This window comes from Oryza sativa, chromosome 11 (genome assembly GCF_034140825.1).
Source record: "Oryza sativa Japonica Group chromosome 11, ASM3414082v1".
Classification (NCBI taxonomy): Eukaryota; Viridiplantae; Streptophyta; class Magnoliopsida; order Poales; family Poaceae; genus Oryza; species Oryza sativa.
The window spans coordinates 24,819,329-24,963,045 of record NC_089045.1 but is presented as its reverse complement, the minus strand read 5'-3'; the positions used below and the strand labels follow the sequence as shown (position 1 = coordinate 24,963,045).

The window sequence follows — 143,717 nt, the reverse complement described above, 5'->3', positions numbered from 1 at the left end:
AAAATTGTTTTGTGATGAGATGGCTGAGCAAGTTGAGTGGTGGTGCCAGGGTAATACATTCTCTTCTAACTTCAAGATTCTCGGGTTGGGTGGCTATGATTTGATTTTGGGAATGGATTGGCTTGAGGCTCATAGTCCCATGTGGATTCATTGGGGGCGTAAGACTGTGAGATTTACTCATTCTGGTAAAGACATTACTCTGCAAGGGGTGCAGGACTGTCTGAAACAGTGCTCCCTGATTTCTAGGAAGCAATTGTAGGGTATGCATAAAAAGGGGGTGATTTCACAGTTAATCCAGCTATGTTCCATTCAAGAAATAGCTGCAAACCAGGAGGCAATTCCAAGGGAAATTGAGGCGGTTTTGCAGCACTATCAAGGACTGTTTCAAGAACCAACAGAACTCCCACCACACAGAACCTTTGACCATGAGATTCCTTTGTTAGATGGGGCCAAGCCTGTCAACATTAAGCCCTACAGGTATGCTCCTAAACAGAAGGATGAAATAGAGAAACAGGTCACTCAAATGTTGCAGCATGGTGTTATACAGCCTAGCCATAGTCCTTTTGCTTCCCCTGTTCTCTTGGTTAAAAAGAAGGATGGTACTTGGCGGTTCTGTGTGGACTATAGGGGTTTGAATGACATTACTGTGAAAAACAAGTACCCAATGCCTGTGGTTGATGAATTGTTGGATGAATTGTCAGGTTTAAAATGGTTTACTAAACTGGATCTAAGATCTGGCTATCATCAGATTCGGTTAGTGGAAAAAGATGAGTTTAAGACTGCCTTCAAGACTCACCAAGGACATTATAAATTTCGTGTCATGCCATTCGGATTAACCAATGCACCAGCCACTTTTCAGGGGTTGATGAACACTATATTTGCACATGCCATTCGCAAGTTTGTGCTAGTTTTTGTGGACGACATTTTGATCTATAGCAAGACCTTGGCTGAACATGTCTGCCATCTGAAATCAGTACTGACAGTGCTTCAACAACATCAGCTCTACATCAAAAGAAGTAAATGCTCTTTTTCACAACCTTCTCTGGAATATTTGGGACATATAATTGGTGCTATTGGGGTTGCCACTGATCCTCAGAAGGTTCAAGCTATAAGGGACTGGCCAGTACCTAAAAATCTTAAGCAATTGAGAGGGTTTTTGGGCCTGGCAGGGTATTATAGAAAGTTCATCAGAAATTATGGGGTCATCACTAAGCCTTTGATAGAGTTACTTAAAAAGGGTACCTTCTTTTTCTGGTCTACACTGGAACATACTGCCTTTCAAGAAGTGAAGCAGTGTCTTCAGCAAGCACCAGTTTTGGCCATGCCTGACTTCAACCAACAATTTGTTATTGAGACTGATGCTAGTGACAAGGGTATTGGGGCAGTTCTCATGCAGGCTGGCCATCCTATTGCTTTTCTGAGTAAGGCTTTGGGACCTAAAGCACAAGGGTTTTCTACATATGAGAAGGAATGTTTGGCTATTCTCATGGCTGTGGATAAATGGCATCAATATTTGCAATATGCTGAGTTTGCTATCCTAACTGACCACAGAAGCTTGACTCATCTGTGTGATCAGAAATTGTCAACACCTATGCAGCAAAAGGCCTTCCTGAAATTGTTAGGGTTGCAGTATGTCATTTAGTATAAGAAAGGGGTGGAGAATAAAGCAGCTGATGCTCTATCAAGACAGGGTGAGTATGATGAACTTGGTGCCCTTTCTGTTGGTCAACCTAGATGGATGGAAGTTGTGGTCGATGGTTATCACCATGATCCTGCTACAAAACAGTTATTGGTTGAATTAAGTTTACATCCTGATGGGGTCAACAATTTCACATTGGTTAATGGCATTATCAAATTCAAGGGTAGAATCTGGCTAGGGAAACACGTGGAAGCCCAGCAAGCTGTCTTACTCTCCCTGCACAATAGTGGCGTTGGAGGCCACTTTGGTATAGCTGCCACTTACCAACGAATCAAGAGCATGTTTGCCTGGCCTGGACTAAAAAGGGATGTCAAGGCTTATGTTCAGTCTTGTGCAATCTGTCAACAAGCAAAAGTAGAACATTGTAAGAGCCCAGGATTGTTGCAACCCCTTCCAGTTCCACTTTAGGCTTGGACTGTCATTAGTCTTGACTTCATTGAAGGGCTTCCTAAGTCTGGGGGCTTTGATACAATTATGGTGGTGGTTGATAAGTTCACCAAATAAGCTACGTTCATTCCCTTATCTCATCCCTTTACTACCTTAAAAGTGGCTCAGTTGTTCATCCAGCACATCTATGATGTTTTTGGCATGCCGCAGGCCATCATCTCTGACAGGGACAGGATCTTTACAAGTGCTTTATGGCAGGAACTCTTTCGACTCTCGGATGTCAAGTTGAATATGAGCTCGTCTTACCACCCTCAGACGGATGGCCAAACGGAGCGTTTGAATCAATGTTTGGAAGCTTATTTGCATTGTGCTGTTTATTCTTCCCCCGGTAAGTGGTCTTCTTGGCTTGCTTAGGCCCAGCACTGGTACAATACTTGTCAGCATAGCGCTCTTGGTATGTCTCCCTATGAAGCTCTGTTTGCCCGTAAGCCAACTAGCTTCGGTGTGATTGATATGGGTCAAAGTACTATCCCGGATGTGCAACAGTTGCTTGTCAATCGGGCGAAATTGAACGAGTTGCTTCACCATCATCTGGTTCGAGCTCAACAGCGCATGAAAGCACAAGCTGACAAGCATCGTTCAAAACGCCAGTTTGCCCCTGGTGATATGGTTTACTTGCGACTTCAACCATATGTTCAGCTAACCATGGCCAAACGTTCTTGTCACAAATTGAGTTTCAGGTACTTTGGACCTTATAAAGTCCTGGAACGGATTGGAGCAGTGGCTTATCGATTGGCATTGCCGGCTGGGAGCTTGATTCACCTAGTGGTTCACATCTCTTTACTTAAGAAGGCAGTGCAACCTGATACACCAGTCAGTTCAGATCTACCCCTGACTTGTTCTACTGATGAAGTTGAAGTCTATCCTAAAGCCATTCTACGTCGTCAGTTGATCAAGCGTGGTGGTTCTTCCATTCCTTCTGTTCTGGTACGATGGTCAGGGCTTCCTGATACTCTTGCCACCTGGGAAAATTTGGCCGACTTATGGCGTCGTTTTCCATCTGCGCTGGCTTGGGGGCAAGCCAGTCCTTAAGGGGGAGGGAATGTCATGATCAATGGGCCTTGTAAGGGACATTGTTTGTGTTGGGCCAACTATTGGGCCGTCTTGTAAGAACCGAGCCACCAACACGGGTGTGTTATAAACCCTGCGTGGTTGGTGAAGTGGGGTATCGAAGAAGAGAGATGATAACAAACTACTACCAACCTCTCTGCTCCTGAATTCTCCTTCTTCCTCCTCTGTTCTTCCATGTTTCCTGTGACGATTCCCCAAATCTAGAGCCACGAACCCTAGGATCGTCACATATGTCTTGTGCCAACTTTATCTGAGTGAAATTATCCCAATCCTTTCTTTTCACACTGCAGAGTACTGCCAAGTACAAGTGATTCAATGCCCTTGTTGAGCACAAAGAGTGATTTAGTACTTGCAGGTGCTCATTTGCTAGATTAACTCTTTTTTGTCAGAGATGATAGATGCAATAAAAGACACATAATAGTTATATTTTTTTAGATAATGGATTTTCATTAATCCGGCCTCTATATCCACGAAGGAATACATAGCCAAACATAATAGTTATATGAACATGTATGTGCATCTCATTATATTGTCTCACTATTTCTCGTCTTTCATTCTATCTTTCTCTTCGCCAAGCTCAGAAAGAAAGAACACTGTTTCTTTTTAGGCTGAATGTAGGCTTGAGAAGCATTGGGAGATTGATATAGTTAGTCTGCTTCAACATGTCAAGGGTGGTTGGCACAATTTGTGGAATGGAGAAATTTCAAGTGGCGGCGGTCGGCAGGTACTCCAATTTCCGATTGCAATTATCTATTAAAGGAACTGAGACACAACTGTAGCTAGGCAAGAAGTATATATTAAGAAGATTACATAGTTTCTAATGTTTATCATTATCAGAAAGAGAGCCATCCTTGAACAATACAGAAAAAGGCCAGCTTAATTGAAAGATAGGTCTGCATCTCCAGAACATAGTTGTCCATCTTTCTGTTGAAAAATGGAAATAATAGGCTTCTTTCCAGATCACATACATTCCTAACTGATAGAACATATTTGCTTTGCAGATCATGTAGATCTTTGTCTACCAACTCGCAGCTGTGCTCCTCAACCATATCGATACAGGCTGACACACTGAGTACTTGAATCCACATTTGCCTCATTGGCCCTGTACATTTACACAAGTATGAAATGCTCAACAGTTAACACCCACTAACCCTAATAAAACTGGGAAAAAGATAAATCTTTTGCAAATAACTGAAGATGCAAGCAGCCTGGCCCTGCATAAGCTGGATAGGAGCAGATGATTTCAACAATAAGGTTTTATTTGTGGAAGTGATGCCTTACTCATTCTGCAGATTCCCCTGGAACAGCAATCAGGCACATATTATTAATCTTAGGAAATTCATAGAACTACTGTAATTGAGGTGAATCTGCACTGCAGCAAAGGGCAAAAAGATGAACACCTTGTTCTCTCGAATTTTTAGGATTACAGTTTCCAATGCTACCGTATCATCCTAGCTCTAACCAAGCAAACGGCTTAAAATTTGGGCTTTCACTGTCACAAATACAGAAATATAAACAGAATGCTCTCAAAACAATCCACAGCATCCGAAATCGTGAACACAAGTTAAGCAGTAGGATCGATGAGGAAAATCAGGAAGGATTTTGCCAAATGTGGAAGGTGACTACTAGTGACTTATGAGGAAAATATTGATCTATATGCTTCCTAATTTTTTCTTTTTGCGGGGAACTTCCTGATTATCTGATAAGCTTCAGAAATTGATCAGTGTCTACAACATGCAGCAAGAGTTTTCTTGTGCAATTTAGCTTAGTTCTTTAATCTCTCAAGGCATTTTTCATATTACTTCTAGAATTGCACTGTTGTACAATATATGGTTTTAGTCAGTAAGCTATGTGTTATCCCAATATTCACCCTTGGATGGACAAAGTAGAGCAAGCGATTCAATACTTGGAAATGTGCTCAGTTACTTAATTTAATTTTTTGCTAGTCAGAGATCATATATATGAACCACTGAGTATGTTTGTGTGCCTCGCAATTTGCTTCTATCATTCTTGGGTCTCAGTTTCAAATTTCATCATGCCTGGTTATGAAAGAACTACTTCTCTCTGTTGCTCGATGTGAGATTGGTAGGCATCGGGAGGTCAGTTTGTCCACTGATGCTTCCATTAACTCCATGGATTATCTTTGAAATAGAGAAGGTTCGAGTGAAGTTTGCGACACATTCAGGAAGCAGGAATCAAAGTGATGCCACATTCACGAAATCGAACAAACAAGGATAGAGTCATCTTTAAGCTCAATCCAGTGGCGGATACAAATATATCTAGGCATCTACACTCACACACTAGAAACAAGCATGCAATGCACTAACAACACTGCAAGGCGCTTAAGGCGTCCAGATCTGTATGAACCTCATGATTAATTAGTTGATGGCGAATGCCGGAGCATAAAAAATGGAAAAAAAAAAGGGAAATACATATTGTTCTTTGTCTTCAGACATCTTATATCAAACAGTATTATATAAGTTGGCATAACAACATTTTCGTCCTTTGCATATATTTATTAATTAAGAAAATGTATAGCAATGTGAGTGACAGCCTAAAAGTTGTTGCAAAGCTGTTTCATAGACAAAGATCATCAAACATAAAAAGGAGAGCTCACATTGAGATGATCGAGCAACTCGTATGAAACAAAAACCAGTTGCTTCCTTTCAAACTGCTGAGAGTTCTTGAATCGTGATTGTCAAAGTGGATGCTAGCTTGGTCAGTCCTGAATATCTCCGTTGTCATATTATTACATTTGTTGTCTAAGCGCTTCACCAATTAAGCTGTGCTGCCATCTATCTGCTGCCTCAAATTACCACTTGTGAATGGAAGGTGCTGGGAACTTTTGCCTGCAAGCTACTGGACTTTCATATAGTTTCATTCGTAGAGTTTCCTTTCCCACTGTTTTAGAATATACATCACATCAGAAATTTGTATCCCTCTTGTTTCGTATATGAAGAACAGGACTCAATGTTAGTGATATGCCCTAGAGGCAATCATAGAGATGATTGTATCACATACTATGTTTATATATTTATCCAACTTTGTTCCTTGAAATAGATAACTCATTATTGGTTAATGAATATGTGATTCTTTCATGAGACTCTTTATGTTGTGTGTTGCTATTTTTAAAGGATCCCTTATCAAATATCATATGTGGAACAAATATGTTTAGATGATCAGCACATGTATTAATTGATGATCATGTCTCATAGATTATGGTATAAAGATACCAAATTAATAATGTGGACACATGTTAGTGAACATGTTGGATAGACCCGACATGAGACACTGCAAGAGCCATATGTGTTGTGTCATCAGTGATCAGCGTGGGAATACGGCGAGGAGAACGCACGAGGAGGAGAAGGTCAAGCCAGTGCGATCGACTACTTCCTCTACATCGACGCGCGCTACTTCGCGAGAATTCCTTCGACTTCTTAGCGCCTTCTTCTACTGCGCAGCACGTCGAATGGTAACGCTCTATGATCTAATTAATACTTGCATGGTTCCTGGTTTACGCGATAGAAAATTTTGATTTATACTATCATAGCCTACGCGTATCCCAACACTCAAACTATCCGTTTTCGGATTTTGGGATGAGCACAAATGAGAAACCACAAAATGGCTGTCAAGATATATATTGGCCTATCCAACCTAAAAGATTAATTTGATTGGAGGGCACCACCCTCACATTTTTGCGTTATGCTCCTTCATCATCAATTTGCGATCTTAGATACCTATTACTGAACTCCCCATCGTGCAACCCATGAAAAATCGTTCTAGGTTTCTCATGGTTCATGCCCCCTACTCGGACCAAACTTATCGCTGACGGTCCACCTATGATCTTATAGTGGGGGTGCCTACAAAAAGCATTATTTGTAGCAGTATTGGACACTGATAGAATATAAAGTGAATTGCCCACCTTTCCTCACCAGCTTAGATTTTTTGGTTGGTCGGTGCATGCAACTCAATATCATATCAGAGCCATAGGTCACGAGTTCGAATCCTAGCTAGCGCACTATTAAATAAAAAATTGCAGCCCACTTCTTTTCCATGCTAAAGGCTTGAGGGGGGTCTCTCGTGAGGGGGATTCACTTCTATTGCACGGTAGAGACTTGAGAGGGCCTCACTTTTGGGTTGAACTGGTTGGTGTATGTAAGTCAATAGACGCCTTGGTCAACCTAGCAAATCCCTTATGTGTGGCTTGAACCAATAGTGATACTATTCTCACTACCAGTTCATTATTGATCTAGGCCAGAATTAAATGTGAACTGGTCATCATGGGCCGGCAGGGATGGCCTTTTTCTTTAATGGTAGTGGATGCACCACATAAGTATAACATTTTTTTATATATTTATCGATAAATTTTCTTCTAAAAATTTCTCAAACGTAAATACGGTGTAATCGTAGTATAGTTACATTCTAACTTGCATATAATTTTAGTGTAATTTGTATGTAACTTTCAGGTAATTTTCAGATAAATGTATAGACAGTCCCGATGTATAATACTACTTCAAACACTACCACAGGTACAGTTTGATTTTACTCAAAGAAGACGATTATTGTCAGACCGCCTAAACCTTGGACAATGGCATGTGCTGAAAGTGATACGCTAGTATCAGAGTTTAAGGGCTTCTGGGTATATAATTAACCACAAGTTAAGGTTATTTCGTTGCTTCATTTGTAGACTGCAGAAATATACGTGCTGTTTTGTATTCCTTGAAAGTTGAAATCAATGAGACGAATGTGCAATTACGACTTAAAAGCTTAGCCAATTATCAAAGCATACTTTGGAAGAACACACCAGCCATTGATGTTCTGGGACTCACTGGGTTCAAATCTTAATGCCTATATTAAAGATGGTCATGTGCATATCCCTAGTTGTACAGAGACCATAGGTTATAAATGAATTACCAAAAACAAATCAAACTAGTTTGCACCCTACAAATACAAGGTCAGCTGTGAAATGATACGCAGTCTAGTGGTTGTAGTGACCTGAATAGCATCCCATGGTTCTAGGTTCAAATCTTTATAGCAGTGGATTTCAGATTGGGTTGTTTAAGGGGATAAGCTCCTAATTTAAAAAGACCATATATATACGTTGAATATATAGACCAGGTAAAAAAATACCTTTTATAAAAAAAATTTAACAAGGTCAGCTATAGAGGCTGGTGAAAAAAAAAACCTTTTCTAGAAAAAAAAACAAGATCAGCTAGAGACACATCCTGTAGTCCATAAATTTGCCATGGCCAAATTGTGTCCCTTATAATAGTTGTTTTTTTTTTCTAGAGCACACAACTACACAACGATATTTACGAAGATCATCTGACTAAGGGGTCATCGATGAAGATCTTCACAGATATCTGTGAATGGTACATCTCCAATTCACCAATTTGTTTGAAGCTAGGCTAATATAATATAGGCTCGGGAGGCATTGGGAACTACTGCATGGGGCAGAACAATAGATTGAGGCATTCTCGGTACCTTCTGTCCTGAGAGAACTGAACCGCGAGCAGAAGAACCTAGAAGAAAATTTCAAATCAATGACCTCAATGCAGAGAATATTTACCAAAATGTGCAAGATATTCCGAGTAGGCTGCATCACTCGCTTTTTAGATAACTACCTGTATTTCTTTAGCTCAGCGTTTCAGGGTTCAAAGTTCTTGTGCTTCCAATCTGCAAGCGTGCACGGCTGCTGAGAGTAGTCATGCTATCATCTGACATCTGTCCATGTAGAAGAGGCAATGGAGGACGTGCTGGTGGATTTTCTTCACGCAGCTTGCGTTTTGCCATCTAAGGCTGATAAAAATTATTGGATATTCAGAATTTTTCTGGCTGCGTTTCTATATTAACTTGTAGATATGGATTCATGTGACTTTCCTAACCTTCCCGGTTCTATGCCACAATTAATCCTGTGCTAGTTGTTCTGCATATGTACATGTATACATGTGAGTGTAAAAATGCAAGATACAACCATGGTAGAAACAATACTTGCATAATGGCTTGCACCCCATTGCGCAGAAACTAGCTAGAGCTCAAGGAGTGCAGGTAGAAACAATAGCACGTCCTAACAAGTGTGCATTTCATGATCTGCATAAAGAGAATCAGAAATTTGCAGGTTTCATTTACTGTAGAAATCACTTTATATGGAGTAAATGAAAAGATGAATATGAAATGAATAAACTAATTTCTCATGGCGCCATATTTCATCAGTAGGCGGTGATAAGTAACAAGTTCTTTGCAGGACTTCTTGATAATAGTGAGGAAGCTATGGGTTTGTTGCCGGTTGTTAAGCCTATTTGGATTGCTTAAAACTTATGTAGTGGACTGTTAAAGCTGTTTGGATTGTTAAACCTATGCTCCAAAGATCGGTTGTTTGTACTGTTTTTAGGCTGTTAAGGATTGATTGCTTGCAAGATCATTTATATATTTTGAACATAATGTGTTGTCTGAGAATAAATTGAGCTTTGTACGGCCTAAACTTTTTGTCCCAGAAATAATTACAAATTTGGATTTGAAAATTAATTCAAATAATTTATGAAATTTTGGTTTGCACCTTCAAAATGTCCCAGAAATGAATGGTTAAAATTTGCGGCTTCCATGCATACGAGCAGAAATTCTTTCAAACAAGCACTGCATTGCAAATCTCAAATCTGACCACGAACGACAAGTGTATCCAGAAACAGAGAGTGGTATATATGGTGCACTTTTCATTCACATGACTTTGTAGTTTGCACAACATTTATGAGCTTATGTCTTATTTCAATTATTAGTTTTCATGTTCCACACATTCCAACATATATGTAGAAGTGGCTTTTTCAATACTTATCAAGTGGTCATTGGGCTTTTGAGAATATGCTAGATGGAATCATTTTGGTTGGAGATCATAAACACAATGAGAGATGTATGTGACCATGCTTACGACGTGTGCCTCACCACTTGCTTCTTTGGTTCAAGATTTTCACATCCACCATGCTCATAATTAAACCAAGAACTATTCTTTTGCTCATGATGAATGTGGGAATTGGAAGCATCAGGAGATTGTATGTGCTTAATTGCTGATAAATTAGAACTCAGACCCATTTGGATGTGGAATGTAAGTGGTTCAAGTGATATCAGCAAAGTCTCCAGTAGACTTCGCGGAGGAGGCACTGCATCCATGAAGGAGTTCTTTCAGATCAGCACACTGGATTGCAAGGATATTTGAGGATGTAGAATAAAGTCAAGACAAGTGATCAAAGGAAATATCCCAGTACAATTTAGCGTAACTTCTTTCGTAAAATAATTTCACAAGACTTGTACAAGACACAATTTCAGTCGACAAGCTTAATTATGTCTTTTGAAACGTTCAAATGCACAACAAATAGCTATATTAGACAGAGTACAGAAGTAGCAGGGATCAATATAATGTTCCGGGTCCTGTATTATGTGAGGGTTGATTTTTTTTTGTTTTTTTTGGGGGGCAGGTCCTCATAGTTTGTGTATCCCACCATAGTTTAAGATTTTTCAGTAAAGGAGTTTATGCCTTATCCCATATTTCTTTTTAGTGAAACAAGGAAGGTAGCCCGCATATTCACGTCGGCATGTATTGTAGGGCTATATTTTAAACACTATAATGGTGGAATATAAACCAGAGAACATTTCCAAAATATAAACTGGAAATAAAGCCCGCACAAATGCACTGATATCTTATTTGTTGTTCAAGAAAAAGAATGGTAAAATAAATTATACATCACTATATACACTGTAAGAAAATGTATATTATCTAACAATTAAATATATGTATATATATATATATGTCGTAAAATAGATGGTAGATTTTAATATACTGCTAAATATGATAAGAATAAGAATATCTCTCATATTTAAATAAAAATCCCTTTATCGTGGTCATTTATAAACTCCCCTATCGTTATTGTTTTAAAAGCTATGTGCATTTTTAATAAATGAAATGATATTAATACCACCAAAATAAATGATACATTATTAATACACTAAAAAAATCATCTACACTGCTTAACTTAGTGTTCATAACTTATTTCCACGCTATGTATAAATAGTCTAAACATACCACTTCTACTGGATAATACAATAACACCGTTAAAAATAGATATGAATGTCTCTCTAACGGATGAAGTCGATTGTAACTACCAAGGCTTTCTTATGTAATGCCTTGAAACTTGGCTCCCACATCGACACAGCCGTGTCCCAAAGATAAGCCTATAGCACCATTTTAACACTTAATTCACTATTGGCACACCCACAAAGGATTCCATTAGTAAGTATGTCCCTTTAGATACATTTGCCTACAACAGCCTTTCACTAACGCCACCTTAACTCAACCATATGCATACCTTGCAATATTTACGATGGCATAGTAAACACTACCATTGAAGGATGGAGAGGGACATAAAGAAGGGGGTGATGAAAATAGTTATAATTTTTGCCCCCTACTTATTTCTGTGTAGTATTATTTTTAACAGAATCGTAGTTTAAAAGCTATTGACAACACATAAGTGCTGGACTGCTAGCGTTGATGATTTTTGTTGATTACTATTTCTTTGATTTTACTATTGATATATTGATATATTTATTTTATTTATCGTTATTCTCCATAGTATATGATGTAGGTAATTAAGTTTTGTTTTTTTCTGGATAGTGAGACGATCGTACGTACATTATTTTATTCCGGGATGGAGATTAGCAGTGTGGGAGTTTTAATAGATCTAATCCAATGGTCTAAAATAACGGGTCCACCAAGTTAAGTGAAAATTGAAGGTTGTATGTTTTTCTTCTTTCTCTTATTTTCTAGGATTCCACGTGGCGACGTAAGAGCGTTTGTAGGAAATTTAATGGACTTTTAGTATATAATAGATTATCCCAACCTTTTATTTTTCATGCTCCAATACATTGATACAAGTGATTCGGTACTTCAATTTTACCGAAACAGTATTTCAATACTTGCAGGTGCGCATTTGCTAGATTAAATATTTTTGGTTAGAAATCATAATGGTAGTAAGATATACATAGATAATATATAAGGATGCTTGTGCATCTCATTATATTCTCACTATTTCTTTCTTTCTAGCTTTCACTTCACCAAGCTCAGAAAACAGAACTGATTTTTTTTATGTCAGGCTTGGATATAGGATTGAGAAGCATTGGGAAATTGGTATGGTTCATCTGCTTCAATTTTCCAGAAGCTTATGGCTAACTTTGTAGAAAGGAAGAGTTTCAAGTGGTCACACTATCTTGTTTATTTCTCACTCACCTCGGGAATCAGGCAGAAGAACACTTCATCGGAGTCTCTATGCTTGTCCCCATGAAAGTTGCCTACTAGAGGGCATGAAGCATGTTAAGATGAGTTCCAAACTTTCGGCATTTACCAGGAATAGAGCCATCCTTGAACAATGTAAAACATAGAAAATTGCCAGCTTAATTGAAAGAGAGGCCTGAATGCCCAAAACATACTAATGCAGAAATGCTATTGAACAGACACGGCATCCAAAATTCTCTTGTCTGATCGTGAAAGGATCAAGATCACTTCACTAAATTGAAGATCGATGAGAAAAACGGAGAGGATTCTACGGAATAGGAGAGACCTTGGTGCAAAGTACGGTGGACGATGACCGAACGCTGGTGATGCATGCCTGGATGCATGAGAAAGCGACCAGGGTAATGGTGTATTCATCGCTCGATTTTTATGAAAATGGAAAATGGATTTAAACCTGGTCTCTAAAACCCAAACTAGAGTACATAGACTCACTCCTTACAAAAGGTTCACACAACCAAGTGGCAGTGTTTGAACAGTGAGGATTTTTTGGATAATGAACAGTGAGGATAGGAGACCCAGGAGACCAGGAGAGAAAGGATTGCATCGGTATGTAGCCCAACACATCACGTCCATGTAAAGTAGTGCAAGATTGTGGACGGTCCCAACAGCAAAACATCCTAGTCCAGTTCTTCTACTTGGGTGAAAAGAAACCGTAAATCTTTTGTCCATGGTAGATCGAGAGCATGAAACTGAATTGGAGATCGATTAGTAATTCACAACTTTCTCTTATGAGTTATGAACAGTTCCTCTTCTCAAGTAATATCAGGAGAGATGCTAATAATCCATTGAACAGAAGGAACACTAGTTATGCACAGGCAAGACATGAAGACATATAGCATTATAACTAGGAAAAGGCAGAGGTTAGTTTCACAATTTTGATTCAAAATTTCTGGAGTTTGGTGGTCATAATGAAAGAGAGTAAAATATGAGAGCCTCAGTTGTTGAGTGAATCACTTTGAAGATACCATAAAAATTGCTGAAGAGTGATATACATATGGCCATATATATGGGCCTCCGACACCATTGGTCCATTCCTCCATCACTTGTCAGACACTCTCTGTTGGTCATGACAGATAAAACATGATTGATCTAGTATTTCACTTGTGCAAATATTACCCAGCTATGTTGGAATATAGGCATGAGATGCTTTGGGAAATTCGATCAATTTTCAGGTTTGTATTGCTCTACCATCAATCTGAAAGACTGTAAGTTGTGCATTATTAATGACATGGAATGCAATGTATTTTTTTTATACCTGCTAGCTAGTGTTATCATTTGTTTTCTTTTTGAGATTAAGCTAGCTACTTAGCTAGACTACATATTACTACCTCTATCCTAGAATAAATTAATCTAATACGGGATGTGATATATCCTAATACTATAAATCTAGTACGAGATGTGATATATCCTAGTACATGCACTTGGACCAGATTCATAGTGCTAGGAAACGTCTTTGCCCGTACTACAGATTAATTTATAATTTATTCTAGGATGGAGGGAGTACATAATACTTTGTAACATATCTTTCTCTTAAAAATGCTACTATGTTCCTTGAATGTGTCACTTTAAAATATTCCTGTTGTGTTTCTTACTAAACAATCCTCGCAGCCGGTGCTAGTGCTAGATCTTCCCACCTCAGCTGCAGCAAATTAACCTCATTCCCTGCAGCGGCTGGGTTTCCTGCACTTCCACGCCACACATCATGGCGTCAAGGCAGCTCCAAGGAAAAGCTCTCCAAGCTGCGGGAGGTGCCATCGCTGACATCGGCTGCTGGATGAGAGGGAGGTAGGTTATGGTTGATTCATGCACTAGGATAGTTGAAATATCTCATGATGTTGATAGCTGTGTACATTGAAGGAAATGTCGAATCTTTTGCTCAGGATAGAGATCATGAACTTGAAGAGGGATTTATTGCCTGGAGTATTACAATTTGAGTACTTTACGGTGGCCTCTGGTGGTTGTATTCTACTCTCTCTGTGCCATGGAATAATGCACAATCTCCAAAACTATTCTTTGACTAAAAATTTCTCATATACTACAATGTTTGTAACAACAAAATCTATCATCGGAAAGTAAATTCAAATGTCAATCTAATGATATTATTTTTTTCAAGTACAATTTTATTTATAATAAAATAATTATTGGTCAAATATTTAAAGAGTTAAATTTTAAAATGCGTGTGCGCTTTATTCAGTGGGACAGAATAAGTATTACCAATATTATCACGAGGAGAAGTGATCTCAAGCTTTTATTTATGAATTCTACTGCCAGCAGTTTGAGGTAGTTCTATAAATAGATATGATCTATCAGATTAAATTAGCATACTGCTTGTGCGTCGCAATGGGATTTTAATTAATGAAAATTATCATTAACTCATTATAGCCATTATTTTCTATATACATCATCTCCTAATTTCTACATATATTTGTTACTGACACGTAGACCCTCTAGCCCACACTATCATTTTCCTTTCCGTAAAAAGTACATATTTGGTTGTAAGGGTGGTTCACAGATGGACTCTCTTACCCCACATGTACTTTCTCTATTTCAAAAGGCTAGGGAGTTGGTGATGGGATGGTGGCAGATTCACCACTCATCACTACTTCTTTTAAAGGAGTATAGGGGAAAGATGAACGGTCTAGACTAATTAAGTAGACCTTTATAAATCACTTCACTACAACCTTGGGAGATAGACTAATGCATAATAACCTTGTAGAAGTTAGTTGCAAATTTTTCATTTAAACTAACATATTTCCACCTAGATGAGCTCCAAGTAGTACTGGTTCTTCCACATTCTGTACATATGGAGTTCGGATCTCAGTAGGGGTGTGTTTAGTTTCTAAAAAAAGTTGAAAGTTTGAAGAAAGTTGGGAGTTTGGAAAAAAAGTTGGAAGTTTATGTGTGTAGGAAAGTTTTTGATGTGATATGATGTGATGGAAAGTTGGGAATATAGGGGGAAACTAAACACGGCCTAGATTGAAATATATCTATGAATTAATTGAGTTTGCATTTGTTACCTAAAGCTCCAGAGTTGCAGGGTGGAGCGTATTCATTGAAGGAATTAATTATAACCTTCTGTTTGGTGACGATATATAAACGTGTAGGGGAACATATGACCATGTACTTCACAAAATTCACTTCGGTTGCTTTAAGTCATAGCTGTAGAGTTCTTAATAGACTGAAACAGATACTTAGATGATTACATATCATGAACTGAAGATAAATCACTTTGCTCAGTTGAATGGTAGGCCTGGGAAGTTTCAAGAAATTGGAGCTGTTAGTAATCTATTTTGTGTGCAAAGTAATTTATCCCATGCACTCCAATTCCCATAACTTGACTCTACTTCGATTTTGTGATTTTTGATTGATAAAATGAGTGGGAGAATAAGAGGAAATTGGTATGAGATGGGTATAGCCACCTTGTTAACAAGCAGAGATTGAAGGTATGGTGGAGCCAATCAAAAGAAGTATAAAGAGCAATGCTTTCAATTCCAACGGATGGCGACACAGCTGTTACTTTTGTCATCTCCTTGATAGATGATAGTGATCATTAAATGTACGAAATATCAACAATATTTAAAGAGAGGTTTCAAATATGACTTTTTTTTTTTGCATACCATGGCAGCCCATTATAAATGTAGGAAAATATCAACTGTACTCAAAGAGAGGTTTCAAACATTAGTGTTTTTACAGAACATGCTAGCCCACTACAAATGTAGTCACTACATATGGAACTTGAGCTAGCTAGTTGATAACTTTATAAGATTTACCAATCTTCTCTCTACACAATTTGTTATAATTGGACACGACAGGCTTATAGAAAATCAGAGTGGATGTAAAGAGCAGTAAGTAGCTACTTCCTCCGTCCCAAAAAAAGACAAACCCTGGTTTCCATGCTCAACGTTTGACCGTTCGTTTTATTTGAAAAAATATGAAAAAAATTAAAAAAACAAATCACGTATAAAATATTAATCATGTTTTATCATCTAACAACAATGAAAATAAGAATTATAAAAAAATTTCATATAAGACGGACAGTAAAAGTTGGACACGGAAACCTAGGGTTTGCTTTTTTTTGGGACGGAGGGAGTAGGTGCCAAAGGAGTATTTACTCCAACATCAGTCCAAGAACAAGCTTGAGGCCATGCAAGGTGAGCTAAGAGAGGTGCATACTTGCATGCATATACTCCTATATTTCAGGGGTTACAAAACACTAGGCCCTAGGAACACACATATTCCTGGCTAGGTAGGCTGCTAGCTGCATAGTAATATCAAATGCTAAAAAGCAATCGAACGAGATTAAATTGTGTGTTGGGCTTGGGATGCATCAGGAGTGTTAAAAGCTCAGGAAACTGGCCCCACAAGTAAGTCACTGTCATTCTTTCCTAAGATTCCTCCTTTTAACTTTCGTGCTAGTGATTTACATGCTTCATTTTATATGAAATATATTTTCCTTTGTAGTATATATCCGGCAAACTGATGGGATTCTCTTTTCTCTCAGTAACTGGGATAGCTATCGCATTCTTGGTCCGAGCTGGTAAGCAACACTATGGAGGAGCAGGACTGTGCTACTTGCTAGTTGGCTAGAGCAGCGAGCCACCGATCCTAGGCATGCCAGAGATGTAGCCCATATGTCTTGTTTCTGCTTCTGTTTCTTTTCATCTTGTGCTTTCCACTTTACTTTTTTCTTCTTGGTGTGAAATGGTATGTTACTATGCACATTTTTAAAAAAGATATAGTAAGTTCGAAAATGCAGTAAGTCCAAAGGACCATTCAATTTACACCGTCAGGAGACTCCACGAGATGAAAAATCATGCGTAAACCCGTTGTGTACGCGTTCTTTTCGCTAGTTATATTGGTCGGCTCACAGGAAATTCGTTGGTACCTGTTCAGGTTATTTTTCATGACCGTATAGAAAAATTCATATATAGCTCCAATTAAACTGAAGCTTCAGTTATGAAACACGAATGCAACACATGTGTGTATGATCTCATCTGCCTATGATCTCTTCTTCATGGCAAGAGAAATACCCTTATGGTGAACTAATTTGGCAGACAAATGCACCTTCATGAGGGGTTGGCCTCATCAAGAATGTTGCATATTCTGCCTGCGGGAACAAGAAGATTGCTCACACCTGTTTGTCACATTTTAATTCACAGGGTGGGTCTCGAGATTGATGCGAGGTTGGATTGCCATTGACTTCCCAATCCCTGCGTCGGACAATCCCTGCCTCTCTGACTGGTGGTTGCAGGCTAGACAACATTTTCAGACATGCTACAGGGCGATTTTCGACACCGTCTTCATGTTGACATATTGCTGGTTCGTATGGAAGGAGTGTAATGCGAGAATTTTTTTAGCAGAGATCACGAACACCCGAGCAGCTGGTGGAGGATCAAGGAAGAGCTTATAATTTGGATGGCAGCAGGAGTTTTCACGGAATGTAATAACAGCAACAATTAATCTTTCGTTGTAAGAACCATATTTTTGTTGTAAACTTTACATCCCTTTTTAATGAAATTGGTCGACCGAATCTTTCGGCCGACCCGACAAAAAAGAATGCAACACATGTCTTATAATTGCTACAAAGTATTGCACATTGCAGCTGATGCACATTGTGTGTTATGTGTACTCAAGGCACTTGTCAACCTGCACATGCCAAGTACTAACTAAATCACAGCATTCAAGCTTTGAGATAGTCATGGAGAATCCATAGGTAGATGAGAATATATAGATGGCCTTTTATACTTTTTATTTGAATGAACAGGCACGAGATGACCTTTTATACTTCACTCTTGATTTCTCCGCTACTTGTTCCGTGGAAAGCCATGATCCCTCTTTGCAATTTTTAATCTTTTCGAGAGCAATTTGACCCCAATCTAATACAATATGTCATGAATATATTCTTTATAATTTTTAATCACTTGAAGAAGGGATTGGGATGCATCAAGAAATTGACTACCCTACGCGCAATCTATGCCTGTTAACTGCATTTTGCTCTCAGTACAAACATTTCGAGCACTGCTTCCCGTGTGGAATCTCAACTTTGTCAAACGGAGGGGTACTCTTGCCATAAGAAATCGCGAAGCAATCCAAGGAAGGATTTGGAGGGTATTCAACCAAGGGAGCATAACATGAGGACTGCCCTTCAAAGAGTCTGGAGGTAAAAAAGTTGCCAGATCTGCGACGCTTGGCCGAAGCAGTAATCCTGCAATTTGCCTCAAAGCTACCTGTTCTTTCTTGTAAGATATTAATATAAAACTGTTCTTTCAGTCCTTAATCCCTCTTGGCTTCCATTAATTAACCTCTCTTATATATTCTCAAATATCTGCATCTCCTTTTGCCATTTCATAAAAGTTTACCGGCATTAGTTAGGCTATGCAGTGAAATTATATTTGTGCGGAGTTAAGTATTTTGGTTCCTCAGAGAATTTATTTTTCCTACTAGGAACTAGGTCTGTCATACACTTTTCTCCATTGCTGACTGTTTCTTGATCTTGGGTGTCAGGTTTGAAACAACAAGGTGAAAGCCATCCGGAAAAGCGGCGTTCGCGTGAACTCGTTTCCCCGAACGTTTTTCCAATAGCTTTTTTGTCCTCTTTCTATCTCTCTCTCACACACACACACACTCGCACCTCCTCTCCCGTCTCCTCCTCTCTCCCTCTCCCTCTCCTTCTCCCACCTCCATCACAGCTATGGGAGGATGCGTGACGACCGGCTCTCTCCCTCTCCAGCGGAGGACGCGGAGATGACCGACCCTCTCGCCCTCCGTCTCCTCTCCCTTCTGTGACCATAGGCATGGTGGTCGGGGACGTGATTGAGAAGAGACGACGCAGCGGTGGGGCCCACCGGATCGTGCCGTCGACGCGCGGCTGAGGCGGAGGCGGGATGATGGGCGGGGAGGAGTAGGGAGGAGGGATTCCGCAACCCACGCCATGGCATGTTCGTCTCTTGCTTTTGCCTCTCTGCATCGCTCTCTCCTCTGGAACCACATGGGTGGTGTGGGAGGGGAGGCGGAGGCAGTGTCCTCCCCTCTGCCAGATCTGGCAGGAAGGGAGGCGGCAGTGGCCCTGCGACGGCAGCGGCAGCTAGAACGAAATAAAGGGTGGTGCCACTTGCTTAATTTACTCTACTTTAGATCAAATTTAAGCTGATGCAGGTGCCTAAATTTGTATTGAGGGGGTGCATACATGGTGAAAATAGATGAGGTATAGCTAAAAATTTTTCTTGACCGGGTTCCTGGGCACCCCCCCTAATATACTCTAGCTCTGCCCCTGCCTCTGCTCCATCTAGCGGGAGGGGAGTCCCGCTCCTCCTCTCCATCGACCGACTACGGCTTCCCGTGGCAGTGGAGATGGTGGTGGGAAGGCGGCGGTGCCCTCCTCCTCCTCTCAATCCGACAACGGCCACAGTGGTGGAGAATGAGGTTATTGATGTGCTTGGATCATCTTGATTAGAGCCGACCGGTATTTTTTTTTGGCTCATTCATCCTTATAGGTGTCTTTTTTAGCTAATATCGGTACCTATAAATTATCATAGGTGAGTTATAGAACCGGTCATTAGTGCTGCTTGTTGGGTGCCGGTTGGGAAATCCGACACCTATGACCGGTTACCAACTGGCACCAATGGCCTTTTCTGTAGTTATGTGAAAAGACCAAAATCAACCTCAAATTTAAAGTATTACAATTTAAATTATAGCAAAGGCTGATAAGGTGAAAGGAAAATGATGAGAGGTTAGGTCAGCAGCGGAGCCCAGGACCGGCCAGCACGGGCAAGTGCCTGGGCTCCGCTACTTGCAACTGGTTGAATACTACTAATTACTCCTAAATTGTTTACCAAATTAGCTAACCAAACCCATAGACAAACTAATGAAAACCATATTAGCAAGCAAACTAGCAAAATAATTAAGACTCACTACACCACATATATGTTCACGTCAATGGTAAATAATTTATAGTCATATGAATTAGCGTTATACTAGTTATTTATTATTAAGTTCATCTGGGTGTTTAAGAAAATTTCTAGATCTGCTCCTGGGCTAGGCAACCGTATATGTGTCATATGTAGGGTGATAATAAGCTAGCGTACAGGAATTTCAGGTGCTGCAATGAATGAACAAAATTCATCCAAACCGATATATAAGAACCAGAAACGCAAGGCACAGTTGAGACTTGAAAGGCAGAATTATCTGAATGCGAATACACCATTTGTATATGCTACAAAACACTAGTCGTTGCTAGGGTGTGCTAGCTAGGCCAGAGGTTACATCTACTAACACAGAATGTATCTTCGCTTCTATTGGCAACAATTTCAAGTTGAAACATGTGTGCTTGTGCACAGGCTTGGGATGCAACGGGAGTGTTCAAGTTACAGGACGTTGTTCTGAAGCACAACCTCTCACTTACTCAATGGCTCGCTGCATCTGGTTATTGGCTAGTTCGATGAATAGAAGCTGTCCATGGAGCTTCAATTTGGTCCAATTGGACCAGCTACGCATCTGCACTGATGAAACAAGCAGAGCGTGTAGATGCTATTGGCTCTTCTTCATCCTAGTAAAAATGGATAACTGTTTGTAGATGCGACTGCGCCGCGATGGACGTGGATTGGGCACAGGAGCGAGCTAGATGTGTGTAGCAATATATTTCCTCCGTCTCCTAATATAAAGGATTTTGACATTTTACTTGCACTGTTTGACTATTCGCCTTATACAAAAAAATTTGAAATTATTATTTTTTTTATTTGTGACTTAGTTTATTATCCAAAGTACTTTAAGCACAACTTTTCGTTTTTTATATTTACATAAATTTTTTGAATAAGATGAGTGGTCAAACGTAGTGAATATCGCTTATATTAGGGGACGGAAGGAGTAGATGCCAAGTGCACAAGGGATCGCTTGTGGATGTTAATTCAAATTTTTAGCTGTCTGCAAACTATTCTTGTGTGTGGATTTTTTTTCAAGCATTTCGTAGCCCCTCTTTTCTCCCCTAGTATGTTGTTACTGCAAGATTATGAGTGCAGCACCATAGAGTGACATGTGAGTTGCACACAATTGTGAAGTCATAAACTCACATATATACTGAAACTAATTGAATAATTTAGAAGTCATTGTTGGTCAAAATTTCAATATCTTGATCAGTTGTTTTTTCAGAACTTTAAGTATTTGTGAAGGCAAGGACAAGGAGTACCAGATTCAAGCAGGTACTAAAGCCATCTACCCTTGCATCAAGGACCTAACCCATCAACACAAAATCAACTATATCATTGTGGACATCGAAGGGACGACTTGCCACACGTAATCTCATGGTTGATCTCCTCCCCTGCAACCTCGACCAATTTCGTTGTCATCGCCTGCGGCTACTGCAGGCACTTGCACTAATAAATAATTTTTTTCTCCCTATTTGTTTTTGTGAAGTATACAATGAGATTCATACAATGTGTTTTTTCTGTTTATTTTTCTGAAGATATAGTGCATTATTTGTTCAGAATGACTTGCATGTATTCTATAAGGGCTATATATATTTTCTCTTCTGAACTCTGATTCATAAAGTAATCTGCATATCCCTCTATTGTATCTGTAGATTAATTGCAGGTGGAATCTGTGATTATAATTGCTTCTATGATTGTCTGAACAAGATATGCCCATAGTTGTGTGCCTCTAGTCAATTCTGAATTTTTACATATCCCACTTACTGTACCCCAGAAGGTCCCCCATGTTGTCATTTTACAATACAAATTAGTGCATCAGGTGTCATATATATGTCATCGCTTGGTTCTCCACTTCTTGTCCATGGAATGATCATGGTACGTAGGCCTCCATATATATCTATTCACTTTGCAAACTACCTATATCAATGTCAAAGCAATTTGGGTGCCAATCTAAAACTAGGATGGGATTGGGATGCATCGAGAAATTTAAATTCTCTGAAAGCATGCTAGTCATACTGTCGTTTCAATTTGTTTATCGGACGATATACATGTCGGGCTAGCATTGGGTAAATTATTTCTGCAATTGTGCTTTTGCAAATTTTGAACCAATTGACCATTGATGGTCATGCATGGCCTGACCATTTTGTTGAATTTGGCTGTCAGGATGAAGAGGATACTTATGTTATAGTGGTTATCTCGTGGCTATTTGTCCACCATAAAAACACAAGATTAATTAGAGAAGTAGTATCATGAGTTGATGCAAAGTAAATCAGCTCCTTCTCCCTCTGTCTCAAGCTCTCCTGCCGAGGGAAACGTCCATCCAAACGGAAAAAACATATCTGCACAAGTGAGCTACTCCCTCCGTCCCATAATCTTTTTACTTGCACTGTTTGACCAATCGTCTTATTTAAAAAATTTAGGAATTCTTATTTACTTTTTTATGACTTATTTTATTATTCAAAGTACTTTACACACAACTTTTCGTTTTTTATATTTGCATATTTTTTTTAATAAAACGAGTGGTCAAACACTACAAGTAAAAACTCAAAATCCCTTATATTATGGGACGGAGGGAGTACATGAGGTCCAGAACAACCAGCCGGCCGCCGTCTTGTAGTAGAAGTAGAACACTCTCTCTCGAGCCAAAGCAGTACGGTATTGCAGAGCGGACGGCCCGGATAAAGTGTAGAAAGGTCATCAGCTAGCTACTAAATGTTTGTGCAGATTTATGCATCACATACTTATAAATTCCCTAATTAAAACAAGAAAACACATTTCAAGAAAACACATGTTGATAGGTAGAGCAGTGCTGTAAGATTCGTGGCTGCAAGCAACAATTTCATGCAGGACCCACATGAAATGCGCAAAAGCAAGGTTTATAGTTAAACACGCAGTCATGCAGATATATTAATGGACTTATATAATACTTCCTCCGTTTAATAATGTAATACTCTCTAGCATTGCCCACATTCATATAGACGTTAATGAATCTAAACACACACACTATATGAATGTGGACAATGCTAAAAAATGTTACATTGTGAAACGGAGAGGAAGTAGGTTCAAAGCCAATATAAAAAACGAGCCAGGCCAGAAATGCAAGCCACACACACTTTAGAGGCAGAAAGTCTGAATACAATTATGTCTACTTACGTTGAATCACATATAGCTAGGCTTAGGAGGCAACGGGAGTGTGCAAGTTACGTAGTCCCAGCATCAAGAAACTTCTTATCTTGCCCACCTTTGCGAATGTTTGGCCTGCTGGAGTAGCTTATTGCCTCTCCACTGGCAGGTGCAGAAATCACGAGGTTGTCTTGGCCACTTCGATAGGTCCAATTGAAGCAGGCACAGAGCAAGATGGATCGAGAGTTGTGCGGTAGTAACACAACATTGCCTCAGCATGACCAGCTGAAGCTTGAGATGAAAAGTGTGAGAGCAAACGGTTAAATTATGAATGAGGAAATTAAACCAAAAACATCTATGGTGGAAATGGTCTCAATTACATATATCTGCTTCAAAGTACTTGGGAATTAGAACCTCCCGCTGACAGTACACTACCAGAAACAGTATTACCTCTGACGGCTAAAACCCGTCAGGAATAAATGAAAAACCGTCAGGAATAGGTCCCGACGTGTCAACGTCAGGAAAATACCGTCAGAACTAGCTTGTCAGGGAAAAATAATTTGCCTGACGTTTATCCGTCAGGAAAACTATTCCTGACATGAGCGCACGTCAGGATTAATTTTCCTGACGTGGATTGCACAGTCAGTGATGTGAGAAATTCAGGCGATGTGAGAAATTCCACTACCAGATTTGGGACCTAGCCTGTAGAGCAAAACCGTCAGGAAAATTTGTTTTACCGTTAGAAATTATTTTCATGTGAGTTAACCGTCAGAAATAACTGACAAAAAAATCACCGTGGAAAAATCACCCATCAGAAATACCCAACAGAAACGTCGCTCCGACCACGCTGGCTGCAAGGACAATATTGTACGTATCGATTAATCTCCAATCCAAAACTGCATATGCAAAAACACCAATGACTCCTCCAGTCCTCCTCCTGATGCTGGGCCGTAAACCGTAGTTGCAACTTTTGGAGCTAAGATCAGCTGATGCTAGCGGTTTGTCAGCTATGGTCATTATAACATGTCATAACTTCCCAAATTACAACATGAAAAATTTAGACACTTTCATATCCTCCGAGACATAAACTGTACATGTGCAAGGTAGTCCACATGTTGTTAGGTTAGAATTATTGCAGACCTGGCATGATACACACAAATTGGGCGTTAATGTGCATATACAAGTTTACCATATTCTTGGTACCTCGAGGTACCACAATTTTTTTTACTTTGAGATACTTTTTAGTGTAAAATTTGATATCTCGAGTTACTTAGTATATCAAGAAACCAAAATTTTATGTGTAAAATGTGATACCTCCTTATAGCAAATGTTGGATGGTAAATTTATTCGAAACTGTACATGTGCATGGCCCTCCACATATTGATATGTAGAGCTACCATTACTGTAAACTTCATGGCTACAAGGAGCACTTGTAGCATTTGCTAACCCCTACATGATATGCACAAATGTATAGTTATATTCCAACATGCAGATACTATATAGTTAATGGATAGAATGGGGTTCAAAACCGATATAAGGATCTAACCAGAAATGCAAGCAGCTGCACTTGAGAGGCAGAAATCTGAAATACAATTACTCACCAATGGCATGTTCTCACTTTGAAGTACGAATATATAACATAGGCTTGGGAGGCAATGCGATTGTGCAAGTTACTGGAAACTGTCTTTGAGCAACTTTGAGTCTGCATGGAAGCTTTGCATATTCTTTGATGCTAGCAGTCGTTTGCTGTCTCCCTAATGGGAAATGCAGAGGCCACAAAATTGTATGCCATTTCAGTAAGTCTAACTAAAGCATGTATAGACCAGGATTGATCAAGAGCTGCGTGGTAGGAACATAATGTAGGATCATGACGAAGACCAGTAGATGGCATAGATGAAAAATGTTATCAAATGGGTAATTATGGATGAGCAAACCAAACATTTGTAGTGGCCAACGGATGGTTAATCATCTCTCCGGTAAATGATTTGGATTCAGACCCTTCCATCAACACTATTTACTGCAAGAGATTTACTCCGATCCAACAAAAAGTACCTCGAGATACCGGTACCTCATGGTACCAAATCGTTTACGATCGTTGGAATCGTTTCGGAAACGATTTGGTACCATGAGGTACCGGTATCTCGAGATATTTTTTTGTTGGACCGGAGCAAATCTCCAACCATGAACTCCCCCTGTGCATTCTGCTCGATGGAAATTCCGATCCTCGTCAGCTTTTGATCTAAAAAATTCCTTGTCAGCTGAAGCCAGCGCTAGGTGGTTACTGCCTTACTGGTTAGCTAAGATCATTAGCACGTCATAACTTTCCAAATTCAAAACATGAAAAATATTGATACTTTCAGCCTCTGAGATTGAAACTGTACATGCACAAGTACTACTCCACTTGTTTGATTGGTAGAACGTTGCAGACCTCACATGATCATACACTCGAATACAATCCTGTAATGTTACTTAATTATGATTCAATTAACGTGCAGGTGCAGTTAATTAACGGATGGACATTGGTTGAAACCGATGTAAGAACCAGAAATAAATTAGAAGTGTATCTAAATAAGTTGTTTATTGCTAGGCTTCCAGGTTGCTAGCTAGCTGCTCCTCTAGCTATGTCACGCATGCATGGGGCAGGGTCCACAGGGATCTGAATGCCTTATGATTGAACACACCAAAATGTGGTTATAATTGAAAACCCGGAGCTTTCTGAAATTTACTCATATTTAATTAAGCACTACTAAAGCACACTAGCTTGTTTTAGTTGCAAATATGCATTTAGTATTGTACATCCTACACAGAGACACAATATCATTATGTCTCTGCTGTCACTACGAGCTAGTTAGCAGTGTATTTCATAGTAAAAGCACAACTATGCAAGGGTGAATTGTATAGTAAGTTTGGTAGAAATATAATTTTCATTGTGCCAAGAGGTAGTATGATGTAGAACCATGTGCGCTTCTTCACCACACGCCCCACATGCTACAAAAGATAGTTAGTACGATGTAGAACCAAGTGCTGAAGAACACAACGATGAGCTCCAATGGCTTGCTAGCTTAATTCACTTGAACCAAGGCTCCCACATGCATGTTTCGTTTACTTCACCATTTGGCTTGTCACCTGCATAATGAAGGTTTCCCGGCTTCTTGAATCCTAACACATCCCAATCCCATGCTCCATATATGCACAAGGCCAGGGTAGAATACATTGACATGATTGACTACCATAAAAGGATCACAAACCGGAAAGAGTGGAAGCCTTCTAGCTCTTCCATAGGCAAGAAGCAGAGACGAAACATGTATATACTTAATTAGATGTTTCATTAAAAATGAGTAAATTTTAGAAAAGCACCAGCCTTTCAATTATAAGGTTGTGTTTTTCTCCCCTCTTTCCCAACTCACTTCCATCGTTTTCCGCGCACACGCTTTTTAAACTGCTAAATGGTATATTTTTTGCAAAAGTTTTTTATATGAAAGTTGCTTTAAAAAATCATATTAATCCATTTTTCAAGTTTTTTTTAGATTAATACTTAATTAATCTCACTATAATCACGTGTTTCGTTTTCCGTGTCAGGAGCGAACACAGCCTAGCCCACATGTACGACATGTTCACCCACGAGGCATTCAGATATAAGCCCACATGTGATATGTGTCTCCCCATTATCGTTTGCCTTCTCGTAATGTTTAAGGCAACCACCGTGACGGTGTCAGAGCTGGCGTTGTGTGAAGCGAGGTCTACGGTGACATCTTAGCCAACCTCCAGTTTCACTATGTCGTCGTAGCTGACCTCCAACCAACTTAGGATATGAACAATAAGGTGGTAAATTTCCTTGTGCATCCCAATCCTATTTGCAGCTCAGCATGTGCATCCTGATCCTAGCTGCCATCCAATAATAAAACTTTTACAAGTAGATGAAAATCATGAAATGGGGAGAAATATAATGAATCTATGCTACCTTGGCTACTGTTAACCAAACTTAACAGCGAAGTGAAGGAAAATGTAATGGCAGAGGTACAGAAGAGATCAAGTTGAAATTTCAGAAGTATATAGAAGGGATCGGATAAATTTTTAAGGGTATGAGAGGGATTGAGTGAGTTTTCAAGGGTATACAAAAAATTTACTCTAAAACACACAACTTAGCAATTTGGGAAGTGTGCGCGGAAAATATGAGAGGGATTGAGGGGTGAGTCTAGTACGCGGATGTTCGCGCGCCACGAATGCGTTTCCTCCTCATGCATTCGCAAGCAGCCGTGCGTCTCGTGAATATATTTCCATTGCCTCGTGTCTGCATTGAGCTCAGGTGCTAGTCTCTCCAACCTGTTTGTAAACTTATTTTAGACCCAGCTCATAATTTTGCTTAGTTAATTTTACCTTATACATAAAAACTTTTTGTATATAAACTTTCTATATAAAAACTTTGTTTGTATAAAAACTTTTTACACACATAAAGTTTAGATATAGAAATATTTCATGGACGAATTTGTAATGAAGTCAAGAAAACAAGTTCAAAAAAAAACACTATATATATCATGTTGGGCCTGGCCTAATTAAAAGAGTGGGCTAAATACACATATATATGTATCGTCACTTCCCGTAGCTCGTTCACGTAATTAGGTACTCTTGATTAGGAAAGTTAGCTTAATTAGAATTTGGAAAATTTGCCTGATTAGGAAAGCAACATGCACACCTGATGCTGTCGGAAGCCATTCGCGCGGAGAAGTTAACGCGAAGGACGCGACTATACCGCGCGTGGTAGCGTGTTAGAGCAAGTTTAATAGTTTAGCCAGCTACCGGCTCCAAATCATCTATAGCTAATCTAATAGCTTATTTATACAATAGTTAACTATAAAAATATACTACACCATTAATATCCGGTCCCATCTCTTATACACACATAACGTTTTGGAGTCAATGTTGCAGCTAGCTACAAATTTATAGCCCGCTTTCTTCTCTCTTCTCTTTTCTTTCTTGATATGTGTTTATAGCTGGCTTATAGCCTGCTATTATACTTGCTCTTAGCGCTAACCAGCGACATTACCTATTTCCAAAAAAAAGGTTGCGCTCCTTCTCCCGCACGCGCGCGACGTTTCCCAAAAAGGAACCGCTCCCAGCCTCCCCTGCTCGATGCACCATCCTACCCCAGCCACATCTCACAACAACGCCTCCACCCAACTCACGAACAATTGACAGAAAAAACTCACGGGCAACAGAAGGTTGAGGAAAAATAATCACGAACAAACAGAGAACTAGGGTTTCATACTCAAATCCAATGGAAAAAAATAAAGTGAAAAAACAGCTGTGGAGATTATGGATATCCCATATCTACACGGCGATGATATTTGGGCTGAATATAGGATACCGAATATAGATAGAATATCTTATTTGTATTTCGGGTTTGTTTCTCAACTTGTACATCAAGGAAATACCTTGAGACTTAGTCGGTTACGACTGTATTTTATCTGTATCTGCCTATTCCGTTAGGGATATAGATTATCTTTTGTAACACGGACTCCTTCCCATATATAAGGGGGGTCCGGGTGCCTCTAGGGGCAGATGTTGATTTTCTCCAAATCATACAATCAATAAGACACTCGGCGGATTCATCCCCGGACAGGAGTAGGGTATTACTTCTTGAATAAGAAGGCCTGAACCTGTATAAATCCTTTGTCTCCAAACCCATACACTTTTCCAGCTTGATAGCCACCCCCTTTTATTATTGCCGAAATCTAGTTTCGACAACAGCCAAATCATAAACTTCTGATGCTAAGTTTGCATCCCAACAAATTCATAAATCCGTGATAGATACAAGCATCAAATTGGAATTCATCCCTAAACTGTATATTCTTTTTTTCTTCTAAGACCCCCAAATTCTTTTAGTACTAATGGTGTGTACAGTCCATCACAAACGCTTCATCTCCATAATTCATAGATCCATGCCAGATTCGTTCACAAAATGAGAAGCACAAAACAAGCACTGAAAACCAACAAGCTGCATCTTGAGATCCTATAAAATTCTTTTTAGTTCTAAAGTTATGTACAATCCATCACATCCTTCATCTCCTTTCTCCAACATTGAGATCTTATTAAATCCTTTTAGTAGTTCCAAAGTGATGTACAATCTTCATCTCCTTTCTCTAATACTGCATTAAAAAAATTAAAATGGAGAAAAATGAATTAGTAGTCGAAAGAGGTTTACATGAAGTTATTTTTGAGCCATGTAAAAGTTACTTTCCTTTAATATTGAAGTTACTTTTAAAAATTGTTAAACTTACTTCTAAAGCATATAAACTTTGCATCTTATACATGATTAGTTTTCAATAGGTACTCCATCAATGTTATCTGAGATCCATTATAAGCTTCATCTTCCTTTCTCACGTTGCATGAAAAAAAAGTATATGGGGAAATTATTTGCTCCTTGAAATAGATTTATACAAAGTTACTTCTAAACTATCAAAAGTTACTTCCCACTAACATTGAAGTTACTTTTAAAAATTATTAAACTTACTTCTAAAACCCTAAAACTTTGCATCGCTCTTATAAATGATTAGTTTTCATTAGTTACTCCATCAATGTTATGTACAGTCCATCATAAGCTTCATCCTCCTTTCTCACATTGCATGAAAAAAAAGTATATGGGAAAATTAATTTCTACTTGAAACAGATTTATACAAAGTTACTTCTAAACTATCAAAAGTTACTTCCCACTAACATTGAAGTTACTTTTAAAAATTATTAAACTTACTTCTAAAACCCTAAAACTTTGCATCGCTCTTATAAATGATTAGTTTTCATTAGTTACTCCATCAATGTTATGTACAGTCCATCATAAGCTTCATCCTCCTTTCTCACATTGCATGAAAAAAAAGTATATGGGAAAATTAATTTCTACTTGAAACAGATTTATACAAAGTTACTTCTAAACTATCAAAAGTTACTTCCCACTAACATTAAAGTTACTTTTAAAAATTATTAAACTTACTTCTAAAGACCTAAAACTCTGCACCGTTCTTATAAATGATTAGTTTTATTAGTTACTCCATCAATGGTATGTACAATCCATCATAGGGTTGAATATCTTTGCTGATACTGCATAAAGAAAATAAAAAATGAATCAATATAAAAAGTTACTTTTGAACTATGTAAAAGTTACTTCTTAGTAACAATTATGTTACTTTTAAAAATTACTAAACTTACTTCTAAAGCCCAAAGACTTCAGATGTTATACACGATTAGTTCTCATTAGTTACCCTACTAATATTATGTACAATCCATCACAGACTTCACCTCTCTTTCAAGCACTACTGGAAAAAGAAAAAACAAAAAGGGGAAAATATGAATCTATACTTGAAACAAGTTTCTAAAAGTTACTTTTAAATCATGTAAGTTACTTTTATAAAAACAATTAAACTTACATCTAAACATCTGTAAGTTACATCCAAAATGTATTATGTCTATAGCACATTTCAGCAACCAAGGCACAAAAGTATCATCCTCCTAACATTTTTCATGCTCCTGAAATAAATTCAAACTTAATTAGCACAAGTAATGTCAAAAGTAGAATATTTGATGTTGTCCCAAAACAAAAGAAAACCTTAGATTACTCTGCCATAAAAAAAAGGCAAATAGGAATGCTTAGGCCCTATAGTTGTATAGGAAACTTCAGTTTCCTGTGGCAATTAAAGAAATTCTTGCATTCCAAGGTCCAAACAGAGACGGTGGCTTCTTGCTGTGGTTAGCTAGCAGAGTAAGAGGCTAAGCAGCACAGCTGGATGAGGAAATCAATACGGGCTAATTTTAAATGCAGGACTTCACACGTAATGGCTCAATTTCTTCCAGGAAACCAATCCACTGGTAAAAAAAACTAACTTACTGAACATGAACCCCAAGGATGTTAGGCCATTAGGGGCATTTGCACTCCAGCTCATCGTAGGTGGCATCGACACCAACCGCTGCTCCCCAAGTGTCACGCCCTGAAGTTCTTCTCCCTAGTAAAAATTCAATTAATAAATTGTTGCAAGAAATTATTTGTTTAAAGGCAAGAGAGAAACCCTAAATTAATAAATGTAAATAATAATCGGAATCGGTATGTGGAATTTTTCTTGGATTCTCCATGTCAAAATATGCTAACAGGATTTTTAGTGGGATTTTCAGAGCCTTGGAAATAATTTTAACCAATTAAAAATGAGCATGTGCATTATTTAAATCCCAGGAAAATCTTTTTTCCTTTTTCCTTCTTTTTTTTTCCTCTTTTCCTCCTTTGGGCCGTCGGCCCACTCCTCCCGCGCCGCCCTCCTCCTTGCTGGGCCGGCCCACGTCCCCTCCCTCCTCTCTCCGGGTCACCGATAGGTGGGGCCCACCTGTCGGCCCCTTCTTCCACCTCCAGCCGACGGCAGCGCCGCCACCGAAACCGCCGCCCACGCCGCCGCTTCCTCTGCATCCACGCCCCACTCCGCGCCCATACACCCCCACGTCGCCGCCCCCACGCCCCGCCTTCTCCCGCCCACGCGCGCGCGCGCGCCCGCAAGGGCGGGATTCAATTCGAATCCCCCCACTCTCTTTCTCCACCTCCCACGTCGTCGGCGAGAAATCCGGCCGCCCCCGGCCCCGTCCGCCCCTCCCGAGCCCCTATAAAACGCTCCCCGTGTCTCCCTCTCTCTTTTTCCGCACTCGCCGTCTCCTCTCGCGCTCTCTAACGCCGCCACGCCGTTCGCCGCTAGCGCCGCCGCTTGCCGCCGCCTCCGGCCGTGCACCGCCGCCGCTATAGCCGCCGCGGCACCAAGTTGTCACCGCCGCTAGCTTCGCCGTCGCGGGAGCTATCCCAGCCGCCGCTCGCTTGCCACGCGCCGCCACCGCACCGGCCTCCCCACGTGCCTCTGCCCACCGCCGCCTCCAACCGCCGCTAGCCGTCACTAGTGCCGTCGCCGCGCCGCTCCGTTGCAGCCGTTGGCCTCGCGACGTCGAGAGCCACCTCGTCCACCCCGCGCGCCCCGCCGTCCGCCGTCGACTTCCCCCACGCTGGCCGACTTCCCCGGTGAGGTCTCCCTTCCCCTCTTTTTCCCTTCCTCTCCCTCCTAGCGCCGGGCCGCGCCGTGCGTCGCCGCCCTTCGCGCCGGTTGCTGCCGCCTTTCGCACCGCCCGCCGCCGCCTCTCGCCGCCGGTTGTCATCGCCGGCGACACGCGCGCGCCGCCGCCCTCGCCATAACCGGCCGGCCGGCTTGAAGCCGAGCCGAGCCAGGCCGCCTTCCTCCTCCCCTTTGAGCCACCGCCTAGTGGGGCCCACCCGCCAGGTCACCTCCCTCTCTCTTGTGCCGTTGACCCGTGGGCCCCGCCTGTCGGCGCCGCCCCACCCCTTGGATGACGTCAGCCCTGGGACATATTGCGCAATAAATACATTAAGGCTTTTCTTTATTAGTAAAAACACAGATAATCTTCTAAAATTCATATCTAATTCATCCGAGCTCCGATTAAGTCCATTCAAGTCTCAGTAAATTCATAAAAATGCATAGAATCCATTAAAAATGGTTTTGTTTCCTGTTTCAGTAGTCTTATAGCCTGTTTTGCTTGTGTGCTTTGTTTGTCGCGTAGATTTCGGCCGTTTCGTCGATCCGCGGTTTCTCGAAGACTTTGCTGTGGCCTCATCAGTGCGAGAGCAAGGCAAGTCATACATTACAATTGATCATATTGTACCCAATTTACAAATGTCCCGTATTTCTCTTAAATGTTGCATTGTTTTACAACATCATGTGGGATGGGTCCTAGTACTCAGCTATATGTTGTTTCCCTTACGCAATTGATAACTTGAGTATTAAAATGACTAGATGTTGGTTTAGGAGATGCTTAGCCATGCTTAGTTCTATTAGTACACAAAGAGGATCACATTAATGCATAGACTTTGATTATTGGCATAGTTTTGGATTAGTGCCACCACAATGGTGTTAGTTAATTAAAATACACTACATGGTGGGCTGTGGGTGCATGGTTTTGCTAGTTGTGCCCATGGCGATTAAGGACCGGTTCGCGGGAAACCCTGGAAGAATTTATCGTGCTTACCACAAGCCAACGTGGGCAACGCCTGGGCTTGTAGTCTAGCTTTCCTCTAGCCGACGTACCCAGGCGAGGGTGGGCGTGATGGAGTTGGGTCGGCCGGGGTGTCTGGTTGATCGGCTTCCGGATTCACCGCGGCACGAAAGGGGGGCTGCCCGTTGCCTGCTGGGGACGGGGGCGAACCCTAAGTTGTGGTGCGATCGGTTAGAGGGGGTTATGCGAAGGGTCCTGTCACGGCCTCTTTCCGGTATGTCGTGGTGGCATGTCGGCGCATGAAAACGTGTCGTGGGGCTGTGTCTTGTGGGTACAGTTGTACACCTCTGATCAGAGTAAAACTATTCGAATAGCCGTGCCCGCGGTTATGGGCGGTCGACCAGATTCACCGTGATTAGTCTCACCCTAGTTAGCTAATGAACTGGTGTAGTTCAGGTGGTTAGTTGGGCCTGTTGCAACGTGGTGTAGCGTTGGACAGTGATTAGTTAATATTGATTAATTACTATAATTGTTTTACTGCTTTCAACTACTGCTTTTAAATGCTAGCTTTATGCAAAAGAACCTTTAGCCTCCCTTGGATATATCCTGCATCATACCTTCCCTTCCGGTATGACTGGCTGAATACAGTGGGTAGTACTCAGTCTTGCTCTCTTTTCCCCCACCCCAGAGTTGAAGTTCTTCTCAGTTGGAGATGTCTCGAAGAAGTTGGTTTCGTCACTGCCGTCAAGGATGCCTGTGGAATGGAGTCGCCTCGTTGCAGGAGTCAAGTCTTCAGGCTTAGCTCGCTTTTGTCTTTTCCGCTGTATTTGTAATCTTTTATATTTTTGTAAGACGTGGATCTGTATGTCAACAATTGTCGTTTGTGTACCCTGGCTGGTCCTGGACAGGGATTTAATGCACATTCAGCTTAGAAATTCTGGTTCGTGAATTTCTGGGCGTGACACCAAGCAATCTGCACAGTCGCCCGACCCTGCCGCTCCTTGAGCAATTTGCACAGTCGCGGTGTACTTCCCACCAAACAAGGAGTAGAGAGATTGCAAGCGCCTAGTCGTGGCAGAGGAAGATGAGGAGTAGCCCCTAGCGTCGCAGGTGTCCATGGGGGAGGATCGAAACCCTAAGAGACAATCCATTATATGCCACTGAGTTTGTCATAGCTCTACGATTTGCCACTGACTTTGTCACGTTCTATAATATACCATCGACTTTTACTTAACTTCTATGATTTACCATCGCCGTCCAGTTAGTCTCCGTTAGTACTGTACAATTTTGTCCAAATGACCAAAATACCCCTGGGATAAAACTTCCAAAATGTGGACAAAAATTCCGAAATACCATATTATAAGCATAAGATTGTAAACATTCAAAATTTGTCCAAAAATTTAAAGTCTGACATTTCAGAATTTTTATCCAAAATTTGAAAGTTTTTGTCTCAGGGGTATTTTGGTCATTTGGATGAAAGTGTACAGTACTAACGGAGACTAACCGGATGGCGGTGGTAAATCGTAGGAGTTAAGCAAAAATCAATGGCATATTATAGAACGTGACAAAGTCAGTGGCAAATTGTAGACCTATGACAAACTCAGTGGCATACAATGGATTATCTCAAACCGTAACCACACTTCCTGCCCTCCCCTCACTCACGGCTCACCTCGCCCTTTTCCCCTTTTACGGTGGTGAGTTGGTGGCGATTTTTTCTTTCCCTTTCTCTTTTTTTTCTCTCCACTGGTATATGCATCTACTTTTTGTACAAGTGTCATCACTGCACTTTAAATTCCAACCAGGCCACCGCTCTAAAACTTATTTCGACTGAGATACTGATGATGTATAAGGTGAGATCGCTGTGTATATATATCACTTGTTTCTCTGCCTCATGTCTATGGAATGATGAGTTTGTGATTCCTTTTCGTGGCTGTCAAAGTAATTTAATAAAAACCATGGAGCGAAATCTGGCAAGGATTGGGATGCATCAGGATATTTACCAGCTTGTTCATTGCCAAAGTAAGCCAGAGCTCTGAAATTGGAAGTTCGATGTGATCTCACCGTCCTCGACATTGGCACCCACAACACTGCATAGGAGGTCGACATTGGCACCCACAACTATTACCAGAAGCCAAACACCGTGGCAGAGACTGTGGTGATCATGCAAGACGAGTTCAGAGACATCCTATATATACACCATTGAAGGAGACAGATCTTTGTTGTATCAGGAAAGTGGCAATTGCAAATTGTTCCGGGTTTGTAATTGATGATGTTCGTTTTTTCACATGTAGAATTGAGAAGTTACATCAAGAATGTGCCACGGCAACATAAAATTAGTACGATGTAGAACCATGTGCTGAAGAAGAACAACGATGAGCTCCCACATGCATGTTTCGTTCACTTGACAATTTGGCTTATCACCTGCATAATGAAAGTTTCCTGACTTCTTGAGTCCTGACACATCCCAATCCCATGCTCCATATATGCACAATGGTAGAGTACATTGACATACGTGTCTAATAAACTAATAATGTTGCCATTTTTAAAACATTTGTTGAACATATTGATTTGCTAATGTAGTGTTCCCTTGAATATTTTTGTCACGTTAGAACATTTGAGATCATTGGAAATATCAAATAGTTCTCATTTGTTGAACATTCTTGTTCATGCTAAACAACTAGCTAAAGTACTTATCTGTCCACAAATATATGAATTCCGCATTTAAAATTTATCTAAAAGTATAAAGATTTTTGTAGTATTACTTGTTCCATGAACCACCCGTCATTTGCTGCTTTCCTATCTTATCTGTAACCACCCACTGTGTCATCCACAACCATCTTTGTTTAATGAGAGGCATCAGAGACTTTTTCCCTTCATCTTTAATCTCTAAAAAAAATATTGAATGTGTATATTTGTAAGAGGGGGAAGTATGCAAGCTGGTACTATGCTAGTTTGAGCTAAACCGGAAGATCAACATGTTTGTGCAATGTGTCTTACACAGATCAGTCGTCGTACAGAAAAGAAATGGATATGAACAAGAAGCTGGTAATGTCCTTGTGCATCACAATCCTACTGAATTTTTCACATTTTAATACTTTTAGAAAACTTATTCTATAAATAGACCCCTAAAAAAACTTATTCTAGAAATGGTCCTTTTGTGCTGTCAACATCGTTGGTGCCGTGGTCCAACATGACAGCGCCAATGACATTGGCGCCATCGCCCTAGCCCCCAGTGGAAGCTAAGTCATAAATATGAAGGAGGACGGCGCCAACGTTATTAGCACCAAGGACCAATTTGTATTTTTGTAAAAAAGGACCTACTGGTAAATAAAAAATATTTATAAATAGGTCCTCGGCGCCAATGAAGCTAGCGCCAAGAATCTATTTGTAAATATTTTTATTTACAAATGATCCCTTTTTAATGACAAATAAGTCATTTTCAATTTTTTTTGCAAATTGGTCCTCGGCATAAATGTCGTTGGCGTCATCCCTTCACATTAGTGACTTAGCTTTCACCCGAGGACGGAGGGGATGGCGCCAATGTCATTGGAGCCATCATATTGGACCATGGTGCCAATAACATTAGCGCCGCGAAAAGGACCATTTTTAAAATAAGTTTTCTTGGGATCAATTTGTAGAATATCTAAAAGGATCAAAATGCGAAAAACCCAGTACTCCTGTATACCTCTGTCAAGGAGTGATCCTCTCTAGTGGGAGATCGTGAGACCCCCCCCCCTTTGTGAGTTCGGCCGGGGGATATGGCACGATGATCAAGAGCGTACTTCCGCTATGGATCTAGCTGGTGAGATAGATCGCGAAAGAATGGAAGACCGGGGGTTATACAAGTTCGGGCCACTGAGAAGCGTAACACCCTACTCCTGTGTGTGTGATTAAGCTTGTGCTATTACAAGGGAGTTCTAACCCTAGTCTCAAGCTTCTTGAGTGGCGTCCTTTCTTTCGGTGGGCAAGGTCCTCCTTTTATAGCTTAAGGGGATACCATATGCACCGCCTTACACAATCCATCACTGGATGGGGGCCCACATGTCCTGGGTCAGGCCGCCGTCCATGCCACCGATCGGCAGCAAAGTAGCCATTCGTCCCCGAGTGGGTCCCAGCGTCGTCCTCCGATGGGAGGCACGCTCGGCTGCGTGCCGATGGGAGGGGCATACCTATCCCCACTCCGCCTGACAGAGGGCGGGCGTGGGTGTGCTGCCACCTGTTCCATCCGCCTGCGGCCGGTCAAGCCTGATTGACACACGTCAGTCGGGCGGTGCCTCACGTCCGCCCACGCCGCATTAAATGTGGCGAGGAGCGGTTGGGGTGCCACTCATTTAAGGCGCTCGGCCGCGCCTCCCTCTCCGCCCGCTCGACCGCCACATGGCAGCCGGATGAGGGCCTCGGGGCAACGCGCCCTACGGGCCCGAGGGGTGCGGCAGGGCACCCCGAGGCCGCTTGGCCGCCTCACGACCGCTCGCTCTCCCCCAAGGGGGGTAATAGGTCGCGCGGCCACGTGGTCAGACAGAAAGATTCTTTCACTCTATCTTGCGTACCCCGGGCCCATATCACTGACAACCTCCATTATCTAAAAAAAATATATCTTCAACCTAACAGCATGATGTGTGTATATCTCTATACCTTATAAGGATAACAAAAGTCTTGACATTATCAATCATTCACTGTTATAACCAATTCAACCGGTTTCATTTTACTCTAACCATGACTAAGGTACGTGGGCTGCTTTTTTGGTAGGCCGTAGGCTTAAGAAAACTTTTTGGTAGGCTTAGGCAAACTGTCTTAGCTGGACAGCCCAACACAATGTCATGGCATGCATGGCCCACAAACAGTGAAACAGGAAACCCAAACCGTTTCTGGGTGTGACTAAGCAGCGCGTACGCGCCCGATTTCCGAAAAAGCTAATGGGCGACCAGTGGCGCGCGCCCTCTCACGCGTGATTGGACACGTGTCGCGCGTGGAGGTCCGCCGCCCGCGCGAGTGTTTTTTTCCGGTTTTTCTGTTTGTTTTTTTTTCGGTTTTTCTGTTTTGTTTTTTTTGTTTCTTTTCCCTTTTTTGGATTCTCTTTCTGTTTTGGTTTTTTTGGGTTCTCTTTCTGTTTTGTTTTTTTTTCTCTTCCTTCTTTTTCGTTCTCTTTCTGTTTTGGTTTTTTCGGTTTTTTTTCTCTTTCTTTTTCCCGTTTTTTAAAGATGTATTTATGCAAAGTTTCTTTTTCCCGTTTTTTAAAGATGTATTTATGCAAAGTTTATATTCATATGTATACCAAATTTTGTACTTGTATATATACAAAGTTTGTATTCGTGTTTTTTTCTCTCGGTTTTTAATATATACATATACAAAGTTTGTATACGCGTATATAAAGTTTATATACGCGTATACAAAATTTGTATATACGTATACAAAGTTTATATACATATATATTTTTGGTACACATAAAAATTATATATACATGTGTGTATATATATATATATACACTTTGTATATATATGTATAAACTTTGTATTTTATCAATATAAAGTTTATATACGTGTATATATATATACACGTATATATACACGTAGTAGTATTGTTGTAGTAGTAGTACTACTGTAGTAGCAGCAGCAGCAGCGCGCGCCAGTAGTAGTAGCAGGAGCAGTATGAGTAGGAGTAGACGAGTAGTAGTAGTACTACTAGAAGAGCGGTAGCAGCAGCAGCAGCAGTAGGAGCGGACTGGTCGCGCGCCCACGCTCCCGCTCATTAGGGTCACCCGCCGATTTCTACCTGCAAGAACAATTGTGTCACTCCGTTGAAATGAAAAATTTCACTCATATGTCCCTTTTCTATGAGCCGAATTTCAATCTTATATATCACTCAACCATAAAACTAAGTACAACACATCATTATCCTGCAAAACCGGTGTAAGTGAGGTTCCAAGATAATATTGAGTCCGATAAGCTAACGTGTGATACCTATGTGGCTTATTTGATTTGGTCTTTCATCCTAGGTGGCATCGACGTGGCACCTACTTATCCATGAAAGCAAAAAATTTTGAACAAATAATTAAAACAATTATATAGGGCCCATTGACAGCAAAAATTCAAAATAAATAATTAAAATGATTGTAGGGCTCATATGTCAGTGGATTGCAAATTGTCGATCGAACACTCGAGCTCAAGGATTTTTATTTCCAAGAAAAGCTGTATATAGATGCGTTACATGCGAGTGCAATTTTCCGTATCAAATTGCATAAACAAGTTTCGAGGTTTGACATAGATACGAGCAATGATGAAAATAAACCAAATCGGAGTAATGGTGATCGGTGAGTCATGCATCCGTGATGATCATGGCGCGGCAGCGTCTCCATTTCCGGGAGGCACGCAGCCTTCGCCGTCACGGTGGCGTTCGTCCCACGGCTGCTCGCACCGCAGGCAGAACGCGCGGGAGCAGCGGAGGCAGGTCGCCCCGGACACCGCGCGCTCGCCGCCGGCGCCGGTGTCGAGCCGCTCGCCGCAGTCCGGGTTGGGGTAGCGCGCGAAGGCGCCCGGGCCGCCGACGGCGAGCTCGCAGAGCGCGACGCACCACGCGTCGAAGTCGCCTATGTAGAGCAGGTCCTTGCAGTCCTCCGGGTGCACGACGGCGTCGCAGTGGGAGGAGCCGGCCGGGAATTGGAAAGGGCAGCGCACGGGCACCTCCCCCGCCGCGACGCGGGCCTCGACGTGGCCGACGACGCAGGCGACGCAGAGCTCGTGCGCGCACCCGCCGGACACGCGGCGGCGGTCGTACAGCAGCCTCGGCTCGTCGCAGGCCTCGCAGTGGAACCACCCGATGTCGTCGTCGCTGAGCGGCGGCACGCGGCGGCGGGCCGCCTCCCTGGCCGATGACGGCGACGGCATGCAGGCATCGAGGAACTCCTGGTTGGGCTCCTGCGCCGCCTCCGCCGCCATGTCTGTCGAATGCTTTGCTTCTGCGAGGAATCAATGAACACGTTTGTTTCAGCTGCTTTGTTCATGGAGATGATTTGTGTGTGTATATATAACCGTTTGCTGCTCACAACTGACAAATTGTTTATATAACCGTTGGCAGATCCAGCTAGGACATGAGAAGGTTCCGTGACATCACTAAAGAAATGTATATAGTCTAGGTCAATGTGCTGAAATTATTTGGTTTGGTCATTTCGCCAATAATGCACATGCAGGTACATGTACATCTTCAATAACCAATAGCAATATTAGAAATTTAACAAGGTCAGAAATATACCGTTTAATATAAAAAAGAAATATACTATAGGTACTTAAGACTGCGTTTGTTCCCGCGCTGAACAACCCAGATGGAAACTGGAGCAAGCAATTAGCATATGATTAATAAACTTGAAAAATAAATTTATTTGAATTTTTAGAAACTTTTATATGATTTTTTCTGTACGAAAAATATATATGTTGTTTAGCAGTTCGGGAATCATGCTCACTGAGAACGAGATATTATCTCATCCTAGATACAGGAACAAACGCGACCGAAGTGCGCATTAAGAGTAGATACAATAATGAGCTGGATAAGGTTTACATACAACAAGGATGGTAGCCCGCGTATTCACGCGGGCATGTATATCATAAGCCTATATTTGAAAAACTTATAAGGATTAAAAATCAACCATATAACACTTGCCAAGCTTCAGAAGTACGTTTTCTTCGTAAATTTATTTGTTGTCTTTGCTTAAATAATTTTTATTAGGTATTTGTTATCTTCATACTATGTAATATTTAATTCATCTCTATAAGTAATTATTATTTTCTTCTTCATCATTTAAAAAGGAGCTAAACTTAAAATTAAAAATAAGGTGCTTTTTCTTTTAAAATTGAATGTTTTGGGACTTTTTTTCAACAAATCTTAAAAAATATTATTGTTAATAATGGACCAGATTAGATATATGTATCCTGATCTTGCTTCCCGGAGACGTGCATATGTACGCACTGGTAGAGAAACCATCTTTCGTCGGTCGGCCGATTTCCACAATAGTCCCGGATGCAATAAAAACCGGGGCTAAAGATGATCTTTAGTCCCGGTTCAAAAGGGTAACGGGCATATTTGATCTTTAGTCCCGGTTTGTGTTACCAACCGGGACTAAAGATCATCTTTAGTCCCGGTTCGAATGCTGTCAGGACCTGTCAGGCCGCCCCGGGATCTTTAGTCCCGGTTGGTAGGACCAACCGGGACTAAAGATCTTAACTATCAACCGGGACTAAAGATCCCGGTGTCCCGGTTGGTAATACCAACCGGGATATTACCAACCGGGACTAAAGATCCAGGTGATCTTTAGCCCCGGTTGGTGCTACCAACCGAGACTAAAGATCTTAACTTTAGTCCCGGTTGGTAATACCAACCGGGACTAATGATCCCGGTGATCTTTAGCCCCGGTTGGTGCTACCAACCGGGACTAAAGTCTCACCCCTATATATATGTCTTCTTCCTCCTCCAGCTGCCCGAGCAAGCTTCAAAATTTCTTCAAAAAAGAGGGGAGGTCATGCCAAAATTTCTATTGAATTTATTTTGGTGATTACATACAAATCGGAGGTGCCTAAAAGGTTTGCAACTTCATCCTCCAATGTTTTTTTTTGTCATACTACATTTGCACCTATGTTTTGCACACTTTTTTTGTCTCCAAAATTTAGTTGTAAGTTGATGAGAGAGAAAATGTGTGTGGGGAAGAAAGAATATATAGAAATTTAGTTCATTTGCTAAACAAGGTTTTATAAAATAGTTGAGAAGGAAAACTCTAGTGAAAGTTAATATTAAATAATAGAAAACAAACTAAAATAAAAATTAAAAGAAGTAAAACACATTAAAATTAGTTTAAAACTTTACAAATAGTTTTTAAGAATTATTTGGTGTAATATTTTATGATTTTTGTATGAATAAAGATATCTTATAATTATTGTATGACTGTCATTATTGTAAGAATAATTATTTGTGTGCGGTTTTTTTGACTCATGTAGATGGATCGGCAATGGATGTACGCTGATCGGCGGTCCAAAGAGTTTATTGACGGCGTGCACTATTTTTTGAGAGTGGCCGAAGCTAACAGGCAAAGGGGTTTTATTTGTTGTCCATGCAATAAGTGTAAGAATCAGAAGGAGTATTCTGCATCCAGGACTATTCATTTCCACTTGTTTGAGTCGGGGTTCATGCCAAGCTATAATTGTTGGACATCCCACGGAGAGCAAGGTGTTGAAATGGAAGAAGATGAAGTGGAAGACGACAATATTCCGGACTTTGCTCAGTATGTTGGATTTGAAGGAAATCAAACGGGCGAGGAGGAAATAGCTGCTGATGGTAACGACGTTGCGGATGATCTTGGTCAGATGTTGCAGGACGCCAGGGAAGACTGCGAAAGTGAAAAGGAGGCCCATAAATTGGACAAGATGTTGGAGGACCACAGAACTTCGTTGTACCCAGGTTGCGAGCAGGGGCACAAAAAGTTGGATACCACTCTGGAGTTGTTGCAATGGAAGGCAAAAAATGGGGTTAGTGACAAGGCATTTGGCGATTTATTGAAACTCGTCAAGAACATTCTTCCGGGGGGAAACAAATTGCCCGAGACAACGTACGAGGCTAAGAAGATAGTCTGCCCGTTAGGACTGGAAGTTCATAAGATTCACGCATGTCCGAACGATTGTATCCTATATCGCGGTGAGGAGTATGAGAACCTAGAAGCATGCCCTGTTTGCAAAGCACTACGATACAAGATTAGACGGGACGATCCAGGAGAAGTTGACGGGCAGCTAACAAAGAAGAGAATTCCTGCTAAGGTGATGTGGTATTTTCCTATAATACCATGGCTAAGGTGTTTGTTCAGGAACAAGGGGAATGCTAGAATGTTGCGATGGCACGCTGAAGAGCGTCAACAGGACGGGATGCTGAGACACCCCGCCGATGGTTCGCAGTGGCGAAACATCGACAGAAAATTTAAAGAATTTGGAAAGGACGCACGAAACATACGGTTTGGTTTGAGTACGGATGGCATGAATCCTTTTGGAGAGATGAGCAGCGGCCATAGCACTTGGCCCGTTACGATGTGTATCTACAACCTCCCCCCCTGGCTATGCATGAAGAGGAAGTACATAATGATGCCGATTATTATTCAAGGCCCCAAGCAACCTGGTAACGACATCGACGTGTACCTAAGACCACTGGTCGAAGATCTTAAACAGTTGTGGAAGAAGGAAGGTGTCCCCGTGTGGGACGAGGACAAACAGGAGGAGTTTAACCTACGAGCGCTGCTGTTCGTAACCATCAACGATTGGCCTGCACTTAGCAACCTATCCGGACAGTCCAACAAGGGGTACAAGGCTTGCACTCACTGTATGGATGAAACAAAAAGTACGTATCTTAAGCACTGTAGGAAGGTTGTATACATGGGTCATCGTCGATTCCTTGCAGCAAACCACCCGGTACGGAAGAAAGGCAAGCACTTCGAACATAAGGCCGACCACCGTACGAAGCCTAAACATCGCAGCGGGAAAACAGTGTTTGCTATGGTTAAAGATCTTAAAGTAGTGTTCGGAAAGGGGCCTGGAAGCCAGCATATAGAGAGCGAAGATGGTCACGCGGCGATGTGGAAAAAGAACTCTATATTTTGGGAGTTACCATATTGGGAATTCTTGGACGTACGCCACGCAATCGACGTGATGCACCTCACTAAGAACCTTTGCGTAAACCTTCTTGGCTTCCTAGGTGTATACGGAAAGTCGAAAGATACACTGGAAGCACGTAATGATCTGAAGCATATGGAACAACGCGGCGACCTTCACCCGGAACCAAAGGAGAAAGGAAGCCATTACTTGAGTCCAGCCAGCTACACTCTTAGCAAGGCAGAGAAGGAAAGTATGTTTGAATGCTTGGAGAGCATAAAGGTACCGTCTGGATACTCCATGAATATCAAGCGAATAATAAGCACGAAGGAGAAGAAGTTCATAAACCTAAAGTCTCATGACTGTCACGTGTTGATGACACAACTGCTACCAGTTGTAATAAGGGGTATCCTTCCAGACAATGTCCGGGCAACAATAACAAAGCTATGTGCATTCATGAACGCAATTTCGCAGAAGGTCATCGATCCGGATAGATTAGAAGCCCTTCAGAATGAAGTGGTGCAATGTCTCGTCAGTTTTGAGTTGATATTTCCACCTTCATTTTTCAATATAATGACGCATCTGCTTTGTCACCTTGTGAAAGAGATCCGTATTCTCGGGCCTATGTACCTACACAACATGTTTCCTTTCGAGAGGTACATGGGCGTTCTGAAGAAGTATGTTCGTAACCGTGCTCGTCTAGAGGCAAGCATCGCCAAGGGTTATGGAACAGAGGAGGTCATCGAATTTTGCGTAGAATTTATCGAAGACCTTCGCCCAATCGGGGTACCTGAATCACGCCATGAAGGGAGACTACGGGGAAAGGGAACTCTCGGAAGGAAAGCAATAATGACGGTAGACAACAATTTATTCCGTAAAGCCCATTTCACTGTTCTGCAACACTCTTCATTGGTAGCTCCTTACATCGAGGAGCACTTGGCTCTAGTTCGCGCCAGGAACATCGGTAAGTCCGATACATGGATTACACGGCATCACATTGATACTTTCCCCGCGTGGCTACGACAACATCTCATGGGTAACGAGTCGATCAACCAACAACTTGCCTTCCTGGCGAGGGGACCGTCTGGGTCTATCGCGACATTCCAGGGATATGAGATCAATGGGTACACATTCTACACGAGAGCCCAAGACATGAAGAGCACGAACCAAAACAGCGCTGTTCGTGTCGATGCCATGGGACACGATGGAACAACTGCCACGTATTACGGTGCCATCGAGGACATATGGGAACTTGACTATGGTCCTCTCAAGGTTCCTCTGTTCCGGTGCCAATGGGTTAGGTTGACTGGTGGAGGCGTAATGATTGATGACAGTGGGATGACAACTGTTGACCTTAACAAGGTTGGATACTCGGACGAACCTTTTGTCCTTGCCAATGATGTAACGCAAGTCTTTTTCGTGAAGGACATGTCTAGCAAAGGAAAGAAGGGCAGAGGGCCTGATGAGCCTAAGCGTCAAGTGGTTCTCCCAGGCAAAAGAAAAATCGTCGGAGTTGAGGACAAGACTGACGAGGATTACGATCAGTTGGATGGGCAACCCCCTTTCACAGTGACGATTGACCCTAGCATCCTCCTATCAAATGAAGACACCCCTTACTCACGCAGCGATCACAAGGAGGGAACAATAGTGAGGAGAAAGTACGTGCGGTCAACCGTCACCGCCGATGTAATGCCGTAATTATTGTGTACACGATGTAAACTATTTTGGATGTATTGATTATCCATATAAATCAATTGATGTATGGCATATGTTAATTACGCACGATTATTAGAGGTTTCAACAAGTTTAAATCATGTATATGTTAGTTATATGTGATACTTACAATTTTTAAAAGTTTTAAATCACACAGGTGGCAATTTCATATGTATATTAATTAGAGTTTTTAACATTTAATTTACTAGCATTCATATGCTAATTATAATTGACTAGAGGATTTTTAAAAGTTTTAAATCACGCAAGTGGCAATTTCATATGTTAATTAGAGTTTTTAACATTTAATTTACTATCATTCATATGCTAATTATAATTGACTGGAGAATTTTTAAAAGTATTAAATTTAATATATTTTTAAAACTATCATTCATATATTAGAGTTTTTCACAATTTAATTTACTATCTTTCATATGCTACTTATATATGACTATTCGAATTTTTAAAAGGTTTAAATCATGCATGTGGCATTTACATATGTTAATTAGAGTTTTTAGCATTTAATTTAATATAATTCCTACGCTAAGTACATATGATGATTACAATTTTTATTAATTTTAAATCATGCAGTATGTACATTAATACCTTAATTAGAGTTTTTACCAATATAATAATATCATTCATATATATGCTAAGAATATATATATATATTGGAATTTTTATTAATTATAAGTCATATATTTGCTTATTACGATTTATCCACTTAATTTATTACAGACAAAAATAATTTTTCGAAGTAATTGTCATCAATCTTTGTACTTTAAATAATGTTAATGCATTAACTTCTATTTTATAAACACATATGTAAGCGAAAATCATATGCAGTGCTATAATCTTTAGTCCCGGTTCTTAACCCTAACCGGGTTTAAAAAGAATTTCGAAATAGCGGGAAAAGATATTTACTCCCGGTTGTTGAGAACAACCGGGACTAAAGATCTTTTCTTTACTCCCGGTTGTTCTCAACAACCGGGACTAAAGATATCAAGATATCTTTAGTCCCGGTTGTTCTCAACAACCGGGAGTAAAGATCTTTTCTTTACTCCCGGTTTTCCTCAACAACCGGGACTAAAGATATCTTTAGTCCCGGTTGTTGAGAACAACCGGGAGTAAAGATCCAGGGGTATATATATTCCCGGTGCGCCCTCGTCTTCTTCACCAACACTTAAACGTTTTCGGCCGATCGATCTCTCTCGGCCTCTCTCCTTCGCCGCCACTGCCTAGGGCAAATCCCCGCGCTGACGCCGCCGTATCTCGCCGTCGTCTCGAGCTCGTCGTCCTCGCCGCCGCCTCCGCCTCCTCCGCTGCCGCCGCATCTCTGGGGTGAGAGCCGCCGCATCTCCCTTCATGCATCTCGATCTCTCCGATCTCGATCTCTCTCCGTCGCCTTCGACGCCGCCGCCTTCGACGCCGCACAACGCCGCCGCCGCATGCCAACGCCACGCCGCCGCCTTCGCCGCCGCGCGCGCAATGCCGCCGCCGCCACGCCACGCCGCCGCCGCCACGCCACGCCACGCCACCGCCGCCACGCCACGCCGCCGCCGCCACGGCCCCACAACGCCACGCCGCCGCCGCCGTCGCCACGCCGCCGCGCCAACCGCCGCCCCGATGCCGCCACACCGCCGTTAACGAACGAGAACGAGAACGATCGAACGAACGAGAGCGAGAACGAACACGTCAACGTACGTTGCCGCGACAACGTGAACGAGAACGAGAACGATCGAACGAACGTGAACGAGCTAGGGAACGTGAACGAGCGAACGAACGAGGACGAACGTTAACGTGAAATGCAATATATATATATATATACATGTATATATATATATACATGTATATATATATACATGTATATATATATATATATATATATATATGTTACTTCGCATTTATCCTAATACATTTTTTTTATCTTGCAGAAAAGACGTGTTGTCGGAGTCGTCCGTCAAGCCTGAGTGGAAGAGCTAGCCCTAGAAGGAATTGGAGCAGGCAAGTGACGTAATAATATAAATGATTGTTATATTTGTAATGCAATTAATTAAGATTATTAGACCTGTAATTAGACTTATCATATAAGATTGTGTAGTGTTCTAATATTATTTGAGTTTTAATATAAGATTATTTTATTGCAAATTAGACTTAGTATGACATTATTGACTACGGAATTGGTGCGACTCCTAGGAATTGACTATTGTAGTCTTAATTAGACTTAGCATATACGCACGAAACACTTAGCATACATTACTATTTTAGTCTTAGCATGTAATATTATTTGAGTTTTAATATAATATTACTTTATTTGTAATTAGACTTGGTATGTAATTATTGACTACGGAATTGGTGCGACAAGTAGCAATTGACTATTGTAGTCTTAATTAGACTTAGCATATACGCACGAAACACTTAGCATATACATGACTATTTTAGTCTTAGCATGTAATATTATTTGAGTTTTAATATAAGATAATTTTATTTGTAATTAGACTTAGTATATAATTATTTACTAGCTAGGGTTGTATAATATACGTTACCTAGACTTAGCTTATATCACGATTTGTAATTAGACTTAGCACGTAAGGTTGTGTAGGGTTCTAATGTACGACATTTACACTTAGCATACATGACTTAGATTGTTAAAACATAAATGTCTCGTGACTTAGCAGATGTTTCTTGTATCAACAGATGGCTGACCGCGATGAGGAACAGATATTGTACGATACAATCGCGGAGGGAAGCAGCCAGTACTGGAATGAAGAAGAGGGGAACGAGGATCCAAACCAGTACTTGAAAGAGGAAGGGAACGTGGAGAGGGATGCGGAGGGGAACCAGCAGGGGCACGTGGAAAGGGATGTGGAGGGGAACCAGGAGGAGGAGGCTAGTGGTAGTCAACCCTCCGTTGGACAGAAGAGGGCACGCGGGCAACGAGGTGCAGCGAAGAAGCTTGAGGGTCGGCACATCATAACGGAAGTGGAAGAAGATGGACGTCCTAGTGCCCCGGCCGAAGCCGCCAAGAACTATGTACGTCACAGCGGTTGGGTTGTGCGGGATAACGTGCCTGTCAGTACGGTGTACTGGCGAAGAACAAGGGCACGCGGAGATCATGAGAGCTTTGTCCCAGATTCGGAGAAAGAGATGCTGTGGACCACAATGCTCGAGACATTCACCCTTCCTGCGGGTACAGAGGACAAAGTGAAAAGGTGGACTCTGAAGAAAATGGCAGAACAGTTTCAGAGCTTCAAGGGAGATCTGTACCAGAAGTATATACTGAAGGGGCAGACACCGAACTTCGACACATTCCCAAAGCTAAGGGATCACTGGGACGAGTTCGTTGCATATAAGACAGGTGAACAAGGGAAGGCGATGATGGAAAGAAACAAAGAAAATGCCGCCAAGAAGAAGTACCATCACCACTTGGGGTCAGGAGGCTATAGCGTCGCGATGCCGAAGTGGGAGCAGATGGAGGCTAGCTTGATTGAGAGGGGTATCGAACCGGCAACAGCCAATTGGCCGGAACGATCGAAGTTCTGGTACTATGCTCACGGTGGAACGCTCAACCCAGCTGATGGCTCACTGGTCTTCGGCTATCAGATACAAGAGGCTGCGCGACGACTAACAGATGCAGTGGAGGCCTCCTCTCAGGGCACGTTCCGACCAGACAGAGATAGGGACGAGATGACACTCGCCCTGCAGACTCCAGAGCATCCAGGACGAACTCGAGGGAAAGGGGTGATTCCTTGGAAGATTGGTTTCAAGGAGGACATCCACACGTACAGGAGTCGGATGAGGAGCAAGAGAGATACCGAGGCGAAGATTGCAGACCTAGAGTTCCGGGTATCGAGCTACGAACTCAACATGCAAGAGGAGGTGGCAAGGAAGGTTGATGAACGCATGGCCGCACATCGGTCCCATGATCCCCAGCCGACCATTCCTCCTGCAATGGTGAGCCCGTCAGGAAACCGTAGCAGCTGCGCCTCAACGGGGCAGGTAGGATCACAGAGCATGGACGCCATGCAAACACAGGACGAATCGACCTGTCCCGTTGATGACATCACTCAGCGGACACCATGTGAGCTGCATATTCCTTTCAAGAACTTATCAATAAAGGTAAGATTTAGCCATTCCGCTAGTTGCTGCTTATATATGTTGATTACTAATAAATAATCTCTCACAACATGAAGGTGGCGTCGGGCATGGCCATCCCAACGGACCCTTCAGGTACTTACCACTGCAGGCCGATTCCAGCAGGATACTCCAAGGTCGAAGTTGAGTTGGTCGAAGGCGCGTACGAGGACCTCGAGCTGGATTACCCTGGAGGAGACGGTGAGACGCATCTACGAGACACATGCCATGCCATTATTCTATGGCGCAGGCGGTACATCATCCTCCCTGGGCGACAAGCGGTGTCTCGTGCACCATCTCCTCCGGCTCCGCCATCTCCTCCTCAGGATCCTGCACCGTCTCCTCCTCATGCTCCGCCAGCACCGTCTCCACCTCAGGCTCCAGCATCGACTCCTCAGGATCCTGCACCGACTCCTCCTCGTGCTCCTACACCTACTCCCCCGCAAGCTCCTCTTCCGGCACCTTCAAAGTCAAGGGCCCCCCCAGCTCCACCGCTTGCCCACACAAGGGCAACAAAGAAGGCGAAAGTTGACGCCGCCAAGAACAAGGACCCGGGGTACGATTGCACGCAAGAGGAGCTTGACGCTTACGTTGCATCAGAAGTCAAGAGACAATTCAAGCCTCGAAGTCCAGAAAAGAAGATTCCTATAGACCCCAGTGTCAGGAACTTCTTCAGGGGTATGTCTGCATCTGTCAAGGAGGCCATCAAGCTATCGGACTATGAGCGAATGCTGAAGAAAGCATCTTCTGGAAAGTCCAAACCAGTCCCTCAGCTTGGAGAGCAACCAAACCAGGAGATCGAGCCGTTGGTGACCGGTAAAGAAATGACGATAGAACAATTTATTACTGACACCGGTCTAACTACGGATCAATTGCTAGGAGTCGCACCAATCGAAAAGGCGGAAGTGAAATACATGTACGAACTCGGTAAACCGCTTGTCAAGCCTGAGCTGCTGCAGTCCCTACCCACACAAATGTACAAGTTCCATCAGCTGTACATGGAGATGAGCGCCACCGGTAGAGAGATGATCGGAGCGAGGATCAGGGACACGGACTTCTTGCAAGGAGATGACATTCTCTGGATCAATTTCAGGGGAATCTACGAACTATACCAGCTGGACGCCCTCGACGTCTCTATTATGAGTTGCTGGATTTTGTAAGTATATCGTTCAGTTAGATTTCTTACTATACGTCTCCTTTAATTAATTAGGTCCTTGTATATAAGTAGACCATAGAAAATAATATACTCCCTTTTATCGTTGTAGAATGGAGATTCAAAGGGCCCGACGGCGGAGGGTTTTCGATACTGGATTCATCGACCCTCGGAAAGTAAACGTCGCAATGCTCGACCAATATCCACAAGAAACAGAGGACAATCTCGTCCATCTCCTGAAGGCGCAGCATTACAAGACGTTCATACTGTTGCCATACAACACAGAGTTAGTTTAATTTTACTGTCTTCCTACATACCAAATTTCATTCCTGTACGAACTTGCTAAGTGTTTCATATGTAATGCATCCCACGCACATTGCAGATTCCACTGGGTGCTTTTACTCATCGACCTGGAGGCCTGCACCGTCAACGTATATGACTCAATGGATAAAAAAGAGTCTACATTTGACAAGGTTTTCGAACTTATAGATAGGTACCGTCATAAGTTCCTTTGTTAATTAAGAAAATCTTGTTATGTTAATTGCTACTACGAATCATAGCTTTAAACTCCATGTAGGGCTTGGTATCGGTTCCGTCATTTGGTCCGCGGCAAATGGAGAGAAAGACTTAGGCGGAAGTTCAAATTTCCTGTGAGTACACATGCTCTACATTTATATTTCTCCGATTCAAATACATACAAGTGTATATTAATTAGATCTCTCGTTGTTTGTCATTTATTTGTAGTGCGCAAAGCAAAAGCAGGGAACTAACTTGTGCGGCTATTACGTGTGCGAGTATTGCCACTGCCTTGCAGACCAAATCATCACCACAAGAGAGCTCGATGTACGTACAAATAAATTCAAAATTTCATTACGTAGCGATTTCTTGTTTAATTACTAATCAATTTCATACATTCATATAGTTTATTCGCATGAGGGATAACCTGACCACACACAAGGAATTTATCGCGGCGGTTCAAGAACAACTCATGGGATTCATCAACGAAGAAATCCTTGATCCCAAGGGTGAATTCTACTACGACGGAAACACAATTCACCGGTCCTTAGCTTCTGAGCTAGCAGCGAGTACTACTACGTCGAAATCGTAGCTAGCTAGGACATATAATGGATTGTAATTAATACATGACTACATATGTTTCTATATGCATGTGTACACATTTTCTATAATGTAAATATATTTTGTTCATATATATATCTATATACATATGCATTTGCATAACATATATATGTATAAATACATATATATATATGTATGCATATATATGTATTGAAACATATATATGCATGGTTTATATATATATATATATATATATATATATATATATATATATATATATATATATATATATATATATATATATATATATATATATATATATATATATATATATATATATATAAACCATGCAGCAACAGGGGCATGCAAAAAAAAAAGGTCAGCTCTATCTTTAGTCCCGGTTGGTAACACCAACCGGGACTAAAGATAGCGATCTTTAGTCCCGGATTGGTACTCCCGGTTTGGAAACCGGGACTAAAGGGGGGTTACGAACCGGGACTACAAAGGGTTTCTCCACCAGTGGTTCGACATTAGGATGAGAGGAGTTTTGTTTCCTTTGAGATAGATTCAATGGTTTCACCAACTTGAGTTATTTATATTTACAAACATAATAATATCCAAAGTTAACTATGTACTTATTAAATATCTATTTTCTAATTAAAACTGTTTATTATTGCATATTGTTCTATTACAATATATGTGTTGTTAAATAGATTGTTAAAATATCTATATGATTTTCCGTATAAACGTGTTTTATTTCTTTTACTAAATATAGTTAGTTTGGGTCTTAAACTATAAATTTTGTGGTAAATAATCTAATGATCTAATGATAATGATGTATTATGTATAATGGAGTACATAATATATAGCATGAAGAGGAGTAGGGGAAGGATATATGTGGCGTACGTACGTGCACACAGTACGTGCACTGGTGATACACGATACGGATTTAAAGTGGGTCCACTTTATGGTTTTCCTTTTTAAGAATTATTAGATATTCCTTTAAATTTGTTAAAACGTCATGTGGCGATTTAGGAGTATTTGTAGGAGTTATACATGACGGCTTAAGAGCGTTTGTAGGAAACTTAATGGAGTATATAATAGAAGATTTTTTGATGAGCTGGAGGAAAAAGCGAAAGAGAGAGAGGAGAACCAAGAGGCTTGACTACACGCTCATCCCAAAGCAACGGGGGCCCACCAGGAGCGATGATCTGCCCTCCGCATCCATGTCACCATCTACTCAGCCTACGTCCGCCGCTATCGTCGTCACACTCCACTGGGCCGCCGCCATCGTCACCACCCTCGTCCGCCATGACCGTCATCTTCATCGCCTAGTCCATCCGTCGTCACACTCCACTGGGCCGCCGCCATCGTCACCACCCTCGTCCGCCATGACCGTCATCTTCATCGCCTAGTCCATCCGTCGTCACACTCCATTGGGCCGCCGCCATCGTCACCACCCTCGTCCGCCATGACCGTCATCTTCATCGCCTAGTCCACCGTTGTCGCCTCATCCGCCACAGCCGTCATCTCCGTCGCCTACATCCGCCGTGGCCACCGTAGACTTGAGATTTTTTTTTTCGCCCAACTAGTGTTCTTTTCTAGCCTAGCTAGTCCTTTTTCCTTTTTTATTTTTGGGATGGGGTAATGAAAGGATAAAACGGGTGGGGAGCTCATGAAAGTAACTTTCATTTAAATATAACTAGCACTTCCCAGAAAATGTGCTGATTTTAGTTCTCAATCTAATAAATATAAACTTTGTAGCATCAATGTCTTTTGGTTTTTGCGAAAGGGCATGTAGCCTAGTGGTTACAAGAGCCTCAGTAGCACCTGAGGTCCTGGGTTCGACTCCCCATGGGAGCAAATTTTCCAGGATTTAACGGCGTTGTGCTTTCAGTGGTAGGCAACGTACCCGTCGACAGCGAGGCGCCTGTGGTGACTTTAATCTCTACAGGATTTGCCAGCCCAATCTTCGAAGATGCTCATAGGGGTAGGGTTTGCGTACGTGCGTTGTGAGTGTCTGTGTTGTACTGTGTAATTCTAAAAAAAATATGTTTTGGTTTTTAAATAAAAAAATGTATAAATCACCAGAAACTTTATATATAAATTATAACACCGAAAGAAGAAAGATGGTAACGTGGATTTTTTTTCTCTTTCATGCTATGCTTGCAGATAAGCTAATAGAAATCAAATAATGTAAAAAAAGGGCACCACTGCATTTCCTCCATTTTTTTGGCACCAAATATCAAAAGATGTTTGTGCAGCTTCCTACATAAAAACAAATTGAAGCAATAAATTTGTAAAAAAAAAGAACAAACTGAAACTGCAGTTAGCATTCATGTACACATCGTGATAGAAAAAATATACAGGCATAGAGAGTAAAAAACATTATCCACATAAAGTCTTTATAGCTATGAACTTTTTCCTATAAAACTTTAGAGTTATAAAGTTTATAAGTATAAACTTTCCACACATAAACTTTATAGCTATAAACTTTCTGCATATAAGACTTTATACTTACAATGTTTATAAGTATAATCTTTATGCTTGTAAAACTTTCTAGCTATAAACTCTCTTCCTGTAAACTTTATACTTACAAAGATTATAAGTATAATCTTTCTGCTTGTAAAACTTTTTAGCTATAAACTCTCTTCCTATAAACTTTATAGGTATAAACTTTCTACAAAATAAAATTTATATTTAGAGGGGTTTTATGTCTTGTTTGTACAAGTGTACAATCTAATATTGCAAAAATGAGTACACTCCCCTTTGGCTAGATATGAACTCTAAAATTCTTGTAGTGTGGGAAGAAAAAAAGAATTTTTTTGATTAGTAAACCTATCAACCATTTTGATCCTTAATTATAAAATTGTTGATTAGTAGTTGTGGCCGGCATCGAGTATGGGTGATGGTGTGATGACGATAACTCCTTGTTTCTACCCGTGTTGGGGAGCCTTACTTGTCTTCTAGCTTGTTTCTTTATGCAGATCTTGTGGTGAACAGTGTTTTGTTAATGTACCTAGTTGTTCTGTGTTCTGTGTTTGCGGCCTTGTAGTTTAAGTTAGCTAGTTGTGAGTTTGTTATAATTGTGGTTTTTGCCCAGTTTCTATAATTAACTATGCACCGTAAGATTTAATCTTATTTTCTCTTTAAAAGAAACACCTTCTATATATAAAACGTCGGTAACGGCTTGACCGTTTGAAAGAAAAAATACAAATATAAAGGTTTATTTGGTACTTCATCTGTCTCAAATTACTGTCTTTTAAGGTTGTTTGGAATATTCTTAGGTTTGGAACAAAAGACTATAATACCCTTATAAAGTAATTTATGGATGAGGATAGATGGGTGGTTGAGGGTGGAATTGGGAGAAATTTGAATGAGATGTGATTGATGAGATAAGTAGTACTTACTACTACAAAAGTGATTTTTCTGTACGAGGCCCCATGATTTTTGCAAACGGACCATAACTAATGGCGTCTGTAAAAATCGAGGCTCATTTTCCCAAACGGCTGCTTAAGTGGCCTGTATGAAAAAATCGATTTTTCCCATACGGGCCTCTTAAGAGAGCCGCATGCAAAAATGAGCTTGTGACTTTGTAAAAAAATTGAAAAATTTGAAACTAGTGAAAATAAAATTTGAAAATTTTGAAAAATTTGAAACTAGTGTATCTCACTCATATGAACTCCAAATTGGATGATTTTTTTTCCTAAATGATTCTAAAATAATGCTCTATCATGTTATTGTGTTCTTACTGGTATTATTTTGGCTATTTTTTCTTGTGGCTTTGTTTTATCAATTAAAAATTTGAATTTCAAAACTTCAAATAATATTTTGAAGCAGTAAATAATTTCATCTGAAAAAGTCATCAATAACAAAGTTATATAATCATCAAGATCTATAACTTCTATTTTGATCATTTCTTCATCCGACAAAGTGATTGGTCATTTCTGTCGGCTGTCGTCACCACCACCGCTGAGGCTGCCGTCGCCTCTCAGCCGCGAGCTCAGGGCCGGATCCAGCCGCCACGACGACGGGGGAGGCCGGATCCGGCATCGTGATGACGGGGGAAGCCCGATCTGCAGCCACCATGACAGGGGAGGTCGGATCCACTACCGCTACTATGGGGGAGGCTGCCGCGACGACGACGCGACCGCTGCTGGGCCGCGGGCGGCGGATCCGGCCGCGAGAGAGCCATGACGGGCTCCCTCCCCGCCGCCGCAATGAGGTCCTCCCCACTCCATGTGGCGGCGACGTCAAGCTCCATGTGGCGACGCTCGATCTCGAGCTCTCCCCTTCTCCACTGGCGAGATCGAGACGCCGCTGCCGCTATCGGCACGGATCCGGCCTCGTGATTACCGGATTTGTGTGGGGACGACGACCTCGATGGTGGCGGCGGGTTGTGGTTGCGGCAGGGTCCAGCGACCGCGGTGAGTGCAGCGATGACCTCGGCGGCGGCGGCGGCGGCGGCAGCGGCGGCAGCGGCGACGGGTGCGGTGGCCATTGTGGAGTGCAGCGACAACGACAATGTTTTTTTTTTACTTTTTGTGATTTGTGAATGAATGTGAGTTTAATTTTTGATTTGTGATTGGTTTGGAATGTTTTTGAATGAATTTGTTGAATTGATTATGAGATTTGTGATGAATTTGTGATTTGTGAATGGATTACGGTGGCAGAGGATTTTAGATTTGGGGTGAGGGATTTTTGGGCAGGGGATATGGGATTTGGTGTGGGGGATTTTGGATCTACTGGTATGATTTTCACTGGCGGTTCTCTTTAGGTAGCCACCAGTGAAAAACATATTTTCGCTAGCTGTTCTCTTTAGGTAGCCGCCAGGGAAAATATATTTTTGCTAGCAGCTAATTCCCGCTTGTGAAAATACTCTATTTTCACTGGCATTTGCTTACTGGCGGCTGCACTGGCCACCAGCAAAAATATAAAATAGCTGCCAGCGAAAAGCTTTTTTTAGTGGTGACAGGTCCTAATGTACTATAGACCTTCCCATTTGAAGGACTTGTAGGTGTTTGGCCAACCATTTATTGTACACAATCAATGAGTGGATGATCATATATATCAGCCTAGTATATATATGTTCCAGCCTCCAGCTGAAGAACTCTGGAGAGTGGAGACTAAATCATATACAATGCTCAAAGGTTGTCCGACTATAATAGAAGACTGATTTAGGATTGGGATTTTCCAGATAATACAGTGATAACTTCTTGCATCGATCAGCACCAGCTAGAATAAAAAGAACCATTAATTACTGATTACACTGTCAAAATCAACTTAAAAAAGAAATGAAAGTGAAAAAAGAATCAACATGGCTAACGCGAATGCCATGTTATAGCGACTATGAAAACTCCATGCTAGTTGTAGGATTGGGATGCATCATGAAAGAAAATATAACTTCTTGATCCAGCGCTTGAACACACATAAGATGGCATGCTAGGTAAAAACTGGTACTACTGTCGACATTCTTAGCATAGCTTGGCAGATGGGCTTCCCATTCTGGGTAATTTCTTAATTACTATCATCTGATAAGAAATGCCGGGTTTGTTCTCCTTGGTCTGCTTCATTAATTGATCTCACTGATATGAATCTTGCAATTATCCTCAACTGCTCCCTGTAATACACAAGCGTGCAGATTACGCAAGTATACACTGATACCTCAAAGTCTTGTCCATCGTAACAACATGATGTACAAAGGAACATGGATGTCGAACACTAGAATGTGATGCATGCACCTGTCTTGAAGAATTGATCCTTTGGATCAAATGAGGGACTGAATTTGGCCAAAACGTGTGCTTATGTGAAAGATTTGTTCTACTTAGTTGATCTGATATGACAATTTAGTTATGTATTCTTTTTGTGCGATCTGCTTCATTGTATTCTAACACATTGCTATATATCTAAAAAGTAGTAAATGCTAGAGTCGTGTCTACAAAAGCTACAGCAAATACTTCCTCTGTCCTAAAATATAAGAATTTTTAAAAAAAAATTTGGACAACGATTTGTCCAGAATGCTAGAGTCATGTCTACAAAAGATTAATAAAAAATATTTCATCCATCCCAAAATATAATAACCTTTGGCTACGGATTTAAACAACCATTTATCCATATTAATAGCCAGCAATGCTTATATTTTGGGATGGAGATAGTAACACAATTCCAAAGACAATTTTAGTTCCACGGCCTTGCCATTTTAATGATTTGTAGGGCCTTGGCAGTGCCCCATTTTACTGAACACAATCAATGAGTGGATGAGCATATATATATATATATATGTATATATGTATATATATACATATATATATATATGCATATATATATATACATGTATATATACATATATATATATATATATATATATATATATATATATGTATACATACATATATATATGCATATATATATATATATATATATATATGTATATATATATATACATATATATATATATATATACAGATATATATATATACACAGCATCAGCCTAGAATATGTATGATCCAGCCTCCAGCGGAAGAACTCTAGTGGCTGCAATCTGATGCCCGTAGAATGCTCATAGCAGCTAGGCTGCATTTCCGACTATAACAAACACTTGTATAGAATTAGATTCTTTTAGATAATTCAGTGACAACTTTCCAGCGTCGGCAACAACTAGAATACACACGGCCATTGCCCATTACACCACCAAAATCAGCAGAAAGAAAAAGGAGAATGGAGGAAAATAAGAAGATCAACACGACTGAAACGTGTATTGACTGTGAGAATACCATGCTAGTCTTTGTAGGATTGAGATGCATCAGGAAAGGAAATATTGGTAATTGATCCCAGTCTTGTAAAGAAACAAGCTGTCATGCTAGGTGAAGAGGCCCGCAAAGTGCCACAATTAGATGATGTCCCTCTACAGGCCATACAGGACTAACCACATCTTTTTTTTCTTATGCTTATAAGCCAAATTTAGACTTTTAATTAAATTTGGAGTTAATTTTGTGGTTTTTTTATCATACTTTATTTTTCAGCCTTTGCTTTTAGATCGCTAAGCTAGAACACGTACATAAAAATTTTATTTACAAATTATTTTCCATTTTATTCCATCGATAAGCAAAACGACGGAGTCCTAAGATGCGTGAATCACTATAGTGAACTATGAATCCAAAAATAGCACCCAATTGATCAACGTCAGTAACAAAAGCTGAACCATCTTGGATGTGAACATCCTATTACGTGAACTCTTTTTTGATGTGTAATATCCTATTACGTGAATACTGGCCCCAACAATATCCGTATTACTGGAACATATCCGTATTCTCAATCAGAGCAATAAGTCACAACGAAATTGCTAGCCATGAGCTCACGACGAAATTGCTGTGAATTAACGAGTGAAAGTTTTGGAGTGGCAGATTTTTTTTTAAATTAAAAAGATACGCAAAGTTCGTGATCATGTATAATTCAACGCAACAGGCATCTGATATGTTGCATCACATCAACGAAACATTAATAGAAAACATGATCATCACATCATCAATTGGCCACAGAAATTGCAAGGTAGTAGAAAAACGGGAGACAGGCATTCGAGTAATATAATAATAATTGACACTCATCCATTCAAAACAAATTCACAACATGTATCCTCTCAAGGAACAAACATCACAGAATTTCCCCCTTCTTCCTTTATAAACCTAGACAAAACTTATTCTTTCCCAGCCTCACCTCACAGTATATACATTACAACAAGATCTAAAGGACTACATATCCTCCTACCTCTTTGTTCAACCTGGGTATCAAAATCAAACTTCGGTCAAAAATCAAGCCGCAAAAGCCTCCCTCACCACAAGCTCTACAACCAACCGACCACCAAAATGAGACATGGACCAAGGAAACGGCAAAAAGGCAGAAACTTGGCATCAAGCACCAAATGTCAGTCTACCAATACCAACTACTATCCCTAACTAGGAATTTCAGTCCCCGGAAAAACTATTCCTAACTAGGAATCTTGTGTGTGCTTGAAAGTCCTCAAGACTCTCCATAATGGACATCTGCGAGATAAGACTACCTTGTAGCAACCAGAAGAAAAAAAAGGGGATGACACAGTTCACCTTGTATTGTCGCTGTATATCAGCTCCTACCAAAAATGTATACTATTGAGGAAACTAGAGTAAAACGCAACCTAGACCTGACGGACCCTAATAGGGAGCAACTATAAATTAATCCCAGGCACTTGGAGCACCCGCGCCGCCACCATAGCCGCCACCCCCATATGCAGAGGAACCACCATATCCACCAGCTCCACCGCTGCTGCCTCCACCATAGTAGTCACCGCCACCTCTTCCAGAGGAAGAATCCCTGCGGAAGTCACGGCCACCGAAGCGGCTCCCACCACCGGACCTTCTGTTCCTCCCACCACCCCCACCATAAGATGGGCGAGCAGCATAGCGAGACAACCACGCAGGTACCTCTTGATTAGATTCTTGCATTAGCTCAGCCAAAGACCTTGCCATGGAAGAGTTATTCTCATTGAAGAAAGCAGTTGCAAGACCACTTTTTCCTGCCCTCCCTGTCCTCCCAATCCTGTGGACGTAATCATCTATATCATTGGGAAGATCAAAGTTCACAACATGAGCAACATGAGGAATGTCAAGGCCCCGGGCTGCCACATCAGTTGCAACTAGAATAGGAGTATGTCCACTTTTGAAGGATCTCAAAGCATACTCTCTTTCCTGCAAGCAACATCACATTAATACATCAGCAAAGCAAACACTTCGTGCACAAAAGCATCACCATAATTTGTTTGGCACAAGTTCCACACTGCTCAATGGTAATAAGCAAATACTACTGAAATGGTGTGGTTGCATATATGAGTCAACCAACAAGAACTAGACAACTCTGCTATGTAATATCAATGTATAGAAATGATATTGATGTACATGCATATCTTCTTTAGAACTAACCAGGAAAGAGATGACTCAAAATGACAGCATACATTTCATCATCAGATGAATGATTGGTTTAACCATTTCAGAGAATAAGTATAGCTAAACAATGCTAGAAATCCAAATAGCATGAGCGAAAAAAGAACAAGAACGAACCTGCTGGTTTCTATCACCGTGAATAGAAGTAGCTGGAAATCCATTCATACACAACCAGTGCTCCAACGAATCAGCACCCCTTTTGGTTTCCACAAAGACAAGTGTAAGAGTTGGCTGCACCAGGGTTAAAAAAACAGTGAATACAACAGTACTTTGGGCAATTGCACTATTCACTTTAAGTGCCAAATGGCAATTCCACAGATAATCTTAGGAAAGTTACTCATGAAAAACACCAGGACATTCTGGGGAAGTGGTTAAATCATGGATGTAATATAGAACTGCAGACAGATATTACTTCTGCATCACCTTTCCTGGAGTAGCACTGTCTCTTTGTGCATGAAGCAGATCCATCAAGTGGCTTCTTTTGTCTGCCTCCTGCACAAACTCAACTCTCTGTACAATCAAATCTGTACTTGACCCAACTCTTCCAACAGCCAGGAATATGTAGTTCTCCAGGAAGTCAGATGCCATTCTCTGTGTTCATCAGCAAATCACAAAACCTCATTCAGTATACAGATGAAAATAAACACGAAAGAGAATTAGATAGCGTTTCACCAAGGTAAAATGACAAGCATAGAATCAGATATAGACGCAACCATATTACAACAAAAAAAAAAGTTAGACAACATTAGTCAGCACTAAGAAACTACTTGATGTAATGATGCCAAATGATAAGTATCACCAAATATAAGTTCAAATATGTACCTAGGATAGCGGCTACTTAACCCCCGAGAAACTGCTTATCATTAAGATAATATCCGAACACATAATATTATCTTTATCATAAATAAATGATTTGAGTGTACTAATAGAAACTTTTCTTTAGGAATAGAGAAAAAAGTTATAACAAAAAAGGCTGTAACTTCCCAAATATATACTCCCGACGTCCCAAAATAGAGCAACCTTTAGCTATGTACCTGAGGGAGTACATTATACAGCAAGTGATGGTAGTTATGTCAATAACAAGGCAAAGAAAAGCTTCTCAAAAAGGTTATCAGATCATATTTTGGCCTTCACTTGAGTTCATGGCAAATTTTGCTTTACCTTAACACATAGGCAATGTTCTTCCTAAAATTTGTGAAGCGAAGGACTTGTTTTGATCGTTGTCATTTTGAGTCTTACCAAAAATTTGGCAAAGTGTGGGTGTTTGGTTTATGGCCAAAATTTGGAAACACCAATTTTTTGGCAGCAAACCATTAATACAAGCCATTCCCTTGGTCTTGCCACTTTTTTGGGTGTGGGTTGTCTGGGAGTTAAACCAAACAGACCCAAATTAGCTTGCCCCAAGTTTTTAGCCACCATGTATTTTTCTAGCAGAGCTTTTTGGTTGTCCTCGTGACTAGGATATAGCCAATAAGTTCAAGTGTAAAGAATATGTGTATTTCTTAATTATTTCATGTGTAACCAACAAAACAAGTGCAACGCATACTAAAGGTTCCCACTATATTACTCGCATATTGAAGCTCAGCCAGCACAAAAGCGAATGTTACCCTATTTAAGGAAAATATGGCAAAGGAACAGAAATACCAACCAAACGTGGGAATGTGTAAGGGAAGAGACAAAACAATAAATCAATCAGTAAAATATGCAACTACAGTGAGGACATGAAGTCTATTAGCAAGATCCAGTCAATTGATAAAATGCCGTGATGCAGTTGAAATGCATATTGAGTATGAAGACAGTAAACTAACATGAACAGCTTACCTGGATTTCTTTTGGGAACGTGGCGCTGAACAACATTGTCTGCCTGGCACCTGGCGGAGGCATGTCCATTTGCTCAACAATTCTCCTAACTTGCGGTTCAAAACCCATATCAAGCATTCTATCTGCCTCATCAAGGGCAAGATATCTGATAGATTGCAAAGATACTCTTGCCCTCTCCAATAAATCAACCAAACGGCCAGGAGTAGCCACAAGAATGTCAACACCCCTCTCAAGATCTCTCAACTGCAAAAAACAAATTCAATATTCGGTTTACGATATCATACAATTTGAGAAGATAAGGTAGTTTGATGATTGCCAAGCACACCCTATCCACATATGCAGACAAAACATTGACCAGAAGTCCTAAAAATGTCATTTCATATTGTTTTAAGTTCTTGTTTGGATTAACTTGTGATGAATGAACCACAAGGCTAGGAACTAATGGATTGGCTAACCTAGCAACGAATGCTTCACATTGGTCAGAAAATTCTTCCGGCAATGATTCAACTGTTTTAGATTAAACATGGGACAAGGATAAAATTATGCCATAACAAGGGGGATGTTGCTATCAACCATAACTATGAATTATATTGGAAAACCTACGATGGACACTGTAGAGGGCCTAAACATTTTTAACCTGTGTAAAGGCACCAGCTAGCAAAAAAATGAAGATTCACAAATAATCATCCTCACTAATACAAATATGTTGAACGCAAAATGGCAATATCAGCAAATAGAAAGACCTAAATTATACATCTCATTGTTTACCCTTCACATGGGCCATGACCGTACGCCACAAATCAAAGGTCCTGCGTGGCCTATGTGGAAGAAGTAATTGCTTGTCCTATCATGCAAGTTTATCAAGTTCTAACCATCCTAAAATACCGAGCAAGCAGTTTTCTAAACTTGAATTGACACATAATTGGATTTGAAATTTCGTGGAAAGATCCGGAACCAGACCTGCTGATTAATAGGTGCTCCTCCATATGCAACAACCACCCTGACACCGGTCTGATAGGAAAATTTTCTCGCCTCCTCATGAATCTGCAAGAGCATACAAATATAACAAAGCGCCCATCAAATGCATGTCAAAGAAAATCAAATCAGAGATGATATCCTGCACCGACAAAGCAACAAAGACTTTCTTCGCATCCATCACCTGCATGGAGAGCTCCCTGGTGGGGGAGAGGATGAGCGCGAGGGGGCAGGCGGTCCTCATCCCGCCGCGCTGGGGCCTTTGCGCGGGCGGGCCGCGCATGATGCCGCTGATGATGGGGAAGCAGAAGGCGGCCGTCTTCCCGGACCCGGTCTGCGCGCACGCCATGAGGTCCCTCCCCGCGAGCGAGATCGGGATGGCGTACCGCTGCACGGGCGTGGGGCGCACGTACTTGCACCGGCGGATGTTGTCGTTGAGCGCCTGGCCCAGGTCGATCTCGGCGAACGTGCCCACCGGCGGCGGCACCTCCCTCCCGCTCGTCTCCACGGGGATGTCCTCGTACGCGTCGAAGTTGATCCCGGTGTTCTGGTGCGCGTCGAACACCTCCGGCTCGTCCCCCGCCCCCGCCGCGGCGTCGCCGTCGTTCCCGAACGGGTTCGGCTCCCGGTCCCACCTCCTTGGCCCACCGAATCCTCCGCCGCCACCGCCGCCGCCCATCCTCCCCATGCCGGCGGCGGCGGGGCGGGGGGCGAGGAGGCCAGGGGCGGCGCGAGGGGGCGGCGCGGAGGAGGAGGATGATGAGGGCGGAGGCGCCGCCGCGCCCCCACCCGACGAAGCCCCGCGGTTGCGGAGGTGGGGGGGCACGTAGGAGCTCCGGTCGGGGCGGGCGGGGCCGTTGGCGGCGGGGGCGGGGGCCGGGGCGGGGTCGGCGTCGGCGACGTCGGCCCAGGAGGTGCGGGAGGGGGTCGCCATGGACGGATCTGGCGGATTCTCGAGAAGGGGAGGAAATTTGTTGTTGGGAGGAGGAGGACGAGGAGGAGAGGAGTGTGATTTTTTTTTTTCTTTTTGGTTTCTCTGAGGCTCAAAACGAAGGCGAGGCGAGGTGGGGGTGAAAACCTAACAATGGGAGGGGGGGGGGGGAGCGAACGGACGGGGACCGGACGGCGCGTCGGTGGGTGGAATTGGATTTTGTACCTCCGTTTCGCTTATTCGTGACATATTTACGAATGAAAATTAATTTATAAATAAAATTTTTATACACATATTCTTAATGATGTAAAAGAAAAATAAACTTTGATAAGAAAATCTTAAAAACAGCTCTAAATTTAAAAGTAAAAAAATTAAATTTTAACTAATAAACATAAATATAAACAAAAATATGGACGGTGCACGGGGAAAAGCCGTGAAATATCTGTGGAGTTCGTGCGGGATTTGGGTTTGGGGCTTGTGTTAATTCTGTGACTTGTGTCCGGTTTGGTCTCTTTCTCTCTTTTTTCTTTTTTCTTTTTTTCTTTTGCACGTTTCGGTGGTGATGTGTTTGTGTGTGTGTTTTTTACGCGTGTGGTGATATTTCGAGGAGTACTTGTCGATAACGAGAAGTTGAATGGTCGAACGAATTTGACAACTTTATTCCTTGAGAAGAAAATGCTACTAGATATTTTTGTAAAATAAGATAGCTTTATGCCTTAAATAAGAAGAAAATTCTTAGATATATTTTTTTAAGATAAGAAATTGTTTGATAATATTAATATTGATACTATCATCAATTGCTTTGTATCCAGAAAAATATGAATAATTTAAGGCAATACATGTACATGTTCGTGTGGGATTTAGATTTGGATTTGGACTTGTGCTCTTCTCCAGTTTGGTCTCTTTTTTTTTGAACGTTTCGGTGGTGATGCGTGGTGTAATATTTCGAGGAATCATTGTTGAGAACGAGAACTCGGGATGCAACACAATGACCACTGTTGTCGAATGACAACCGCGTCACGTCGAAGGACGTGAAAACCTGTTGGGTGGTTGGAATAGTAAAGCAATATATTAATTGGTTAAAAATTTTGGGATCCCCCATTACTTGGCCCTAGGGACTATTTATAATCCTAGTACAAATTCATACCCTTTAGGGTTTGGTTAGTACAGGAGAATTTACATGGTTACCCTTATGATATTGCAATGGGTATACAGTGTCTTTTGTCTTTACGGGCCCCGAGATGATCTTCCTGCGCCGGCCCGTTAGGTGGCAAAGGGCCTCCATGGGGCACCAGGCCTCTTGGGCCCTTAGCCGAAGGCATCTTGTACTCCGAACGACGGCATCATGCTTCACTTGACGCCCTTCGCCTTTGGTAAGCCTTCGGCCGGTCACCAAGCTTGGTAGCGAACCCATCAATCTTTATCGCCAGACTTCGCCCGATGCTTGGTGGTGGACCCCTTGCTCTTCGTCCTACGGTTTTGCCCAAGGGTTTCGCCCAAAGGACTTGGGCGATGTCTTTGGTGGCTTAGGTGGTTTCGGCAAGTTAGCCGAAGGCCCTCATGACATACCTCTAACAATCATCACCCTTCATAAAAAAAATATGCTCAGGAAGAACTCTGCCTTATTTTCACCAAGAATTTTCTAACATAATCTTTTAAACCTATTATATTACATAGAGCACTATAGTTAATGCTAATTAGTGCGAAACTATACTAGCGAATATTGTATCCCCTTGTTCACACATTAGCAACAATCCCTCCCCAACGCCTTGCATGATCTACACCTCGCTCCTGTCTCAATACCTCTTGCGACTCCTTTCTCCTTGTTTCTAGCCTCAACCAGGCAAAACCGTCATTGGTTCTTAGGGCGTCGCCAACTCAAGCACGCTAGCAAACCAAAGTCTCCTTCTCCCTCCTCTCTAACGTGTTCGTGCCACTCACCCTATCTCTCTTCCTCCTACCCACTGAGACGTTGGCGAGCTTTGGATCTCCCTCTTCTTCCACCTTGCCAAGAGCCGTTGTCCACATGTGAGCTACATGCCCTTGGTTAAAAGGTTTGAGATTTTCAAGGCAAAAGTTTTCCAATTTGGTTTAAAAAATTAAGGTTATGAGTAGAAAGTTTAAGTTACAGATATAAAGTTGTAAATGCTAAGATAAAAAAAATTTAAATATTTTGATTTGAAAGTTCAAGGAATTGCTTAGAAAGATTTTCAGTTTTTTAAGTTATAGAAGTTTTATTTTTAAAATCGGAAGTTTTATAATTTGAGCTCAAAGTTTAAAGAAAGTCCACGAGATTTCAAGTTTGAATTACCGCAGTCGTCTTGCTGAACTACTTCCTTTCTCATTTTAGTCCTCGCCGTTTTCATCTTCCGTAAATATTCCTTGTATTTGAGATTAATGATGTGAATCAAACTCGACGTAAAATTGAGTTTAAATCCCATTGCTCGAATCTCCGAATTGTGAATTTAAACTCCATTACTTGAACAAAAGATCGGAGACTACGATTGTGTAAAGCTCCAAGTGAGGGTTGGATTTGACCGTTCGTATTTAATTTAGCTTCACTTTGCCACACTTGATTAAGCTTAATTCCGGTTTGCGTTAGGTGAAAGAACTGCAGACGGTTTGGGAGCAAACACAAATACACAATCGCCAATCGATCGAGCTTTGCTAGCTATCCTAGTCAATATTGCAACAGGGAAAATTTTTTTGAAACCCTGCAACAGGGAAAATTGCTCCATTGGCCAAGAAAAAGAAGAGGCAGGGGGGCGCACCTAATGCGCAATCAGTCGCGCGGTCGCGCGGGCTACATCCACTGCTACTACTGCTACTACTACGTGTGTGTATATATATATATATATATATGTATGTAAATGTGTATGTAGTATGTATATACTTTGTATACATATATATAAACTTTGTATTATTATATACATACGTATAAATTTTGTATTAATAATATAAAGTTTATGTATATATATACAAAGTATATACATACGTGTATATATAATTTTTATGTGTACCAAAAATTGATGTATACAAAATATACACATATACAAATTTTATATACACGAGTACAAATTTTGCATACGCGTATACAAACTTTACATACACGTATATAAACTTTGCATACGTGTATACAAACTTTGCATATATGTATACAATCTTTGTATATGTACATATTAAAAACCGAGAGAAAAAAATACGAATACAAAATTTGTATACGTATGAATAAAAACTTGATATACACACGAATACAAACTTTGTAATACGTACGTCTTAAAAAAAAGGGGGGAAAACCAAAAACGGAAGAGAAACGAAAGAAACAAAAAAAAGGAAGAGAAACGAAAAAAACAAAACAGAAAAACAGAAGAGAAACGGAAAAAAAAGGGAAAAATCGCGACTGAAAAACAGAAGAGAAACGGAAAAAAAAAAACGGAAAAATCGCTCCTCAGTCGCGGCGGGCCGTCCGCCGCCACACGTGTCGTGCGGGCGAGGGCGCGCGTGACTAGCCGCCCATTAGCTTTTTCGGAGGCAGGCAGCATCCGGCCCATGAGCCCATCCAAAGGACTTGCATGGGCTGTATACGTAGGTGGACAGAAGGCCGGCCCAGCATCCCCGAAAAGCTAGCTGGCGTCCTTAACGGGCCGCATTGTGGATTGACTAGGCCTGGCCCATTTTTCCCACTGAAAACCGCCCAGTCCAACTACTACCCAGATAATCCGTATTTTTGGATGGGATATGTCCCATTCGATTTTGCTATATATTTATCGATAAATTTTTCCCTAAAAATTTGACAGATGTAATTACAGTACAATCGTAGTGTAATTACACTGTAACTTACATGTAATTACACTGTAACTATAGTGTAACTTGTATGTAACTTTCAAAAATCTCTCCGTAACATGTTATTTCGGTAAAATGAAGGTCGTGGGAACAAATTCTTTCACATATGTGTGTACTATGATTTGTTTTCTTTCTCACCAAAACAAATCTTGTAATAGATCTAACGATTCAAAATTATGTGAAACTTACATATAAGTTACAGTGTAGTTACATGCAAGTTACAGTGTAATTACATATAAATTACAGTGTAATTACACTACGATTGTACTATAATTACATCTGTCAAATTTTTAGGAGAAAATTTGTCGACAAATGTATAGGTGGTCCCGAGGGAGAAAGTGGATTGGATTCGTCTACTAGTTTTTTACTCCTTTTGTCTATAAAATATACTTTGGATACGAATGTGGATATGGTGTTTTTTTTTACGGAGAAAGTTTAGTGCCATTATGTTTTAAGCAAAAAGTTGGTCGATCTGATCTCTGAACGGAAAGCTGCCCACTGGAATTCCATGGCTTATCAATTTGAAACTTTCATATATGGAGTATCGATTAAGCACCGTAAGTACGGGAGGGTCAATACAAGTAGGTCTTCAAATCTGATGTCCTTTGTATTTGAGGAAGTTAAGCTAAGAAGGTTCTGGCCCTCACCTTCATCTCATCTCTGAAGATGCAAGCTCCAGATTGGCTCCACGGCAGCCGGCAGGGGCGGAGCTACATAGAAGAGAGGATATCCAAGAATCCGGTTTAAAAATCGTTTTTAAGGGTGTGTTTGGTTGGGTTTTTTAACCTGCTTTTGCTTTTGCAAAAGCCAAAAACTAACCAAAGGGCCCAAAAGCCACAAGTGCTTTTGCTCCAAAGCTGCTTTTAGTGCAGTACAAATCCAAAAGCAGCCCCTACCCTTGCTTTCACTGGCTTTTGTGGGAAAAAATTACCCACTTATACCATTACGGAAGAAAACGATTCGCTCTTTCTTTCTTTCTCGTTCCCCTTTCACGAGGCCAAGCGCTGGCCATGGGTTTGACGCGGCGCTAGGGTTTGCCGCCGCCAGCGCGCGCCGCCGTGCTTCCACCGCCGGGTGCTCCCGCTTGTGGTCCCGTCGTCGCGCGCCGCATCTCCCGGTGCCGGCTTGCTCCGTCGCCTGTCTCCCCGTTGCCCGCCCCCACGCCACCTGACGTCGCCCCAGGTCGCCCGACGGCCGACGGCCGTCTCCTCGTTGCCTGCCCGACGCCGGCCGACGCCGCCCCACGCCGGCCGACGATCCCCGACGCCGGCCGACGCTGCCCCAGGCTGCCCGAAGCCACCCCTGCCCGACGCCGCCCCACGCCGCCCGACGCTGCTACGACTCCTTCGCCACTGCTCCGGCCGGCCTGAAAGGTGAGGCCGAATGCTCCTGCTCTTGTGTTGATGCATGTGTTGCCCCTAGAATGTTACAGCAAATTGATTTTTGGCGTGCAAATTGATTGAACAAAAATTTATTTGGTTCAAGAATGGGTGACAAGGCAGATTGGGGTGATGGTTTTGTAAGGCATTTGTTTGATGTTTGCAAAGAAGAGATAGAAGCTGGGAATAGACCCATGGGAATTTTCACCACTACAGGTTGGAAAAATGTTGTTTCCAAGTTTGCAGAAAAATCGGGTGACAAGCGAACCAAAAAACAATTGAAGAACAAGTTAGATGTGTTGAAAAAGGAATATACAATGTTTATGGAGTTCAAGAATTGTGCCACTGGTCTTGGATGGGATGAGGCAAAACAAACTATTGTCTGTTCGCTGGAATGGTGGGAAGAACACCTTGCTGTAAGTACTATTCTTTCACCCTGTGATATTTTTTTCTATTCTTTGTTATAGTGTGCCTTGCTAACTTTATTTATTTAATTTCAGAGATGCAACAATCGTGAGAAAGGAATCAAATGCAATCATGTGAAGTTTCGCAAACAAGGACCAAAATTCCTAGATGATTTGCATATCATTTTTGGCAAGTCACATGTTAGTGGGGCTTCAGCATCATGTCCTGGAGATGTATCCTCCGATGAGGCAAGTGATGATGATGTGGCTGAGGTACCAAAACCTGCAAAGACAGTGAACCCCGGAAAAAATAAACGCAAGGGGTCATCCACTATTGTTCGAGATAAGGATGAGAAGAGCCCATTCGCTCGTATGTACAAGAACACTTGTTTGAAATAGAAACGGCGGCAGAAAAGATTTGTACAAGTGTTGAAGCATCATCAGCTTCTCCATGCAATGTAGTCCCTACCATTAAAGAGGCTATGAAGATGGTGAAAGATTGTGGGGTAGAAGAAAAAACTGCTCTAATGCACACAGCCACAACTTTGATTATGAAGCCTGAATTTAGGGAGGTCTTTAGCTAGCTAGAAACAAATGAAGGAAGACTCGATTTGATCGAGAGGGAGCATGAAAAGGAGATGATGAAGCCTTAGTGATTCCCTACGTTAAAATTTTATTTTTATCGATTGTTGCCTTGTTTATGTGATATTTGCTTCCCTATGTGAGAACACTTTGAGTTATTTATTTCTATGTTGTAACCAATATTTGCTTCTCTATGTGAGAACACTTTGAGTTATTTATTTCTATGTTGTAAACCAATATTTGCTTGGACATGTAAAACCGTTATTTCCATGTTGTGAGCTAATATTTGCTTCCCTATGTGATGTTATGTTCTATACTTGTTGTTGTACTTGTTTGCCGTTAATTATTACTATATCTTCTGTAGATGGATGGAAAATTAGTAGATGTAGCCAAAGAAGGGCAAAAGGGATTATTGATGCTAGCTGACCTTGCCCAACATGCTTCTATTATGGGAGAAATGGCCAATTTGTACACTGAGCGGTATTTGCAAAAAGGTGCATACAGACAAACGCCAGAAACTGGAATTCAATGGGTGATGAGGTTGATGGATCGTCCAAGGTATTTTTATAAGATGTTTCGGATGAGCCCTGAGATTTTTCATGCACTTCATGACTTGCTAGTCTCTACCTACGGATTGAGCTCGAGCAACAATGTTTCATCCATTGAGTCATTGGCGATGTTTTTGTGGATCGTCGGAGGGCCACAATCATTTTCACAAGTTGAAAGTCATTTCACACGGTCACTTTGGACGGTTCACACCAAGTTTCATGAAGTGTTGAAGTGTTTGCGCAAGTTAGCTAAAGACAATATTACTCCTAGAGATCCTACTTTTTCTATGGAGCATGGAAGGTTGAGAGAGGATCGATTTTGGCCATACTTTAAAGATGCGATTGGAGCAATAGATGGTTCACATATTTCAGTGGTAGTGCTATTGGATGAAACAATTAGCCACACATGTCATCATGGATATACATCTCAGAATGTGCTAGCTATTTATAACTTTGACATGAGGTTTATCTTTGCGGTTGCTGGTTGGCCAGGTTCTGCACATGACTCGCGCATCCTCAGTCATGCATTGGCTAATTTTCCTTCATTTCCCATGCCTCCTACAGGTATAAGTGGTTCCTTCATTAATTTTAATATTTGTACACTAGTATTATTATTTGCATTACTAACTTAGTTTTATAGGAAAATATTATCTCGTCGACTCAGGTTATCCAAACCGAATAGGGTATCTTGCACCTTTCAAAGGAACCACATACCATATACCAGAATTTCGGCATCGTTCGGGACCTCCTCAAGGAAAGTATGAGGTGTTCAATTTCTTGCATTCCTCCCTTCGAAATGTTATTGAAAGGTCTTTTGGAGTCTTGAAGCAAAAGTGGCGTATTTTGAAGGGCATCCCAAGTTTCTCACATACTACTCAGAAGCATATCATCATGGCTTGTCTTGCTTTGCATAACTTCGTCCGTGATAGCAATTTACGTGATAAGGAGTTTGAGAGATGTGATGCTGATGAGGACTACTTACTAGAAGATACCAGTGACACGTCAGACGATGAGAGTGAAGATGCAGAGAATGATGATACCATGAATACTATTCGTACTAGGATAGCTGATGCTTTGATTAGTGCAAGAGGAGGATAGTTATTTTTAGATATGGCATCATTGTATGAACCATTTATCTTTTGCTCTGTTTATGTGGACCATATCACTTTGATGGATAAAAAACTAATATATGTTGATAAAAACTTTGATTGATGGAAAAATTATACATTTTTTCTTTAAAAATTGGCCATTCAAATATAAAATATTGAACAGATTAGGTTTGTACGAGTAATTTGCATATAATCAGTCCCACATGCCATTAGGGGTATTACAGGTATTTCTTCTACAACCTACAGTTTCACAGCTGCTCTAACCAAACGGGCTTCTGCTTTTCCCACAGCTGATTTTCAACAGCTGCTTTTCCACAGCCCACAGCTCACAGCAGCTTTTCCAAAAGCCACAGCTCAACCAAACACACCCTAAGTATAGTACTTTATCTATTTTTTTCATATATGTATCTTCTCAATTCAAATTTAAACATCCACATCAACCTAAACCTGATCTAAAATAAAGAAAAGTAAAACAAGTGAATGGAACCCCTTTCATTTTATACTAGCTCTACGTAATTGATTTCCTTGCAGTGTTACGTTTTGAACGTGAACATGGTGCATGTATGTTAGAGTACAAATTTAAAGCTACAATAATAGTCACTCCTATTTTAGTCTGAAGATTCTTTGTGCATTCATGGTACTCCGGTACATATTAAGGGCATGTTTAGATCCCACCCTAAAACTTTATACTCTATCATATCGAATATTTGGACACATATATGATGTATTAAATATATGCTAAAAAAATAACTAACTGCACAGATTACGACTACTTTGCGAGACGAATCTTTTAAGCCTAATTGCTCTATGATTTGACAATGTGGTGCTACATTAAATAATTGTTAATGACAAATTAATTAGGCTTAATAAATTCGTCTCGTGGTTTACTGACGGATACTGTAATATTGGTTTTTTATTAGTGTCCGAACATCCCTACAACACCCTATATAATACCCGATATAGCACGCCAAAACTTTACCCCTAGATCTCAACAACCTCTGAATGATCGACTGAATGTGTCCAATTTTGTAGTTGTACTCTACTACAATATCAAACTAGGAAGGAATAATCATGCATGTATTGCGTTACGCCGCTAGGTGTTAGGAGGACTAAAATATAAGTTTAAGTAATTTGAATCCGGTTTGCATCAGGTGAAACCTCTTACTGCAAGATGGAATCTGTTTAAGTCAACCATTTTCTTTCTCTCTTTCTGTGTTTTTGATAAGCACACCAGATGGTCTGAAGGGTCAACCCATTTACTTTGGGACTGATCGGAAGAGGGCATATCTTTAATATATGTTTTCCTTTTGTAGTGAAGGTTAAAAATGGTACGTGAGTGATACATTACCTAACTTCAAATTGAGACTGTTGTTTTGTTTATACTCAATAATACTGAGACATCTGCATTGTCAGTGTCAGCTGCCAGGCCGGAGCTACGATTTGCTCCAGAATACTCTGGGTGTGTTCCCCCCCCCCCCCAAAAAAAAAAAAAAAAAAAACTTTCCCCACCTTCCTCCCTTGTTTCTCACACACACATTTTTCAAACTACTAAATGATACGTTTTTTATAAATAATTTCTATACGAAAGTTACTTTAAAAAACAAATTAATCTATTTTTTTTAAAAAAATAGCTAATACTTAATTAATCATGTGTTAATGGACCGCTCCGTTTTCCGTAATTACTGTGCACGCTGGGAACGTCCGATTCCGAACACAGCCTCTATCCATCCCAATAAAAAACCAACCTACGATAAGATGTAATGTTTATTAGGATAATGATATGGTGTTTGGATTTAGAGACTTAACTTTAGTCCCTATATTTAAACACTAATTTAGAGTATTAAATATAGACTACTTACAAAACTAATTACATAAATGAAAGCTAATTCGCGAGACAAATTTTTTAAGCCTAATTAATCTATAATTAAAGAATGTTTACTGTAGCATCACATAGGCTAATCATAGATTAATTAGGCTCAATAGATTCGTGTCACGAATTAGTCCAAGATTATGGATGTGTTTTATTAATAGTCTACGTTTAATATTTATAATTAGTGTCCAAACATCCGATGTGATAGGGACTAAAAAGTTGTAGTCCCATCTAAACAGGGTCGAATCTAAATAAAAACCTATCCAGATTCATTGTACTAGAAAACATCGCATCATATTTTAGATTATATTGTTTTTGTTGGGATGGATGGAGTAAAGTTGCACCAGTGTAATTTATATAAATTTATCTTTGTATCTTCCCTGTTTTCAAAATTTAAAGCATAATTTTATTTAGGTCAAGGATTAGGACTCTAGTCGAGCTGCCCTACTCCTGTCTTCGCTCATTACTGCCTGCCTATCGCTCACTCGTTAGTAGATTAGCAGGAAAATGCATACCCCAACTATTGAGGTTACATTAGAATTTGAAATTTTCGATTGTGAGTTCAAACTCAACTGCTTGAATAAGAGACTGCAGTTGTGTAAAGCTCTATGAGATTGTTGAAATATATAATTGACTGTTTAATTAGCTGCCAATATGTTATATATGGACATGTTTGGGAAAAAAATAAAGCGAACTAACTAACCTCTATCTCAAGATGCACGCTACACTTGATTTAATAACTACTATAAGCTTAACTCCAGTTCTCATTAGGTGAAATCTCCTACTGCAAGATGGAATTTGTTTGGGGGCAGACAACCACCAAGGATGGCCAAGAAAAGTCATCCATTTTCTTTTTTGGGGCAAACACAATGATCCACAAGATGGCCTGCAAGGTCAATGCCCATTTTCTTTGGGACAAATTAAACCGAGGAGGTATGACAAATACGATGATCCGACGAGAGGGCCTCAGTTATTATTTTTCTTGTCAAGAATTAGTTAAAGCAAGCAATATGGAAGGTTTAAGGCTACGTTCGTTCCAGCTGGTTACCAACCCCTTACCCTCGTTTTTACGCGCACGCTTTTTAAACTGCTAAATAGTGTGTTTTTTTTAAAAAAAAAGTTTATATACGAAAGTTGCTTAAAAATCATAATGATCTATTTTTGAAAAAAAATTAGTAAATAGTTAATTAATCACGTGCTAATGGACCGTTTTGTTTTTTGTGCCGGAGGGTAGCGTTCCCAACCCAGGGAAACGAACGCAGCCTTAGAGTTTGTAAATCCATCTTCTTCCTGACTCGGCAAAGGGGAAAGGGATAATTCGGATACAGTGGTAAGAAAACCAAGTCCTTACTACCCAGCAGTGATCGATGACAGAATGGTACGAACAAATCAAAGTCGTTGAGTGACACACTTATGAAGGTAAACTTCTTACATAATTTTCCGATGGTTTTTGAGAACTAGTAGAAAAACGATTTTCGACCACGAGTCCCATTTTCCTATGTAGGCAGGTCGTATTTTTGATCTTGAAGGTCCACCCGCGTAGTTGTGGACGGCGGGATTCGATGACCGGCCAGCAGCCGGCTTCAAAGACCCATTATCACAGGCGGTCGCTGATTTTTACATGGCCTTGAAAAGCAGATGGAACGTTTGACTGTGTAAATGAGTTTTGGCCACATGCGAAAACCGTTTTCTAGCTAGTAGCGATGGGTGCTCATATTAGGGCAGGTACAACGCACTGTCCCTTGCCGTAGACATGCAGAAAAAAATTGCAAACACCCCCCCGCGACCATCGTTCGATGCAAAGCCGGCGTCTGGTTCAGCTACGGCTGTGGCTCGTGATCCTAGGCGCGGGGACATGCGACGTGAGGTGAAGAAGTCTTTTTACGTTGGAAATTTAATTACCCTGTAGACAGCAGCTGTCCACACTGTTGTACAAAATGTCTTTTCAGCTGTCTGTTTGTGCCAAAAAGACAGCAGCTGTCTGCATTGTTGTACTTGCCCTTATTCGATTTGTAGCCATCGGATTTATACCGAACGTCCTCGATCACATCCCTCTCCTTTTTATAACACTCGTGCTCCGGTTCTCTGCCCACAACCCCTCTCACTGTAGTCAGAGTTTATGGTGCTGTCGGAGATAGAGGATCGCTGGAGGACGAATCATGGAGCTAATAGAAAGATCAAAGCGATTTGCAAGATCTAGCCTGAGTTTTCTATCCAAGTTTGATATAGCAAAGATCCGTTAAATCTTTAACTTAATAATCAAATTGTCAAAGGATAATAACGTACTCCCTCTGTCCCATAAAAAACAAATCTAGAATCGGATATGACATATTCTAATACGATGAATCTGGATACATATGTATGTCTAGATTCGTAGTAGTAGGATATGTTACATGTAGTATTAGGTTGGTTTTTTATGGGATTGAGGGAGTATGTTAGTACGTAGTTGTCAGCTGTTTACATAAATAACATGGGAATATTTAGGAGAAATAGAGTAGTGGATAGGATTCAATCATTCAAACAGATATATATATATATATATATGAGATATACGATTATATATATAGGAAATGAAATTCTTTTTCCCTCAGCTGTTCCCGAGTCCCATCCCTGATCCCCCCCAATAATTAATCGACAATCCGCCTAGCTTGACCGATCCAAACTAATCATGCATTGCATGCCTATCGAAGCCGCCACTATACACTGTCTCTGTGTACGAGACGACTACCACTCTATCGCGTCAAACCGTGGCTGCAAAAAGCTTGGAGAAATTGTCGCCTCTTTTAGATGTATCTCGCACTGTGCGTGCGTCCATGGCAAACCATATATATGGTTTCCATTACCACGTTTTTCAAATTACTATACGATACGTTTCGTGAAAAAAAAACTATAAGAAAATTGTTTTAAAATATCAAATACTTGTATTAATTACTCCCTCCGTCCCAACATATAAGTATTTTTAGCTATAAATTTAGACAATCGTGTGTCTAGATTCATAGCCAAAAGTTGTTATATTTTGAGACGGAGGTAGTAAAACTCAATTAATTATACGTTAATAACTTTCTCATTTTACGTGCCCGCTTTTAATCTTAATCCTGTTTATTTCTGATTACGATCTTAATCCTGTTCTTTTCTGGTTACGACAAATATTTTATCTCAATTTTCATTAACGTGTTTTTAAAAACTTTTCAAATTTTAAAATATCAGATAAATTTACTTTTAAGTTTGAAATGGTTAAAACTTAATTAGTCATACGTTAATATTTTTTTTCATTTTGCATGCAATTATTTAATTTTCATCTACATTCTCATCAACTATGGCAACAACAACAACGCAGCTGGCTAATATGTGTATATGTGGTTTTGTTGTCTGCTTCAAAGGTACTCCTCTAAATTAATTCATCAGAAGCTAGCTATAATTATGGGTAATTCATCCTATTAGCTTCTGATGCAAGAAACCAACAACTGATTAAAGTAGATTAATTAATTAGTTTGAGACCCGTAGCAGTTTATTGCTATATCAATCAAATGTCCAGGGAGAATAACAAAGTATATATCAGTTGTCAACTATTAACATATTTAATGGAACATTTCTTTTTAAAAATACTACAAGTTAATAAATGTACAATTAAAAGTACTACAAATTACTAAAAAATAGTAGGAGAACAAGATAGGATTCAAACTAATGTACAACTAACGAAATATAATGTAGCAAACCAACAAATTATTCTTCCCTCCACTGCTCTCATCCCCATCCCCCAACTGAAGCCGCCCAGAAAATAATTGCGAATGCCGCCGAAATGTACACTGTGAATGAGCCTCGTTTCGTTTTCACGGCGTCGTCAACTCGACCACCATGAGTCCATCACCGGCGACTAAGGACATGACTGGAAAGCTTAATTAAGATTCTAAGAAACGGTTAGTTGGTAGCCAGTTTCTAAGAATCTGAAAACGTTAAGTTTTTCTACTTATATCTTCTAGTTCATTCTGGATTCTAAAACTACAGCTTCTTTGAATTTAAACGAAAAGCAAAACTATTTCGAAGCTTCTAATTTTAAGAAAAATTGTAGCTGCTACAAACTTCCCCAAACATACTGAAACCCAAAATCACGGATTCATGCATGCATATCGATCGATCCATTGATCTAAGCCGGCACTGTGACAACGTACACGACCGCCATCTTAGTTGCTGCGTCATGATCATCAAACTGTAGAAGAGAAGTCAAGAAAAAATGACGTTTTGTATCTCCAAAGCAACTAAATTCAGGTTACATACACTTTATACTGGCTGTACGTGCGTGCATCGCACCTTCCATCGGCTACGTGCGTGCAAGCAAGATTAATTAATTAATTAATTAAACGTCCACGTACGTGCTGACCACCATTATTCGTAGTCCACCACCTACTGAAACTAGACAGATGCACGCACACAAAGACCGTAAACTATAGGCGAATGGTGTTGATTTTTCATTCGCAGGAGAAATCTGATAGTACCACCTTTCTATCCCTCGTTCTACGTAAAGATTTGAGGTTTCGAAAAATAATCACAATGTCTGCTGCTCCCTCCATCCTAAAATATAATAACTTCTTCACCAACATTCTCTTCTCAACCAATCACAATCCTCTACCATTCAATTTTCTCATCTACCTCCACTCCTTAACCAATCATAACTTTCTCCCATTTAATTCTAACTACTTTCTTAATACACGTGTCCAACCCTAAAAGTTCTTATATTCTGGGACGGAGGGAGTGGTGGGCGGCGGCGACGAGTGTGGCGGCGGTGGCGGCGGCGGCGTTCATGGTGACGTTCTCGTTTGGGTTCGGGTCATTCAGCGCAGATCGAGCAGCGGCGGAGGGTCGGCACGCACGGTGTTGCACGGGGGCGGGTGGTGGGCGGCGGCGCGGGACACGGACCACGGGCCACAGGCGCTGGCGAGGAGTGCGCTAGAGGCGGCGGGGCTATGGCGTCGCGGACTCACAGAGAGGGCGTGAGAGGCAGCGGGTTGTGGCGAGGAGGGCGCTCCCTCTCCGGTGCATCCTCCAACCTCATTTGCCCCTCTCCCCATAACGATGATGACGTAGCCCGCCTCCTCCAACGCTCTCCTCGGCGCCGCCCGCCGTGCCATTCCCGCGCTCTGCTGCCACCGCCCATTGCCCATCCACGCGCCCCAGAGAGAGAGAAGGGGGGAGTGGGGAGAGAGGTAATGACAGGTGGGCCCTATATTTTCTTTTATTTATTTTTGCTGATTGGATTTCCACGTCGGTGCCACGTAGGAGAAAAACCACTCAGAATTGAGTCGGGGGGAGGGGGTAATTCATCCGGTATCAATAGTTCGAGGTGTAATATGTCTGTTTTGTGGTTAGGGGGGTAATTCGTACTGTCACAATAGTTCGAGAGGTGGAGGGGGTAATTTGTACTTTTTCCTATGACAAAAGGAACTTCAACTTTTTTTGAGCAAAATTTAAATTCTAAAATAACAGCTACTCCCTCATTTTTTTAATGAATAGATAATAGCAGAGAGTGCTTTCGAATGAATGAAGTACTCCCTCCATTCTGTAAAAGATAAACCTAATACTCCCTCCGTCCCATTTTAAGTGTAGTCATGGTTTTTCGCGCCTAACTTTGACCGTCCGTCTTATTTGAAATTTTTTTGAAAGAAATTAAAAACATAAGTCACGAGTAAAGTATTATTAATGTTTTATCATCTCATAACAACCAAAATACTAATTATAAAAAAAATTTAAATAAGACGGACGATCAAAGTTGAGTGCGAAAACTTATGGCTGCACTTAAAATGGTACGGAGAGAGTATATACAAGACATGACATATTATGATACAACGAATCTACATATGCTCAGAAATATATCCGTAATCTAGAAATGATCATATCTAGATTCGGTTCGAGAAAGATCGTATGTAGATTCATAGTATTAGGATACGTAGCGGGTAAATAGCTAGCAGTATCCAAGTGATGGGCCTCAAATACGTCTTTATTTTCTGTTCTAAAATATAATAGATTTTATCTATATGGTTAGATGGGTAAAATTCCTTAATTACACGATGTTTCCAGGTGAAAACGGCCATCCCCATCCCAGTGTGTGCTTGTTCCAGCAACAAAAGAAGTGTGACTTTTCTCATGGTTGTCTCTATGGTGACACAGTTTATTTGCCCCCCAATAGATTCCATGCATCTTGGCTGCTGCCGCCAGCCACCGATACAGAGGCTTGGGAGTTGGGACAGTCCAACCCAAACGGCATCACATCACTCATCAAGTCATCAGTAGTCGTCACCACAGGACTCTACTGTTCGGATTGTAGCACACAGACGATACCTGCGAAGCATCCATCCTGTAGATCTCACAATGTGGATCAGTGGATGGCCCGGCAGCCGGCTGCTATACAAGACCGTGCTTTCGCTAACCTGGGTGTGTTCTTAACCCCAAGTTTCCCAACACATATCTCTTATTTTCCTCGCGCACGTTTTTCAAGCTACTGAATGGTACATTTTTTTAAAAAAGTTTCTATATAAAAATTGCTTAAAAAATTATATTGATCTATTTTTTTAAAAAAAATAGCTAATATTTAATTAATCACGCGCTAATGGATCATTTTGTTTTTCGTACACTAATGGCTGGTTGGGAACATTCTCCCACGAACACAGCCTGTGTCTAGATGCAGGGGTGAAAAGTTTTAGCGTGTCACATCGAATATACAGACACATATTTGAAGTATTAAACGTAGACTAATAACAAAAACAAATTACAGATTCCGCATATAAACTGCGAGACGGTTTTACTGTAGCACCACATTGTCAAATCATGAAACAATTAGGCTTAAAAATTTGTCTCGTAATCTGTGTAATTAGTTTTTTTATCTATATTTAATGCTCCATACATATGTCTAAACATTCGATATGACAGGATAAAAAGTTTTTTGCGTAGGTTAAAATTCTCATCCACGGCCAAGAAAGCTAGCTTCAACCACAAAAGATAAAATGGAACCGGACCTAGGATGTTTTCTAGTTCATTTCACCCTTGTTCGTAATAAAATTGGCTGGCCGATGTTTCGGTCGATCCAGCTGTAATAAATTGCACGATGTAGTTTTGTCTTTAAAGGTGTATTTCTAACCATTATAGTGGCTGTCGGTTCCAAAAGGGATAACAGTACCGGTCCCATAACCAGTAGTATAGCTTATTCGGTATTAATGAGGTAGAATCAGCACCAATAAATTTGTACGATTTAAAAAAAAATGACCTGACTCGGTACAATTCGAACCGATGCTTCATGTAAAAAGAAATACGAGTAAAAGACAAAATCAAAGATGTATCTGAGCTCGAGGTGGGTGCGAGAGGGGGAGGGAGCTATCGCCGCACCGAGGAAGAAGGAAGCCATCATATTGTTGCCTTGGTGACATGGGAACGGGTTTCCCTGCATTGTGTACATTTTCTGTCGAAAAATGCAACATAATTAACTACTCCTTTAGCCTAAAAGGACTTGCGAAAATTTTTTATGGGAATTAATGGCATAGGTTAAACTAAATGGAGGATGATTGTGATCGGTTGATATGGGAAAGTAGGCGTAGAAATTTAAATAGAGTTGATTTTGAGAACAAAATTTTAAAAATATACCGTTTATATTTTTTCTCTCAGAAATATTTGGGTTGTAATTTTATTTGCACAAATATACCGTTGATATTACGATCTCGCACAATAAAAACGTGAGACCGCTCGACGTCGCGTGGTAAGTTCACGAGAGCGAGCGGTCTCGCAACTCAACCAGCAAGAGCGAGCGGTCTCGCAGACTCCAGTAGCGATACCGATCCTTTCCGCTAATCACTGATTAATTAGTGATTAATTATCTTGATTAGCAATTAATTAATTATTACTTAATCACTAATCAAGATAATTAATCACTAATTATTATTAATTAATAGTTAATCATTTAATTTTCAAAACGCTCTCGCACACCCACCATGCGAGACCGCCCGTGCCGCGCAACACCGCGCGGTCTCGCGTCCTATTTGTGCGAGACCGCCCGTGTCGTCAACCCACGTCAGTTTCGCGCAGCGGTTTAGCGATATCGGTGGTATATTTATGTCAAAAAATTTATATCAAGACTATTTCTGAGAAAAAAAAACATGAACGATATATTTTCAAATATAAGTCTTGATTTTTATTCGTTGAGATGAGTGTAGTAATGGGAGAAGTAACTATAGATAAAAATTGAACCCATGGTCATTGTTTGTAATTTTGGTCCAAAATTTTTGAAATTCTGGGTATTTCAGACCCCACCCCCTTGTCCCACACGACACTATTTCACTTGGAATTATTCTTTTTTTAATTTAGTCATAAATTGGTCAAAATGGTTAAAACTTATTCATTTTCAAAAGAAAAAATCATTCTGAAATCAAACCCCCTTCTCTGCCTCATCGTAAATATGCTAAAAAAATTACATACCGTAACCACATTAATTAGCTATATTTTACTAGGACGGAGGAGTAGATAATACTACCTCTGTTTTACAATATGATGTTATTGACTTTTTTTATATGCATTTGATCATTTATCTTATTTAAAAATTTTATGCAAACATGCAAAATATAATTTATACTTAAAGAGTCTTTCCTTATAGATCAAGTCATAATAGTAATTATATAATTTTTTCAATAAAACAATTCGTCAAATATATATGAAAAAAATAGTGGTGTTATATACTTAAAAAGGGAAGAGTATATAAGAAACCAAATTACTCTTCCATCCGCTGTGCTCCCATTCCAAGTTTGCAACCCCAGCTGAAGGTGGCCAGAAATGCACGTACGCGCAGCCACCGAAATGCATCGAGGGTGGTTGCATATCGAAGCCGCCACTGTTCTACCGTACGTAGTAGGAGACGACGTACGTACTACGGGCCTGCCTGTTTGACACAGCTCTAGCTCCAGTTTTATCCCTTTTAGAGCTGGAGCCCAGCCAAACAGCTGTAAGTAGAGTTGAGTGAAGCTCTCTCATAAAATATACTAGAGTTGTGAAGCTGGGTTTAGGCAGCTCCATAACTTCACTCTAGACTCAACTCTTGAAGCTAAATTTATGAGTTGGAGCCGTACCAAACAGGCCACCAAGTTATACTGCGTCAGAATACTGCGGCTGCGGCAGCAAGAAGACTTGGAGAAATCGACGACGTCTGGCCTATATCGTACTATCTGTGCGTGCAATTTTTTAATATATTTTCACCAGTTAAATTCTCACCGAGCTATTTCTTAAAATATAGATTAAGCTATCCACGTACTTTTTCGTCAAAAAAAAAACTTAATTTAGTAGGGAATATGACCCTTCCAATATAATGAATCTGAATAATCTTATATCTAAATTTGTTGTATTAAGGGATCAAGTGAGTAGACCGTAACTAAACCCCTGCCAGGTAGGAGAAGCCTCCAAAATACCTTGATTAATTAATTGATTAGTACCATTAGTAGCTAAGCTATAAAAAGGATTAAACGTGCGTTGTACTTTTGAGAGGATATGTAGTAGATGAACCCCAGGATTTAGTAACCGTACCGTGCGAACTAATTAATCAACTGATCAAGAATGCACAGTAACAGCTATCAGCACTAAGAGGAAAAAAAAGGTAAATTAAGAAGGGCTCATCAAGTGTGCCATGAAGCTACTAGTAACCACACGTACTACTACATCATCTGATACTTTGGAAAAATCCAAGTTGACAAGTTGTGTTGCTGTCACATGGGTTGCAACATCATCATGGAGAGAATCGTATTAGCAGCTATTACCTCCATTTCATACTATAAGTTGTTTCTACTTCTTTTCTAGTTAAATTTTTAAACTTTAATTAAGTTTATAAAAAATATAGAAATATTTCCTATAAAAATATATTATCTAAATATATTTTAATATAATTAATATTTAACGAAACTAATTTTATTTAAATATTACTAATTTTCCTATAAACATAGTCAAAGATAAGTAAGTTGGACTGGCTAGCTTGGTGATGACATGACACATCAGTCTTGCGTTGCTAGCATCACGTTCACGGGCGCGCAGCCATTAACGGCTATTGCTAATGACACCTTTTGAAATACAGAAAGCTATATTGATTATTGAACTAAAAATGTGTAGAGAGAAAAAGAACCTTCTTACTCTACGGCCGTGCTGACCTCATCCATGAACAAAATAAATAATTAAGAAAAAAACCCCGTTTGACTCCTTCCGGACAGTTCAACCAACAAGGATGTAATCCAAAGTCCTACTTATTGTGACAACTAAACTAAATCAAACACAAAAGATTCGAAATACTCTTTTAATGATATATAAATACCAAATGTCGTACAAGACTAATTAAGTACAACCCTATCTGTAACGTACGTAGCACCCGACGTCTTTTACAAACATTCTGGCTAACTAATGAAATGATCTTGTTTACATTGTGTTTAATCATAACATATACACATTCCATTATTGCATTGCACTCTAAACGAAGTGATCTAATTGGCTGTAATCTGTTTATCCCAAAATAAACCCATCACTGCCCTCTTATCCACCATCAATCTGCAAATCGAAAAATTTTATTGCTTCAAAATTACATGTCTATCTGTCTAATATAGTAAACTTTGAGTGGATACGACATATCCTAAAACGACAAATCTGGATAGGTATGTTATATCCTAGTACAACGAATCTGTACAGAGATACCTATTCAGATTCGTAAAACTAAGATATATCCTATCCACTCAAAATTTGTTATATTTTGAGATGGAGAGAGTATTAATAAGTGTCATTTTAGTCTTTTTACAGATAGAAGAGCACATGTATAAGCCTCAAAGTGTGACAAAATTATCAAAGATAAATATAGTCTATGGCATATGAAACATGCTATTGGAAAACTATGACAAGTCACAACTATAACGGCGAACCAAACACATTCCTACAACTATTATGAGCAGTGGCGAACGCAGCTTTAAAATATAGATGTTCACTCGATAAGAGCAATCGAAAATAACACATATCGTATTTACAGTTCAGTCGCATAACTGAATCGATTATTGCTTGCGGAGTGCGTATGTTGTGAAGATATGGACTAATCCGTTGGACATTCACATCTTATTATATCTAATTTTGATGGTCTTGACTACTATAAGGAGGGAGGAATGTCTTGAGGGTGTGGGACGACACAGATCGTAACTGGATTGATCGATCCACCATGCCTAATGGGTAGATCCGTCCCTGATCACGAGTTCTCAAAAGAAAAAGGAAAGAAATACTCAATACGAAAACTAGACCAGCAACCCCTTTACCTTCCCTAGGGGCGGAGCCACGTAGCTTGGGCCCCACACGTGGCAAAGAATTTCAATGGCAAAATACCAAAATTTAGATAGAAACTCAATGAAAATTTTAAAACAGCATAGCTCGGTCCTACTCTAGATGAAATCTTGCCTCCGCCCGTGACCTTCCCCTAATCCCTATATATGCTTCCTTCCATTCACGTTCGATTCTCACCCGTGCGTAATCATGACGCCGGGGTGACGTCACCATCATCACTCCATTATTGCTGCGCCCCCATCAATCCCATCCCACCACCCCAACCCCACCACACGACAACGCTCACCCCCCCCCCTCCCCCCTTCTTATACCCCCACCACATCAACACACACGCACACGCACACACAAAACACAAACACAACGCAACACAACCCAACCGCATCGCCTCCTCCACCACCCGCCCGCCACACGCCCAAAAAACGCCCCGAAATCCCCTCCAAATCGCCCAAAACCACCGTACGCCGTCGCTACATGGAGAACGGCAAGTGCAACGGGTCGTCGACCACCAAGTGCAACGGTGCGGCGGCGGCGGCGATGCACGTGGCGATGCTGGTGACGCCGGGGATGGGGCACCTGATCCCGCTGGCCGAGCTGGCGAAGCGGCTGGCGGCGAGGCACGGCGTGACGTCGACGCTGCTCACGTTCGCCTCCACGGCGTCGGCGACGCAGCGGGAGTTCCTGGCGTCGCTGCCGCCGGCGATCGAGTCGGTGTCGCTGCCCCCCGTCGACCTCTCCGACCTCCCCGCCGACGCCGCCATCGAGACGCTCATGTCGGAGGAGTGCGTCCGGCTGGTCCCGGCGCTCACGGCGATCCTGTCCGGGATCAGGGAGAGGCGGCGGCTGGTGGCGTTCGTCGCCGACCTGTTCGGCGCGGACTCGTTCGACGCCGCGCGCGACGCCGGCGTGCCCAGGAGGTACCTCTTCTTCCCCACCAACCTCCACGCGCTCACGCTGCTCCTCCACCTCCCCGACCTCGACGTCTCCATCCCCGGCGAGTTCCGCGACCTCGACGAGCCCGTCAGGCTCCCCGGCTGCGTGCCCATCCCGGGGAAGGACATCCTCATGCCGCTCCAGGACAAGTCCAGGGCGTGCTACGGGTGGATGGTGCACCACGGCACGCGCTACCGCGACGCCGACGCCATCCTCGTCAACTCGTTCGACGCCGTCGAGCCCGACGCCGCCAGGGTGCTCCGCCACCCGAAGCCCGGCGTCCCGCCGGTGTTCCCCATCGGCCCGCTGATACAGACGCACTGCGCCGGCGACGACGACGCCGCGGCGCCTCCCTCGCCGCGCGCCGCGTGCCTCGACTGGCTCGACCGGCAGCCGGACAGGTCGGTCATCTTCGTCTCCTTCGGCTCCGGCGGCGCGCTGCCGACGGAGCACATGCGCGAGCTTGCGCTCGGGCTGGAGCTCAGCGGGCAGCGATTCCTGTGGGTGGTGCGGAGCCCGAGCGACGAGGGCGAGGTGAGCGCCAACTACTATGACGCTGAGACGAAGAAGAACCCCTTCGGCTACCTCCCCGAGGGGTTCGTCGAGAGGACGAAGGAGGTGGGCCTGCTGGTGCCCTCGTGGGCCCCGCAGACGAAGGTGCTGGCCCACCGGGCCACGGGAGGGTTCCTGACGCACTGCGGGTGGAACTCGGTGCTCGAGAGCCTCGTGCACGGGGTGCCCATGGTGGCCTGGCCGCTCTTCGCCGAGCAGCGGCAGAACGCCGTCATGCTGACGGAGGGCGCCGGGGCCGCGATACGGGTGCCCGAGTCCAAGGGGAAGGAGAAGATCGCGGCGGTCGTCAGGGAGATGATGGTAGGGGAAGGGAGGGGCGCGGCGGTGCGTGCTAAGGTAGCTGAGCTACAGAAGATGGCGACGGATGGCCTCCGAGACGGTGGCGCCGCCACGTCAGCGCTCGATGAGGTGGTGGACAAGTGGACAGGAGGGGAGAAGTAGGTGGCATCTTGACAAAATACACTTGGCCATATATATGCACCTCCTTGATGGCTGTACGGTGTGTCTACTCCTCTTGTCTCTTTTTTATCATTGTGCACTGGATTTTCTTGTTAGGTAGTACGTGTGGTTCGCATGTACGTGAGGAGATTAGATTTATAATTTGAGTCCCATTAATAAAAGGGGACCATGTGTATATGAAATGCAGTTATGCCCAATTTATATTGACTTCCAACTCTTATACTTTATCCATTAATTCTCTTATATTCTTAATAAAAGTATGTAGTAATAAAAATCGTGCTTTGATATGTAAAAGCGACAGAACTAGATTAGTATTTTATATTTCTCAAGGAAAAGATATTGGCATTTTATAAATATAAAGAAATGTAAAATGGTAAAACATGTACATCATAGACTATATATATATATATATCAATATTCTAACAATGGGGTAAGGTCTAAAACCATACAAGAAAATAGAGAGCTGTAGCTAATTATTTGGTAGCCAGGAATAATGCAATTCGCTTCTTTATCCGATCACCGGCTAATACTAAACTTGTTAATTTAAGCATGTTTTATTTGACATTTTCCTTTGTTGTTACCTGCACGAATCTCAAAGCTGTTTGACATTCGTCCGCTGAACTCTTCTCCCGTCGCGTGGGCGTGACTGAAAAATGCTTTTGTCGAATTGTGTGCCACTTCGCACTCTGGATGGCCACCGTGCAGAGCAGCTTGGAATAAACTAAAAGTTTAATCTTCCATAAGCACGCTAAAATCCTACCAATACCTTGTTTTATTCCTCTAAATATTCCCAGTTTGGTTAGAAAAAAAAATTGGGTGTACGGCCGGGCTACTACCCGACAGTACCAGCACTATATGCCAACGTGACCCCCCACAATTAATGAATTAATTATACTCCCTCTGTCAAAAAAAATCTAAGAGTAAATTGCATAGGTGGTACGCAAACTTGTTAGGTGGGTGCAATTTAGTACATAAACTTGTAAAATACTCGTTTCAGTACACGAACTTGGCTATTTCGTGCAAACGAGGATAAAAATAACTTGGCAATGTTAATTTATGAAGTTGATGTTGATTAGAATATTACGTGCACAGTAGTGAGTATGTATAAGACATGCAATATTTATAATTTGGTCTCTACTTTATCATTCATCAAAGAAAAGATGTATTTTGTATATTTCTAACCCTTATATCATTGCTATTTTTTTAAAAAAAAAATTCTACCATCACTATATCTTATTCTATTTTTTTTTATTGATATTGAAGATGTGTATGTCTAATAGCAAACTTCTCATATATATGTTTACATAGTATCCTAATCAATCCCTAAATCAATAAGATTAGCTATGTAGGGTCCTTTTCGCCTTCCTCCGCACGCACCAGACAAGTTCATGCACCAAAACGAGCATTTTACAAGTTCGTGCACTAGATTGCACCCACCTAACAAGTTCATGTACCGACGATGCAATTTACTCAAAATCTAACCTAGGAGGGGATGTGACCCTTCCTAGCAGAATGATTCTGGACTATCTTTTGTCTATATTCATCCTCTTAAGAAGGGACCCCTCCTTGGTTGGGTTTTTTTTTGGACGGAGGAAGTATGTAACATACAGTCAAATTGGTACTGTAGCAATCATGAGAGTTCAAACGTGTTCCGTATTGTTTTCTTATGAAAATTTACCACAAATCGTCGAGAAAAAAAAACACACTGTCAGTGTTGTAATCAACCATCTGTCCGTGTTGCTCATGACTCTATAACCATGTTTATAGGTAGGCTATCCTTACGTAACACGAACTATCTAGAAATCGTAACGAATTAAACAATTTCAACATCATCAAAGTTGCGAGATCTGTGCATCGCTTTCGACATATCAAGAAGGCTTTCCGTTGAGGCGTGTTCGATCAATGTGCCACATCCAAGAGAGATCTACATCATGTGCAGTGACATAATGCATAAGCCAAAGAAGACGATGACGACCTCAAAGAGAAATAAAAAGGGGGAAGAAGAGGAAGATGACGACGACGACGACGACAGCGACGAGCATGTGGCCGCGGCTGCAGCAGCAGCTAGGAAACGGCCGGCCGCAGAAGGTCCCGTGCGAAAAAAAAAAAAGAGCGTACGGCACATGAATTTTCCCAGCCCGTGTGGTGGTGTCGGGCTCTGCGATCGCACGTGGATCCTCTGCGACGGCGTCTTGTGTTGACGACATTGGGGGCGATTATTTCTGGGTTTGGTCTTGTGTGTTGTGTACAGTGTACACGTGTGTGTGTGTGTGCGCCGTCAAAGAGAAAGGCAGGTAAAGCTTGACAAATGATCACTAAATGGTCTGCCAGTTGGGGACAATGGAATGGTCGCCTATCAACGTGATTGCAGATTTTTCAAAAGGTTTGGAGAAAACCCACTCATTATATATAGTACATAATACTCCTTCAGTCCCAAAATATAGCAACTTAGAATCGGATTGGACGTATCTATAGTACTACGAATCAAATACTAGGATATGTCCTATCCAATTCTAGGTTGTTATATTCTAGGACGGGGGAGTAGTATAATGGAATAGCATTTCATCCGCTCGCCAATATAAACATTTCTATCGTTTAAAATTTATTATTATAGATATAAACATTTCTAGAGTAATATTTTCCCTAAGCTAAGCACCCCTCAATATTCCTTACATTATAGCTTCATCGTTGGACGTAAATTACAGTTTGTTTAGATTTATAGTACTAGTATGTGTTATATCAGGTAATAGGTTGGTTTTTTAGGGGCGGATAGAGTAACAGTTTGAATTTATTTCTACTAATGTGGTAAATTTTAAGCCTTAAAAGCGAACATGGTATTTAGGGGCTGCTCACTTTGACACCATTTTCAACCATACCATTTTTTGGCAAAGTTGCTAAAAGAGTGCCTGCTGCATTTAGTTTGTTGCTAAATTTTAGTAAACACATAAGAAATCCTGCTAAAATTTGAAATATTACCAACATTATTGCTAAAATTTTGGTATTGCCAAAATTTGGTAAGGTTTATTTTAGCATCAAAGTGAACAGCCCTTTACATTTTGAGCTATCTTCAATATTAAGTGCTCCAATTAGATTTACTCGGGCATTATAAATTTCCAGTCTGCGCCACCATCAGGGAAGGTAGCGTTGATCTATCAACGATAGAGTGCTTTTTAAGCGCTGACGCTAATAGGCTAGTAAAACACACATCTCCTATCAGATGAGATACTCTGGTTGACTCCATACCCCTTCTATCTTTCCCTCTCTAAGCACGTTTGTACTAGCATCATCACATTGTACCAATCAAAAAACATGAACATGCCTAACTACATAGTAATCTACTACACACGCATTGCACACACATCTTAATTAAACTTACTCTAGCAAGGACACACACTAGCTCCAAAATAGTAGCTACTCCTCCTAGATCGATTAGAGCTAATTAACCTTCTTGTCTGATCCATGATGCAGTTAAAACTCCTTTTGGTTCGTTCGTGCTACAGGTATCTGTCACCCATCAGAGATTGTTTTTTCAGTCCAAATAATTTTGTGTCGTGTACGAAACACACGCCGGAGTTGCATCGCCTAATCAGGACAGATTGATGGATGCATCTAGACGAGAAAACTGTACAAGGACTGAATAACACACCTCAAAATATTTAAGTTTAGTACTATAATTGAACTTCAAAACGAAAAGAGGGGGTAAGAAAAACGAGATTCGGAGAAAGAGATGTCCCTCCAAACATTTTCAAAAGAAATTATAAGGGCGTTGAAAATTAAAAATAAGATCTCGGAATTAAAACCATACGCTTCTTATCACTACACTATTATAATAGTGTATCTCTAAAACTAAAAATGGGACAAATAATGTGTGTGGCCCTGGATCGATCGCCAAATGGCAATAATGATCGGATCATTGTGCGAAATGATGGGGACATGAGGTGTGTTGATTGTCTCTCTTTTGCAGATGCCAAATTATTTGTGTCCCAAAGATTCCATGGACCGTGATGCTAGCACACGTATGCATGACGTGTACAGTGTAGTGCTACTGAGGTAGTGGCTCCCAGTTCGTCGGATGGCTATGCGTTTGATCGATGGACAAAAGAGTAGAGATTTCACTAGTTCTTTGCGCGACCGTTTCTTAAAATGTTAAACGGTGTGTTTTTTTTTAAAAAAAATATACAAAAATTATTTCAAAAAAATCATATTAATTTATTTTTTAAGTTTAAAATAATTAATATTTATCTAATCATACACTAATGACTCACCTCACCTTGTTTTATGTATATTATCAATCTTCTTCTTCCTTCTTCTATCAAACACTCGGACGACATACGTAGAAGTGTGGAAAAAAGAGATTAGTAGCTTTAATTACTCGTGTTAAGATAATGAGATGGATTAGGTTTTGTTTAATGAGACACATGGTCAAAAGAAAATAGCTATGTACTCCCTCCGTTTAACAATGTAAGTCATTCTAGTATTTCTCACATTCATATCTATCTAGATTCATTAACATCAATATATACGTGAAAAATGCTAGAATGACTTACATTGTGAAACGGAGGAAGTAAAAAAGGTTATCGATGGTTATTTGTTTCCATGGGTGACTACTCCACACGAAAAAATGACAGGGAATTGTGGTGTCACCTACTGTAAACAAGTTCCTGTAGCTACCAACCCAACCCTACCGACAACTGATTATAAGTTGTAACTTATTAACGACAAAAAAATTAACTTATACATAAAATATTTATACGTATATTCTTAACGATTTTAAAATCCAATGTTGAAAAGTAAACCAGATAAAAGACCATAAAAATAAGTAAGTTTTAAAATTTAAATTGGAAGACGGTTTAAAATAAACTAAGATTGATAAACGGAAGAGTAAACGATGGCGTAGTAAATCATAATCAACGATAATATATATCTTTATAAGGGGTAATCGTGATACGAAAATACTATGCATACGAGCTTCTATGTACGATCCTAGTACGATTTCTAACTGATGGCGACATGTGTTGCATCGCTTGAAAAGATTTCAAAAATGCTATGGGCTTTGGCCGGAAAACGTTAGTCATACGATCGAGTATTGTACGTGAACAGTCGTATGTATAGCAGCTCCTAATCATGATAAGAAGGGATTGAAACTAATAGGTACACCAACCGTACACATGACACATCGAGAGCCGTTTAAACCCATTGCCTGGTTTCGCAAATCACAATCATAATCATTAAGTGATCAGCTGGTTAATCACTGTTAACAAAGTGCTAAACTGCTTAACAAATCCGGAGTTGACAGAAACTTGGATAGTAAGCAATTTTCTTTGGTCGAAGATCATCCACCCATCAGTGGTTGGGAATGGAAAGAACAAAGTGAGTCACAAACGAGGACAGCCATGTTAATTTGCTTGTTCCCCAGTTGAATTATTAAGTACTCCCTCCGTTTTAAAATATAACAACTTCTAACTTTTAGAATTTGTTTCAAAATATAACTTCTCCACCAGCATTCTCTTATCAACCAATCACAACCCTCCACCTACCTCCACTTCTCCAATCATGACACTCTCTCATTTAAATCTACCCACTTTTTTAATAACCGTGTCTAACTCTAAAAATACTTATATTCTGGGAAGGCGGGAGTACTTCCTCCAATTATAAACATTTAACGGATAAGACATGATCCTATCAAAATTTTGAAACTTTGACTGCCATATATATTAAGTTGATGATATTATGATAGTACATTTTAAGACAAATCCAAACCTACCATTTTTTTCTTAAACATCTCAGCTGTTATTGATGATCAAAGTTTTCAACGTTTCACGATATTTTATTCCAAACATCTAATATTTATAACCAGAGTAGTAGTACGTTGCTGATTAATTCACATTGACCTTTTTTTTTTGGAAAACTCATTTACCTACAATTTGAGATTGAGCCGAAAACTAAAGAATGGAAGCATGATCATCATTTACTAATTTTTCCAAAATTAGCCAAATCCTCAAGCAGAATAAACACCCAGAGCTTTATTATATTTAGGCCCCTGGGTTCTCATTTAATTACAACTCGGACAATTTACTGTCCAAACTGGACCATTCTTAGTCTGTCCATTTGCAGGTGTGGCCAGCTTAGTTGGGAGGGATCATGTTGCGGCTGAAATCATCATCTTTTGTGGTGCTTTCGGACGGATTAGTTGATTGAAATGGTGAGTTTCCAACTTTTTTTTCCTAAAAGGAAAAGGTTCCCACAAAGCATGGATAATGCTTTTCCTTATCAATTATATTCTTACCCATCCACGTCACTCGTTTTCGAGAGAGATAGTAATTAGGAATTGAGAGGGAGAGAGAGGGAGATAGAGATGTGGCATAAAGGAGTAGTAGGAGAGATTACGAATTCTCACCCGAATGCTCCAATCTTTAAAACCGATTTCAGGGACCAAGCTCTACCTTACTATTCGGCCACGTGGAGCTCCGTAAGTTTGCCAATGCCCTAGCCAAGAATCTGACACGTGTCCATGTGGAGGAAACTACTAGTAGGCGGGAACTGGAAGTTTCACCGTGAAATTTAAAAAAAATGCATTGGCGTGTACAGCCCAATCGCACATGCCTGCCCTAGCCCTGGTCGTCCAGCGCCGTTGCTACAACATTTTGCATTGTTGCGTTCTCAGGACAACTGGCCAAGGGTGCATAGAGGACCATGAAGAAATATGTTTCTACAAATAAATAATAAAAAAAACTAAATAACAGAAATAAGGTGAAAGATTAAATGAAAATTAGCAATGCTAAGAACCAATATTTCTTCAAATATGCGAAGTGAGCGTAACTCAACTGGTTAGATTACTCGTAGTGAAACTAGCCCAGACGACGAGTGCTCGTATTTACGGCTAATATTTTTTTTAGTGTTAGACAACATATCCATCAACAACGATGCACCTATGAGCAGTGCTGACTTTGTCAATCTCAAAATATGCCACCCAGTATTTTGAATATGCTCATATGGATAGGGTTCATAGGTATGAGTGTATGCGCGTTGTGGGCGTATATGTTTGTACTGTGTTTAAAACAAAAAATTTATTTGAATGTGCATTTTACTATTTTACCGTATACACCATTTTTTGGTTAATAAAATTGCCACAGTTTTGAGGAAACATGATATTGCCGCATCTCATTATTTGATATGAAGTTTGCTAGAGTGATAAATATCGTAAAATCTAAACCGAAAACGCTCTCGATTTAGTACTAAGCAGCGACGGTCCAGTGAGAGAAATCTAAGCCACAGTTTAAGGCTAGGTTGGTATGGATTTATACTAACCTATTATGTCAACGTGCATGTCTTTTATAGTACTAATCCATTAAACAAGTAGGGAAAATATTCCTATCATCTATTCTTCAAATAAAATTTTCTCTTAAATTACTCATCCGATTACATTGTTGTGTTCGTAACTATTAAATCTTTACAACAAGATCTCACATGATTATATTTTGATAAAAAAATCACAAATTACTTTTATGATATGTCTAAATTACTTTTAGATTTCACTAAATTACTTCTTAAACATATAAAAGTAAATTCAGTAAAGTCTACAAGTAATTTATATATATTATAGAAATAACTTAGAACAAAACGAAGGTAACTTTGGCATGTCATTTGAAGTAAGTCCGTTATAGAGATAAAAACACGACTCTATCAAGAAATTAAATTAATCGGCACAAATTATGGAATTAACTAAAAACAATAAAAAAAAGTAATCACCTCAGAGCATTATGAATGTATATGAAGTATTTTAATCAAATCTAAAAGTAACTTATATATATGATAATTTGTTCAATGAAAAAAGGCATTAATTAAAGTTACCTTCGTTTTTTTTCTAAGTTACTTATATGATATATGTAAATTACTTTTAGACTTTATTGAATTTACATATAAAAAGTAGCTTAGTAAAATCTAAAAGTAATTTAGATATATTATAAAAGTAATTTATGATTTTTTATCAAAATATAATCATGTGAGATCTTGTTATAAAGATTTAATTGTTACGAACACAACGGTGTAATCGGATCGTAGATCGGACGAGTAGTTTAAGAGAAAATTGTATTTGAAATATAGGTGGATAGTGTCTTTCATAGATGGAGTGGTAGCTGGTTTAGACGAATCAGCTACCACTGGCTGTGTAGTCGCGTCCGATAAATATACCTCAATAAGAGGTACGTAAATTTTCCATATTCTATACCTCAATAAGCCCTAAATAAAATATACATGCTATAAATTTATCTAGTGGTATTGACAGTATGGTCTTTTGGAGAGTTTCTCAAAGCTCTAACTGCTCTCGAAAACTCTCCTGAATATTCTAGAATATTCTTCATATTTTGATGGAGAACTATAGAAATAAACTAGTTAACCGGTTAGGTAATTAACCTCAGCTTAACTAGATTCTCACAAATGGAATACTCAATAGCTGCTACTTAACATCTTCAGCTTCTTTACATAAAGATAAACAAGATGGAGATATAATCGAGACTGTTCGGAGAGCTAAGGATTTGGGAAGTGGCTGCAACAGAGATGTTGAGTAATACTATCTTGATCCACATATGGCAAGGAGCTCATTCAAATAACGTCCCAAACATCCTACTCATCAAGCTAATCCCTATCCGTCCTATAAAAAAAATTAATCAAATTTTAGCTATCTAAACATAGTATTCTAGATTTATAGCCATGAATTAATTTATTGTGTCTAGATTCGTAACCATGAGTTGATTTTTTTAGATAGTGTGTAGCACCCAGTCAGCAGAGCCAGCAGATCAGCAAACACGTGCCGAGCTGCCGAAGCCTTAGCCATACCCGGGCCGAAAGCTTCTCATGCTATTAAATTCCTTCGGCCCAGAATGGAAAAGCCCGGCCCAAAATATTCCTGAACACTGAAGATACAAGCAGACTAACAGCACTTTACTTTTTAGTGCACCGGCCGAAAGGTTGGTAAAACAACTCAATAGCAGGATCTATCAGTTTGTTCCTTTTGTTTTAAACAGAGGATTTGTAGGTTTCAAAAAGGGCCGTTTGAAATATACGATTTTGAACAGGAAATTTCTGCATTAGAATGTTTTCTACAGCAGAAAGTCTGTGACCCATGCACAAATCAAAGCAATAAAAACATGGACTAGGTCTTTACCTGCAAAGGCAAGGCAGAGATGCATTCAGATTGGACAGAGAAAATGGCTTTATCAGAAAATCGACAAGACTTTCAGAATTTAAAACCCACAAGACTTGAGCAACTGGTTAGATAATAATACCCTGGTAGCAAATGGTTTCAGCTCAATATCAGACGTTCCTTTACCATGACATGGCCGGAAAGAAAATGTTATCACGCATTTACAACAAAGGAGGTTGTGTATCAGAACAGTTTGCATCAAGATGGTGACATGTAACAACAAGCCAAATTTAACTCTGAAGTTATGTTATGACACGGTTCTTCCAGGCAAATTTGTCGATGATCTCTACTTGATGACCTCGAAGAATAGAACTTCAGGTTGGAGCGTGCAGTCTCTGAAGCGTTCAAGCAACTGCTCCCAAGAATCTTTTGTCTGTACAGAGTTAACAAGCTCAGAATCACAGAGAGGATATCAGAATCAAGAAGCCTCAGATGGTGTTTGGATCCAGGGACTTAACTTTAGTCTCTATATTTAGACACTAATTTAGAGTATTAAATATAGACTACTTACAAAACTAATTACATAAATGAAAACTAATTTGCGAGACAAATTTTTTAAACCTAATTAATCTATAATTAGAGAATGTTTACTGTAGCATTGTAGCATTATATAGGCTAATCATGGATTAATTAGGCTCAATAGATTCGTCTCGCGAATTAGTCCAAGATTATTGATGGGTTTTATTAATAGTCTATGTTTAATATTTATAATTAGTGTCCAAATATCCGATGTGATAGGGACTTAGTTTTAGTCACATCTAAACAGGGTCTCACTTTGCTGCTGCAGAGGCCAGGAGAGCAAGTTATCTACCTCAACAGTTTTGGCATCAGAGCTGAGCCACTTGTCCTGGTCGCGCGCAAAGCAGATGTAGCGCCCATCAGCATAGGAGATCTGCAGAGGTTTAAATAATAGGGAATAAATAACTTTGACATGTAAAAGCGTGATATATTTATCAGGCATGGTTATGTTGGTAAGTATAAGCAGGGCAGGTTAAGTAGCACCCAAAAAACCATGCAGAAGAGCTGAAGTAAAAATTAATAGACCAAGGGAATAACTTTATAATTTATTGAAACAAAAAAAAAAGAACAGTATGATGCAAAAGTTCTGCTCCACAACATATGATTTCTAATGGTGATAATTTAGAATTCAGACAAAAAGCGAAGGACAAATATATCAAGACAACTGGACAGTAACAGAGATAAAAAGAAGTCCAATAAAGATTTTACCCAGCCATGGTACTCCATTTTAATACTCAATCAATGAACATGCTGATAAAAAGTTCAGTGAGAGTGAAATCACTCGTGATATTCTTTGCAATTGCCAGTACTGCCTACACGGACTGCCAACTCTTGCTCAAATTCTTGTCTTCAAACTTTTCCAATTTTGGAGATCAGTAAGGTATAGAAAGAATAACTTCGCTGACAAGATGGACTCAAATATTTCCCAAAATCATCATGAGTATATGGCCAACTCAGATATGAACATTATGATTCATAGCTCGAATCCATTATCCACAGAAGCCTAGCCAATTTGGATCTAGTAAACACCAATTACTATAACTTCGGTTCACTTCATTCTAGCAAAAACCTTGTTTCAGACTAACACCATCTCTTTTAAGATAAGCATTACACGCAATGTCCTTGTGACCTCTCACACCTTACGAGTATATCCAAATAATTAAGATAATACCAGTCAAGGAACATAATGAGACAGAACTCTCAAGACAATGATATCAGCCAATACAATACAGCTCACTGGTTTTCACACTCGTTTTGCATTTCCTTAGCATGACAATCAAGGATAACATTATTTTTTCTGTTATATAATCAATTCAATTCATATACAAAAAAAAGGGTTTTATGCGCACATACCATTGAGGTCAGAGAATAGTTTGCTGAGGAGTGAACACCCTTGCAAAGAAGTTTAATATCAAGGGGATGTGCAATGCCAACCAGAACTTCAGATAGCTCAACCTGGTTTTCACAGCCACCAGACCAGTCTAAACCTGCAACATGTTGGTGAAAACAGAAAATGAAACAAACATTTTGATATTAACTTTATAACAAAAATTATGAATGGATAAAAAGCCTCTTAACCAGCATAGTACAAAATCATATCACACTTATTAATGTAGACCTCAGTATTTGAGATACCGATTCGGCAGGGGAATAGGACACTGAATAGTAAAGTGCAATCTACTATTGTAGACAAGAACCTTTACCTATTGTGAAGAAATGTGGTGTATTTGAAGGAAAAACATCAGTGTTTTTTGGACTTCCACAATGCTCGCAATTGGCCTCAAAGCATGACTGCTCATCATATAGAACCGGAAGCTCTGCAAAGGACTTGATCTGCAAAATGCTTCCAGTTACGATTTGCTAAGTTACTCTTGCATAATATATCCGCCTATAAAAAGTAAAATGTGACATACCTTTGTTGTTTGAGGTGAACCGGCATGAAGTTTATAGAAAACTGTAGTATGTTCCTTCTCATCGAAAGAATTCCCACACCTGCAGCTCATTTGGAGCTGAACCCCAAAAAGATTATGTGTTCGGCATATGCAATCTCTGCAGCTGACAGGGCTTACTAGACGTCCCTCAATATCATTGTTGAACTCAAAATGAAATGAAGTTCCTGACATATGCAGTCCTTGAAGAATCATTGCCACAGCCTCAGAAGCAATTAATTTTCCAGCCTGCAGCTGAAATTTATTCACCAGATTTACCCTTGTGAAGGCACAAAAATATGCATGAAAACTAAAATAAGACAGAAGCAGAATGAAGATGTTGGTAGTCTCCAATGGATTAGTTTGTCGCCTTACATGTTAATAAAAAAAAAATACAAACAACAAAAATATGACTAATAGAGCTTGCAAGCAAAAGAACAAGAGACTTGTGTGTATCTAAATTCCCTCATTCCAGTGCATAAGGAACAAAAAAAAGGAGAGATATAGCTCCTTCTGAGATGATTTTTTTTAAAAAAAAACGCATAATTGCATTTTAACGTTTGGGTGTTTCCTTCTGTGGAATGTAAAAAATGTCAGATACTGAAAACAAGTCTGGAAAGTAGGAATCGACAAAGGAAAATGCAACCAACCAAAGATAGCACTAAAAAAAATTCGGGCCCTGTTTTTATTTTTAGACTCAGTTTATATTTGCAGTGCATGGTTGACAAAATTGCACTTTGATCATTAATTAATTCCCACCAACATATTGCCAATATTCTTGTAAAAAAAATATTGCCAATAACTGCAAAATCATGGTCATATGAATGCAGACTTAATAGTCAGAAAAAAAAGAATATCATTTTTTTATCTGGAAAACATGGTCTCCTTATATGGGAGTAATAGTTATTGCTTGAACAAAATGACCACGGAAAGGAATACAATGGTCTTGCCCACATACCTTTTGAAACATGTTATCATTTGCAATTTTACAGAGACTGGCCTTCATGGAAGTCAGGAAAACAGCCACTCTATCATTTTCATTTTTCTCCCAAGCAGAGAAGATTTCATATAATTGGTCAGCGATACAGTGATCCTCATTGATACACAGGATCCATACAGACCGTTCCCTTAAAAAGTCAATTCTGAAGAACCTCAAATGCCACAATGACTGCAAATATTCGTAGGAAATTAGAACTCAGATGCTAGCACATGACCGAAAAAAGCTACATGCAAATTTTTACTACCTGTATGATCACATGCAAGATAATCAGGTCTTTGTCAGTGTTGTCTTTTTCGAGAACATAAATACTTTCGTCGCTGATGGTGCTTGCCATGTCCTCACCTGATTGGGCTTAAGTTACTGGATAATAATGAGATTATTATCCTAAGAATATATAATCACCATGTTGTGTAACTGAGTTGAAAAATGGGAGCAGAGTGTTTTGCTAGGACATGGATAGATTTTGTAATTATGAATAAATTAATTTGTTCACATTAAGAAATCAATCACACATTACTACGTTCACATTAACAAAAAAAAATTGCATGTGCAACCAATAATTGTAAGATTAATATATTCACATCAACCAAAAAAAAATTATAGGTACAACTAATAATTCAAAAAGCTTCGTCTGTTTTCAGGGATGAATAAAACAAGTGATAATTACCTTTTGGATAGGGAATGTTAAAGTTCTCCTGAAAACAAAGAATCTGTGATGTTAATACTACAAAATAAGTAATCACACATTTGCAAATAACTAGATTTTTTTTTAAAAAAAGTAAAATGTCGATGTGATGCTTAATGCTTTATTGCAGGTTATCAATAGAGTTCAAATACCTACTACAATATCACATTATGAAATTAAACTGAAGTGATTAATAGTATTTGTATTTGTATTTGAATGGAAGCCATGTAGTAGTTAGCAAGCATGCCTCAAGTAGATGCAGTACATATATAGTTTGACAACTGCATGAACAACAAGGCAACAAGCTCTGTATCAAAGAAAGACAGGTTGCATTGAAAGAGGAACCAAAATCCGAATAACCTGTTTTTGATGTATCAGCAGCGCTAGGGGCATCGCCAACTTTAGGAAATATTGCATCAATATCAGGAGTGTCATCGACATTAGGAAATAATGCATCAATATCAGCAGCATCAATACTCTTACTGGCAGCCTTTTCATCATTACTCATGGAAAGAAGTAATTGTTCCTGTAAATTGGTTTACAGATTTATAGATCAGTACAGAGTGAACAGACAGATAGCTAGACGTGAACAAGAACCTCCAGTTGTAAACATACCGATATGAAACATATTGCAAGGGGTGTGATGACTACACGGTAATCCAGAACAGAGATTTCAAGGAAGTCATTCCACATGTCCTGGATCTCAGCACAAGCCTCATTAAACTGCAACAGTGTTTAGTCCAATCAAGATGAATATCAGTATGGGAGTGAATCTAACAAAGGAAAATGTTGAAACAAGGCCATGAAAAACGGAAGATTATCAAACCTCACTGCTTGAAATATCTGTGGGGACATTCTTCAGCTTTGGCTTCATCATCTCAAGGATTTCAATTCCTTCTTTGCATTTAGTCTCTCGCAGTTCAGAAAATTGCTTGTGCTCAACTGTGCCAGTTGCCCGAAGAAACAAGTATTTGAAAATATGATCCATCCTTTCGAAACGCAGGACATAATTCTCCTCTGAATCTTGACAGACAGCTACGTCGTCCAAGAAATAGTCGCCCTCAGATGAATCTACCGATTTTGGATCCAAAATCGACAGCAGCTTCAGCCACACACCCCCTTCCGGGTGCTTGTTGCGCATGTGTTGCAAGAGCGAATCGGTGTCCGGGATCTTCTTGCCAACACAATAGGGGCAAATCCAAAACCTCCACGACCTGTTCTTCCTGACAAAGCTGAGTGCATCAGATATGGTCTTTGCGCCCTCGTGCGTGTCATCATAGTTCTTGGCATAGTGTTGATGCATCGAATTGAATCCCGCAAACCGAAATCTGTCCTGCTTCTCCCTTGGCAACGAGGACCAGTAATCTTTGGTCGCCAAGACAATCTTCTGGAATAAACGACCGAGCTCTACACGGACAGCGGATTGCCTATCTTCAGAGTTCTCTCCGGGGACAGATCCAGGGGGGACATCCTCGTCGGCGGGATCAGCTGCTCCGACCATGTGCAACCCACGGCTGCACTCGCCTTCCGCGGAGACGTACGAGCCCAAGAGGAAGACGAGCTTGGCGCGGAATGCGGCGAGGACGAGCGAGGTGTCGAACCGCAGCGCCTCTCCGTTGAGCTCGCCGAGGAGGCGGTCCAGGAAGGGGCGCTTGTCGATGCCCGGGGCGAGGCCGCGCGCGAATTCCACGTCGACGTGCGCGTGGGCGAAGAGCGCGCGCGCCGAGTAGGGGTAGCGCGCGGCGAGCGCCTTCGCCGGCTTGACCGCCTTGGCGGCGCCCTCGCGCTCGGCGACGTCGAGCACGCCGCGGACGGCGCGGGGGATGACCTTGGCGATGACGAAGGCCATGATCAGGTTGTAGCGCTCGATGGCGGCCGCCCTCGCGTTCGCGATCCTGTCCTTGGGGGTGGCGCCGTCGTCGTCGTCGAGGTCGTAGGCGACGTTGTTGTCGGCGGGGTCGGTGGGGTAGTCGATGGTCACGGCGCGGCGGATGTCGAGGTCCGCGTCGTCGTCGTCGAGGCACGCGAACCGCACCGTCGCAAGGCTGGTGGCGATCTCGACGCAGTTGGGGGCGAGGCGCGCGGCACGGATGTAGAAGTCGCGGGCCGGGTGGAGGTGCTTCCCCGCGGCGGAGGGCTGCTGGCCGGAGGCGCCGTCGACGGCGCGGTTGGTGGCGTCGTGGTGGAGGACCGCGGCGAGGTGGGCGGCGACGGCGGAGCCCGGGTGCCCCGCCGCGAGCTCCTCGGCGCGCGCGATCGCCTCGTCGTGGCGCCCCTCCTCGCGGTACATCCGCAGCGCCGCCACGGCCTCCCTGCGCAGGGCCCTCTCCGCCTCGAGCCGCCGCCGCTCCAGCTCCGCGGCCTCCTTCCGCTGAGCCCTGCTGCCTCTGCCCATCGCGCGCGAGGTGTTCGTACAAATGCGGCGGCGGCGGCGGCGGCGGCGATGACGGCGAAGGATTGATGGGAAAGCGCGGCGTGGTTCTGGGGTTTCGCGAGGCGAGAGGAGGGTATTTATAATAGCTTCTAGAATCTAGAAGGAGGAAACGAATCGGGAGGGGATGATCTCTCGGAGAGATTCTAGCTAGCTAACTGGGATAACGAACGGAATAGCTTTAGATACGATGACGTCAAAATAAACGAACGGAGTAGTGTTTATCTATTGGATAATTGCTGATTTGATCCTTTGGAAGTCTTCTAACTATTAATCTGATCTCTTTTTCTAAGTTTGTTTATTTTACCTCGTTTTTTTAAATTGAAGTTGTCGTTTTACCATGTTTCTACTTAACCATTAGGGTTTCACTTCATCTTGACTAAAATAATGAAAATACCCCTAAGCACGGCGGGCGGCGGCACTGCTCCTTCTCGCTCCAAACAGAGAGGACGGTGGCGCGGTCGAAGGTTGCGGGGTGATGGTGCTTTTCTTCTTTGATCCGAACGAGGAGGAAGATGACGATGGGCGGCGGTGCGGTGCTCACCGATGTGGCCGTGGGAAGTCGGCCGCCAGGCTATCCACCGCAATCTGGATCAAACAAACAAAATCTTTAAGAAGGGATAATTAATACAGGGTCAAATAAGTAAGGACAGAAACATCATCTTTTTTTTTCTAAGTTAGCACAGTTATATTGACTTCACAAAAGAGAGTCAGACATGATCTTCGGTTTTGAAAATAAGGGTCAAATAAGCAAACCTAAAAAGTAAAGTTAAATTGGTAGTTAGGTTTCAAAATAGGATCAAAATCGCAATTGCCCCTTATCTATTTTATCCAAAAATTCAACAAATTTGGCTAACAATTGATTTGCTGAAGATACGGAGGACGCATTTATCTATTGATCATCCAAAATTCAACAAATTTGGCTAACAACTGAGTTGCTGAAGATACGAAGGACGTGAAATGAACGTCCATCCAGCGTTTATCTGTTCATCCAAAATTTTGTATGAATTTGGGTGAAAATTCTGAAGTTCGTTGGGTGTAGCTCAATTCTAAGAATTTGCATCATTCTCATCGCACATTTGATGTCAGTACGGAAGGGAATTCTCAATGTAGAGATAGCACCAAGATGGTGAACATATAACAACTGTTTCTTTGCATGAATGCCAAAATTAACTGCAAGTTGCAAACCAATAAGGTAACATCAAATTTGAAACTAAAATGATCGAAATGGTAGTGTACAACTGAAGATGACGACTTCAGGTTTGACGCTGCCAGGAATATCTTAACTACCAGAAAATAAAAAGAAAAATAATATCTTTGTTTCATATTATAAGTCGCTTTGAACTTTTTCCTAGTCAAAATTCCTTATATTAGACCAAATTTATAGAAAACTTAGCAACATCTACAACACCAAATTAGTTTCATTTATCACACAAGTAATCTCTTCTCAAGGACAAAAGAGTAGATCCGGACCTCCGTTAAACTATCAACAGAAATCATATCTCCTCAACTCCCATCACCATCCTTGTCCCAGCCCGACGAGGGATGTTAGAAGCAGCGGAATAGGAGGGATTGGGAGCCCTCGCACGTCCCTACAAGTAGAGATCGTAAAACTCAGGGAAGGGAACTCTAAATTTTTAGCAGCAGATGAGGAAATATGTTGGAGCTGATTTTTAGCCCAAATTCCCAAAAATCTTGGATTGGGAACAATTTATCCAATCCATTGGCGATGCTCAGTCCTGCCTCCTGAGCACTTGCGCGCTGTTTGTGGACATCCTTTTTTCTTGTGCGAAACAAAAAAAATGTGTATTGCATTTGTGTATTGTATTATTCAACATTAAATATGTTTTGATAATGTTTATTTTGTGTTGAAAATATTGCTATATATTTCTATAAATTTGGTCAAACATAAAAAAAAAGTTAAAGCATCTTAAAATATGAGATAGAGAGTACAGATATGACATACTGGTTAACTAATAGCCTGATATCAAACAGGACTTCTACTCGTGACGGTTGAAAGGAAATGGTATCATTCATCAGTCATCACAGTATAACTAATAGCCTGATATCAAACATGACTTCTACTCGTGACGGTTGAAAGGAAATGGTATCATTCATCACAATACAATGTGGACTGATCGTACAAGTTGATCAGAATTCATAAGATCTCCACCAAATCCATAAAAACGCTGCGTTTCAAACTAAAGGCCTTTCCTGATGTAGAGATAGCAGCAGGATAGCGAGTCGGTGACATGCAGCAACAACTATTTCCTTGCAAGAATGCCAGAATTAAGATACAAACACAATGTTGCGAAAGGGTTGTTCCAGGCACTCGTATATCTACTTGATGACCTCGAAAAAGAGAACTTCAGGTTGGAGCCTGCAGACACTGAAGCGTTCAAGCAACAGCTCCCAGGAATCTGCTGCCTGTATAGAGTTTAACCGCTCAGAATAACAGAGAGAAGATCAGAATCAAGAAGCATACATACATACATGATGCGCTGCACAGGCCAAGAAGTTAGTTACCCACCTCAACATTCTCAGCATCACAGATGAGCCACTTGTCCTGATTGCGAGCAAAGCAGACGTAGCGCCCATCAGCATAGGAGATCTGCAGAGTTTTTGGTTGGCAGGGAGTTAATAAGCTGGGGGTATAGAAAACTAATATACTGCATTTGCTAGACACTGTTGTGTTGTTAAGCATAAGCAACTGACAAACCTTGCAAAAGGCCAAAGAAGTAGAACTCGTTGCAAGAGAATAATAAATTTATTGAATAGAAAACAAAACCAATGTAAGTTCTGTACCACTGATTGTGATTTCTGATGGTGACATTTTGGTATCGAGATATAAACCAAAGGATGAATATAAATAACTGGGAGTAACAGAGATTGAAACAAGCCCATTAAAGATCACCCTGCCATATTACTCCATTTCAATTCTCAATCAATGAAACATGCTGACAGCCTGACAAAACATTCAGTGAGATTGTGAAATTACACAAGATGTTAGTTGTTGGCTTGTTGCTGCCAGTTCTGCATACAAAACTCTTGATAAAATTCTTTGTTTTGAAGCATTCCAAATGCTGGAGATCAGTAAGGTTTCTGCAGAATAACATTCGCCAACAAAACCATTGAAATATTCACCAAAATACTATATGGCCAACTCAGATGGATCATAGCTTCAACCCATTATCCACTATATTGGTCCGTTTAGTTCTAGTAAAACCTTGATTCCCTGTGACTTCCCTCGCCTTGAGTATAATATGTGGTGATGATATTAAGATACAATACGAGTCAAGAAACACAATTGACAACAGATATCAACCAATACCAAGTAGCTCATTGCTTTTTCCCTCCTTTTTGGATTCCTTAAAATGACAATTGACAATCAAGGATAACATTATTTTTTCTGTTATATAACAATGTAATTCATAAAGAAAAGAAAAGGTTCTGAGTGCTCATACCATTGAGGCCAGAGAATAGTTTGCTGAGAAGCGAACACCCTTGCAGAGAAGTTTAATGTCAAGGGGATGTGCAATGCCAACCAGAAGTTCAGATAGCCGACCCTGGTCTTCACTGCCACCAAACCAGTCTAAACCTACAATAAAATGCCAAACACAGGGAACAAAACAAGCAGCTTGACGTTAACTTTACAGTACAGAAAAAAAATATCAATGGATCAAAAGCCTCTTAACCAGCATAATACCGAGCTATATCACACCTAACAATGTAGAGACTTCAGTTTTGTCGGATTCTAGAAGTTAGCCTTCAAGTTTCAATTTCTGTTTTAGTTACAAGTGGTCGTGATGCATGTCTCCTACATAATTTTATGTTTACGCAGGAAAAAGGGACACCAAATGTAAAATTCCAATAGTATTTTCTGTTTAGGCAGGAAAAGGGGGCATCAAATGTTAAATTGCAATTTACTATTGCAGACAAGAACCTCTACCTATAGTAAAGAAATGCGGCGTGTTAAACGGAGAAACATCAACTTTCTTCGAACTTCCACAATACTCGCAATTGTCCTCAAAGCATAACTGCTGATCATATAGAACAGGAAGGTCTGCAAAGGAATTGATCTGCAAAAGGTTGGCAATCACTATTTGTAGGATACTTTGGCAAATATATCCACCTATGATGAAGAGTTAGCTATACAGGATATCTAATTAATGTGACACACCTTTGTTGTTTGAGGTGAACCAGCATCAAGTCTATATACAATTGTGGTATGTTCTTTCTCACTAAAAGACTTCCCACATCTGCAGCTCATTCGCACATGGAACATAATTCCAAACAGATTATGTGTTCGGCATATGCAATCTCGGCAGCTGATAGGACTTACTACACGCCCCTCAATCTCACTGTTGAAACAAAAATGCAAAGAAGCTTCCGATATATGCAGCCCTTGAAAAACTGTTGCCACAACCTCAGATGCAATTCTTTTTCCAGATTGGAGCTGAAATTGATCAACAAGATTTAGCCTTGTGAAGGCAGAAAAATATGCATGAAGAGTAAAATAATACTGAAGCAGAAAATGAGACTCGCATGTCTAAAATAAGTCTCCGTGGAAATCGTTTTGACACTTTACATGTTATATCAGAAAAAAAAATAATAGGGCTTGCCGAATAAAATGGTACTCGTGTGTCCAAATTCACCAACTGTAGTCATATGGAACAAGAGATAACAAATATTGATCCTTCAGATATTTTTTTTGTAAAAAAATGTCACATACTGAAAACAACATGAATGCTCCATAATCTCCATAATTTAAGGAATCAGAAAATGCAATCAATCGAAGGTAGCGCCAACAGAAAACAAAATTATAGACTCAGCTTTTGTATGGTACAACAAAAAATTAGTATCTATAATTATTTTTATAGTGCATTTTGTAAACCTAAATTTTTAGACCCTACATTTATTTTTGTAAAGCATGATCTGCAAATTGGCATTTTACCATTAGTTCCATTAATAATATATTGCCAATAAGTGCAATGTACGCTGATTTAATTCTCGGAAAAAATAATTGTTTGAATCTAGGAAAACATCGTCCTGGCTGAAAAAAAAATCTAGGAAAACATGGTATCCTTATATTAAGGCAATGCAGGGATTGATAATTATTGCTTGAACAAATGACCATGTGAAGGAATACGGTATGTTGTTAACCTCCATACCTTCTGAAACATGTTATCATTTGCAATTTTACAGAGACTGGACTTCACAGAAGCTAGCAAAACAGCCACTCTGTCGTGTTCATTTTTCTCCCAAGCAGAGAAGATTCCATAGATTAGGTCAGCAATGCAGCAGTTCCCACTGATATTCAGGATCCATGCAGGTTTTCCCATTAAAAACTCATCTCTCAAGTACCTCAAATTCCACAATGACTGGATATTCCATAGGAAATCGGAACTCAGAAGTAGTCATGCATAGAAATCAGAACTCAGAGGCTAGCACAAGACAAAACAAATATCTGCATGCAAGGTTTTACTACCTGTATGATTGGATGAAGGATAAACAGGTCTTTGTCGGTTATTTCTTTGTTAACATCAACATTTTCATTGCCGGTGGTGCTTGACATTTCCTCAGTTGATTTGCTATCAGTTTCTGGGTAATTATCCATAAAAACATACAATAACCACATTAAATAACAAAAATTGAAAAATGGCGAACAGATTGTGTTGCTAGGGCATGGATAGATTTTGTAATTATGAAGAGATTATTACGTTCACAATAATAGATAAAATGATAAATCACAGATCACTGCATTCACATTAACAAAATTACAGATATAACTAATAATTGTGAGCTTAGTATGTTCATAATAATCACATTTACAAGGAAATCACAGATACAACTAATAGTTACAGGATATTTATCTGTTTTTTTTTCAGAAATGATTAGACATGCAATAATTACCTTTTGGATAGGGAATGTTAAAGTTCTCCTGAAAACAAAGCAACTCTGTAATGTTAATACTACCAAATATATCCACACATATGCAAATAACCAGAACTTTTTTTAATAAACTGTAAATGTGCTGGTTCATTCCAGGTTATTAATGAAGAGTTAAAATACTGCATTCGCACAAACAAATATACTACATTCTCACACTGTGAAATTAAATTAAAGTGCTGGTTTTCTATATTTGAATGGAAGTCATGTGGGCTGAATTTTTCTTTAGTACTACTTAGAAAGTGTTCCTGCGGTAGATGCTGTAACAAAGACATTGGTTGTATTGAAAGAGTATCGAGAATTCGAGTAACCTATTCCTATTGTTGATGTATGATGTCAACTGAGATTACTGAAAAACAATGCAATGGCATCATAGAATTATTAGCCAATTGTCAGGATCTGTTTTGTGCCAACTTGTTGCGCTAAGTTTTGCGGCATCAACATGTTGTGTGAAAGCCATTATATGGGGTATGGATTAAATCCATATTGTAATAATAGGAAAGAAAGTTATTACCTACTCCCTCCGTTTCACAATGTAAGTCATTCTAGCATTTCCCACATTCATATTGACGTTAATGAATATAGACATATATATCTATTTAGATTCATTAACACCAATATGAATATGGGAAATACTAGAATGACTTACATTGTGAAACGGAGGGAAGTATTTGATAGCGTACTCATCACACAATCTAAGACAAAATGGTTATGGGCTTATGGCTTAGAGTCTGAAACGACAGCTTTATATAGTTATTTAAATATTTAAGAAGGAATGATACAATTTGTTTGTACAGGATTATGCCATCAAAATGATAATGTTTGAGGAGTTATTATCATAATAATTAAATAAACATGGCACTATTTGTTGAGGGAGCATGGACAGCAGAGTACAAATACTAGAAAACTAGTCTCAGAATATACTTTCAGAATATAAGTCATGCATCCATGTTCTCATCAAAATTATACTTTTACAGCAATTTTACTTTTCCTAGTGGTATTATCTACTAAGTGGAAAGAAGTGCTTATTGAGCTGGATAGGTAATTCAGACTATCAATGTAATTACGGCGCTGTGTGCAGGGGAAAAAGTCACCTTCTAGTTGTAAATTCTGTTCCATATTAGCCAGTATTTCAGCTATCTCCATCTCGATTCCTTCCACATCCATTGGTGTATCAACCTTGGCCCCAGAACTGCCATTTTCAACACAAACCTCACTGCACACATAGTAAAAGATTAAAAATTGTGAGGGGTCATCTTTACAGTTGAAAAATAAAAGGTGTTCAAGTCATCAAATTACTTGCATTTCCTAGAGTCTATATCAAATAAAAATTCTAATAACTACACACCTAATCTCAAAGCTACTATTTTAAAATTCTAGTTACTTACACTTACCATTTTTCCCCTCATTCATCTATTGTTATTTTTTTGCAGACAAATAGAAATTGCTTTTAATTCATTATATTTTTTGAACTCCACATTGTCACACATTATCAAAGATGAGAAGTACTGAATACAGTGCTGTTCTGTGTAAACATTGCCATAAATTTTAAAAAATGGAATACTTTGTTTTCTACACTATTAATTCCATATATTTCCCAATGAGAAAAATAACCAGTCATTCCATATAGTACCAGGTTATTTCACATACAAATGGAAGTATTTTGTCAAAGCATCATTAATGAAACACATGGAAACAAACAGTACGTTAAATATGATTCACGAAAAAAAAGTAGAGTGCAAATATAACCTTATAAAAATATTTCAGACAATGATAAGAGTACCACTGCATTTAATACCTTTCTTGGTGATCTTTGCCAGATTTAAGTGTCTCATTTGAGAATGAAGTCTGTTAAGCAATTTTAATGTGTTACTGTCAGCTTCAGATAGATAAATTAACAAAAAATATATGTTATTTCACTGAAATTTGACAGAAATGCTTGTAGCAAAAATAACCTTCAGATTCTGTTGGCTTGCTGTACCCATTTTGTTTGCATCGGAGGGATTGGAGTCATGTCCTACAGAAACATTCCTGCAACGGGCACTAGGAGCATCATCAAATATAGGATCAATTTTGGAAGCACTAATATGGCCAACAATATTTGGATCTCCAGCCATGCGTTTCTTTAATTTCCCCTGCAAAGATGGTTATCAGTGAGCAAACAATATGAACAAGCAGCTGAATAACAAAGACAAAAAAGGAGTTCCTGATGTAACACACCCATACGAACGATCTCACAAGTGGAAATATGACGCCACGATAATCCAAAACAGATACTTTGAGGAACTTAAGCCACATATTTTGTATTCCGACTCGAGCCTCGTCAAACTGAAATGCAAAGGCAAGTGAATTCTCAGTCCGGTAAACATAATTGTAAGCACAAAAATGCACACAAAGTACAAATGCTAAACTTAAAATCATGCCATATCATCATGTGACTGTAACTAGTAACAGACCTGAGAGCTAGATGTATCTGTAGGCAAAGTCCCCAACCTTTTCTTGATTCCCTCAAGGATCTCAGCCCCTTCTCTGCATTTCTCTGTACGCATTTCCACCAAATCTGGTTCTGTTCCACCAGCTGTCAGACGAATCAAGGAATCGAACATATCGTTTATCTTTATTAAACGGAAGATGTCATGCTTCTCTGAATCTTGACCAAAAGTTATCCATTCCAAGGAACAGTCCCCCACTGATGTATTTTCAGATAGTTTTGAACCCAAAACTGATTGGAGCTTTCTCCAGTGCCCCTCTGGGTGCTTGTTGCACAGGTGTCCCCAGAGTGAAGAAGTGTCCACAAACTTCCGGCCATCACAGCGACTCGACAGAGGGCAAATCAAGAAACTCCATGAATTGTTGCCCTTGAAAAAGCGCACTGCATCCGTTATGGTCTTTGCAGACGACATGTCAGTTCTATTGCATAGTTGAATCAATGGCTTGACCCTCACTGATATCAAGCTATCCTCATCCTCGCTTGTTAGAGTGCGCCAGTAAATTGCAGCCGAGAATATGATCTTCTTGATCAGTGTACGAAGCTGATTCCTGACAAAACACACTCTGGCATCATAATCTGCTCCACTGACAGATCCTGGAGGCAAGTCATCCACCACCGGGTCGAAAGGGCTCTCGATGGCAAGCGCCCTGTGGCACTCGCATTCGGCATCGTCGTACTGATCCAGGACGAACATGAGCTTGGCGCGGAACAGGGCGATCACGAGCGATCGCTGGAACTCATACGCGGTGTCCTGGACCATGTCGAGGGTGCGGCGCAGGAATCGCCTCTTGTCGATGGCCGGGTCCAAGCCACGGACGCGCTCCAGGTCGACGTGCGCGCGGAGGAGGTGGGCGCGCGGCGCGAACGGGTAGGTCGTGGCGAGATGCTTCGCTCGCGCGCGCGCTCTGGCGGCGGCGTCCCCGCCGAGCTTGATGCCGTCGAGCACTCGCAAGGACTCCGCCGGGATGAACCGTGCGCAGATCAGCTCGGCGAGGCGCTCTATGGCGCGGTGAGTCCTGACCTTGGCCTTCCCCAACCTCTCGGCGAGGGTCGTCTCGCCGTCGCACACGTCATACACGACGTCGTGCGCCGCGGGGTCGGCGGGGTCGGAGATCCCGAGGGCGCGGAGGAGCTCCACGTACGCCTCCTCGTACCTCTCGACCTCGGAGAGCATCTCGGCGTGCGAGACGGCGATGTCGACGCAGTTGGGGGCGAGCCACGCCGCGGCGGCGAAGGCGGAGAGCGCGGCGCGCTTGTGCTCCTCCTCGTCCTCGGCCGAGCCCTCCTTCCCGGACCAGGCGCCCCCGCCGCTGCAGCACGACATGACCCTGCAGGCGGTGTAGTTGACCTGGTGCAGGGTGCCGACGAGGTTGAGCACGAGCGCGGAGCCCCCGTGCTTCAGCCCGAGCTCCACCGCCCGCGCCATCGCCGCCGCGAAACCCCCCTCGTGGTGCAGCCTCAGGATCCCCGCCGCCTCCTCGCGCAATGCCGCGGAGTCCGCGGCGTCTCGTGTCGCCATCGCGCCGCGTTGGGGGGTGGAGCTTGACCGCACGCGCGCGCGCGGGTTAGGTGCTCGTCGAAATGCCGACCCCCGCCGAAGACGCTAGAAGAAGCGCCGCCTGAGTGGAGGAAGGCGAGGGGAGCGCGACGCGGGAGTAGAAGGCGGAGATCGCGGCGGCGGTGGTTTCGGTGGACGCGGCGGCGTGCGGCGGCGGCTGCGGCTGCGGCTGCGGCGGCGGCGAGGTTGTTGGGAATGCGGGGAGTTTGGGGAGGCGAGGAGGAGAAGAGGCGGCGGGGTATTTATATAGCGGGGCGGGGAAAGAGGAGACGCAAGGATTCAGATGTTGCGAAAATTTGTTTGAATGGATATAAGAGCAGGTAGCAGGCTATAAGCCAGCTGCAAATATATTTTAAAAAGATAAATGAGAAAAGAGAAGAACAGCGGACTACAGATTTATAGTCAGCTGCAGCACGGACTCCAAGACGCAGTGTGTGTATGACAGGTGGGACCAGGTATTAATAGTGTAGTATAAAACTATTGTATGAATGAGCTATTAGATTGGCTATAAATGAATTGAAGCTAGTAGTTGGCTCTAAAGGGCTTTAAGGATTCTCATGCTGCAAAATTTGTTTGAATGGATAAAGGGATTTTGTGCGTGATAAACGATGGTTTGATTTTCTAGTTGCATTTTGTTTGGATATGGATGGTGATACGCTACCGTCGTTTTGGATTTTAGGCGCTGCTTATATTGGGATCACTTGAACTTTGTCGTTTTGAATGAATAATTGCTAAAAAGATGTTAAGGGTTAGCTTAAAAGAAACTTGAAAGATAAATTATTATTATTATTAAAGCAATTTTTCTATAATTTTTTGTAAAAAAGGCATCATTTTAATGTTAAGGAAGCGTATGAAAAAAAAAAGTGGGAGTATAAGTTAGGAAATGAGAGAAGCGAACGTAGCCTTATACTCCATCTGTTTCATAAAAAATAATTTCTAGCTACGAATATGAAGTTGGATTGTTTTTATAAGATGGTGGGAGCGTTGTTTTTTAATCCTTCTGTCAGGATTATATTACTTGACATTAGACTACGTACTGTTCCCGCACTCCAATAAAACCAAATGCAAAATTATTTTTTTAAGGTCAATGCAAATTTATTTACACAAGGTGAGAGGGGTTTTGGTCTCTTGGATGCTGCTCGCATGGACGATCTTCAAGTACTGTACGTTAGAATGGACAATTCACAAATGTCCCTTCATGTTCACCGTCACCGGAGAACGTAAACTTTGGTTAGGTTGTCTAATCTGGATAGTTGACAATGCCGCGAGGTGATTCTTTATCTGCGAAAAGCTAATTAGCCTTGTATTTTTGCTGTTAATCATGCTTCCTAGTACTGCATGCATATGTAGAGGGAAGGAGATTTTCATTTTGCTACTGTATACTACCTCATTTTTAAAATATATGAAAATATATGGCGTGGTTGATTTTTTAAAACGTTTTCATCATATTCAAAAATTTAATATTAATATGTAAAAATATAAGTTAAGACTATTTTATTTGATGATAAATTAAGTATATGCTCATCCACGTATTGATTGTGTTCAGTAAAATGGGACATTGCCAAGGCCCTGCAAACTGCAGTTGTCTTTGGGATTGTGTTCTTTTTTTAGCTTTTGTATAGACGACTATAGCATTTACTACTTTTAGATAGTAACTAGCAAAATGCCAGTGCGTTGCACCGGATAATGATATGGTGACTGAACTTTTGATTTGAACTATTTATATGAAGAAAATGAATTGAAATATTTTTTGATTTGAACTATTTATTTGATTTGAAATTTTCTTGGAATTTACATAGCTTAATTGCTAATTTTGATAATACAAATATCATTTCAGCATTTATTTAAATAAAAATTATTTTTTCTCTATGAGCCTTTTTCAGCCCATTTTCTTCTTCAGCCCGCAAGCGACCGACGGCCCGCGTGCGGCCCAAGTGATGTAGCCCAAGTGGTGCGGCCCAAACTCTCGATCGATCTCAACCGTTCGTTTTCGTTTTGATGGACGGCTCAGATCAGTTTGAAATTGATAAGAACCCTAACCCTCCCCCTCCCTCCCAGCCGAGCCGAGCCGGCCGCCTCCTCCCCTCCCCATCTCCCCACCGGCACCGCTTCCCCTCCCCTCCCCTCCAGTGGCGCCGCTCCCTCTCCACCTCTCCCCCTCCCCCCAACCGACCGCCTCCCCCGCCACCAGCGTCGTCTCTCCCCCCACCGGCGCCGCTTCCCTTCTCTTCTCCCTCCCTTCTCACCGGCACGGCGCGGTGACGGCGGGGTGCGGCGGAGACGGCGCCCTCCCAACGGCGGTGTCGACGGCGTCCGCGCTCCCTCTCCCGCTCTCCTTCCTGTCTCGCTGGCACGGTGTAGCAATGACAGGTGCGGTGGATTTTTTTTGCAATTTTTTCCATGGCTATTGCTAACCAAATCGGATTGTGTACGGACGAAAATTAGATGTGACGAAAGAAAAAATACGAATATTTATATTAGTTATAGATATAGATAGCATCAGGCAAGCCTCCTATTTAGGTGGTATTATTCGTGCTACAGTGCTTATTTGCTACGGTATCACACAGAACTATGTTGTACTGGGCTACTGTTTCTCTGCTCCGTGGGCTGGCTACTGGGCTACGTTTGCTTTTTGTTGGGCCGGCCTGCTGCCGTCTTGGCTGGGCTGCTCGCTTGGTTTTTCTTTTTTTCGTTTCTCTTTTGTTTGCGGAGCGTCAGAGATCGATCGCCGTAATGCATCCGGATTCACGGATTAGCGGCGAAATAATCACGTGGGCCCACCCTTTAATGACGGACGAAAAAAATCAACCGGAAGCCTTACTTATTTTTTAATTAGGTATAGATGTGTTATAATATACTTCATCCATTTCACAATGTAAGACTTTTTAACATTGTCCATATATGATGCTAATGAATCTAGGCATATATATGTATCTAGATTCATTAGCATCTATATGAATATAGGTAATACTAGAAAGTATTACAATATAAAACGGAGGGAATAATACGATTAATGTTAGAATCCTCAAGTGTTATTTTTTTCTTTCTTTCCGTCCTTTGGATCGACTGACCTGTAAGAGCATCTGCATGGTTGGTTTTAGAGGGGTACTAGAGGAGAGAGAAGACCATGGTGCTAGCCTATGTATACATTGTGGCTGTTTTTTTAGGAGGCCTCATCCTAAGACCAAGTACTAGTACTAGTGGCTGGTTCCAATGGTGAGAGAGTATCTTTGGGCCCACATATTAAATACTACCTCCGTCCCAAAATAAGTGCAGCCATGGTTTTCAGCGCTCAACTTTGACCATTCGTCTTATTTGAAATTTTTTTGAAAAAAATTAAAGACATAAGTCACGAGTAAAGTACTATCCATGTTTTATCATCTTATAACAACAAAAATGCTAATTATAAAATTTTTTTAAATAAAATAAACGATCAAAATTGGGCGCGGAAATTTATGGCTACACTTATTTTGGGACGGAGGTAGTACATGGTCCCATAATGATTTTAAGGAGTGTTTTATAGTAGTACATTGCAACAATTTTCTCTAGTTACTATGATTGATGTGTGCCCCACCTCTAGTACCCTCACATGAACTACACATTATGGATGATGCTCTAAGACATGGCACATACTTATTTGATCTTGGGTAGGTTAACCTATTCAATAGTCTCACATTAATTAGTTATGGAAGGGCAAGTAAGAGCCTAGCTGATTCAACATATTTTGTTTGATGGATAAAGTGTGTGAAGACTTGATAGACCGTGGTGCCTACGGGGCCTGTATACTTGAGGGGCCGTCGGGGTGAAGGGAGAGATTGTTGAATAGTTCCACATTGCTTTTGGAAGGCCAAGAGACCTAATATATAAATGGGGAACCACTCACCTTATTAGCTAGCTTTTAGGATGGAAAATGCTCTTATGATCCTACCGAACCAGCATATGTACAAGTTTTTCAGTAGAGGACTTGGATGAATGTTTGCTTACTTTAGTTTTTTAAGCATATGTACAACTCTTCCTCCGCTTTGGTGCCATTGATTTTCTCGAACTAAAAAAAAAACTAGATTTGGGTTCAGGGCGGCGAGCGACGTAGATTCCTAGAGGAGTGAGTAGGAGGTGGGGATGGCGGTGGCGTTTCCGGGCGCCGGAGACTGGGAAGACCAGTGGGGAGCAGATTTGGGTTCAGGACGGCGAGTGGCGTGGGTTCCTAGAGGAGTGATTAGGAGGCAGGGATGGCGGTGGCGTTTCCGGTGAGTAATATTTATTTAATTGTTCCAACTGTTGGTAAATATAAGTACTTTCTATATAATATAAATATTTATGTTACAACAATTCTAAATACATAGGAAGCCAAGCATTTTGTACCGAAATCTAAGCATTTTTAGCCAATCGAATGCTTGTGGAGGATATAAATCGTTCACAGTTTTAAATTTGATTAGTGATGTGACTGGAAAGGGAATGTCTCCCTCTCAACCTTAATATTTCGGATGTCTCAAAAAAAAAACCTTAATATTTCGGAGGGATACGAATTTGTGATTTATATAAACTGGTCAATTAAATACGAAGACAATCATGGGCATTCTTTTTTTTCTTTATAGTAAAGGTTAAAATGAGGGGAATCAAGTGCATAAAGATTAGCACCTTCTTTGAGAGATTTTGTTTCTGTGATTAGAAATGAATAACTAGTGATGATGTAATCAAGCATTTATATGCTATAAAAAAGCGTCACACAAATATTAATTTGTTTTCACTGTTTACATTAGGTATATAAGATTTGATAAACTAAGACCTTGTACTGCATTTGTGTGTATGAATAATATCGAGGATAAAAATTTTAGGGCCTCATCTTTTCGCTTATACTTATGCTTATTAGCTAAAATTTGAATTTTCAACCTTAAATTTAAAGCTAATTCTAAGGTTTTTTCATCAAAGTTTATTTTTAGCCTTTGCTTTTAGATCACTAAGAACACATATATAAAAATTTTACTTACAAATCACTTTTTGTTTGCAAATATGCCGTTTCACCTATTTCGCGAATAAGCGAAACGACGACTCCTTTATGTACGTTATGAGTAGCCAAATTGGCGAGCACGAGTAATTTTAGAAGCAGTGATTGAATTGGTATATATCTGGTATAAACGTCACGAATCTGACACAACACATGCGCAACGTAATATATCCCTTATATATTTGAAGATATTCAGCTAAGTGCACATAAAAAAGATGGGGCCGCACAAATCATATCAAATTATGTTCCATCGTGAAAAAAAAAACCTTTTATAAAAGCTATAACCCATTTAGACAAATTTTAACCAAATAGAACTACATCTTACAGAAAACAAAATTGTACCATACCATGACATAGTGAACGAACCTGTGCTTACACCGACAAAATTAAGTGTGGCACGCGCCAAATCGATCGACGAGTCACTCGTCGCCTGCCTTTTAATTTCCAGGTGCTGTGTTGCAGCTTTGACGATTGATAACGATGATATAATAAGGAAAGAACTGCATGGTATAGTATGATGTTTTATTGGGCCGAAGGCGTACGTCCAAGGGCACAACAGGTGCGCGACCAGTTTAAATCAAGGCCGTTGGATGTTTGCCTGACGGGCGATCCGATCCACCCGTCCGTAGTATCTCCGAGCGCACTAGAATTTGGGCGCGCAGCGTGCTGGCTAAGTAATTTGCAGGGTTCAATCTTTCGTTTTCGGCGTTTGTATCAGAGGACGCTGATATACCCAAATTTCAGAATTTTCGATCCGAAATTTTGAACAAAATTTGATCAAATTTAAACAAAACATTACCAAATTCACAACAAAATTAAAAATTTCGGTTAGAATAATATCATATCAGGGAGGGGGGATTTTAATTTGTGCATATTGTTTGGCGTTATTTGAAAGGGACAATTGCTTATTTGACCCTATTCTAAAGCTTAACTATCAAACTACAAATCACACGTAACATCATTTGTGTTTATCAGCATCATCCATGATCCATCACCCATGTTACCCACACAAGATCACATGAGTATGTAAGCAGCAGAATTACAGAGCACATCAACTAAAATTGTCAACAACAGAATCTGTGAGAGAATAAACTTGCTAACGGAATGCAATCTATCTATAGCTACTTGATGACCTCGAAGATGATGACTTCAGGTATGAGCTCGCTATCTGTAAAACGCTGTACCAAACGCTCCCAGGAATCTTCTGCCTGCATATATATGTCAGGAACCCAGATCATACCTCCAGAAAATCAAGCAGATTACAATATAACATGTGGAGCAGTTGAGAATCAAGGATGCAGTGTTCAACAGTTTCGTTACCTCGATAGTCTTGGTGTCATATATGAGCCATTTGTTTTGGTCCCGAGAAATACAGACATACTGCCCGTCAGAACAGCAGATCTGGAGATTTTGATACATACATAAGTCGTACGTAAATTATATTTGCCAGACACGGTTATTACGGATAAACTTTAGATTCTGATTTAACTGAATACAGATATTTTAAGTCAGCATGCAGGTAAAATAAGAAGATATGCTTACACATGTTCTGTACCGAGAAAATAACAAAGGAAAGAAACCAAAAAGGTTGAGGAACAAAGGAGGTCCAACATGATTGAACCAAGTTACTCCCATTTCATTTCTAATTTAAACCTCTTTTACTCTTAAGTCCTTGCTCTCATTTCATTTTCTAATTTTAAACCTATTTTCCATCTGTAATGCAATAGACCAGAGGTCCTGCCCTTTTCTTTGAAAAGAAAAAAAAAGTTTGCAACACGGTATAAATATCTTTCATAACCTTGCTCCAATTCATTATCCAAAAATAAACAAACCTCCATAGCCTTCAGAACGACACCAACTTTACAAATATTAAATAATAATGTATTTTTTGTGACCTCTCAGATTAGAAGCATCATCCAATATGTATGCTGGGAGTCAATATACTTGTGCATTTTTCAAAATTAACGAGCAACGATACCAGAAAAGAAATAAATAACATCAAACTTGTAAACTGATGTAGATCTCTCGGGAAAATGCATATAAACCAATATTTTTTAAAAAAAAAACTCGTAATGCCCCCTCCCTCCTTCCCTTTCTGAATCCCTTAAACATCAGGATTGTAGGTTGTTTATCTAGTTTCATCAGAAAAGTCAAACCTGGAAAATAAAAAAGATTTGTGTGCATTTACCATTGAGGCCAGAGTATACTTAGTTGCGAGTGTAATATCAGGGGGAGATGTGCAGCCAACTAGAAGTTCAGACAGGCTGACATGGCTTTTGCTACTATCCGTGCATTTCAAAACTGCAAAAGGAGACAATAAAACAACCATTTCATTCAAACTAGTTCGACTTCGAACGGAGAAAAGGTTGAGTGTTGCAGCAAATTCTTGAGACAACACAAAGGGAACTTACTACTACTAGTTACTTTATGCATGGAAAGTCACACACAACTTCACAGTTCCTTTTCCTTTTGATGAATATATTTCTCTTTTATCCTTTTATGCATTTCAGTTATCAGTAAGGGTAGCGAGTCATATAAAACTAACTACTGTAGTTTTTCTTGCCTTCTTGGCTTGATTTGAACTAATTAGTCAATTTATGTGTACTGTTGTCAGGGTTTTTTGTCGTCTAGTAGAGGCAGGAAGATTACCACAAGAATTTTAAATAGCAATGTACTCCGTATTATTCTACGCGAACAAGCTTACCTACTGTAAAGAAGTGCGGTGTATTCAAAAGAAAGTGGCCAACACTCTTCAGATTTCCACAAGACTGGCATTCGTCCTGCAGGTACCAAAACCGTTCATCAATTGCAACTGGAAGATCTGCAAAGGACTTGATCTGCATAAAAAGGACAAAGAGAACTGCAACAGTTACTACTTGCGAGAATGTACACACGCTTACATACACCATGTTGGCTAGGAAGAGAATTTACAGTGTATGCACCTTTGGTGTTTGAGGTAAACCTGCATCAAGTTTATGGATAAGTGTACTGTATTTTCCTTCATCAAAACATGCTCCACACCTACAGCTCGTTCGCACCAGGAACCTCATCCCAAAAAGAACATGCGCTCGGCATATACAGCCTTCACAAGTGATTGGACTTACTACTTGTCCCTGAATCTTGTTGTTGAAATAGAAATGCAAAGGAGCTTCTGACACGTGCAGTTCGTCGAGAACTAAATCCAAAATCACAGAAGCAAAATATTTTCCAGCCCGCAGCTGAAAATGATTCACCAGGTTTACGATTGTAAACACACACAATTGAAAGCACAGGTTCACTCATTCATACATAATATAAAGGAACAAGTAACATCATATGATAAAAGGAAAGAAACAAAGAAAAGGGAAAGCCTGACAGCACTTATAAATGATGCATGATAACAGTATGCTAACTGTGCCCACAAGAAACAAGAAACAAAAGTTGATTCTGGTCTGAGACAAGAAAACTGAAGTCTTTCATGCAAGGTTTGAGGTGCTTTATACAATGAATGAATGTAATTGCCACATCCATATATTGTTTGGGAAGCTGTAAATCTTCATAATGATAAGAAAGTATGAGAAGCATACCTTTTCAAATATATTTCTAACATTTACAGTTTGGCACAAATTGTTCTTCAGAGAAGTCAGTGAATAGTATGTTTCGTGGTGATCATTTTTCTCCCAAGCAGAGAAGATGTCATAGAATATATCAGAAAAGCAGGAGCCATTATGTCTTAACTGGAAACTGGCAGGTGGCCTCTTTAAAAAATCATCCCTGAAAGGCCTCAAATTCCACATTGTCTGCACAAGATGCAAATTAAACGAAATTATTAGCTAGTGATGTCAAAAACGCATAACCACACTGCAACCGTCAAGTACCTGTATGATCAAATGCAAGAAAAATATGTCTTCACTGTTTTGGTTGAGAACATCAACACTCTTTTTGATAGATGGAAATTTGTGCTGATTCATCTGAAAATTGGCTAGAAGATCCTGCTTTATGAGATTTCCAAGTTAAAACAAATATTTTGCCGCGTTACTGAATAAGTGAATAGAGTTGCAAAAATTAGAGCAGCACAGAAGTTTCTGTTGTGTTTAGTACTGACCAATAGGTACATCATAATTCGCTATTACCTTTTGCACAGGAAGTGCCTGTAAGCAATGTGACTATTGTACCGTGCAAACAATTAATCACATACCGTTAATCATTAAAATGGATCTCTAGAAAAGGTATAGGTTAGATCATGAAAAATGTCGCACTGCAGGTGCAGTGAAGAGTTCAATCACCATCTGACAACTATACTTGGAAAATAACATGCATTAGAGCTCAAGTGGATGCATATTACATTTGGTCTGACAAGATTAAAATCCCTATTACAAGATCTGAATCCAATATAAAGTACACTATATTATGCACCAAGCGTAGATATAATGCATAACATCCTGTCAAGAGATCATATGGAACGATGGACAGACCCATACTTGAACTCCAAATTAAAGCACCACGTAGTTCCACAAGATTTTGTTTAACAGCCTCCTAGAGATGACTTTCTTCAGGTTGTTCCCAGGATCATTTAGCTTACATATAGTTTCGTGTTTATATAACACAAAAAACATATGCATGCTAGAGTCATTTTCACATGACAATATCAATGATTTTATCTGCAAAAGATAGGATATATGAACTAAATAGCATTACTACCAGTAATTAATGCAATCCAAGAAAGCAAGATCAATAAATGATCCATGCTTCTATTCTGATTAAATAAAAAAAGCAGTACCTAATATGTGGGGGGAACCATTTCCATTTGGTGTACTGGACTGAGGAATTGCACTTGATCGGACAGAATTTGGATCAATATCCAGTTTTTCCATCTGTTCATCTAGCTTATTTCCATTTCCTTCCATGTTGGTTGGCGGATCTTGTGGTTTCATGTCGACAATGGTCCCAGAACTTCTATTTTCAGCATGAAAGTCACTGCAGGAATAATGAAATTTGCAAGCTAAGAGTCCGAGGAAATAAATGATAATAGAGGAATAACGATGCAAAATTTCAGGGAATCATATATGTGCATTGTCTAGAATCTATAATAAAACTTTCAAAAGGAAACAACTTTGGTGACCACGGTTTGATGTTATTTCTCCTGATAATCAGTTTCACATGTATCTATATGCTTTTATTAGTAATAAGAAAGATATCACCAATGTGATGTCAGAATATAGTGATGTACTAGTATCAATATGCTTTTGTTAGTAATCAAGGCTTCATACAGAAGGGGGTCATCAGAATATAGTGATGCACTCATCTAATAGCTGTTTGTGCTTTAAATAGAGTGTGTGTCCTACTTCTGATAAAATCAGCACAATTTTTTAGATTGTTGAAAGGAAACACCATTTCATTTTAAATAATGCCTCTGTTTTGCCCTTTCAGAATGTCACTCTTGTTTGTTTGTCTTACCTACTCAAATAAAGAAGTATAAATCTTTTCTTTCCAGTTAATAGATTAGCCACATGGATCTTGACCATACTACAAATTTAAATCAGTATATAGAAGCTGAAATGAACTCATGCTTACATGGACACAAGAAGGGATTTATCATTTCATCTCAGTTTTACATATTAAGAAGTACTTTCTCCCTTTATCACACCAATGTTTCAGAAAGTCCAGTGCAACACTAAAAGGGCTTCATATTATTCGGTAGGCACCACAACCCAACACGTTTCATTATAGGATAAATGTGTAATGATGCCACCTCAGTATATAAGTCTTGAACAATATAATGTATGTTTATTCCATACAGCGTATACTCATGAATTGGCACATAATCAATGAACAAATAAAGTTTAAAAATACTGAAGTGCGGCATATATGAAAAAAAGAGAGAAAATTCTGTAGATACTGGACATGAACAAAATGAGAGCTAAATACATAATTCCTTAAAAAAGACAGGGTAGTCCTGTCAAGAAATAAATAATAATAGAAATACACTAATAATATTACCTTTCTTGATGATTCCCATTCATCTTTTGAGCTGCATCTGAGTGTGAAGACTGAAAGAATGTTTGTGTGTTAGTAATTTTATTTTCTGTTGAATCAACTAATAATACAATACTAAGACTGAAAAAGAATTTTGTCGCTCTAGTACTAATGTTAACTGGCAGATACTAATGAACCAATAATACAAATTAATTAGGAATTGTTCAGCAGAGAAATGCTACTATTTTTTAGAAGAATATCAAGATGAACAAAACAAACCATGTGAGCTTCTGTCTTGTCTTCAACAGCACTGCTACCAGAATTATAAGCAACAATAACAAACACTTCATCAATATCAGCAGCACTAATCCTCCTAGCACCTACTTCTGGGTCCTCAGACATGCATTTCTTTAATTTTCTCTGCAATGGTGATGGCAATATTCAGTGATCACATGCTATCAGAAAGTACCTGCATAACTGAACCTAAACAAGCAAATTCAGCATAAACAAACCCATAACAATGATCTTCCAATCGCCAAGATGAGTGCTCTATAATCCACAGCAGTTTCTTTAACAAATTTAATCCACGATTCCTGGATTCCTGGAAGAGCCTCGGCGAACTGCAATGCAAATAAACAAATTGATCTCATGTAAAATTAATACCAGCAAAAAAGGATCCATTTAGATATAAAAATGTCAAACCTCAGTACTAGATTTATCTGTAGCCAAAGTCTTCAACTTCTCCTTGATATTGTCAAGGAGCAAAGCTCCTGTCCTGCGTTTTGTTTCTATTAATTCAGTGAGCGCCAGTGTTCGTACTCCACTTGAGGGTTTATCAAACAGCCATTTGAACATCTGATCTCTCTCTTCGAAGCAGACAATGTTGCGCTGATCAGAATCTTGAGAGAAAATCACCTTGTTGAAAGAGTACTCATCATCTTCAAATGCACTGCGATCCAGCTCTTGATCTAGAACTGACCGCAGCCTCGGCAATACTGCCCTTTGGTGCTTGCTGCACATGTGTGACAACAGCGAGACGGTGTCTGTATGCTTCTTGCTACTGCTACCACTACCACACAAGGGACAAACCCAGAACCTGTAAGAATTGTGTTTCTCCCCAAATCTCAGCACATCCGACATGGTGAACGAAGATCGATCAACCTTGTTGTAGTCTTCTTGTAGTTCATCGAACCTCACGCTTAGGAACTCGCCCCTTTGCTCTTGTGTCATGGAATTCCAGTACAAATTGGCCGTCCTCACGATCTTGTTGATCAGCTCATGGAACTCGCTGACATGAGTAATCAGCCTGTCGCCCTTGTTCTCCCCGCCTATGGAACCAGGTGGGATGCAATCATCCGCTGGGTCATCGGGATTCTTCATGGTGTACCCTCGCCGGCAGTCGCGCTCCGCGGCGTCGTAGTCGCCCAGGATGTACAGGAGCTTGGCGCGGAAGGAGGCGATCACCAACGATTTGGGGAACCTCTCCGCGGCGCGGTCCAAGATGGCCAGGGTGCTCCGCCGCAGGGCGCTCCGCTTGTCGATGGCCTCGTCGAGGAGGTACACGAAATTGAGGTCCATGAGGCCGTGGAAGCACTGCGCGCGGGCCGAGTTCGGCATAGCGTCGACCATGCTCTTCGCCTTCTTGCGCGCCTCCACCATCGCGTCGCGCTGCGCCTTGAGGATCTCCTTCGCCGACGCGCGCGGGTTCTTCCGGAGGAGATCGCCGCGAAGGAATTGGAGCATCTCGGCCACCCACTCATCGACCACCTTCTTCTTGAAGCGGCCGTAGGCGAGGTTGGCCTTCTCCCTGGCATCCTTCACCCTCGCGTTCACGGTGGTGCGGTCCCGGCCGTGGAGGCAGTACGCCGCGTTGTGCAGCGCCGGGTCGACGGGGAGTGGGATGGCCAGCGCCGAGGTGTACGCTTGCTCCGCTTTTTCGGCCATGGAGGAGCCGACGAGCACGTCGCCGAGCGCGGTGGCGATGCCGACGCAGTCGGGGACGAGCCGCCTTGCCTCGGAGAGCGCGTCGCGTGCCGCCGCGAGGTGCGCGCTCGCGTCCCGCTCCGCGGCGCGGCCCAGACTCCCACCGATCTCGATCACCTTCCGCACCCTGATCGCCGCGGCGTGGTTGAGGTCCCCGACGAGCCGGAGCGCGATCGCCGACCCGGGGTGGTCGCGCGCGAGCTTCCCGGCGCGCTCCAGCGCCCCCCCGTGGTCCCCGTCGTAGTCCCGCATCAGCACCGCCCTAGCCACCTTCCTCACGTCCTTGCCGTCGTTGGCCATCGATCGATCGCGGGGGCTGCTTTTGCTAGCGCGCGTGGTGCTCGTCGAAATGCCGCGGCGAGGTCGAGGCGTGTGCGGAGAGCGGGAGGAAGGGATCGCAGCGCGGCCGAGGTGTGCGGCGCAGGAGGGGTCAAACCCGCTCGCCGGCGGCGAAGCGGTTGGAGCGAGGAGGCGAGGCGACGGCGGCGGCGAGCGGCGAGCGGCGAGCGGCGGCGATTGGGGGGAAGCGGTGGTGTGGGGGGATAGAAGAGGGTTTAATGACTAATGAGGCGTGGAATCGTGGATGTCTAGATGGCAAAGGTGACGTGTACTTATAGGGGGCAGCGGTAGGGGGAGGATGGACTTGGGCCTACGGGGCCCAAGGCTCGAACCGCAGAGAGATATTCCTGGCTTCCTGCACCAGATTTTGTTTTGGAGATAAGTAAAACTGATAGCTCCGTTGGCTGGAGTAATAGATAAAGCCAAAACTAAAATTTTAAATTTTAAATTTAGTTTTAAAGTTGATTTTACGATAATTTTAATAGCATTAGTTTTTAGGGAAAATTGAAACCATGCCATTATAATTTTGCAAAATTTGAGATATGCCATCCTAACCCACATGTCATTGACTCATGTAGATCTTGCATGTCATTGAGATACCGATGGCATATCTCAAACTTTGCAAAATTATAATGGCATGGTTCTAAATTACCCTAGTTTTTAAGTTGCTAAAACATGTATATAAAATTTTTACTTATAAATTATAAATTTTATTTCCTAATAAAAAGTTTTGGCTTATTAGGGAATAGGCAACCGATGAGGACCTGAACAAAATGCTCGGGACTAGAACCGTCAACACAATGGTAAACACGATGGTAGATTGAGTGCAACTGTGCAAATATCCAGGATGGTGGTAGATTGAGGTTCTATTTATGATAGTTTCTCGTAACTTGTAGATTTCCAGGTTGCTCTTCCAAATGGTTAAGATTCTCATCTAAATTTTGAGAATGTGTAACTATAGAATCTAGAAGCTAAAATCTAGATTCGCACCAGCGACTACTTAGCAATTGAATCTCAGCATCTAAATCCTGAAGGTCTGTTCATGCGTCTGCCTCCAGCTAGGGGTGAAAACGGGGCGGGTATTTCCCGTCCGCCGCCCGCCCGTATTAATCTGGGATAAATTTGGGTCAAAAATTCGGGTACCCGAGTACTTTCACGGATATCGGATTCAAATACGAATTTTTTCTAGCGGATACGAGATCGGGTTCGGGAGGATAGTATCTGACGGATACAGAGTATCCGGTAAATTATGCGGGTATTAGCCGGTTAACTACCCGTATATGACCCGAACTGCTACAACCACCAGGGAGACGAGCAGGCATCAGCCTGAGGGCGCCGCATGCCGCACGCGAGCAACCAACCACTGGCACTGAGGCACAGGCGCACAGCCGGCGCCGCCGCCGGCGTCGTGCATGCTAGCCGCTAGGCGCTGTGCTAGCTGCTAGTGGCTACGCTGCTGCGCGCCCGCGCCCGCTGGCCGCTGGCCGCTGTTGACCGCCGCCGACCACCGTCGCAAGGCCCCGCCTACCACCGCCGAGGCGCCGACCATCTCTTCCGGTAGTCACCTCTCAGCAGCTCATCCAGGTGAGCAAAAGTTCAGTGTTTTATTGCTTTATCAACATCACCTTACGACTTGAAGTTCAGTGTTTTATTTTACTTTTACTGTTTGGCTATAGGATTAGGATAGAATGGCTAGTGGTAATGCAAACACTAGTATCTGTGTCAAGGACAAAGTTACAAGTGTGGAGGAGCAACAACGTAAAGCAAAATGCTGAACCGTGAACTATGGTCTACACCATTGAGTATTTGAGTCTGTACGCCTACTTTGGTTCTGTTGTGCTGATAGGTATTACCATTCCCTAAGTCTCTAATATATATTCATATTATACGTATATGGAATGATTGAACGACTATTGCCTATGTGGTATATATGGTTATTGCTTTGATTTGATATCCGAATAAGGATTCGTAACCGATAGTGTTCGTATCCGACTTGGTACGTATTTGTTCCGTATTTAATCCCGACATTATCCGTGCTTGTATTCGTATCCGATAATATCCGTGCCCGACCCGATCCCTATTTTAAAATGTGGGTTAGGATACGGAAAGGATGAGATCCGACCGAACCCGACCCGTTTTCACCCCTACCTCCAGCCCGGGTGAACCAGCCGTTTCCCTCGCTCAATGCTCGTCGTGATCGAGTCCAGCAACCTTTCGGACATCAACGACGCAAATCATACTGTATATTTTGCAGTGCATTTTGTCATATCGTTCATTTCGCAGTGCATTTTGCTTTCAGATAATATATTGTTATAAACCCAAAAATCCCTGGTACGGCAATCACGGTAGTGGCAAAAATTGCAATTCTACAACGCAACCAGAAGAAGAAATAGACGACACACAAGTTGGTATATAGACTATATACTACATGATTGTGCCCCATAAAAGCACAGGAGAATAGGATATCTGGTCTCTACTCATTGTAAGCCCACAACATTCATTCTGGCAATCACGGTATTTGCAATTTTGCAGGAGCATGTAGCAACCAGAAAGAACAAACAAACGACAGGGATACCTTTCTTCTAGCCTAGATGATCAAGGTCAGCAAAAAAGTGTCGATCTCGCCAAGCAAATTATGTAAACTCCAGTATATACGACATGAACGTATGTGCCACGCCGGTGTGATGATCTCAAAGCACAATCAGCATCAGAACAAAGATTCAGCAACGGTTGCAATCCCTGGTGTGCTCCAGGGAGAGGATCAGAGGACTGCCTCATTCAATGGTAACCTACAATTCTATAGCCACATCAAACATTTTTTTTAAAAAAACTTTTCGCTGCAGGGAAGGATCAACTGATCAAGGACCAATTCTCAATCACAGCAACAGTCCCAAGGCCACACTCGTGCAAGAACTGGACTCAAGAAAAGCTGTTTCGAAGTAATTAAGATACCTGGTATATCATCCTAAAAGTAGTGCATAACTGGAATACTTACTACCCTGCGCTGCGTATGATATCTGGTAGTAGAACTGTAAAGCTAAGGACAAGGCATATAGAGACGAAAGCCATATCGACAGTACATGACAGAAAATTCAGCTTTGCGTCATCAAGCTATCTGTATTCTAACTAAAAAGGTGATTACTCAGCCATCAAAAATAGCCCCCTGATTCGGTTTCCAGGTAGAACTGTAAGCAGTTGTCTAGACTGTGACTTCTGTGCCCGCGGCCTCTGAAACTGGGTCGATACGCTCGAAGAAGATTATCTGTGGACAGAAACTGGAACGACTGTATTCTTCAAGCACTTTCTCCCATGAATCAAATTCCTGCATGGAGAAAGTCTCGTCATGAAAAGGGGTTATCTGGCAAAAGGCCAAAAGAAAATGCAGGATAAATGCGAGTCAAACTTGCCTTGACTTCCCTGAGTGAGTTATCATATACAAGCCACTTCTCCTCTTCTCGAGCAAGGCAGATATCTCGCCCCTCAGCACGAAATACCTGATAATGTTAGTAGATTGTATGTCAAGCATTGATCATTTGTGTAATAGTATATTTTAACTATGTACTTACAGAGGTGAAAAACATAACTATGACAAAAAGGTAATTGGTCAAGCTGGTGGTATACTGTTATGAAGAAATTATGAAAGAAAAGAAGTTTCAGGGTGATGAGACGAATAAAATGGACAAAATATCCTGAGGGAGAAATTTTAATTATATTACCTACAATGGCATTGACCCAAGGGAACCAACGGAACTATTCCAATCAAATATTCAGTTCACACAATATGTTGTGTATAACAAAAGAAACCGGAATGAAGAAATAATTGCATAATACCCATGTGACAGCGGAGCGGCAAATTTGCTCTTGACATTGTTTGCATGTCCCCTATGTTAAAATGTGCCCTCTTCTTCTTAGTTTCGATTGAGAATAAGCTCCACCTTTCATGTCCCAATACCCTGTACTAGTATTCCGTTCTACTGGATAAGGTGGCTAAGCTTGATTGCTTTCTAAATCAAATTCTGCGTTTCACCTTGATGCCAACAAAACAATGCAGCTAAATCCCTGTTTTTTCTAGTTTGAATTGCAATGTCATGGCTAAGTTCATAAGATCAATGGTTTATGACCAAAACTATAGGAAAATCACTTTTGGGACGGTTGCAAGAACATCAACAGCTGATAAGTACAAATGTAACAAATGCCATGCCATTTTACCCTCTCGCAAGAGTATACAGACACGTCCAATTTGCATACCCAAGACTATAACACTAGTGGAACTCAACAAAGCATCACTAAATGCAATCACACAAGCTCTCACCTGTTAGCAAACCTGATGATCAACCTCAATCAGGAAGAAAATTGAAACGGAAAACTCTTTGTAAACAGAAAAATTTCTAATATTTGACTTAAACCTGGAACAGGTCCTGGGGCCATTGCCATATAATATTGGACAAATTGATTTAAAAATATGAATCCGAGAATAAAAGTTTTGATCTGCACATACCGCAGAAACCATAGTATACTTGCATTCTGAGTGCAGGCCTTCATAAACAGGATTAATGTCCAAGGGGGCAGCTATGCTGACCAGTAATCCAGAGACAAGATGGCTATCATTCTCACTTGGATAGCCAAAAGCTGTGACAAAGCAATATACAAAGAGAACAAAATTAGTTTTAGTGTAAATTACCACAAAATGAACATAACATGAATTACATAATGATTTATTGTGTTTAGTCGGTCCAATAATATTTGTCAAAAATCTCTAGTTATTTATGTTGCATTGACTATACTGAAGGATGTCATTTGCAGACCAGTAAAGTTGGTTTGATTTGGTTAGTGCAAAAGACCAAAGCGGCCGCATTTAATTTCCACTGCCCATCAGTACGTTCTCAACTATATAGTGTAAATGTAGTCACATGATTATACTTCAGTCTTAATTGAAACAAGCAACATTACCAGTTGTGAAGTAACATGGCGGATGATTGTGAGCATTACTCTCAGTATTACAGTGAAACTTCTTGTCGACAGATTTTATGACATCGGCAAAAGTGTTCATCTAGAGAGGAAGCATAAGTCAATTTAATAAATGACAAAGTTTACAAACGCATTATCTACAACAAGCTAATCCAACAAGGAAACAAGAAAGCACTGAAGCACACCTCAATATTCCGCAGTTCACTTGCACCAACGTTGAGAAAATATGTGCTCTCTGTTGCATTCTTGTGCATCCCAAAAAGTTCATGCGAGAGGCATCTATGATCAGGACAACTGGAGAAGAGTGTTGTTTTGTACAGAATGTTTTTACTGTTGTTGCTGATACATTTAGCAGTTTCTGATGTATGCACCATGTTAAGCACTATTTCTATATATTTCACTGCCAAATTTGTTTCCTCCTGCAACCAGAATAAAATATTGTTAGTATTATGAAACATTGCACATTTATGCTAAGATCCTCATTCTAGAAGTAATTTAATTGCTCTTTCTGCAAGAGTTTATCCACTTAGGATGTAGCAAAGCAATTAGGTCAGGAACAAAAGTAGCGATGCTGTTTTGGACTTGAATTGAATTTATAGCAGGTAAGATCATTTAGGTAGAGGGGAAAAAGTTTAACATGAACCTTTGGTCTATAGAGCATTTTAATAGTTGATTTGTTTTTCCCTATTAAGTTGTACTAGTTCTGGAGAAAAATTGTTAACGCCATACAAGTTCTGGAAACCACAGTGACAAAAAAGAAGACTGCTAGAATGTGCTAGGTAGTTGGAATTTGGGATGTTTTCTTGCTATTTTTCTCTAACTACAGTAACAATAGCTGGGGAATAAGTAGTGCCTAAAACCAATCCAGTTCATGCTGGAATGAAGATTTTGCATCATGATAATTCCTACTGATTAGTGAAGCCAAATTTTCTGTGCTGACAATATGGAGGAATAGTTTATTTAAACAAATATAGTTTTTTTATAATTAAGTTTTTTCTTGATTATACTTTCTAGTGAGTTATAAGTGAAGAAAATAATATTTGAAAAGTTATTGATCTATTCTTTTTCAGGAGATAGCAAGAAAAAAAAAGGTCAGAAAAAAAGGCACAAGAGGCTGAAGGACAAACCTTCAACGAAACATTCGCCTCTTCTAAAATCTTGATAAAAGAAGGTCTCAAACAGCTCAGTCGATAAGTTGCTGTAGAGTCACTCTTATCACTAAAAGCATTGAAACTATGGAACAAGTAGCACAGCATACAATTCCGATCTTTTCCAGAAACTCCAAAATGAGGATAAAGCGGTGCTTTCTTCATGAACTTATCAGTGAAGGGCCTTAAGTGCCACAATGACTGCATGGGTGTTTGGAGGCTATGAGAAACATCATAAAATAATAGGTAAATAAGAGAATCTGGAGAGTCACAAAGGAGTTACCAGGAGAGCCGAAAACAAGGACTTTAGTTCATTTTCACTATTTGGATAGGCAGTTCCAGTTACTCCATTGCTCGAAATGTTTGCACTCCCTTCATTTGAGCCAGAGTAATCTGCTTACAAGATTTTCCCAGCCAGAACAAATGAGTGTTTTCACTGGTGACTGGTGAGAGAATGGCAGGAAGTTTCTTATGAATAGCGATGCATTAGATAGTGGTCGCTAGAATTTCATGACAGTCCATCAGGTAAAGCACATCATTTTATTTTGTATAGTCCACAGTGGATGTGAAATACTGAAATACAATGGGTACAAGCCTACAACCACATGTGGTTACCATGGTATTCTGGATGACATAAGATATAGAAAAAATATAATAAACATATACCAGATGGTGAGGAAGTCTTGTTTTCCTTTTCCATAGGAGTCTCTGAGCTTCCCAAGGTGCTGTGCCAAACATACATGCAGTTAGTAACATGTCCTGTGTTAATGAAGGACCAGGAATATGCAAACAGATGATAGGCGCTTCCCTCCTGTTTCACATTTAAAAAAAATAACACATGGCTCCCCATGCAGGTTCATGAATATGAAGAAATTAATCTAACAGTGTGGACATTTGGTGCACTAAATATTCCAGAGGGAGACAGGGAGGGCATTCAAATTTTCTCTAGTAAAATATTGTTGATGCCGAAAAGTTACACTCGGAATACCCTTCTGGATCATATTTTAATCCCTAGCACTTATTCAGGGGAATCTAAATTTACCTAAACCATCGGAATAAGATAACTAATGATGCAAATTTTACAAACACATTAAACAAACAACGATGCCACTTGCTCCTATATCATCCAACCAAACCATCAGAATGAAAAACCAGTAAGCAAAAACACCTGGATTCAAGCACAAATTACGGTTGCAATTGTAAAATTAGGTTACTCTCCACAAGTTTTGGCCAAGAACTTGTAAGTCTGTTTTGAAAAAACATTCAGAATCCAAGCAAATCCCTCTCAAATATAATTTTGAAATTTGGGCTGTAATCTGTCAAATACTACAAAGCATATGCTCCTACGCACCTAAGAGTACCTATTATATAGTATAGAAGTATTGAGCCCTTTTGAGTTGTACCATGCCTCTACTTGGGCGACCCAGACTCAAAGTAGGAAAACTGACTGAATTCATTATTTACTCAATGTAGCCCATCAATGTACTGTTTGGATGAACAGCCCCATTAATTATACGTATTCCAGTCGGATTCAATCATCAGCAAGTAATTGATATACAAATGACCAAGATAAATTTGCTAGGTGCAGCGATGCCCTTTCCATCGGACTCCTTCCCTTTAGGTATAACCAGATCCATGCAGGCAGCTGCACATGGTACATATGGGATTTACTCACGATTCTTGCTGTCTGGAAATCAAGATAGGTTCCCTATCTATGCTGGACTCCCCCACGTTCGAATCTTCTCCCGTGCAAAGGAGAGACTGCGCAGAAGAACTCCTGAAGGCCCTAAGTTTTTTGTATATAGCGATCCAAAAGATGCAAAGTTTGTCAAGCAGGACCTAGACTCGATATATATAGCAATACTGTCGAACAGATTGAGCCAGAGAACCTTCTTATCCGTTCCTTTTAATTAGGGTAGTTTGTAACAGCTGGTGTCAAACAGATTTGTGCCAGAGAACCTTCTCATCCGTTCCTTTTAATTAGGGTAGTTTGTTAACAGTTAGTATTAGTTGGTTTTCTTCTTTGCAAAACTTGTAAACTGAACTCTGTAGTCGTCCCTATCTTTCTCCCCCTTAATTGATAAGGCAGAACTACCGATTTTCTTTCAGAAAAAAATATTGAGATAACCCTTAGACATGGATATATACATCATTGGATATATATATCATGGTGATATGAGATATACTCACTGGGTCAAAAGCATAACAGAAAGCTCAATAAACTTTACAGAAAATACATTAAATAGGAAAATGGGAACATAATATAGTGGAACAAGTCCAGAAAGCTATAGTCTAAAACAAGAGCGAAATCCAGCAAATAACAATTTCAAGGAAGCAAGCTACACCCAACATAAGCATGCTTACCTTGTGTTAGCTCTTGGAGGCAACTCAAGCTTCTTGCCAGATTGCAGTACCTAAAATCAGAACATTTTTCTTTGTTCAGTACTGTAAAGCATGAAATGAAACTAAGCCAGTGCATGCAGTGAATGAGAAGCTAAAGCACGATGATACTGTTATTTTTTTAAGTAAGAAAATATTGAACCGTTAATTACTTTACTATCGCCTGGAAGCTCTTCGACACCATTACAGTCGGGCACAGTTGAATCTCCACCCTGTAGATTGTCCTCGGTAGCTTTTCCATCATCTTCTTGTAAGACTGATTCAGGACTGATGATATTGAGACCTGCCTGTTAAGCATACAATCATGCAAAGATGATTAAGTGAAACTAATCAAAGCTGATATATCTTCAGAGTAAAGAAAGAACATCATGTTCGTGTTACAACTTACATTAATATCTTCTTGAACTGGATCTCTGTTTTCAATACTTGCCTCAGAAACTTTATCACCCTCAGAACTTGAGACCCCTTTAGGTGGAACATTACACAGTTTAGCCTGCATGAGTGCAACCATGAAAACAATGATAAGCAAAGTAGTATTATTTATCAAAGTCAAATAACATACAAGAACTAGACTAACCCATAGGAAATCTTTCATAGCTGGTAAAATGATTTCACGATAATCATAAGTGCAGACTTCCAAGAGGTTTTTCTTCAAATTATCAACTTCGGCAACCAATTGCATGATCTCAATATCTATTTTAGCCTGCACATTTTACAGCCAAGCTTAAAAGATTGGTCAGGAAGGTCCAAACACTATCTGAAAGGATATTGAGCAAACAGAAATTCAGGATATAGTAAAAGGAACCTTTTCACCAAAATAAGCTTCATAAGTCTGCGTCGCTGTTAAGCCACGTTTCAGATTAACTTTCTCTATCAATGCAGCGGCCCTTCCATTCAACTTTCCAAGGGCATGAGTTCCCTTATCTAGACAGGCTTGCCTCATGTTGTCCCATGATGTAAATGGGTCTTGTCTTGAAGGTCTAGATAGCCAGCTAAACAGAGCATCTTGATTGCTAGAACCATCAGTAATTCTTAGCACATTCTCATCAGTACCTATAGATAGAACGCAAGCGTCTTGAACAACTCCCCCACCAAAATTATCACGGCTATCCTGCTCGGCATCACCAACCCTCAATCGAAGCAAATCCAGATAAGTCCCCAGCAACAGAAGCCCTCCAGGGTCCAGAGAAGTAATGCAGCTATAATTTTGGGTAACAGCTTCTTCAATCCGGTTTTTCGTGAATTTGATCAGGTTGTCAAAAAGATCAACAGATAGAGCCTTCTTATCCTTGAGGTACTGAAATGTACTCTTGATCTTGGTCAAGATCTTTTCTCCCTCAGCTTCTTCAGTAGGATTGACATCAGATGGCAGAGTCCAACACTTAATAAACTCTGTCTGTTCATCAGATATCCTCTCCGGCACAAACAACAGCGATTCTTTGAACTCCTGGGACCGGGAGAACTCATCATCCTCAACATGCAACTGGAAGGTCTTCGCAGTGAGGAAAGTCATTTCGCATTGAGGGCACAGCCAGCAGATCCATTCTCTATTGTCCTTCACAAAGTCCAGTGCACCAGTGAGAGCACTCATCTGACACTCGTCAGACGGCTTAGCACAGCAGTATGCTACCATCTCGTCAATACCCACTGTCAGGAAACTGCGGCGCGTCTCCTCGCTCATGCCGTTCCAACGATCTCGGGCCATCGGGATGGCGATCTTCGACAAGGCGGAGATAAGGAGTTGCTTGAGGCCATTCTTAGCAGTGGAGATCCGCGCCTCTTTGCTCGGCTCCAAGTGGCGGGACTCGAAGACGGCGTTTAGCTGCGGGTCGACGAGATCAGCGTCACCTCGGCCGAGCGCGCGTTGGCACGCTTCCACCGCCAGATCAAACTGCTCCCTAGCGGCGTACCTCTTGGCGAGGGTGAAGGCGATGCCGAGGTCGCTGGGGGCGAGATCCCTGGCGAGGCGAAGGGAATCGAGCGCCAACTCGTCCTCCCCGAGCGCGGCGCGCACGTATCCCACGACGTGGTACGCGAGCGCCGAGTGGAAGTCGACGGCGAGCTCCACCGCTTCATGGAGCCTCTCCTCCTTGACGTCAACCCCTTCCCGCTCGGCCGGGAGTGGCCCGGTGAGGTCCTTCACCCGCGCGCGGAAGCCGGGGGTGGCGCTGTCCCAGTCCATGTTGCTCCTGCTCCTGCTCGGGCTCGTCTTGTTCCCCCGCGTCCCACGGGGAGCTGCCGAGGCCGGTGGCGCGCGGAGGCCGGGAGGAGGAGGAGTGGGAGGCGGCGCGCGGCGAGGAGGTGGCGGCGAGGGAGGTGCACGCGAGGTGTTTGTTGAAATGCCAAGCCCGCGGAGGAGGGGAGCGTGGGGTGGGGTGGGTGGTAAGGATGGGTCGGTCGGTTGCGTGTGGGGGTGGGCGAGGCGAGAAATGCGGAGGCGCAGTGCACGCAGCGAGCGAAGGAGCGTGTACTTATATAAGTACCCTGATTCCAATATTGCCCCTAGCAAGTTGTCTAATTACGTAAATACCCTTCAAAATTGCAAATTCACTTGCTTTTTTGTTACTCTTAATCACGAGTATTTGACAACGTTTGCGGTAAGATTCGGCCAAATATTTTAAATTGGGACCATCAATGGTACATTTTCCAAACAAATTAATGTATATTATTTCTTTTGTTTTATAATTAGGTATTTGAAAATTTATTGATGGTTAAATTTTAAAAGTTTAATTGAATCTTTACCGTCAAATACTGAACGGATACTCCCTCCTAATAACTAGAATGTAGTATAAGTCTTTGTCCTGTTTTATATAGTTTCCAGTACATAAAATATATCATGGATTTTAATCATAATATACCATGAAAATAGTAAAAGGTATAACTAGTTGTACAAGACAAACTCAATTATATTGTTATTATTGGATGAGGATACATTAACACGGATATAAATATATACACACCTTTAAACCAATTAAATTATTAAATAGAGTGCCATCTAAGCGGAATTTTTTTTCTTCCAATCAGGATTGTTAGCACAAATTAAGAGCATCTCCAAGAGCCGTTGTTATTTGGCTCTCTATGCCGAAATTTAGCATGTATGGCGCAAAATATCTTTCCAAAACAATCTCCATCCTTGCCAAACCATTTGACCTGCCATATGCCTTTCCTCGCTGGCCAAACTTCGCAAGATATAATAGTTTCATGATTAAATAGTTGAGGAATGTAATTTGTCCGTTTTTATAGTTGAGAGGTAAATTTTTGTTGAGGGGGATAAATTGAACTTAGCCCTAGCAATAAAGAAACAAGCCACCTGATAGGATATATGGCTATAACTTGAAGGAGGGCTTCAACCTGTAAAAAAAATGCTTCCTAGTCTGTCTGGATTCTCCTTAAGAGAGACAACACGCAAACATGACCCAAGTATATAAATTTCTTATTGTGTAGATTTTGTTAGAATTCTAGGATTTCTAGGTGCGGATCTAGGGGTTGATCTCTAGCATATAGCAATAAATAGACATGACTTTTGTGAGTGAACGAGGAGAGAGAGAGACACATACCTTCGCCTTAAAAGGTTGAAGCGGCCATGACGACGGTGTGGCGGTGGCCTTGTGATGGGCTTGTGGACGATGGTGATGGTGTGGACGACGGCAGTGGCGACGGCCGGCGGCGGACTTCCCCTCACTTCAGCGCCTATCCCGGATCGGTGGGTTTGCTAGGGTTTTGTGTGGGAGCGTGTGTGCACGGCAAACGTTGGTTTGCGTGCCCGATGACTCCCCCCTTTTTGTATTGCGCTGCGTGAGAGGGGCCTACAGCCACGAACAGCTGGTGCCCCCAATCAGGGAGCGTAGGCAGAGTGGGGAGGATTAGTTTCTCGATCCCCTCAGAGATCGCAACTATAACATTCTATTAATTATCATTTACGTCTAAATAGATTGATGTATAGAGCACGCTTCATCATGACAGTCACCACTAAACCATCAGACGCAACGACTACAATGCACCTCCCCATCTAGAAATAAATACTAGGGCCTTTTGTAATCCAAGGATCATAGGTTTTCTTATAAACCCATGCTAGCTAAGTGTTCTCTGAACACACTGGGTGGTAAGCCTTTTGTAAGCGGATCCGCTAACATCTCCTTTATTCTTATATGCTCGAGACTAATTGTCTGATCTTGGATTTTCTCTTTCACAACATAAAACTTAATGTCAATGTGTTTGGCAGCACCACTTGACTTATTGTTGTGAGCATAAAACACTACTGGCTCATTGTCGCAGTACATCTTAAGTGTGGCCTTTGAGTACTGTCGACCACTTTCAACCTGGGTACAAACTTCTTTAACCATTTTGTCTGCCCTGTGGCCTCATAACTAGCTACAAACTCGGCATACATCGTCGATGATGCTATGACGGTTTGCTTGGAGCTTTTCCACGAAATAGGCTCTTTTGCGAGAGACCATTTCTACTTTTTTTCATATCATCTACTAGTAATATACCCGTGCTAACGCTACGATCCTTAATATTTTTCAAATAAATGACTAAAATTTTGTGTTAGAAAAAATAATCAGTTTAATGGGAGTTTTAATTCAAATTATGCCATATAATTAAGGCAAATTACAAGGTAGGTAATTCACTGCACCTATTTTCAGTAATTTTCAATTATACATATTCTGCCATATTGAACAATCAGACTACTACCATTCATGGTAACGTAGGTTGATCCTGCAATGGAAACAAATTATTCCACAACAGACATAACCTCTTGCTTTACTTTTGTGATTTGTACTAAACTTAATTACAAAATGGGTTCTGGAATAGTTTGATCCTAATCACTGGTCATCAACCATTGCTATAGACAAGAATTTTCTTCATCCTCACATATCATCAGATAAGAAAAGGACCAGCAGTGTTCTTAAAAACTCCAGCCAAGGATCGAGGCTTGTAAGTTTCATGGATTTTGCCAAAAGTACGGAATAACGGCAGCCAGCAAATACAAATAACAGTATAATAAGGTCATCTAGTCTTCCAGCAGAAAAAAAATACACAAGACACTTTGGACCAATGGCCTGCGTTGTTCATCCAGACTCCAGAGCATCAGTATCTCAGAAATAAAACTCCCGCTTGCAAGGAAATAGAAATATACCAATTTAACTAAGAATTGATACCTATGAGTATTCAAGTGTCAAGAACATTGGCTGATGGAATGATTGATATAGTCATTTGGTCACCATTATCAAACAGTAAACCAATGTAAGGGTGTAAGCAAAACTCACTGCACTAACTGAGGGCCTGTTTAGATCTCACATCGAAATTTTACACCCTATCACATCGAACGTTTCAACACATGCATAAAGTATTAAATATTCGCTAAAAAATAACTAATTTTTTAAGCCTAATTGCTACATGATTTGACAATGTGATGCTATAGTAAACATTTGCTAATGATAGATTAATTAGGCTTAATAAATTCATCTCACGGTTTACTTACGGATTCTGTAATTATTTTTTTATTAGTGTCCGAACATCCACATGCGATACCCTATATAATATCCGATGTGACACGGCAAAACTTTACACCCATGGATGTAAACACCCTTGAATTATATATCGGTGTTTCAAGGGGAAGAAAGAGATAGCATTCAGAGAGTTGTGGCTTGTCAGCAAATACCACAACACCATGATCAGATCATCTAAGGCTTCTAGCAAAGAAAAACACAAGACGCTATGGACCAATTGTTTGCCTTGGGTTTAAGGCAAAGTATGTGTTAAGTTTATTCAGAGCATCAGGGATCTCAGAAGTAAACTCCTGCCTACAGGGAAACCGAAATTTAACAATTTCAACTAAGAATTGCTACCCACTACATACTATTCAACAGCCAAGAACATCAACGAATGGATCACAGAATGGTATGGCCGCCAATATCATAAAGATACAGTAAACATGACCCATTGCATTACTGTGAGGTGTAAGCAAAACTCATTGCATTAACTGAAAACAGGAACAGCAATACATGGCTAACCTCGCATCCATGACATCGTGTATTGTGACCATGTTATCCTGCTCCCCGTGGATCCTTGATCGCACGCGGCGCAGTTCCTGCATATGCGCGTCGACGCCGAGCAACAGGCCAAGGTGGACACAGAGCGTCCTGACATACGTCCCGGCCTCGCAGGAGATCCAGAACACGGCAAGGTGTCGCTCGGCATCGTGCTCGAGCAGCTTGCTCTCATAGATAGTCCTCACCCTGAGCTGCCACTTCACGGCGGAGATGAGCGGGGGGCGCTGGAACACGGCGCCTGTGAGCGCCTCGAGCGCGCGTCGCGGGCGGTGTCGGGGACAGCGGCGTGGAAGCGCGCGACGCAGCCGTACTCCTTGCCGGCGCCCTGCTGCGACTTGACGAGGCGGGTGGCGAGGTCGACGCAGACGATGAGGTTGCCGGTGACCTTGGGATCGAGCGTGCCGCTGTGCCCAGTCTTGTTGACGCGGAGGAGGCGCTTGATCCACGCGACCACCGAGCGCCGATCTAGGCGAACTCGCGGCGGACGGGACGGGAGCGCGGCGATGAGCGGATGAAGGTTGCGGAGGGAGGCGTGCGACTGATTCGCTGGCGTGCGTGATTTTCGGCCAGTGACCCCGCGTGCGCCATCTCGGTGATCCCGCGTGCGTGCACTGTCGTCGGATCTCATGCGTTGGATGATTTTCGATCGTTGGATGTGTCACATGATGAATGAGTAAAACAACTTGTTAAATTATATGGTAGATTTTGCACATGTATTCCTGCGTAATTTTTATATTTTTTTCTATTCCTGTAATTCGAAAAACTTGTGAACCGAAGAAGCCCTTATAGAGTTAAGAGGAGAGATGAATAGAAAAAAAATGCCTTCGACTTTCCCATGGAAATCAAAACATAAGGTTAGAGCTCATATTAAAAATCCTTCAGCAAATCTCTTCTTTCTATAAAGCTAATACCCATAAAACACCTAAAACTCAACATGCAAGCAAAATATTTATTAGCACTCCTAAAAGCTACATGTAAGCATTCCACATCAACCTACTAAGTACACAAAACTCAACATGCAACCATATAGTAATTATATCTACAATTTATTTCATTCTAAAACTAAACATACACATGCTAAATCATAATTCTTAAATCATTTTTATAATATTTCAATCCAAATCATTTCATCATTTTTCCATCATCTAACACATATCCCGTAGCAAAGCGCAGGACAACATCTAGTAAAGGAAAGAAATGGTTCCACATAAAATTTGCCAGCCCAACTCTACAATCCATTGGACCATGTAGAAAATGTTGCTATCAAATTAAATCATTCAAAAATCCTACAGTACCAAATTCCCTCGGAACCTTGTTCCAAAGGAGCTCTCATCCTAAGTACTCCCTTTGTTTTATATTATAAGTCATTTTTTCTAGTTAAACAATTTTTAGTTTGACTAAGTTACAGAAAAAAATTTTTACGATACTAAATTAGCTTCATTAAATATAACATTGAATATATTTTAATACTTTGTTTTGTGTTGAAAATGTTACTGTATTTTTCTAAAAAATAATAAAAAAAAGTTAAAACGAGTTATAACATGAGATGGATATACCTGGCCAAATGGGCCGTGCCAAGCCGGGCCGGCCCGAGCACGGCAGTACTGTAGCCGGCCCAGGCCCGGCACGGCACGCCAGCCTGTGGGCCGTGCCAGCACGGCCCGTTATCCCGTGCCGTGTTTGGGCCGACGCCTCAGCCCGTGGGCCGGCACGGCACGGCACGTTTACTGTAGCGTGCCGGCACGGCACGGCCCAGGCATGGCATGGCCCACCGGCCCATTTATTTTTCCTACGATTTTCTAATTTTTCCCATATATTTCTCATATTTTTTATTTTTTTCCACATTTTATCCTATTTGTACCATATATTTTATGATATATTTCCTAAATTTTCCTCACATTTATCCTATATTTATAATGTTTTCCTTTATATTATATTTTTTCTGCCTTTTTTCTTTTTTTCCCCCTCAAATTTTAATTTTTATGGGCCACATGTACTAGTGGGCCGGCTACCAGCCCACGGTCCGCTACAGTAGCCGTGCCGGCCCGGCACGGCCCAGCACCTCCT

At 41.0% G+C, this 143,717-nt stretch overlaps 10 protein-coding genes and 1 non-coding gene across 14 annotated transcripts; 3 read left to right on the top strand and 8 right to left on the bottom strand.

Moving 5' to 3' along the window:
• Positions 1-39,766: 39,766 nt before the first annotated feature.
• On the bottom strand, positions 39,767-40,608 carry LOC107275501 (uncharacterized). Its single transcript, XM_015760834.2, has one exon. The coding sequence runs from the start codon at positions 40,552-40,554 to the stop codon at positions 39,952-39,954; it is 603 nt and encodes a 200-aa protein (XP_015616320.1). The 5' UTR covers positions 40,555-40,608; the 3' UTR covers positions 39,767-39,951.
• Positions 40,609-59,882: 19,274 nt separating this feature from the next.
• LOC4350856 (DEAD-box ATP-dependent RNA helicase 52C) lies at positions 59,883-65,152 on the bottom strand. The gene is made up of 6 exons (NM_001423217.1): positions 64,262-65,152; positions 64,063-64,146; positions 63,103-63,345; positions 61,705-61,872; positions 61,399-61,512; positions 59,883-61,029 (listed from the first exon to the last, which is right to left on the bottom strand). The coding sequence occupies exons 1-6, from the start codon at positions 65,009-65,011 to the stop codon at positions 60,517-60,519; spliced, it is 1,872 nt and encodes a 623-aa protein (NP_001410146.1). The 5' UTR covers positions 65,012-65,152; the 3' UTR covers positions 59,883-60,516.
• Positions 65,153-70,261: 5,109 nt separating this feature from the next.
• LOC112936819 (L10-interacting MYB domain-containing protein) lies at positions 70,262-71,292 on the top strand. The gene is made up of 2 exons (XM_026021110.2): positions 70,262-70,646; positions 70,731-71,292. Exons 1-2 carry the CDS (start codon positions 70,338-70,340, stop codon positions 71,031-71,033), a joined length of 612 nt encoding a protein of 203 aa, XP_025876895.1. The 5' UTR covers positions 70,262-70,337; the 3' UTR covers positions 71,034-71,292.
• A 381-nt stretch (positions 71,293-71,673) lies between these two features.
• LOC112937003 (uncharacterized) lies at positions 71,674-72,862 on the top strand. The gene is made up of 3 exons (XM_026021698.1): positions 71,674-72,121; positions 72,257-72,328; positions 72,429-72,862. The coding sequence occupies exons 1-3, from the start codon at positions 71,674-71,676 to the stop codon at positions 72,860-72,862; spliced, it is 954 nt and encodes a 317-aa protein (XP_025877483.1).
• Positions 72,863-86,387: 13,525 nt separating this feature from the next.
• Positions 86,388-88,260, top strand: LOC9266321 (UDP-glycosyltransferase 72B3). Its single transcript, XM_015762231.3, has one exon. The coding sequence runs from the start codon at positions 86,543-86,545 to the stop codon at positions 88,013-88,015; it is 1,473 nt and encodes a 490-aa protein (XP_015617717.1). The 5' UTR covers positions 86,388-86,542; the 3' UTR covers positions 88,016-88,260.
• A 9,040-nt stretch (positions 88,261-97,300) lies between these two features.
• Positions 97,301-101,067, bottom strand: LOC9270543 (uncharacterized). 2 transcript variants are annotated; one of them, XR_010737392.1, is made up of 8 exons: positions 100,927-101,067; positions 100,641-100,850; positions 99,668-99,937; positions 99,458-99,587; positions 99,108-99,241; positions 98,463-99,017; positions 98,047-98,127; positions 97,554-97,608 (listed from the first exon to the last, which is right to left on the bottom strand). XR_010737392.1 is itself a non-coding variant. In XM_026021343.2 (7 exons), the coding sequence occupies exons 1-7, from the start codon at positions 101,014-101,016 to the stop codon at positions 97,522-97,524; spliced, it is 1,002 nt and encodes a 333-aa protein (XP_025877128.1). In that variant the 5' UTR covers positions 101,017-101,067; the 3' UTR covers positions 97,301-97,521. The 2 variants fall into 2 exon arrangements, 1 of the variants encoding a protein (XP_025877128.1); XM_026021343.2 differs by lacking the exon at positions 98,463-99,017 and having other exon boundaries at positions 97,301-97,608.
• Positions 101,068-101,259: 192 nt separating this feature from the next.
• Positions 101,260-103,850, bottom strand: LOC112936894 (uncharacterized). Of its 2 annotated transcripts, XM_026021342.2 has the most exons (4): positions 102,194-103,850; positions 101,983-102,090; positions 101,728-101,893; positions 101,260-101,377 (listed from the first exon to the last, which is right to left on the bottom strand). In XM_026021342.2, exons 1-4 carry the CDS (start codon positions 103,760-103,762, stop codon positions 101,367-101,369), a joined length of 1,854 nt encoding a protein of 617 aa, XP_025877127.1. In that variant the 5' UTR covers positions 103,763-103,850; the 3' UTR covers positions 101,260-101,366. The 2 variants fall into 2 exon arrangements, with proteins under 2 accessions (XP_025877127.1, XP_025877126.1); XM_026021341.2 differs by lacking the exon at positions 101,260-101,377 and having other exon boundaries at positions 101,405-101,893.
• Positions 103,851-105,860: 2,010 nt separating this feature from the next.
• Positions 105,861-107,392, bottom strand: LOC107276341 (uncharacterized). Its single transcript, XR_010737880.1, has 3 exons — positions 107,263-107,392; positions 106,329-107,166; positions 105,861-106,225 (listed from the first exon to the last, which is right to left on the bottom strand). It is a non-coding gene; the product is annotated as an uncharacterized protein (transcript).
• Positions 107,393-119,769: 12,377 nt separating this feature from the next.
• LOC136354113 (uncharacterized) lies at positions 119,770-122,075 on the bottom strand. The gene is made up of 5 exons (XM_066305767.1): positions 121,744-122,075; positions 121,506-121,638; positions 120,990-121,102; positions 120,122-120,202; positions 119,770-120,009 (listed from the first exon to the last, which is right to left on the bottom strand). Exons 1-5 carry the CDS (start codon positions 121,849-121,851, stop codon positions 119,923-119,925), a joined length of 522 nt encoding a protein of 173 aa, XP_066161864.1. The 5' UTR covers positions 121,852-122,075; the 3' UTR covers positions 119,770-119,922.
• Positions 122,076-122,658: 583 nt separating this feature from the next.
• LOC4350853 (uncharacterized) lies at positions 122,659-127,324 on the bottom strand. Of its 2 annotated transcripts, none has more exons than XM_066305191.1 (6): positions 125,459-127,177; positions 125,269-125,376; positions 125,036-125,176; positions 124,781-124,830; positions 123,561-123,757; positions 122,659-122,772 (listed from the first exon to the last, which is right to left on the bottom strand). In XM_066305191.1, the coding sequence occupies exons 1-6, from the start codon at positions 127,037-127,039 to the stop codon at positions 122,711-122,713; spliced, it is 2,139 nt and encodes a 712-aa protein (XP_066161288.1). In that variant the 5' UTR covers positions 127,040-127,177; the 3' UTR covers positions 122,659-122,710. The 2 variants fall into 2 exon arrangements, with proteins under 2 accessions (XP_066161288.1, XP_015616030.1); XM_015760544.3 differs by lacking the exon at positions 122,659-122,772 and adding an exon at positions 123,083-123,441 and having other exon boundaries at positions 125,459-127,324.
• Positions 127,325-129,992: 2,668 nt separating this feature from the next.
• LOC4350852 (uncharacterized) lies at positions 129,993-138,038 on the bottom strand. The gene is made up of 13 exons (XM_015760312.3): positions 136,400-138,038; positions 136,172-136,297; positions 135,983-136,087; positions 135,747-135,881; positions 135,559-135,608; positions 133,861-133,919; positions 133,478-133,587; positions 133,174-133,395; positions 132,232-132,465; positions 132,029-132,128; positions 131,577-131,707; positions 130,486-130,572; positions 129,993-130,400 (listed from the first exon to the last, which is right to left on the bottom strand). Exons 1-13 carry the CDS (start codon positions 137,774-137,776, stop codon positions 130,278-130,280), a joined length of 2,859 nt encoding a protein of 952 aa, XP_015615798.1. The 5' UTR covers positions 137,777-138,038; the 3' UTR covers positions 129,993-130,277.
• Between the last annotated feature and the right edge of the window lie 5,679 nt (positions 138,039-143,717).

What these genes read in the sequence shown, in the direction of transcription:
- LOC9270543 (XM_026021343.2), bottom strand. Translation starts at nt 101,016, where the DNA reads ATGGCAAGCACCATCAGCGACGAAAGTATTTATGTTCTCGAAAAAGAC. An exon ending in TCTTGCATGTGATCATACAG is followed by an intron (nt 100,851 to 100,926) that starts GTAGTAAAAATT and finishes GAATATTTGCAG; the next exon opens with TCATTGTGGCATTTGAGGTT. An exon ending in CTGATGCCAAAACTGTTGAG is followed by an intron (nt 97,609 to 98,046) that starts GTAGATAACTTG and finishes AACTCTGTACAG; the next exon opens with ACAAAAGATTCTTGGGAGCA.
- LOC107275501 (XM_015760834.2), bottom strand. Translation starts at nt 40,554, where the DNA reads ATGGCGGCGGAGGCGGCGCAGGAGCCCAACCAGGAGTTCCTCGATGCC.
- LOC4350853 (XM_066305191.1), bottom strand. Translation starts at nt 127,039, where the DNA reads ATGGCCAACGACGGCAAGGACGTGAGGAAGGTGGCTAGGGCGGTGCTG. An exon ending in CAGATAAATCTAGTACTGAG is followed by an intron (nt 125,377 to 125,458) that starts GTTTGACATTTT and finishes TTTGCATTGCAG; the next exon opens with TTCGCCGAGGCTCTTCCAGG. An exon ending in ACAAGACAGAAGCTCACATG is followed by an intron (nt 124,831 to 125,035) that starts GTTTGTTTTGTT and finishes ACATTCTTTCAG; the next exon opens with TCTTCACACTCAGATGCAGC.
- LOC112936894 (XM_026021341.2), bottom strand. Translation starts at nt 103,762, where the DNA reads ATGGGCAGAGGCAGCAGGGCTCAGCGGAAGGAGGCCGCGGAGCTGGAG. An exon ending in CAGATATTTCAAGCAGTGAG is followed by an intron (nt 102,091 to 102,193) that starts GTTTGATAATCT and finishes ACACTGTTGCAG; the next exon opens with TTTAATGAGGCTTGTGCTGA. An exon ending in TTGCAATATGTTTCATATCG is followed by an intron (nt 101,894 to 101,982) that starts GTATGTTTACAA and finishes ACCAATTTACAG; the next exon opens with GAACAATTACTTCTTTCCAT.
- LOC4350856 (NM_001423217.1), bottom strand. Translation starts at nt 65,011, where the DNA reads ATGGCGACCCCCTCCCGCACCTCCTGGGCCGACGTCGCCGACGCCGAC. An exon ending in GAGCACCTATTAATCAGCAG is followed by an intron (nt 63,346 to 64,062) that starts GTCTGGTTCCGG and finishes TGTTTTTTGCAG; the next exon opens with TTGAGAGATCTTGAGAGGGG. An exon ending in ACGGTGATAGAAACCAGCAG is followed by an intron (nt 61,030 to 61,398) that starts GTTCGTTCTTGT and finishes TGTTGCTTGCAG; the next exon opens with GAAAGAGAGTATGCTTTGAG.
- LOC4350852 (XM_015760312.3), bottom strand. Translation starts at nt 137,776, where the DNA reads ATGGACTGGGACAGCGCCACCCCCGGCTTCCGCGCGCGGGTGAAGGAC. An exon ending in CCTCCAAGAGCTAACACAAG is followed by an intron (nt 133,920 to 135,558) that starts GTAAGCATGCTT and finishes TGTTTGGCACAG; the next exon opens with CACCTTGGGAAGCTCAGAGA. An exon ending in GTGAACTGCGGAATATTGAG is followed by an intron (nt 132,129 to 132,231) that starts GTGTGCTTCAGT and finishes CTTCCTCTCTAG; the next exon opens with ATGAACACTTTTGCCGATGT.
- LOC112937003 (XM_026021698.1), top strand. Translation starts at nt 71,674, where the DNA reads ATGGCCAATTTGTACACTGAGCGGTATTTGCAAAAAGGTGCATACAGA. An exon ending in TGCGATTGGAGCAATAGATG is followed by an intron (nt 72,122 to 72,256) that starts GTTCACATATTT and finishes CTGGTTGGCCAG; the next exon opens with GTTCTGCACATGACTCGCGC. An exon ending in ATTTCCCATGCCTCCTACAG is followed by an intron (nt 72,329 to 72,428) that starts GTATAAGTGGTT and finishes TCGTCGACTCAG; the next exon opens with GTTATCCAAACCGAATAGGG.
- LOC136354113 (XM_066305767.1), bottom strand. Translation starts at nt 121,851, where the DNA reads ATGAGGTTCCTGGTGCGAACGAGCTGTAGGTGTGGAGCATGTTTTGAT. An exon ending in GTTTACCTCAAACACCAAAG is followed by an intron (nt 121,639 to 121,743) that starts GTGCATACACTG and finishes CTTTTTATGCAG; the next exon opens with ATCAAGTCCTTTGCAGATCT. An exon ending in ACCGCACTTCTTTACAGTAG is followed by an intron (nt 121,103 to 121,505) that starts GTAAGCTTGTTC and finishes CTCCTTTTGCAG; the next exon opens with TTTTGAAATGCACGGATAGT.
- LOC9266321 (XM_015762231.3), top strand. Translation starts at nt 86,543, where the DNA reads ATGGAGAACGGCAAGTGCAACGGGTCGTCGACCACCAAGTGCAACGGT.
- LOC112936819 (XM_026021110.2), top strand. Translation starts at nt 70,338, where the DNA reads ATGGGTGACAAGGCAGATTGGGGTGATGGTTTTGTAAGGCATTTGTTT. An exon ending in GGTGGGAAGAACACCTTGCT is followed by an intron (nt 70,647 to 70,730) that starts GTAAGTACTATT and finishes ATTTAATTTCAG; the next exon opens with AGATGCAACAATCGTGAGAA.